General features: G+C 40.8%; 9 protein-coding genes across 11 annotated transcripts in view; 7 read left to right on the forward strand and 2 right to left on the reverse strand.

Annotated features, from left to right (window-relative positions):
* Window positions 1–1,474: 1,474 nt before the first annotated feature.
* Window positions 1,475–43,994, forward strand: LOC308096953 (uncharacterized protein). 3 transcript variants are annotated; one of them, XM_080444480.1, is made up of 7 exons: window positions 1,475–1,536; window positions 1,643–1,732; window positions 2,132–2,230; window positions 2,567–3,403; window positions 3,971–4,113; window positions 4,219–4,328; window positions 42,469–43,994. In XM_080444480.1, the coding sequence occupies exons 2-7, from the start codon at window positions 1,663–1,665 to the stop codon at window positions 42,605–42,607; spliced, it is 1,398 nt and encodes a 465-aa protein (XP_080300606.1). In that variant the 5' UTR covers window positions 1,475–1,536; window positions 1,643–1,662; the 3' UTR covers window positions 42,608–43,994. The 3 variants fall into 3 exon arrangements, with proteins under 3 accessions (XP_080300606.1, XP_080300607.1, XP_080300608.1); XM_080444481.1 differs by lacking the exon at window positions 42,469–43,994 and adding an exon at window positions 4,578–5,830; XM_080444482.1 differs by lacking the exon at window positions 42,469–43,994 and adding an exon at window positions 4,578–5,830 and having other exon boundaries at window positions 4,219–4,296.
* On the forward strand, window positions 18,765–22,856 carry LOC308097023 (prostaglandin reductase 1-like). The gene is made up of 9 exons (XM_080444583.1): window positions 18,765–18,895; window positions 19,090–19,135; window positions 19,638–19,697; window positions 20,181–20,348; window positions 20,624–20,741; window positions 21,109–21,264; window positions 21,473–21,578; window positions 21,785–21,903; window positions 22,307–22,856. Exons 1-9 carry the CDS (start codon window positions 18,790–18,792, stop codon window positions 22,415–22,417), a joined length of 990 nt encoding a protein of 329 aa, XP_080300709.1. The 5' UTR covers window positions 18,765–18,789; the 3' UTR covers window positions 22,418–22,856.
* On the forward strand, window positions 40,082–42,412 carry LOC308106015 (uncharacterized protein; the record flags this gene model as incomplete). Its single annotated transcript, XM_080457013.1, has 4 exons — window positions 40,082–40,130; window positions 40,332–41,393; window positions 41,846–41,988; window positions 42,105–42,412. 4 exons carry the CDS (start codon window positions 40,082–40,084, stop codon window positions 42,216–42,218), a joined length of 1,368 nt encoding a protein of 455 aa, XP_080313139.1. The 3' UTR covers window positions 42,219–42,412.
* Window positions 43,995–48,940: 4,946 nt separating the features above from the next.
* On the forward strand, window positions 48,941–117,601 carry LOC308097085 (prostaglandin reductase 1-like). The gene is made up of 10 exons (XM_080444681.1): window positions 48,941–49,128; window positions 49,309–49,354; window positions 49,913–49,972; window positions 53,248–53,415; window positions 53,691–53,808; window positions 54,167–54,322; window positions 54,531–54,636; window positions 54,843–54,961; window positions 55,368–56,365; window positions 117,432–117,601. Exons 1-9 carry the CDS (start codon window positions 49,023–49,025, stop codon window positions 55,476–55,478), a joined length of 990 nt encoding a protein of 329 aa, XP_080300807.1. The 5' UTR covers window positions 48,941–49,022; the 3' UTR covers window positions 55,479–56,365; window positions 117,432–117,601.
* On the reverse strand, window positions 65,288–77,822 carry LOC308095082 (von Willebrand factor A domain-containing protein 7-like; the record flags this gene model as incomplete). The annotated part of the gene is made up of 17 exons (XM_080442007.1): window positions 65,288–65,680; window positions 67,159–67,318; window positions 67,473–67,606; window positions 67,837–68,108; window positions 68,335–68,427; window positions 69,334–69,486; window positions 72,155–72,284; window positions 72,371–72,541; window positions 72,709–72,825; window positions 72,945–73,057; window positions 73,662–73,831; window positions 74,874–75,060; window positions 75,349–75,468; window positions 75,673–75,766; window positions 75,904–76,048; window positions 76,305–76,441; window positions 77,637–77,822. 17 exons carry the CDS (start codon window positions 77,820–77,822, stop codon window positions 65,288–65,290), a joined length of 2,775 nt encoding a protein of 924 aa, XP_080298133.1.
* On the forward strand, window positions 102,352–107,619 carry LOC308096944 (uncharacterized protein). Its single transcript, XM_080444470.1, has 7 exons — window positions 102,352–102,424; window positions 102,531–102,620; window positions 103,098–103,196; window positions 103,533–104,369; window positions 104,828–104,970; window positions 105,087–105,196; window positions 105,451–107,619. Exons 2-7 carry the CDS (start codon window positions 102,551–102,553, stop codon window positions 105,587–105,589), a joined length of 1,398 nt encoding a protein of 465 aa, XP_080300596.1. The 5' UTR covers window positions 102,352–102,424; window positions 102,531–102,550; the 3' UTR covers window positions 105,590–107,619.
* LOC308095092 (prostaglandin reductase 1-like) lies at window positions 108,014–117,601 on the forward strand (the record flags this gene model as incomplete). The annotated part of the gene is made up of 10 exons (XM_080442023.1): window positions 108,014–108,080; window positions 111,616–111,711; window positions 111,875–111,920; window positions 112,479–112,538; window positions 114,214–114,381; window positions 114,657–114,774; window positions 115,806–115,961; window positions 116,175–116,280; window positions 116,552–116,670; window positions 117,066–117,601. 10 exons carry the CDS (start codon window positions 108,014–108,016, stop codon window positions 117,174–117,176), a joined length of 1,047 nt encoding a protein of 348 aa, XP_080298149.1. The 3' UTR covers window positions 117,177–117,601.
* Window positions 117,602–137,180: 19,579 nt separating this feature from the next.
* On the forward strand, window positions 137,181–140,124 carry LOC308095100 (up-regulator of cell proliferation-like; the record flags this gene model as incomplete). The annotated part of the gene is made up of 3 exons (XM_080442034.1): window positions 137,181–137,238; window positions 137,601–138,736; window positions 138,859–140,124. Exons 2-3 carry the CDS (start codon window positions 137,612–137,614, stop codon window positions 140,122–140,124), a joined length of 2,391 nt encoding a protein of 796 aa, XP_080298160.1. The 5' UTR covers window positions 137,181–137,238; window positions 137,601–137,611.
* Window positions 140,125–141,728: 1,604 nt separating this feature from the next.
* The window catches only part of cabp2a (calcium binding protein 2a), a gene marked incomplete at its 5' end in the record, with an annotated part of 27,735 nt that continues 25,284 nt past the window's right edge, over window positions 141,729–144,179 (reverse strand). The window contains 4 exons of the mRNA XM_080442046.1: window positions 141,729–142,623; window positions 143,022–143,169; window positions 143,489–143,598; window positions 143,759–143,893. Of these exons, the coding sequence (XP_080298172.1) occupies window positions 142,598–142,623; window positions 143,022–143,169; window positions 143,489–143,598; window positions 143,759–143,893 (419 nt within the window). The 3' untranslated portion in view covers window positions 141,729–142,597. The remainder of the gene's footprint in view (window positions 142,624–143,021; window positions 143,170–143,488; window positions 143,599–143,758; window positions 143,894–144,179) is intronic.

Raw genomic sequence — 144,179 nt, forward strand, 5'->3', positions numbered from 1 at the left:
TGGAGAACTGGAGACACACTCGCTGGATTCCCATGATGCAAATTACCTTGATTCAGTACCACTCAGTATCAAGGAGGTTACCCAGTTCATCATGTCTCTACAAAGCGGTAAGGCCCCCGGATCTGATGGATTTAAAAAAAAAGAAATTCCATGTTAAGTACTTTTACTCATGGATAACAAGTCATTGGAATGTGGTTCGCTACCTTCCACCTTAACCCAGTTATACTCTACCATCATGTCACTGGATAAACACTCCACCAACAAAACAAAATCGGCCTGGGAGCAGGAACTGGGTGTTGAACTAGCTCAGAAATGGGATGTAGCAATCGACAAGGTAAGCTCCACCACCTCCTGTGCTCGTCTACAGTGTATGGCCTCATCCAGTTTAAGGTTTTACACTGAGTCCACTTCTCCAAATCCAGATTGTGGGTGCAAAACTATAAATACATTTGTATTTGATAAACCATGCCCGTTTAAATAAGGGTAACATTTTATAAAATATGCATTAACAATCTCAACAGAACATTTCACACAAACCTGATTGAACTCACCTGCCGCAGGCAGTAATGCTGTTGATGCAGGGTCTACTCCTTGCCCTTGTATAGGGTCCCCAGGTTGTTCTTGGCCCAGATCTTTCATTACTGCACCTGGAAATGCAGATGTATGTAAAATGTAAATCTGCAACACTGTTTACTGTAACACTGTGTCATGTTATTAAGTTGTTGGTTGTTATGCTAAATGTGTTAGGAGATTAACATATACTTTCTGTTACATCGTTATGCATACTTAATGGTTTTGAACCGTGAATGATCGGGGTAAACACAAGGAGCGCCCCCCTCTTTGCTCAGCCCTTCGAGTTTAGTTGATTTGGTGTTTGGTGTACTGTTGCAAATAAAAGTGTTCCTATATAAAGTCACTGTTTTTAAAAATTTGTAACGTAAATTACCTTTTCCTTTGATTGAAAAATGTTTCAACATTTATAATGCATTATGATGCACTTATAAGACTTAATAACACTTGTTATAAATGTTTATAATTGTGCACAACAACTTATAGAATAGACACTTTATACTGACTCATTTTTTAACCACAATCTACTTGTGTGAAAACTCTTAACGTTTACAGAATTTGTATCACAGTGACACTGGTTACTTTAAAAAATCACTGTAGTCACCTTGAAATGGCTGAAACCATGGATTTCAAATGGTCAATATATCTTCAGGGTGTTTACACCTAATGTGTTGTGTTGTATAGTTAGACACAATTAGATAGCAATCTGATTACTCAAGACACTATCTAATGCTGTGTCACAAGACTCTTAAATGTTTCAATGTGATGTGTCAGCATTTCTTGTTCCAAGTTGTCAGCAAGTTTCATTCCAGGAATAGCTAATTCTGCTTTTTCAATTTCTTGAAGGGGCGGGGCTTATGCCCATATCATACAAATGCTAGTCATCACTGTTCCCTCGGATAAGCTTAAATGCATGATCAAGAGGAGGATCATTCTTCTCATCTGTTATCAGCTCTCCAGGTCCAGGTAATTGATTTGTTGTCTTTTCAGTTGAGATTTATTTGATCAATTCCAATGTATGTCACACATAATTTAGGTGAAATTAAAATTATCATCTCCACCTAAACTCCAGCCCAAGCTACCTTGACGACCATGGATATGGATGACAGTCAGAACAGCTACAGGCCACTTACTGCAGATGGGAGCAAGTTTAAGCTAACAGGTAAAACAATAAAATGATTCATTCTAAAATGGAATAATATTAATAATAATAAATAAATAAATCACTATTTGGGAGAAGACAGTACTCATTAAATAAATACCGAACTGAAAGCAAACCTTATATGGGAAATAGAAAACATGTTCAAAACTCACCTACATACATTTAAAGGAAGATATATTTCATCAGAATGTGTTTGTTTTATAGAAATGTTATAGTTTATAGAACTTTCATTCACACACACACACACACACACACACACACACACACACACACACACACACACACACACACACACACACACACACACACACACACACACACACACACACACACACACACACATGTTTCAGTCTGGTTATTTAATTTTTCTATATTTGCTCTGCTTCCTATATGGTCCAGTTTATGAGTTGAGAAAGAGACCTTTCAGGACTGCTACACTGTGTCTTGGGCTGCTGTGTGTTCTCCTGCTGGCTGGGGTCATAGGGCAAGGAGTCCATTGTAAGTCGCCTACTGTATATTAACACCCCAATATCCTACGTACAATTTAATAACTTACTTTCAAATCTCCTTACCTCAGCATGTGACTGTTTTTAACTCAATAGCTTTCTGTTTGGGTTTAATTAAATTTAGTTGTTATTATTATTATTATTATTATTATTATTATTATTATTATTATTATTATTATTATTATTATTATATCGGTTTTATGTGCTGTTGAGCTTTTTTGTGATCTCGGCAGCATTGCCAATGAGGACAAACCTCAATGCGTATACATTTTTTAAACATACACATGGAGTATATTTCTTACACAGTATACTGTCTCTTTCTTTGCAGTCAGGAAAGCAGAACAACATCAGCAAAACAACTACAACGCCTTAACTAAACAAAGAGATAACCTGCAGACAAACCTGAGCGCTGTGCTCAAAGAGATAAACGAGCAACAGAACACTCAAGCCCACTTGCAGAGTAGCAACGGTGACTTACAGAGAGAGAAAGACAGAGTATCGGTCGAAATCAATGCCTTAAAAAAAATAAACGATGCCCTGACAAATGAAAGAAACACACTTAAAGGTAGTGAAAAACAATTGCAGGCTGACAAAAGTGTTCTAACTAAAGAGAGAGACCAGCTTAAAGCCAATAAGGATCGTTTACAGACCAATAACGATGCCTTGACTAAAGCCAGAGACCTGTTGCAAACCAATTACAATTCAGTGGCCAAACAACGAAATGAGTTGCAGACCAGTTACAGCTCAGCGATTAAAGAGAGGGACGTGTTACAGAACAAGTACAACAATGTAACCAGAGCCAGAGAGCAGTTACAAATCAGTTATGATGCCTTGCTTGTTGAGCTTGGAAAACTACAGGACATTCACAACACCACTAAAAGCGAGAAAGAAAAGTTGAAGAGTGACTCGGACTACAGGCAGACTTTCATGAGGTTTTGTACAGCCGCAGTAAATGTGTTACAGTCTAGTTACAAAGATTTGATAGGAGAAAGAGACTTGTTAAGAGTTAGTTATGACAATGCAACTACTGACAGAGATCAGTTAAAGAGCACTTATGAAAACTGCACCCTAGAGAGAGATGGGTTACAGGCCAGACAGAACAACCTGACAGCAGAGAGAGACCACTTACAGCAGGAAGTTGAGAGACTCAATGCCACGAATGCAGGTAAGACAAAAATAAAATGCATACAACATAAATATAGACATGAAATGAAAGTAATTCATTCAGAATTCACGTCATTGTCATGTGTGTTTAAAAAATAAGAAAAAGAAAGAAAGAAGCTAAATCAGTATTTTCTGTGGTTAAATAATGTCAGAAAGGTGTACTGTTTGTTTGAGACAATCTGGGGATTGGCAGCTCTTATTCCATTTACACTCAACACACACCCTTAACAATCAGGACAACATTTAGTTTAAATTAATTGTATAATTTAGCTGATTCCCCCACCCATCCTTGCTGTCTGCTGAAAATCAGTAGACTAGTTGTACTTGTCTGACAAGAAATCATTGAATTGGTAAGAACAGTGAAATTGAAACAATTAAAGGCTATGTTTTGCTTAACCACTTTGAACATGATTTGGGCATGTCATTGTTGCATTATTGGGGAACATTTTTGAAAATAGTTAAAAAATGGGTCTACAAGCTCACAATACATCGCATCACGATGCATTGTGAGCTTCGGCTATTTTCAAAACATTTGTAGAAAAATATTTAAACAAAATAATTTCAACAGGTAAGATATGTCCCTCCGGCTTCCGGAAGTTTCAGCAAAGCTGTTATCTCATCCCTACTGGCCGTAAATCCTGGTCGGAGAGCAGGAAAGACTGTCAAAACCGAGGGGCAGACTTGGCAATGATCAACAGCAGAGAGGAAATGGTGTGTACATTATGTGTGTGCATGTGTATATGTATGATTTGTGTGCACATTTGTACATGTGAACGATGATAATGCCTTTAACCTGTTGTTTCTCCTCCCACAAAGGAATTCATCGATAGCTTGCATTCAGCAGATTCTGTTAGCTGGATTGGTTTGACTGATTTGAGGATAGAGGGACATTGGGTATGGGTGGACAGTACACCACTGAACATAACGTAAGATTATTATTAAAAGCTTCTCTATGACGGCAATTAAATTCTTTGTAACCTGTAATAAATTAATGCATGCGTTATGAATCCTTAATTATCTATATGAATGTTTGATGCTTATTGACAGCTCTTATACATCTCTCCAGGACAACAATCTCAAGGGGATTACAAGATTTAACAAAAGGTTAAATAAAAAGTGAAGTTATGGAAAAAGCTATACTATTATCTTTTTTGGCCTCTCCCTTTACACTGCAGGTTTTGGGGCGATGGACAGCCCAACAATCATAAGGGGACCCAGGACTGTGCAGAATATATCTGGAAAGAAAAAGGGAGCGGGTATTGGAATGATGACAAATGTGAGAATAAAAACACCTGGATATGTGAGATGTAGCTCTCCCATAGAAGACCATCAACAAGACTGGGTCAAAGCCTAATGTGGAACTGGTATGGGCAATGTCTTAAATTGTGGGACATTTGTTAGTTAGAGGTATACTGTGGTAGTGTCTACATTAATACTGGGAATGGCTGAATATGAAATGTTCATCTGTAATTTAATGTAGTGGTCCTAGTAATATTTAACAAAGTGTACTGAAGTATCACATCACATGACATAGTTAAGCTGTTGATTACAAAAGGTCATGCTGACACTGTACAGCATTACCTCTCTGGAATTCACATTATAGACACTCCCATTGACTATCCCTCTCTAACACGTTGCCCATCATTTCACACATTACCCATGCAAGCTCCAACCATATAATGGGGTATGGCTGATCAAATGAGAGGTTTATTGAACTCATGCTGAAGCACAGAACAGACCATAATAATCTGGAATGAGTGTGACAGAAAATAAGAAGCAAGTACCAGGAAATACATTTCTTACTGCGTATACATTTAGTTTACTTTGGATAATTCAAATAAAATGTCAAAGTAGCATGTTCTTTCTGGTACACATTTCTTATAATTTACTTTTTTTTGCCATCTGGTTTCCAATTACTAGTACAGTACGTACTAGGCATTTCTTATGGCTACTTTTCTAATAACTATATTTTGTTACCATCTAGTTTACTTGTAGGTTTACATGTACGAAATAAGAAATTATACATTACTTACTATTCTCCTTATTGGGAACTGTCCTAATAAGGGCAGTTATTTTTGTTCAGTTCAGTTTAACTTTATTGTAATGTATATTATAATATAGTGTAATACTACAGTCTGCACTAGCCAATCTCACATGCTGTGATTGGCTAGTCCGTTGCCAGGCAAACCACCCGGTCAATGCTGGGCAATATGACTTGAAATCATATCCTGAATATTTCGATTACTGGACAACTATTGCAGAATAAGAATAGCCTTGGTATGATGCAAATAATAATAATTCATAAACTGTAAAATGCCTTTTTTAGATAATTGTTTTTTACACAGATTTGTATTTTTGATGAATTGCCTTGTACAATGATGATGCCAGACTGCGCAGTTGTGTCCATTAGCTTACATGTACACATTATATAATGATTGATTATAAATAAAACAATTTGGTGTTTTTTATGGTCCTGAGAATTTTGGTGCATAATAGACTCAACTCAACAGACACACAACAATGTAAATATAATGCTGTCGAACAGTCAAAACTGAGTGATTAAATATTGAACCTGCGCAAATGCTGAAATTTTACCATTGAGCTAATAGAGCCTGCTTGCTCAGGGGACAAATTTTATCTTGAAGTTCAGGTCAAAATTCATGTCAAACCAGAAACAGGACCGTGTCAAAGGTCATGACTCACTTAGACACTGGATCTAAATGTCTCAATAGTGCTGCTTCAATTAATACATTTGTAACTCAGAGAGTGTACAGATGTAAATGAATGGAGACAGAGCTGGATCCCTGAACGAGCATACCGGGCCCTGGTCCAAGCACAGGGGCCCTAAAGGTTTTCCCTTTTTTCGTTTCCTACAAAAAATGTACATTATTTCAAAAGATTTACAAAAGTTTAAACAAAAATAAGTCACAGCTTTTCATCAATAAAAAACAATTTCAACCTTTTTCAAAAGTATTTCATAAATACAATAAAAACAAAACACATCAATCAGCAGATCAGTCAGTCTATCAAACTAAAGATACAGTGCAAAAGCTTATGAAACTATCTAATATTTTGACACTACTTGTTTTTTTCCCACTCTATTGGAGGGCACAGATGGCAAAACGATTAAAAAGATAAGTATGACTAAGATTCAAAGGTGGTCCATTTTATCATCAACTTCATAATTAAGGGGCGGACTGGAAACAAAAATCAGCCTGGGAATTTAATTTACAGTGGCCTTCATATTTCTTGTTATAGGGTTATGGCCCGGCTCTGAAAATAAAGGGAAACACATGGAGGGTTCACGAAAAAGTGGCGATTTTTATGAACAAAATGGACCCTTCGCTAAGCCCCACCCACTCCACTCTGTGACTGGTGGTGCGAAGTTAGTCACACCCAGGCCTGGCAGCGCCTGGCAATCTCTGCTTCTCACCCATTGACTTGCATGTTAAATGACGGCTTTTCCCCTTAAAAATAATCGATCATTTCAGCAGCAATAGCTTCAAAATCTCTTCTAAATCTAGTCAACAAGGCCTGCAGTAGGCTATGCACTGGACAAATGTGCATGACATTATTTCAATAAACTAAAAACACGGGAAATGTTAGAGGGAGTAATAGCCATGGATACACGACGGTCGTCTGTCTCGACCGTCATGGATGAATTTCAACCTGGTGTTTGCACTTTCTCCATTTATAGCCCGTTCATCTACAGAAACATTCATATTTCAAATATAAAGTGCTTATCCCATGGCCACGGATGTTACATTTATGTACGGGCTCTCAAAAGTACCCGTATCATCCGTATTGTTCAATAAAAAGTATTTTAATCTGATCGGTGGCCATTTTCTCCATATGCTTTCAACAAAGCGACCCTATCGGTTGGTAGGTGTATTGCACTCTGATACATTATAACTCTGAGAAAATGGCCACCGATCGGATTAAAATGCTTTTTATTGAACAATACAGAATATACGGGTACTTTTGAGAGTCCCGTGCATCATTTTAACATCCGTGGCCATAGGGTAAGCAATTTATATTTTAAATCTGAACGTTTATATATATGTACGGACCGTAAATGGAGAAAGTGCAAACACCAGGTTGAAGTTGATCCATGACTGTAACAGGAGTTTTCATGTACCGCAGGGTAAGACTACAGTAGCAGTTAATAAATAGACGAACAAATGAATGAATATACTTTAACGTGCGGAATCCGAAACAGGCAGCGCTGTGATTCTGAATTTTGTTACGATCACGGTGATTAGTAGCCTATTATTGACACCACCTGGGCGAGTGAGTCGTGTCGTGTAACTTTCCTGATGTTAAGCTGTGTATGTTCAACAACACAGCCATATTCAGCCTTGCAGTTTAAGTGCAGATTTCAGCTTGGGAAAAGCAGCCTCCAACGGGTTTGGGTACGTGATTCATAGTCACCATTGCGTTATCGTGGTATTCCTATTCTTGCTATTATGTTGCAAATGATTGTGTGTGTGTGCGGGCGAAATAACATTGACAGCTATGGCAGGTGACGAAAACTTGCCAGACCTATGCCAGGCTAACAACGGTTGCTAAGCTGGCATTGGACAATCGCTTTTGGGGTGGGGTTTAGCGAAGGGTCCATTGAACTGAAACTAAACAAACAGACACAATCAAACAGCATGGCTCTTTTGTGGCCACTCCTGTGGCCCAGGGAGGAATGAAGATACAGAAGCATGGACAGTACAAAGTCTTGAACAGGGCAGGCATTTTATACTGTGTTGGAGACAGTGGCCAGGTGTCTCCCCTTCCCCTGATTACCTCCCTCCACCCTCCAACCAGCACTGCAACAGAGAACAGTTACACAGCATAGCCCTGGCAAAGGCCCCAGGGACCATCACAAAATGCTACTGTATCATGTCATGCATGCTATCAAACAAATACAAACTAAAGTGCACCAGCATGATTGTATGATCAGACCCCTATGGTCTGTTTTACAAACTGTACACAGACTTAAAAAAAAACTATTTTATATTTTCACTTCTTTCTTTCACTCTAATCGATGACAAAAAGAAGAAGTTCCATTTTTGTCTGCCCATTTCTTTCCTTCAACACTTGTTTATCCTGTATAATGTATGGGTTTTGAGTCAACTCTCCTGACTGGATAAAATTGGTATCCCGATCTGAAAATGTATTTTCTGTTTAGAAGACCCCTGTTACTGAACAAACACTAAATCACAGTGATTGATTCCTATTGGAATATATAGCTATTGGACGCTTATTTTAAAAGAAACATATCACTTCTATCACCTTTAACACTGCAGTTTTAGTTTGAGTTTTTTTTTATGGTGTACGCCTGAAGTTCATGCAGGTTCATTTAAGAAAAAGGCCCATTCACTGTAGCCTACTATAAGGCAGAGGGCGCTATAAGTCCAAACAATTTCAGTAGCAGTGCTAGGATTGACTCTTAAGCACAATTTTTTAAACATTTAAATGTATCAATTAATCAATCAATTAATTAAATAACAACAGTGCTGTGCCTGTTGCTCATTGATTATTCCCGATTTCTTATCAAACGGTGGACATTTCTTTGAGCATTTGTACTTTTTCAACTGGAACGGAAATTATGATTAATAATAGGTCTATATTAAAAACAAATTAAATAAATCAATCAATCAATCTGTAGGAAAGCCCTCGTTGACACAGCAGTCCTCGTTGACATAGAAGTCATGTTGACCCAGCAGTGCTTTGATGCACCTAATTAGTGAATAGTTTCAGCTGGTGTCCCTTACCCAGTCAGTTAATGCAGACCTAATGAGTGATTATCTTCAGCTTGTGTGCTTCACTCAGTCAGTCTTTCTTTGTTTGACATGAGGAGCAGTGCTATTTCTCTGACTGTGTGTGTGTGTTCATGAGAGTAAAAGTAAGTGTCTTATTGTTTGTTTAGAATATGGTGCTTTACTTTATGTTATTGTCATGTGCTGTTTTATATTGCTTATGTCTGAATATATTACCATGACTGTACTTTCTGTGAATTGTTTGTTGATAGCTGCTAGCTGTGCAGTACTACTGTTGATTTGAACCGTGATGTTTTATGTAACAATAATTTGATTGTTGCCTTATGTTATATTATATGCTAAAAGCGATTTGTATTCTGTGTTTTGTAGACCGCACGTATCAGAAGTAAAAGCCACTGAACCAAGCTTCTCTCCTGTGAATCTTTTACCGGAATCACGGTCTATAGTGTACCAGCTCTACTCTAGCAACTGTAGAGGTCCTAGTCCTCTGTTTCATGGTCCTTCGAGCCGGAAAGAGCTCCAACAAACACTATGGATCCTACAAAGCAAGACCTCACCGAGGCAGCAGCTCGTCCCCACAGAGAGCAAAACCTTCCTCATCACCTGAGTGAGTACGAAGTGGGCTACAAACCGCAGACACGAGATGAACCTCCAAAGGCTCTACCCCACGCACCAGATCGTCGGGCTGACGAGACGAGGTCCCCATCTCGGGTCAGTGAGCCAAAGCCTCCATCAGAGAAGAATAAGTCCTCACACCACTCAAAGGCCAAGTCGGCCTCTGTGACCAGTGTGCCCAGTGCAAGCTCCCAATGCGAGTCCTCACGCCATTCAAAGGCCAAGTCCGCCTATGGTGCGGGTTCGCATCGTGAGTCCTCACATCACTCCAAGGCCATGTCCGCCACTAGCGCACGCTCTCATCGATCCTCTGCTAGTGCAGACCCTCGACGTGCTCTGACACCAGTCCAGGAAGCATTTCTCCAAGAGAATATCCAGCGCCTGGAACTTGAGCAACTGCAGCAACAGGTCTTAGAAGACAACAGAGCTGATCAGGAGTGTCAGCGCCTTCAACGCCTGCAGCAGGAAGCTCAAGACGCACGAGAGGCTATATCCAAACGTCTTGACAGACAAAGGCGACTGAAGAAGAAGGAGAACGAACTCCAGGTGGCTCAGCTAGTTACCTCACTCCTTCAGGAGCCGGTGAGGGAGGAACCAGGTAGCTGTGAACCATCCACAAGTAGCTTCAGGCCTCTACCTATGATGAGTGCCTTACCTACAGACTCGTCACCATTGCAGCGTCCAGTCGCACTGCAGGGCAGCCAGCCCATACAGGTTCACTCCACCATAGACACTACAGTGAGGCAGCCATCAGCCCAGTCGATGCCCCTCTCTGCTGCACCCCATGTATCAGCACTACCCGCTTCGACTGCATCGGTCGTGCCTGCTTTCACCCAGCAGCTGCTTCCTCAATTACCCATAGGAACTGCAGTGATGCATCCCCCAGCACAGCCGATACCTCTCTCCCGTTCACCACCTGCATCAGCGTTCCATGCTCCGGTTGCCCCTTCCCACACTCAGCTGCCACCAGCTCAATCCACTGTGGGCCTTACAGCAATGCATCTGACATCACAGCCGATGTCTTTCTCTGCTGCACCCCCTGTAACAACATATTCAAACATGTCAGCTCACAGTAGGCTTCCTCCGAGGTCACACCAGGCCTCGGCGGTAGCGCACAGCGCCCAGACCCAGCAGTATCACACCACCGTACCATCAGTACAGATTCCTACCTATGGTGTGACCACTTCTACTGCAGCTCAATATCACAACCCTATGGGTTCCGCTGCACATTACATGGCTCCTAACCAGCCGAAGGTTGACCCATGGCAATATCAGCATCCAGGTTCAATGATGTCATTCGTCCCACCTTATGGCATTCCCCAATCAATACTGCCAGTCTTTGAGCGTGACCGTGAAAGCGACTTCGCTCTCCTCAAGATGGCCTTGGATAACCTGACAAGCGGTCACGAGCACATGAGCGAACAGTATAAGTATCAACTGCTCCTGGGTCACTTGAAGCTTCCCAGCGCTCTCCACCTGGCCAAAGCTTACATGTACGACTTTCAACCGTACACTGCCGCATTGCAAGCCCTGCAAGACAAATATGGTCAACCCCGGCAGCTCGTCCAATCAGAGCTAGGTGCTATCCTCAATACACCTTCCTTTAAATACGGCGATTCTGAAGCCTTCGACTCCTTCGCACTGTCCATCCAGTCACTGGTGGGCATGCTCGGGACTCTGGAAGGACCTAATGGTTACGAGTTGAGATGTGGATCACACGTCGACCGGCTCCTGACCAAGATGCCCCCATCTTACAGAGATGGATTCATCGAATACTGCCTGAGTCGGGGTATCCTAAGGACAGGGTATGACCAGACCTACACTCTGTCCGATCTGGCAGCCTGGCTTCAGATGAAGTCACACGCGAAACGTCTATCAAGCCGAGCTGCAGCTCTCTATCAATGTGATGCCCCCCATCCAGTCAAGAAGGAGCAACGTGTCACTCATAAGGAGAAGACCACAACCGTACTTCTTAACACAGAAGACGTTACCAGCCCTTCAGGGTCCGCTCGTCCTAGTACTTCAGCGTCTGCTCACTCCAAGTCCACCTTCAAGTCCAAACCGTATTGTCCTTATTGTGACAATAAAGAGCACTTCTTGAATAGCTGTGACGACTTCAAGAAGTTGTCCACCAACCAGGCTGTGAAATGGATCCAAGATGGGAAACGGTGCTGGAAGTGTGGCCGCAACCACGCGGCTGAAGCATGTACCCTGAAGCGCCCCTGCAAAACATGTAAAGAGCAGCACCTCACCATCTTGCACGACTACGTCCAGAAAGCCCAAACTAACATCCACATGGTGACTACACCACCCGTCAGAATCTACCTTGACCGGCCCAACCGCCCACACCAGGTGATGCTGAAGGTCGTCAAGGTAATCCTGAGAAATGGAGACCAAAGCTTCGAGACTTATGCCGTGCTGGATGACGGCTCTGAACGGAGTATCATCCTCCCTCAAGCTGTGCAGAGCCTGAACCTTTCTAGAGAGCCAGAGACTCTCAATCTACAAACAGTCCAGCAGACCGTCGATCAGCTCCAGGGCAGCTCCGTCTCCTTTGACGTTTCTCCACTGTGTACGCCTTCCGAGAGGTACCGGAACCACCAGGCCTTCACTGCCAACAGTCTGAGCCTGGCACAACACTCCTACCCCATAGCTGCACTACAGAAACGTTACAAGCACCTCCGCGGCCTGCCCTTACCGCCGATCGACCATGCTAAGCCTCTGCTTCTGATAGGTTCAGATATGCCACATCTCCTGAGCCCTGTACAGCCAGTACGTGCAGGCCCACTGGGAGGTCCCATCGCCATTTGCACCCGACTGGGTTGGTCACTCCAGGGTCCTACCAGTCTTGTCCAGAACACGTCATCGGCACAGTGCCTCCACATCTCCACTGTATCCCCGGCCGCCGAGCTCTTCAGTAATGTGGAACGCCTTTGGCAAGTAGACACTCTCCCTTATGTGAACCAGAAGGCAGCCACCCGCTCGAAGCAGAACCAGCAAGCCATCGCCCTGCTGCAAGCATCCACTATTAGATTCGAGGTCGATGGAATCCAGCGCTACGCTACCCCCCTGCTTCAGCGAGCAAACGCTACCCAACTTCACGCTACAAAGGAAGCCGTGCTGCCGTGTCTCCGCAGCACTGAGAGACAACTTACCAAGGACCCTAAGCGAGCAGAGGTCTACTGTAATGAAATATGTAACCTGCCCTTAAATTACCTCCTGCTCCCCGGACCGGCACTTGGGTCTAGCCTGCTCGGTGTCCTCATCCGATTCCTGTGGAAGGAGGAGGTTGGCTGGGACGAGGTGATCCGACCTCGAAGTCTGCTGGACCAATGGCGTTCCTGGGAACAAGAGATTCCTCACCTTATACGCCTGGAGTTCCCCCGAGCCTGTGCTCCGCCACATGCCGCCACCGCTACAGTCACCAGGGTCCACATTTCCTTTGTGCTCGCTAGGTCTCGGGTGACCCCCCGCAAACAGCTGTCGATACCACGCCTGGAGTTGAGTGCTGCCGTTACAGGCGCTCAGCTCGCCGACGTACTCCAAACTAAACTCACCGTGCCCATCAAGCGAGTTATCATGTGGTCCGACTCCACTACTGTTCTACATTGGATTAAGTCAGAGTCCTGTAGATACTCCACCACCATTGGTAATTTGACCATCTCTCCAGCTTCCCAGTTACCTGCCGTCAAAGACTTCTCTTCATGGAAAGAGCCCATTCAAGCAACAGCCAGGGCCCTTCACGGGGCGGCTGATCCTCACACCAAAGAGCTCATCCAAGCAACAGCCAGGTCCCTTCACGGGGCGGCTGATTCTCACACCACAGAACAGCTCGAGGCAGCGGGCTACCTCTCCTCGGATGTTGCGGAGCCAGATCCCATCACTCCGAACATTCTCATCATGGGACGCCGGGATTCGTCCCTGCCACAAGCCATCTACGACTCCAGTGACCTCCTTGGGAAGCGTCGCTGGAGACACAGTCAAGTGTTGGCTGACCATTTCTGGTCCACCTTCATCCGCTACTATTTGCCAGGCCTACAAGAGAGGCAGAAGTGGAGGAAGGACGGCAAAGAGCTGTCCGTCGGTCAGGTGGTCCTCATTGTGGACCCGCAACTCCCTCGGGCCCTCTGGCCGGTCGGGAGGGTCACCCAGACGTACCCTGGAGCTGACGGACGCGTCCGCACCGCATCTGTACAGGTGAAGGACAAGATTTACCTGCGCCCTGTGTCTCGCCTGGTGCAACTACCGAGTCTTCCTGACGAGGAGGACCCCTGAAAGACTTTCCTGTTTATGTTCAAATGTTTAAGTAGACATTTGGGGGCGGCTGTGTAGGAAAGCCCTCGTTGACACAGCAGTCCTCGTTGACATAGAAGTCATGTTGACCCAGCAGTGCTTTGATGCACCTAATTAGTGAATAGTTTCAGCTGGTGTCCCTTACCCAGTCAGTTAATGCAGACCTAATGAGTGATTATCTTCAGCTTGTGTGCTTCACTCAGTCAGTCTTTCTTTGTTTGACATGAGGAGCAGTGCTATTTCTCTGACTGTGTGTGTGTGTTCATGAGAGTAAAAGTAAGTGTCTTATTGTTTGTTTAGAATATGGTGCTTTACTTTATGTTATTGTCATGTGCTGTTTTATATTGCTTATGTCTGAATATATTACCATGACTGTACTTTCTGTGAATTGTTTGTTGATAGCTGCTAGCTGTGCAGTACTACTGTTGATTTGAACCGTGATGTTTTATGTAACAATAATTTGATTGTTGCCTTATGTTATATTATATGCTAAAAGCGATTTGTATTCTGTGTTTTGTAGACCGCACGTATCAGAAGTAAAAGCCACTGAACCAAGCTTCTCTCCTGTGAATCTTTTACCGGAATCACGGTCTATAGTGTACCAGCTCTACTCTAGCAACTGTAGAGGTCCTAGTCCTCTGTTTCAAATCAGTGCAGGAAATCTAACAGTATAACTGATGATTTGTTTGTATCCTTCTGGTTTTGATTGATTGATTGAAAATTGTATTCGGCAAAAAGAATGTAAAACATCACAGTTACATTTATAATACTTTTGTCTAAAAGGTCCGTCTAAAAAAATCCTTGCGGACTTGTTTCCGTTGGGGTAATCATGCTCATTCTGCAATCTACAGTATATTCCGCTTGTCCTTGAGAATAAGAGGCGTAGATAGCTATTAAAGTGCCTACTGCAGCTGCAAGTTAAAGGTTTAATGACATTCACTTTTACACCACATTCAAAGTCTTTGTCCTGGTCCTTCAAAAGTGTACAAAAAGTTTTAAGTGAAAATTCCATTCCAGTGATCCATGGCAGGTGTTTTTCTCTCACATTTCTAAAGCCTTTTCAACTGCAATGAAAAAATAAATCTTTGCCTGCGGGTGTCGCTGGTGAGGGATTTTGCCTGTCAATCATCGCCTCTGCTCCGCCCCCCCAAAGGAAAGGATAGGGGAGGGGAGGGGCGAGGAGGAGAGTGGGCGGGATTAATCGACTGTGACCTCACTGTCGAAGGGCCAAGCTCAGATTACTTTTCAGCCTAATTATTCAGAAAACCCCAGACCACAGAAAATCCACTGAATGTTCTAAGTTCAGTTTTTTTGGGTGTAATTGAGGTCATAAAACCCCAAATAAAACATTGAAAATAAAAAAAGTGAAAATGAATGTCATGACACCTTTAAAGTACGATTTCTCTAACGCTCTGCCACAGTGTATTTCACATACAGTGATGTGGGATGTTTAAACTGTATGGTAGGGTTTAACATTTTCCGGGAAATAGCTAATTTTAATTCCCGGGAATTTTCAGACCTTTTCCCGGGCTTCCCGGGAATTCCCGTTAAAGGGTAAAAAAAAAAAAAAGTACCCACTAAAATGCATTTATATGTAGATACTTAAATAGCCAATTTTATATTGAGGTGCCCAAATGTCCCTATTGTGTCCACCTATGAACTTGCACTAATAATGACTTAAGTTGATTTTTTAAATCATATAAATATAATATATAAATATAATATAGTGCCCTGGCGGAGATCTTCTGTTGCGCAGCAGCGGGTGAAGACAATTAACTTAAACGAGGAGCTGCGCTGTGCACCCAACACGCACTCAAACAATGTCAAACTCTAGCTGCTGAAATAAACGTTCCATTTGTATCATTATTGACAAGAGAATTTGCAAAAGGATTATTTATTTATTGTCCATCAGAGCGCCGGTGAGGTCACAGCTTATCTCTACTTTTGTAGGATATTGATTTATTTGATAGCCTAAACTTGTAATTTGTTTGCAGTTATTAATTTATATTAGGCTACTTGCTGGATATTAAGACTCCATTTTGGGATGTTGGCTGTATGTTGTCAAATGTATTAATCTATATTTTGTTGTTGATCAAATGTCGGGTTTTGTAGTGTGATTTTGATGTGCACATGCATGCGCTGCCACTGACAATCAATGAGACAGACAGCTGTTGTGCAGTTCACTTGTTCTACTGGGTAGTTCTAGTAAAATGGTAGTTTGAACGTTCTAAAATGCAAGTGTAGGTAGGGTAGGCTACATTAATGATGATAAAAAAATCGGACCACCGACCACATCGGTCTAATTCTCTCCCTCTCTCTCTCTCTCTCTCTCTCTCTCGCACGCGCTCTCTCTTGCTCTCTCTCTCTCTCTCCAGTCTCTCCTCTCTCTATCAAAAGCATTGCTTGGCTTGCGCGCATTTTAAGCTGGAATATAGGCTCGAAATCAAACCTACCCACTGTTTATGCAGCGTTTCACTTGATGTTGAATCTCAACTAGTCAACTGGTGTCTACCGTTTGACAGCAGAGGAAACGGTGAAATCAGCGTGCGCAGGGCATCACGGCCACTTGTGTTTTATTTTGTTCATTACTGTTACAGTGCGTCCCATATTGGTTCTCACAACGGGACGATGGGACCCTGCCTTGGTCGGCAACGCGGCAAGTAACTTGGCTAATTATAATAGTAATTCCTCCGCGCTGTAGATAGGCCTTTCTACTAATTAGTATTCATTTCTAACGAGAAAAAAAAAAACGGGATCCCGGGAACCCAAGTCAGTTCCCGGGACGGTAAATAACCTCGGGATTCCCGGGATTCCCGCATCCCGGGATTCCCGGTGTTAAACCCTACTGTATGGTCAAAATAAATAATATAATTTCGCCACTCACCAAAACAAGGGTAGAAATCCTATTCTCTGCGGTGGGAAGCATCTCAGAACCTAGCCATGGTTCACATGACGCTTGTATACAAGCGTCATGGTGCCGAGTCCCCCTGGTCTAAAGTTGTGTTCGATTTTTTCACATTGCCATCTCTCACATAAACAAAAACGTTCAGATTTCAAATATAAAGTGCTTACCACCGAGCCACGGATGTTACAAGGCGATGCGGACCGCGATGAGTACCCGTATCTCCCGTATTGTTCAATAAAAAGCATTTTAATCCCATCGCCGGCCATTTTCTCCAAATTGTCTCCGATACTTTCAACCATGCGACACTAATGTTTGGGAGGTGTATTGCACTCTGATACATTACAAAACAAAACAAAACAAAAAAAGAAAATGGCCGGCGATGGGATTAAAATGCTTTTTATTGAACAATACGGGAGATACGGGTACTCATCGCGGTCCGCATCGCCTTGTAACATCCGTGGCTCGGTGGTAAGCACTTTATATTTGAAATCTGAATGTTTATGTTTATGTGAGAGATGGCAATGTGAAAAAATCGAACACAACTTTAGACCAGGGGGACTCGGCACCATGACTGTCATGGTATGACAGTCATGTTTCAGGGCTACTCAGAACCCTACCCTTTTTGAATAAAATCCACATTTTATCAGTCACAAAACATGTTCACATGTTGTATTGTGAATTTGTACTTCCATGTACTGCTATGTACTGTCATGTACTATTCTCATGTCTTACTAAATAAACTACATCAATCACCAGAAAGAAACTTTGATTTACTCAAGTGCGCCACCTACAGATATGGTCAGTAGCATTTTTTCCCCTCTATCTTCTATATCTTATCTATCTTCTATCTCTTATCTCTAGGTGGCGAATGGCGAAACGATATCATTTGTTTTATTGCAGTTAGACATCGGACTTTACAGTCAGAAATAAACAGTTCTTGAGCGTTAGAGAGAAACTCGCTCCGGACCTGAGCCACAAAGGAGGTAGGCTATGTTAGAACTGACAAACTGAGCATACACAAGTAAACTGTGTTTACTGCTTCGGTCGGTGCCATGGATAACGTTTACCTCGGCTCGTCGTTCAGGGTCAGATCCGTAGGACCCCTGACCGTTCAGGTTCCTCATGATCGGGATACGGTATTTAGGGGATACGGTATTATTTACATGCACCGCATAAACTGACCAATCGTCCTAAAAGTCGTTTACTCTATAAAGCACTGGACCAAAAGAGAAATTTGACTTTTGCCCGGGACCCAAACTAGTGAAAATAGCAGACCTACAAACACAATGTGAATATTTCCACTAGCCTACTTCTTAAACTTTTTTTTTTTTTTGTGTTTATTCATGGGAATTATTATACTTTAGGAAAATGTTGGAATTGTTTAAATTGTTTTGAAAAGTCGTGATTTTAAAAAGTTTAAAATCTTTTGAAATAAGATATATATATATATATAGCCTATATATTATATAGGCTATATATTTTAAAATAGGAACAAAAAAAAGGGGATATTTACTCGCGACCACAAATGGGTCCCGACTCCCGACCCACTGTTTGGGAAACAGTGCCTTAAAGACTCGCAAACCCAGAGTTTAAGCATATTACATCAGACTAGTTTGCACACTGATGATGTAACACACTGGACCGCCTGGCCCGTACCATTTCCTCGGTTCTACACCATCTCCTCCTCTTCCGTTTTACATCACACTCCACTGTTTAGTTTATCTCCTGCTGCTCACATTTAATTTCCTCCCCTCATCTCTGTCATTTCTTCCAGTATTACACCAAGGAAGGACCACCACCACCATGGTTGTAGCACAAGTCTGGACTCTCCGCCACCACTTTGTGGGTTTACCTAAACTCAGTGACTTTGAGCTGAAGGAGGAGCAGCTTCCTGACCCCAAACAAGGAGGTCAGTCAGTACACACAGCCTAACTGTATAGGCTATATGGTTTAATGACGAAACACTTAAGTAAGGTATGGTGTATAGCCTATGTGCTTGTGACTAAAGTGTAATCAGAGTTTTATATCAGAGATTTATAGCATGCCATATACTGTACTATACCAGACTGAGTGTAACAGGTATATGTGGTCCTGTGGTTTCAGAAGTCCTTTTGGAGGCTGTGTTCCTGAGTGTGGACCCATATATGAGGTTTGTCTGTCTACTCTAATCATTATCATTATAGTAAACATTTTTTTCAAAGTCTGCCTGTCAAAACCCTGAGTTAATGCATGTTTCTAATTCCCCAGCGGAACAATTAGGCGACTGAGACAAAACATAACTTTTTTTTTTTTAAACTTACCTTCTTTTCTGTCTGATGGGTAGTCTGTTGTTCCCCTTGATTGCATTGTGTCTGTGTAGAGTTCATATAGAGTTCACTATGGGAGAGAAAGTGCTCTGTGTTTGTTTGATGAGGTAGGCCATATCTTATCAGTGGTGTTTTGTCCCCTGTTATGGCATGTATGGAAATTACAGCCTCTTTTTGTAATAATACCGTAGTTATGTGGTCCAATTCATTCATTTGGGATTGGATTGCTTGGAATGTGACTCAAGCACTGCACACCCTGAGTGAGACAGACCATGCCACACACACACACCTTACTGGATGAAAATGTTGATTATGGATTAACTGGGTTTGCTCCTTCCCGTATAGGCCTTACAGCAGAATGAAAATGAGGGAAGGGGATGTAATGATTGGAGCTCAAGTTGCCAAGTAAGTCACCAACCCACAATACATAACAACAATATCAATACAACCTTGGTTACTCATTGTGCATGTATGAAAAATAACACACACGCACGCACACACACACACACACACACACACACACACACACACACACACACACACACACACACACACACACACACACACACACACACACACACACACACAGTTTATAAATGTTTGAAAACAAAACAGAGAGGTTAAACCAAGGACCACCAAACTTGCAGTTCATTTATGAAATCAGCTGTAGTGTTACTCGGGTAGGCTAGTTTGAATAAATAAAATAAATCCAATCAGTCAGCTGTCAGCCAGTCATTCGGTCAGTCGGTCGCTCAGGTGGTCACCGGTCAGTCAGTCAGTCAGTCAGTCAGTCATTCATTCCGTCAGATTTATTCCATCCACTATTCTGTAAATGTGTTTCGCTGCAGTTCATTCCTTCTGACCAACCCTGTCCTCTCTATTTCTCAGAGTGATCCAGAGTTGCAACCCCAGTTTCAAAGTGGGGAGCAATGTAGTGGCAATGTGTGGATGGAGAAGCCACCATGTGTGCAACGGGAGTGGGCTAACCCCTCTGCTGCCCGACTGGCCCCAAGACCTCCCTGTGTCCCTGGCCCTGGGGACCATAGGCATGCCTGGGTAAGTGAAATGGATGTAAGGTCAAATGGTTGGATGGGTGGATGTAGCACTGAACAAAGGGATCAAACAGCTGTCTTTGGATTTTATACTTAGTTGCACACCGGTGTTGTGTACCGGATATAGTCGATCTACAAGCTCACAATGCAATGTGTTTGTTGCGTGTGACACCATGCGCAACAGAGTATAGCCTATCAAGTCCTTAACTCTTGACCCTACATTCCCAACATTATCTCAAATGACTCACTTTTTTTCTTTCTCCCTCCCTCTCTGTTCAGTCTAACAGCTCTTTTTGGACTGGAGGAAGTGTGTGAGATTAAGGAAGGAGAGACTCTGCTGGTTAACGCTGCAGCTGGAGCAGTGGGGTCCGTGGTGGGACAGATTGGCAAGATTAAGGCATGGCACTTTCAAACCACCACCAAATGTGTCAATTATATTCTAAAATAGCTTGCAAGCTGAATTAAATGTTTCTGAGGAGATTGCTCTGAGGCTGCTTTATAGCATTCATTATTACCTTCACACTTTAATCGATTTTTGTTTCATTTTGCATGCAGCAGTGTGTATAAAATGTTATATCTATGTATGGGCTGACATTAAAATATTATATAATTTCAAAAGATTATGAAGTACTTTGGATAAAAGCTTCCACCAAATTGCAAATGTTGATGATAGTGTTGGTGTGGATTGTGATCATGCAGAGACCAAGCCACACAGTACATTATGCCTCTAAATAATTCATGTGTTTCTTGGACATTTTTAACAGGGTTGTACAGTAGTTGGCTGTGCGGGGACTGATGCCAAGGTGGCCTATCTGAAGGACTTGGGATTTGACTACGCTTTTAATTATAAGACAGTCTCTTCATTGGTGGAAACTCTGAGAAAGGCTGCTCCCAATGGATATGACTGCTACTTCGACAATGTGAGTCTAATTCTTGGAGAGAAAGAGAGATTGACAGTGGATCAAATTTCACTGATCACAGATCACAGTTTTCACGCAATTATAGATGGCGTGTAGCCTATCTACATAGTGCAGTAATATGGAAAAAGGCCATCCAGCTACAGCCATCACTCTCTTTTTTTCCCCCTCCATCTCTGTCCCTCTACCACTCCCTCCTCTCTCTCTCTAGGTAGGTGGTGAGTTCTCTAGTGTGGTGATGCCTCTTATGAAAGAGTTTGGCCGTATTGCTGTGTGTGGTTCCATCTCCACATACAATGAAACCTCTCCTCAGAAAGGTATCGCAGTGATAGATACTTTATGAATACACGCCTTTTATTCATGCTTTTTGGCATGAATCCATGTCGCACTTCTGTAACTTCACTCTTTGGCAAGTTTCACAATATTTGTCTTTTTAGCAGTTACACAATATAATTAATAATAAAAGTGACAGATTTTTTTTTCTGGGGGGTTACCATTTAATGCTCTCATTATTATGTGTTAGGTCCATATATCCAATCTGATATGGTCTTCAAGCAACTCCGGATGGAAGGATTCCTTGTCACGCGTTGGGAGCACAAATTCCATGAGTCTCTTCAGAGAATAATGGCCTGGATAAAGGAGGTAAGGTTGGACTTCTCAGGTTGCAAAGTATTGACCCATATACTCTAGATCTAGTCAGTAATTCTCAAAAATCACTATTAGGACCTTTTGAAATAATGGGTAAACATGGTATTTCTAAACTATGTTATGTGTTATAAATCACATTCCCATTTCCAAAATCTAGCCCCTGCTGCTTAAAAAGAAATTATATAGTTAAATTAGACAAATGAAAGAGTTAAATACATTCTCAGGTGAAACCTCATATACAGACAGGTCTTGCATTGGTTGTTAAGAAAGACTATACCATACCAGTCAATCAAAAGGTTTGATGATGAATATGAAAAGTTACACATCATACTGGTCATGTTTAACAGTATTCGTTTTCCTGCGTGTCTGTGCATCGGTTTTGTGTTTTTCCTCTCAGGGTAAACTGAACTGGACTGAACATGTTACAGAAGGCTTCTCCAACATGCCTGCTGCCTTCATGGGAATGCTGAGGGGTGACAACACTGGCAAGGCTGTTATAAAGGTCTAAGAAAAAGAGAGTAACATTCTAAGTGTGGTTTATAGAAACAATTCCTTCCATTTCTAGTTTTGAGCTAAATCATTTGGAAACACTTTGGGTATGTTACAGAAAAGGTGGATTTGGTGTGATGTAACGTTTATTAGATCCCGACCAATGCCAGAGTTTTTGGGTCCAATACCAATCCCTATTATGGAGAGCCCTAGAGTCCTAGACCACTGATGTTCTAGTCTCGTGGCCAGACGATCGGATATCTCCTCCTATTTCCGCCGTACCAATTGTCTGGAAACATATAAATTCATTGCATGGGCCTGGCCAGCCGGTGAAGGCGACCGTTTTTTAAATCTCTGAATTGTTACCACCCATCTCTAGCCCACACAGAATTAGAACATCACCAGACTTATCAGTAGGCGGAGATGTCTGAAAGTCTGGCTATGTGAGACGACCAATGTTTTGACCGATATTTTGTAAAACAAACAAAAAAAGAATAGCAAAAAAACAATTTGATAAACTTTATTAAAGTTTCTATTTGTGATAATTTTAACTTATATATTGTCAGTGTCCAGCCGGGACCAGCTAACTCCTTTTTCAGTTTTTTTTCTTTTTTTTCATAAATTTCATAAATTTTTCATAAATTTCATAAATCAACGCTATTGTGTAATTTTTTTTAAAATAATAACATATGAAAAGTATTAAAAAGCGCCTCTGACAAACTCCTAACTCCATTGGACCCTCAAACTGTCCGTCAAAAACAAACAACTCCCCCCTCCTCTCAGGCTCTCGAGAAGCTCTGCTCTGTATGAGGCAGACAGGGAGAAGATTTTTCAATGCTTTTGGGAGAACATAAACTGGGAAGAGAAGAGAATGTATGTGCAAGGTTTGATAGATGTCACCCCAGTAAAGAGGAGAAGGGTGTCTTCACAAAGGTCATCTGCTCGTGTTTTCTTTTTAAATGTTAATGGACAGAGAATGAGTGTGTGCAGGAGTTTGTTTCAAACATCTCCAAGAGCTCAAGGAGATCATGCCAAAAGACTTTCACAGCTTTTATGACAATCTAAAGCACTAAGAAACACCCACCACACACAACACACAACAGTGTGATAATAAAATGTTGATAGGTATATGATAGGTAAATTCAACTGTGGTTGTTATTGTTAGTGCAGTAGGCTACAGATTTGATAGGCTAAAGATTCTATTTTTCATGAATGTATTTTGTATTTATATGCCATTTATTTATTGTTGGTGTGCCATGATCGCTTTTGTTAAATACATGATTGAGTATTGAGGCAGAATTGTTTGTTGCACTCAACTGTAGAAGAACAACAGTGGTAACAGTTAGATCCATGGTTGTTTACAATGCATGTTAAAATAAAAGTTGTTTAAGTACAGAATTCAGCTTGATCTATAGTATATGAGGATGGCGCTCACCATAAATAGCTGATCTCCAAGCTCACAATGCGTTGTGATGTGTTGTGAGCTTTGAGATCCATTGCCAGCTGTTCTTATCAATGATGGACAAAACCTCCTAACTCCACTTGCACTGGATTTGGGTAAAGTGGTGATAATATAATGACACATGCAAGTATCTGATAATATATAAAGTCACAATACCAAGTTTGATGAGGCAGTATTGCTTTGTTTTAAAAATATAAGGTTTTCTTCATTTTCTGAAAAATTGATATTTTGTTTTTCATTTCCTGAACAATTACCATTTTGGATTTAGCTGGTTCCGGCCGAACAGCAGAGATATAATATATTATATAAAAACATACACATCACTTTTTGATAGATAGAAATATTCATAATTATAAATAGCATATTGTTTATATTATTTTAATGGTAATAATGCAATAATGCAGAATCTAGGATCATGAATTATAATTATCTTGCTCTGTGTTTAATATAGGCTACGTGAGTTCAAGTGTGGACTTATGTTATAAGCTACGGTAGTGCTGTGCAATGCAGATAGTGATCAACATCACTGTCACATAAATACTCACTGGCTGTAGCTTTTCACAATCATATTGTATCTCTTTTTACTGTATCAAGTTATATTGAATAACACTATTTCTGAAGGTGAGTAGCCTAATTACACATTTCTAACTTTTGTTGCTAAAATGGCAGTTGCTTATACTCTAGCTGATTAGTTTGTGAGGAACTGTAGCTTAAAAGTCGTACTATTATGGAAGGCTTATGGTTTTAGCTAAATGTGTGACCATTTTAATAAATCAGCATTCAGTGTTTTAGTGTTTGATTATTTCAGACATCTTCAGTGAGTCACAATGTTCAACAAGGTATAATCATTCAGCACTGTGGTAAGTGTAATATGTACACTTCCATAGAAATTACACATAAGCCCACCTTATGTAAAAAAGAAAAGAAGAAATGGTTGCTGCTGACACGATGCAGCATGGTGAGGAAGTTAAAAACAAACCAAACAGTATGAGGATTTGTGATTGAATCCAACTCAATGAACGGAGCTCCATGTTATTCACTTACAATACAATACAATACAATACAATACAACACAATACAATACAATACAATACCCAGTGGGGGACAGTATCAAAGAAATTTTGTTTTTTGACACTTTGACGTTTACGCCACTACATTTCTAGGACAGATAATATTGCACCTTAAACCCCACTACATTTCTAGGAAGGAAAAAAGTACAGTAAGACTGTATCTTCAGGTCGGGTCTGTAATAAATTGTAAGTGCATTAATAATGCATTATAATGTGTTTATAAGGCATTATAACACTTCTTATAAATGATTATAATCATGTAAAACAACTTATAACAATGTTTATGAAGTGTTACATGTGCTGGTCATAATGCATTATAAGCTCAGCGGAACAGCACATTATACAGTAACTACCAGATAACACTTTACATAAAGGACATGCAATATAATCACAATTATAATGCATTATGATGCACTTATAAGACTTCATAACACTTGTTATAAATGTTTAAAATATGCACAACAACTTATAACAAAGACACTTCATAACTGACTAAGTTATGGTAGTTATAATGTGCTGTTCCACTGAGCTTATAATGCATTATGACCAGCATTAATAATCATCATATAGTTGTTATAAGTTGTCATACATGATTATAAACTTTATATCGAGTGTTATAACACCTTATAAGCGTATTCAATGATTACAAATGCGCTTATAATGCATTATAGATCCAACTTTAATACACAGTTTTACCTAAAGGACATTACAGTATAAATGAACCACTGAGGCCCCTTTAAATTGAAAATAACGTCTCTACAAGCTCACATCAACTGCTATTTTCACTATTATTAGTATTTTCTTATACTTTTATTTTGTAAAGCATTTTATTTCTGACTCAGCATTCTAATGACTTTTTTTGCTGTAAAAATATTTGTATCAGTGCAGGCGGGGCCCCCCCTGCTGGTTCCCCCCCCCCCCACCGCATCACTTGCTGCCCCTCAGTTACGCCACTGCCCCTCGTTACCTCAGCATGTGACTGTTTTTTAACTCACTAGCTTTCTGTTTGGGTTTAATTTAGTTATTATTTCTTATATCGGTTTTATGTGCTGTTGAGCTTCTTTTGTGATCTCGGCAGCATTGCCAATAAGGACAAACCTCAATGCTTACACATTTTTAGACGGGTGACGTAGTCGTCCGTCTCTCTAAACAGCTTTGAGGCATTTGGCCTTAGCCCCGCCCCCCTATAAAACATTTGGGGAGTGCACGCCCACAATTCAGAGAGAACTGCATTTCAAGGCCAGACACAGTCTGGTCAGGTCGCTAATCTGCCATGAGCGCGAGGCTGCGCTGGCCTGCACTGTTGCCCTATCTCTGCAGTCTGCAGCCAGCGAAATTAATACATTTTACATGCACTGCTAGGTCTTAGTTGGATTAAACCCATACAAGTGGCTCAATATTAGCCACATATTCTTGCTAGTCAAAACCTCTCCCTCCGCTGTATAGCTCCGACAGCGGAGGGAGAGGTTCCGTAGGGGCTATGTCGTGCGCAGTAAATAGAAGATCTACAAGCTCACAACACGTCATGAATAGGACGAGTTGTGAGCTTGTAGATCTGCTATTTACGGCATGCAACACCAAGTATGTTGTGCTCCGTTCCCCCTCTCATTAATCTATGACTTAAAGTAGCACGGATTTACCACTGTGAAGCAGAGATGGGGACTCGGGACTTTTTTTGGACAAATAAATGAATGAAATGCCCAAAAAACTTCCACTCCCCTGTCCCCTCCCTCCCGCAAAGAAACCTCCGCTCCAGTGCGCGCTGCGCGGAGCTGGCTCCCAACCGGCTTCAGTCAAGCTGCTTCGTGCTGCTCATTAACGTAAACATGGAGAGACGAGCACAACAGCTGCGTGTGTTAGGCCGCCGCGGCCTTTCATCATAAAGTTTAAATATAAAAACTTCGAAATTAAACAAATATGTTTAGCTCAGAATCAGCTATATAACCTCAGTTATCTTGGCATGTGCTTACATTTTTTATAAGATGGTCGGATCATCTGTAACAGCATGTTTAGGAAACATCGAGTTTTCATTTTGCGCCGCTGTCTCGTTAAACCCAGCTGGGTGAATATTCAACACTTCACCACGGTAAAGGCTACGCTCATGTAATGTTCACTGCATTAAAAGCTGTGGTTCTCAAACCTTTTCAGTCCCGTGAACCCCCAAAAGAATCATATTTGAACTGGGGATCCACATTTAGTTTGACTCGGTTCCACAGATAAATATTGTGAAAATAGCAGATCTACAAGCTCACGAGGCATTGTGAGCTCCGTTGTGGTCCCGACCCACAGGTTGAGAACCAGTTCCACTGACTACGGTCAAGTAAGTTACATGTCTATGTTGTCGACCACGTAATGTAATATTACAGACCTCACAGGCTTATTTGGTTTCCAAAATGCGTACTGTCATACTCCGTCGCCGGCGTCGCGCCACACTGTTTATGTGCCCAAAAGATCAGATCTGTAAGCTGTCGACACGCCATGACGCAGCGCGTTGATAGCTTGTATGTCTGTTATTTTGGGTAGGTAGGCGACGGCACATTACGCGCGGTAGCAATGTATCTGGGTTTGAAGAGGCTATGATTGATGTAAACTTACTGTAAGTTACAGTAGCCTACTAGATTATAGCTGGCAGTTGTCACACTAGTGTAGCTCTGTTCGGGATTATTGCACAAAGGTGGATGATGAAAAAGTTGCACTTTGCGAACGGGGACAATAGCCTACTTGGACATAACTGCGTCACTTCAGAGGAAAGTAAATGGAGCTACTTCAGAGATGTTTACACACCCCTGGAATCCATTAGAATGGTGGAAATGGAACGTAAACGATAACAGCCAACGTGAGTACATATCTTTCCTGAAACTGGCCGATGTATAGCCATATGCATTGCTACTGTATGTGACTGTGTACCACCGCCCGGCCGGGTCGGTCGGGGGAGGTCCGTGTTGTAGGAGCGTTGTCGTTACGCTCAAGAGACATCACAGCAGTGTGCACTAGATGTAGGCTATACCCAAACACGTTGACATGCCAATCTTCCTTAATAAAACATATGTAGACTAACTAGCAGGCTGGTCGGCTGTGTGTGAGCCTGTGCCTTCCGCAGTTGAGCTGTGCTATAAGACGCAAAGGAGCCTAAATGAATGTATCCTACTACTATTTTGATAAACATTCATTCTGTGCATTTCTCACTTCGGGTTGGGTTTGTGGACCATCATAACTGTATTTCAGCCTTAGGCTACATTGTATAAATGAATAAATAAATAAAGAAATTAAGAAAAAAAAAACGGAAAAAAAACGTAGTAAAACTTCTCTCCCACACTCTTCTCCACTGCCCATGTCCCGCCTCCCCACGTTGTGACTGTCATGTAAACATGTAGGAGCTCGGCTAATCAGAGGCAGTAACGTAGGACGCGCAGCTTGTCAGTCACAACCCCCCCAGTTTGCCCTGGAATGTCACCAGTAAAGCTTACCCGCTTGCTTCACATGTTAACTAGGTGTCCGGAGTATTTGTGCAATATATTAGTCCATATTTTTCAATTAAGAAGTGTTTAAATCCCGTCTGTGGTCGATTCTGTCGGAAGTTCCCAATGGGCAGTACTGACGGGGCGCATTCGGTGATAGCCGGAATTACACTCAATGTAAACAAGAATTAAACGAGGGGGCGAAATGGCGTTCGTCCACAGATGGGATTAAAACACTTCTTTATTGAAAAATATGGACTAATACATTGCACAAATACTCCGGACACCTAGTTAACATTTGGGGCAAGCGGGTAAGCACCTTATATTTTGCATTTGTACATGTTTGGAGAAATAAATATCAAATTAAAAAAACTGCAAATTACTCGATTAAAAAAAAAAAAGTTTGAATCTTGTGCCATCGAACGAAGCTTCGAATATTCAAGTTATTTGGGTCAGCCCCCCTAATATACACACACACACACACAGACAGACACACGCACGCACGCACGCACGCACGCACGCACGCACGCACGCACGCACGCACGCACGCACGCACGCCACACACACACACACACACACACACACACACACACACACACACACACACACACACACACACACACACACACACACACACACACACACACACACACCGTATATCTAGGTGTGCCCTGGGATCTTTTGGCTATGCCAGGTGTGCCTTGGCACCAAAAAGGTTGAGAAACACAAGAATCAATATATCAACCAATAACTGTTATTGATTGATATATTGATTCTTGTACCACACCTCCTCAAGTCCATCTGTGCTTATTACCAAGATGTTTTACTGTACCAATTCTTAATAGTTAAATATTGCAATAGAATGAATCCCAATCAATTGTAATGTAAACATTACAAATGTAATAACAAATTCTAAACAACTTCTTATCAGGTAACAACTACATATTCTTGTAACTCATGTCTTGCATTACCAATGCTGGCCAAATCAATCAACTACATGGCAGAAAACACAAGCGTCACACATCCCACTACCCACTACATGCCTGACCTCGCAAAAAAATAAATAAATCCCACAGACGTACAGGGACTGACCTGCTTCACACTGTCACCCGTCTACACATGACATCTTATGTCATACTTCCTTGTTCACATTTGCATGTACACAGAAATAAGCCTATACTCACATTCCTCCCAATTGACATGGATACACTTAATTGGAGAGACAACACCCCCTTGCACTGTCTCACATCAAGGGATGGCACAGTAGCCTACACACCTGTTTACTGTACATATTTTTCTTTTTGTTTTCTAACTGTTTAAATTGTAACGGCCGAGAAGTGCAACGACATGAGTTGGGATCGAACCTTAAATCGACGGCTCACTAATCCAGCCAACAACCCCCTGCGCCAAGAAAACTAGCTCCCTCAATGGAGGAAGTTGTGGCAATATAGGCTATGGGGACGCAACAATATGATGTTTTGCATAGTAGTGTATATTTGTTTGTCATTAAATGTTTCGATGAATTGAGTACAAAGGACCCCAATGGACCCCAATGGAAACAAGCCATAAGCTTTCTTGGGTTTAAAATAATTTTAGCAGACCTTGAATTGAACTGTATTTAATCAATCAAACCTGTCAATGTAACAAACATTTTCACACACCTTGCAACAAACACAAGGATAAAAGCAATAAAACAAACAGGTTTACCATTTAACAAGTCAGTACACAAACATCCCCCCCTCTCACAAGCCTTCTTATACCTGTGTCACTCATGATGTCATTTTACTCTCTGCCTCCCTGTAGGGGCTACATCCAGTTTATATTTTAAAACGTGATGAGCCAGAAAGGGGTTGACACATAACTGTAATGCATGTGCCAAGTAACAGGGGAAAAGCCAGAGACATCAAACGTGGCCGAGTATGTTCTGGTGGCTAGAAATACCGGGTGGGTCCGACAGCTCCGAGCTCGCCGGATTTGTTGTTCTGGTCGCGCGGAGGCCGCCGGATTTGTGGGTCCGACGGTTCTGAGGTCACTGGATTTGACCGGGTCTGACTATGTTGTTGCACCGAGCATTCTTGTATTCCCTGCAACTAGTGTTTTGGTATTTGGTTATTAGTTTAAGTGTGTGACGCAGTTACTTGCAGTAGATGGACCAAATGTCGGCTATGATGGGCAACAACAAAAAAGACAACGGCGGACGCTGGACTAATTGATGTGTTGAATGTACTTGTCACATACATGGCAAAATAAATTAAAACATTGATGAGGATGAATGGGATGTCCTCTTGGGCCATGTAAAGAAGATTTCGGTGTGTATCGTGCTAGACTGTAGCTGTTTAAAATCTTGCACTGACTGCAAATCTCTCCTAATAAAAGATAATAACCCCTAGTTTTCAACTTTGTGCCTAAAATGTTAAATGTCAGTAGGGACCTACACCAATTGTCTGGTCCTGTCCTGAAATACAGGCATATTGTATGGATATCTTCAAAGATATATGAAAAACATATTGGGCGTGGTTTTGCTTTTATATGAACCCTTTTTCTTCCTGGGTCACCCGAATCAGGATGCAACTATTGTTGCTAGCACTGGTAGACTATATACATCCTTGCATATGCTGCTAGGAAGAATATCTTCATGTCGTGAATAAATGACAAACCTCTTACTAAAGATATGCATAAGATACATCCTTTACCTGTATACTTCCCTCTTCAAATGGTCAGTTTATGAAGATATGCTCCATACCTACGTTTTCTAATTCCAAGTGTTTTCCTTGAATGATTATGGATTTTTGTGCCTGTATTGCAGTTGCTTTGCCCCCTGTCATCTGAGCTGTAATAATAATACTATAAATATATACTCTTCTCTATCAATTATCCTTGTATTATTCACATATGTTTATATATGTATTGTACATGTATGCATATTTATCTCTGTCTATCTTTAAATTTTTCTTTGCTGATTGTGCAGGCCATTATTTTGTAAGTTTTTTAAAAAATATTTGAGAAATAAGAAACATTCAACAACAGACGATGTACACATATCTTCTCACCACTGTATTCTTCATGAACAGCACTGTTTCAGTTTGGTGGTGGTGGCTGCGTAGAGCAGCAGAAGGAGGAGGGCCAGCGCTACTCAACCCGCGGCCCGCGGGCCGCATGCGGCCCGATCGCAGCGTCTTGGCGGCCCCCTCATGGTCCAAAAAACAAAAAAAAAAAAGCTTTTTTTTTTTTTTTTTTTTTTTTTCAAGCACAGGATAAAAATATACATTTCCGTTCAAATATATGGGTTGCTAAAACATTTTTCAAAAACAAACAGACAGACATACATACACAACACAAAATAAACTGGTACAGTGAAAAGAATATGATGTCAAAATGTACATTTTCTTGTGCGTTACAAAATCGAAAAATCCAAAATAGGACCGTCATTTTTATGGCGGCCCCTTGGACTTTTGGTATTTTGCTGAGTGGCCCCTGAGCCATCTTAAGTTGAGTAGCCCTAGCTACTGATTACAGAGTGACACAGGAGTCGTCATCTAAGAGGAGTCCATCTAAATAGAATTCTATAATAATATTAATAATAATAAAACAAATACAAAATAGCAGATCTCAAAGCTCACGATGCATTGTGACGTGTCATGAGCTTATAGAATATCTACATGGACATGTCATAATATTACTGTACGTTAACATTCAGTGAAAAATAACATATCTATAAGCTCACAACATGGTGCAACGCAAAGCATTGTGATTTTGAAGATCGTCTATTTTTGGAGAATAGACCCTGTACCTAGGGTTCTCCGGACAACAAAGTATATAGGGTTGAATTGGTTATGTGTAAAAAAAAAGTAATGTCTAGGCTCCACCATTGGAGTTACATTTTCTAATGACACTGTAATAAGGACAGAATTGACCCGTAACAGTAGCATACCTAGTTAGCCTACTTGACCCCCCTGCATACTCATTAAATATGAATACAAAATTATACTTATAGAAATAATATTGTTGCTAAGGACCACCACAGACGAATAAAAATCCATGAAGACACATATATATCACTGCAGTTTTGTTTTTTTGAATATGTGAGAGTACCTCAGTCTATATTTAACATAACAGTTTTCTTTGAATTGGGGCAGCTGCATGGATGTGGTCTGTGGTTTCTGGGGGTAGAACACACCTCAGAGATGAAGCTAATCTAATCTAGATCAGCATTAGACAAGCTCAATGTGTAGCGGTGGAAGAAGTACCTTTTACTTAAAGGAACCTTTCACCTTTTTCGTCCTCACTAATGCTCAATATGGGATTTTATTTGATTTTTTGATTTTATTTTATTAGACGTTATACAGGAGAAAAACACATGTTACATCATGTTCATCATAGAAACGTCAAGGATACAGACACAGAAAAGTCTTGCGACTTGTTTTCATTGTGGTCCTTGGTCTGAGACAAACAACACTGCAACAAAATGATGATAACCATTTCTGTCTACACGCTCTGCGTCTCAGAGGTGGACTGTGGATGGTTAAAAAATGTGCTGGTTGTTTAAAAGACGGTGGTTATTTAGATAGATATGTGTCTCTGTAGGCTACATGACAAGAAGGCATTCAGCAGCACAAAACACATGTAAACTTCCTGAAATGAGAATGCATGAACAAATGAATAAGTGTCTATGTGCACAGTATGCATGAATTTGCGTTTGCCTGCATGTGTTATGGATTTCTGCACCTTGCCTGTATTGCAGTTGCTTTGACCCCCGTCATCTGAGCTGTAATAATAATGCTATAAATATATATACTTTTCTGTGACAGTGGCCAGGTATGTCACATTTGACTTGCCCAGTTATACTCAAAATTGGCACGATGAGTTTGAATGCCTTGTTAATTTACACTGAGCTTACAAGAATAAAATATCAAATACACTGTTTAAAGTGTGGGGTGCATAATTGTTGTAAAACCCAAATAAATAATAATGTTTGTCGACTACGCCACCTTTGTTTGAGAGGAAGGTCCCCTATATCTAAATCACTTTTCTATTACAGGCTACAACACAGGTTTGAGATAAACCAGTTTAAGAACATTTGAGAACAACTAAAACCCAGAAGAGAGCTGACACAGAAACGGTTTGTAAAACAAGGTAAGTATCACATTTATTAAGTTGTCCCTTTACATGGGCCTCTGTGCCATAAAATACAAAACCAAAAATATAACAATCCTAAAAACTAACCCTAGCCTCCTAAGGCTAGGGATAACAAATAACAAAAATACAACAAATACACTCAATACTGAAATACAAAGGGGCCAAGTGCAAAACAGCAAGGCGCAAATAATTCAGCAAAATGTGCCACAATAGCTTCAAAAGCAAAGTGCAGGTGAATCGCGCGATTATGTCATAACAAATTAGACCAGGTTAAAGTGAAAATACTGGGGGATTAGGTAGAAGGAAGCCACTCCGGGAATCTCCGGTTTTCGTCTACTTCGTGTCACCGTCTGAAATTACAGAAGCAATGGGCCAGTTCATCTGTTTCCAGATAATATACTGCAAGTGGATCTAGATTCGGTGGGTATAACAGCTAGTGTTGCATGAGCCAGTACTTACTCCGATGGCAGGTTTTACCCTGCCTACTTTTGGAGTTGCGCGTGCAACACTCTCGCCACCTCTCCGTCGTTGGCTTGCTCCAGGCCTCCAGGCTTGTCTCGTCCCCTCCTTCACCTCTGCACACTCTGGGCTTTCATGGGTTTTCACTGCATGGAGCTGTCACGCCACCACTCTCTGTCTCTGTCCCTTCCTGGCTGGCATGTACGCACTCTCCCGTTCTCCTTCCCTTCACACCGGTTCCTTCACCTGGTCAATACACACAACCTGCTCATTTGCTGTTCTCCTTTTGTATGAGCCCGGGCTATCCTTCATGCCAGGGACACCGCACCCTGCTTTCCTCCTATTGGCTACCTGTGACGTAACCCCCATACGATTGTCCCGAGAGGACCACGCCTGAGTGTCAAAGCTGTCCTCTGTCAGCACTCAGGCCATGGTGAGTGAGTGACACAGAAAACTAGAAAAAGTGCTCCTCGGAGCACAGGTCTCCGCCAGGTCAGGTACGTTATTCTGGCCTCCTGGTGGCGCTATAATAGGCCAATGTGAAAAGGGTGCCAACCGTGCCATTTATTCTTGCATTGACACTGCATTCATGATTTGAGGCATTTTGTTCCAAAAATGTGTTTAGCTACATTAGACCTGCTGGTGGCGCTATAACAGGCCAATGTGAGAAGGGTGGGGCAGAAGTTCTGAATTGGCATCCAGGGAGTGTGTGTGCACAGTTTGGGAGCGACCGGGCCAACGGTGCCGGAGATTAGCTGGTGACAGACGGACACACGGACACACGGACGGACGGACAGGGGGTAAAACATACTCTCTCGCCATGCCTTCAGCCTGGCGGAGACAATGAAGAAACAAGATCATGGAAATTTTCGCATAAATGCAGACGTCAGTACATCAGGTTACAACATAATATATTTAGGGACTAAAAATACATTTCCACAAAAAAATAAAAAAATAAACAACCCCGCTTTTGACCCTGTCACACTTCTCTATCATTTATCCTTGTATTATTCACATATGTTTATAAACATATGTTTATATGCATGAATGCATATGTATCTCTGTCTATCTTAAATGTTTCTATGCTGATTGTGCAGGCCATTGTTTTGTAATTATGTGTGTTAAAAAAAGTAAAAACTCATACATATTTGAGAAAAAATAATGAGTTGTCGTGGTGTCAGCACCCTCCTCCACCTGAGGAGGCTCAGGCTGAGCATGTTCAGGTTCAGGCGGCAACACAATGACCCTGTTTAGCCACCAGCCCTGCCAACACGATAGCTTTTAGCTCAGCCTCAAGAAGAGGACCAGTTGCCTGGATCTGAAAATGTTCAGCAATTATGTTCAAGCCTGCCGTCCTGTATTTGTTAAGTAAGCCTATCTATGATTGGATCGCTCACAAAATGCTTTAAACAGTGGTGTGTTCTAGGTTTTTTCGGAGGGTATACGATACGATGCGCATGGTTGTGGGTATACTCTCTCGTGTTTTCAATGGATTAAATGGTTATTAATTGGTGTGTTCTACCGTATAACGGTAGAACACACCACTGGCTTTAAATCAAAAAGTGCCATTTTACCATCCGAACACCAAAAAATAACACTGGTTGCTGATCCCGGACGAGCCCCTAAATATGTTACGACCTTATATGGTCTAGAGGCTAGAATGGTCTATACTTTATACACTCATAATAAAGTTACCTTGAGCACTAAGCATATAGGTATGGCACACAGTCTACTAAACACTAGTTGATTTGACGGGGGAGGTTGGAGGTCCATACACTGGTCATGCCGTTCAGGGCCCTCCATGTAAGTGCCTTCCTCACTTTAGGATCTTGCTTGGATGAGTTGACCCATGAGCCCAGGTACTTGAAGTCCTTGACTTCCTTCAGCACAGTGCCTCTTGTTGTTGTCAGAGGTGGAAGTTCCGATGAGATGTTATAGATGATAACCTCAGTTTTCAACCTTGGCACACTCTGACTCAACTCTGTTCAGGAGCTCCTGTGCTTGTTCCACGTTGTCGGAGAGCAGGCTGATTTCGTCCGCATAGTCCAGGTCTGTCAGGACTCCTGTGGGGTGTTGTATCGACTTCCTTGGCGTTAGAGTGAAGCCAAGATCCTGCTCTTGTCCACTGATGGCCTTCCTGAGCACATAATCCAGGACTATGATGAAGAGGAAGGGGGCTAGGGTGTCCCCTAGCCATACTTAAATAAAGTTTCTGCTGTGTTTTCAGCAGTTTGCTGAAACAATGTATATGGTTATTAAATATGAATACAAAATAATACTTATAGAAATAATATTGTTGCTAAGGACCTACCACAGATTAATACAAATCCTTGAGGCCAAAGTAATTCAACTGATTCACTTATAAAGATAGTAACTACACACATACATATAAATCACTGCAGTTTTGTTTTTTGAACTTAAACCATGTGAGAGTACCTCAGTCTATATTAAAAAAAAAAAACTGTTTTCTTTTTAACTTTGAATTGGGGCAGCTGCATGGAAGTGGTCTGTGGTTCCTGGGAGTAGAACACACCTCAGAGATGAAGCTAATCTAATTTAGATCTGCATTAGACCAAGGTGTAGTGGTGGAAGAAGTGCCCTTTACTTAAAGGAACACCTCTCTCTCTCTCCACTTGGCACCTGATTGCAGTACCTAACTCGGTTGCAGCCTAGTCGTGAGCAAAAAGTGAGTGAGAGGTGGGGCTGCTATGTAGTCAAATTTGTGCGTGCGTGCGTGCGTGCATGCGTGCATACGTGTGTGTATTTCTGTCTTAAACTTCCTGATTGCTACAGATTTGCACCCAACCAGCAACAGGCTGGCATATGATCACATTTCGCAAAAAAAAGTTATGTAGTATGTAATATAGTGTGATACTGATAATTGTCAATAATTACTTTTCAAGACTCTCATCCCTGTAAGATGTCTAGACATATTTATGCCGTGCCAGACCCGACACTGACGGTGATATATAACAAAAGAAGAGTCCAGAGGGGTGACACTGAGGACAGTGAAGTGCAAATCTACGAGAGCGTGGACAATGTCAGGAGCTATGAAAACGTCCCTGGACCACAGGAGGACATAACAGAGAACATAGCAAAAAGACAGGGTGAGTTTGACAAAGTTTTGAATCGTTGTCATGGTGATTTCTTGGTTTCAAAGTGGGAAAATTGTTATTGATTTACCGGTCAGTCTGAACTTTCCTGTGCACCTTCATACTCCCAGACCCCTTCTGATTATGGTGATGCCATGGCTAAGGAAGGAAAACCTCTATAGTGTTCGACGGCATATCATAGTGAACAGATCAACCAGGTATGTTCGTATACATACCTAGGAGTAGTAATTGACCACCTTCTGTCATGGAAAGACCAGATTGAATCAGTGGGTAAGAAGACAAAGCAAAGAGTCTATTTCCTTCGCCGTCTGAGATCTTTTGGTGCTAGCAGACAGATTCTTCTTTTGTTTTTCACTTCTGTTATTATGAGTGTTCTTCAGTACTGTAGTACCACCTGGTATGGATGTCTGTCCGTAGCCTTAAAGTCACAACTGCTGCAGCAACTGAACATTTGTTCAAAGATTGTTGGACAACCACTTCAGAGGCTCTATACAACTACGTATAATGACAGTATGATAAGGTTGGCAAGGAATATCACTTCAAACACTAGCCATGCTTTGTATGGAGAATATAGGTTGCTGCCTTCAGGAAGGAGATACAGTGTTCCTACATACAATAAGGTCAAACTGAAGAGGTCCTTTGTCCATCAGACGACACTGAGGCTTAATCAGGAGTTATAGGCCAGGGGTAGGCTGAGAGGTGGACACTGCTCTTGTCTTTGTATGTCTTTATGTATGTATTTTGTTTTGTTTTTCTTGTGTCATGTCAAATGTGTGTACTGTTTATTGTTGCATACATGGCTGCTGGGTCGCAAGACACATTTCAGTGTGAACTGACAATAAAGTATTATCGTATCGTATCGTATCGTATAAGGGCCATCTAGGTGAGAAAAAAATAAGAAAAAAGTCTTAATGTCTAAGTTTAATGACTTTATAAACTCACAGATTTGCGAGTTTATAAAGTCCTACATTTCTGAGTAAAATCTCAGAATATTGTCGCCCCTCCCGCCTCCCCGGGTTCGACTCCCGTCCCCGACGACCTTTGCTGCGTGTCACCCCCCCATCTCTCTCCCCATTTCCTGTCAGCCTACTGTCCCTATCCCTCTATAAATAAAGGCATAAAAAGCCCAAAAAATATCTTTAAAAAAAAAAAGTGAGTGAGTGAGTGAATATACAATATATGCATGTTTAAATATTCACTGTAGGATTAACTGAAATATATATATTTTCTTTCATTTTCTCATATCTCATTTTAGCCCCAATATTGAGAGTGCAAGGCAGAAAGAATGGCAATGTTGGTCAGTTCAATGCATTAACCACTCACCATCAAATGTAGCCATCATCATTGTAATGAAGAATGTGCTTAGGCACTGCTTTGGGTTGTGAATTGTCACTTAAATCGTCAATGTCAGATATTTAAAAAATAATTGTCTGCCTTTGAGTTTCCGGGCTCCAAAGAGCATGGGACCAAAGCTCTGTACTCCAGTAGAATACAGTCGGTTACGGGCGGATTCATGAGGTATGCCCCCTGTGTACTTACTGCACAGTGGCTTCCTATATTCTGTGGGTCTGCATAGTATCTCTGCGTCGATAGTCGCGGCAGTTTGGGGAGTCTATACTCTCATGCAGTCTACAGGCTTGGTATGAGGCTTCTTGCATCTGGCGGTCGTCCCATCGTCTCTTCTTACCCCAGTGCAGCTCTCGTATGAGGAACGATAAAGAGACTCTGCCGTGAAGTTAGACGTTGGTGCAGGAATTTCGGTGGACATTGTAAGGTCCGGTCTAGTTGAGTAGTTGAAGCTGCTGGTCCTGAATGAGGTACCAGCTGCATTGATTCCTCCGTGGTGTTCAGATGTCAGTGACATCGTTTAATGGGGAGGGGTCACTTGCCGCCCCCTGCATTGATAATGCAGTGGCTCTAAGGAGGTAATCTTTTTTGCCCATTTTTCTAACTCTTTATAACCAGGGTCCCCACGGTCATGAAATTCCTGGAAATATTTTGAAATTAGAAAAATCTTTTTCCAGTCCTGGAAAAGATTTGGAATTTGTCTAGGGTCCTGGAATTTATCAAGGGTCCTGGAAAAATATTTGGCTATGCATTGTTTTTGGCAATTTCTTTCCAAAACATCTATAACATTACACAAAATATGTATTTTCTTTCCGAACGGGCTGCGTGATTGCAGCCTAATGTATACCGGACGTGACAAAAATAACAAATCTACAAGCTCACAACGTGCTGCAGCGTGATGCGTAGTTAGTCAATTCTTTTGTTCTTAGTTTAGTTCTTTATTTTTGCTACACTGCCTGTCTTTGGGCATTGCACAGGCCTGGAAATTGGGTTAAATATTCTGGAAAAGTCTTGGAAAAGTTTTGGAAATTCATCTAAAAACACCTGTCCTTGGTTCTGGTGACTCACCCTGCCCCCCTAATACGCGAGGGGGCCGTGTTTTTTTAATTACTTTTTTCATTTATTTTGTGTTTAGTGTTTTCGACGAATCTAACATGGTTAAAATGGAGTTTGACGTTACAATGGGTTTGTATAGGAAGGGGGCGTGTCTGATAAAATGAATATCAAATATATAAATACTGAATCGAGCAACTTAAAAACTGTCTGGGGGGCTCACAAAGGCCTGAGTAGATGATAAAATGACCAAAAGTTTTTTTGAAAGTGAAATATCCCTTTAATTTATAGTGCAATTTCAAAGTGGAAATAAAAGCATACATTGTTGGCCTTATATATGAATAATTATTATAAAATGAAATTAAAACAGTGATCTCTGCAGATTTGTAAGCCTATCTTATCAATGAAATGAATAAATAATATTGTAGCGCAGCTCATAACACAACCACGATCATGCATCTCCTCCAATCCCTCATCACAATACCAATGAGACTTCAGTATATTGCTTAAGCTGTATTTTCCATTGCAGGGCAGAGATTTAAAACAGTGAGAAGGCCTCTCAGAGTTGTTCCTCTTTGTCTGGGGATGCTGTGTCTTGTACAGTTGGTGGTGATCATAGGCCTGGTTGTGCACTGTAAGTATTCCATATCACAAACAACCATAAAAAGCTTGCTGTGGGATTTTGTTCCCTGACATTTTCGAGCTATGGCAATTCCAAAAACCACCACAGCATTAACCCAAACCTTGATGTAATATCTCTTTTGAACCTATTTCTCATTTTTAGAAGCTTTTTAAGTGTATTATTGCTTGCATTTACTGTCTCTTTTTTTTTAAGTCAGGAAAGCAGAACAACATCAGCAAAACAACTACAACGCCTTAACTAAACAAAGAGATAACCTGCAGACAAACCTGAACACTGTGCTCAAAGAGAGAAACGAGCAACAGAACACTCAAGCCCAGTTGCAGAGTAGCAACGGTGACTTACAGAGAGAGAAAGACAGAGTATCGGTCGAAATCAATGCCTTAAAAAAAAGAAACGATGCCCTGACAAATGAAAGAAACACACTTAAAGGTAGTGAAAAACAATTGCAGGCTGACAAAAGTGTTTTAACTAAAGAGAGAGACCAGCTTAAAGCCAATGAGGATCGTTTACAGACCAATAACGATGCCTTGACTAAAGCCAGAGATCTGTTGCAAACCAATTACAATTACTGTAGCAACGGTGACTTACAGAGAGAGAAAGACAGAGTATCGGCCGAAATCAATGCCCTGAAACAAAGAAACGATGCCCTGACAAATGAAAGAAACACACTTAAAGGTAGTGAAAAACAATTGCAGGCTGACAAAAGTGTTCTAACTAAAGAGAGAGACCAGCTTAAAGCCAATGAGGATCGTTTACAGACCAATAACGATGCCTTGACTAAAGCCAGAGACCTGTTGCAAACCAATTACAATTCAGTGGCCAAACAAAGAAATGAGTTGCAGACCAGTTACAGCTCAGCGATTAAAGAGAGGGACGTGTTACAGAACAAGTACAACAATGTAACCAGAGCCAGAGAGCAGTTACAAATCAGTTATGATGCCTTGCTTGTTGAGCTTGGAAAACTACAGGACATTCACAACAAGTTGAAGGGTGACTCGGACTACAGGCAGACTTACATGAGGTTTTGTACAGCCGCAGTAAATGTGTTACAGTCTAGTTACAAAGATTTGATAGGAGAAAGAGACTCGCTAAGAGTTAGTTATGACAATGTAACTACTGACAGAGATCAGTTAAAGAGCACTTATGAAAACTGCACCCTAGAGAGAGATGAGTTACAGGCCAGACAGAACAACCTGACAGCAGAGAGAGACCACTTACAGCAGGAAGTTGAGAGACTCAATGCCACGAATGCAGGTAAGACAAAAATAAAATGCATACAACATAAATATAGACATGAAATGAAAGTAATTCATTCAGAATTCACGTCATTGTCATGTGTGTTCTGAAAAAAATAAGAAAAAGAAAGAAAGAAGCTAAATCAGTATTTTCTGTGGTTAAATAATGTCAGAAAGGTGTACTGTTTGTTTGAGACCATCTGGGGATTGGCAGCTCTTATTCCATTTTCATTTACTGCATTACTGCACACAACCTTAACAATAAGGACAACACTTAGTTTAAATTAATTGTATAATTTTGTGATTCCCCGCCCATCCTTGCTATCTGGTGAAAATCAGTAGACTAGTTGTACTTGTCTGAGAAACCATTGAATCGGTAAGAACAGTGAAATTGAAACAGAAAGGATATGTTTTGCTTAACCACTTTGAACCTGACTTCCCAAAAATATTTAAACAAAATCATTTTAACAGGTAAGATATGTCCTTCCGGCTTCCGGAAGTTTCAGCAAAGCTGTTATCTCATCTCTACTGGCCGTAAATCCTGGTCGGAGAGCAGGAAAGACTGTCAAAACCGAGGGGCAGACTTGGCAATCATCAACAGCACAGAGGAAATGGTGTGTACAGTATGTGTGTTCATGTGTCTGAGCATGAGCCACCTTGAATTTTTGCGCACATTTGTACATGTGAATAATGATAATGCCTTTAACCTGTTGTTTCTCCTCCCACAAAGGAATTCATTGATAGCTTGCATTCAGCAGATTCTGAAAGCTGGATTGGTTTGACTGATATGGGGATAGAGGGACATTGGGTATGGGTGGACCGTACACCACTGACCATAACGTAAGAGCATTATTAAAAGCTTCTCTGTGACGGCAATTCAATTCTTTGTAACCTCTTATAAATTAATGTATGCGTTATGAATCCTTAATTATCTATATGATTGTTTGATGCTTAGTACAACTATTGACAGCTCTTATACATATCTCCAGGACAACAATGTCAAGGGGAAGGGGATTACAAGATTTAACAAAAGGTTAAATAAAAAGTGAAGTCTGTTATTATTTTCTGTTTTGGCCTCTCCCTTTACACTGCAGGTTTTGGGGCGAAGGACAGCCCAACAGTTATACGGGGACTTCCCAGGACTGTGCAGAGTTCTGGAAGAAAGAAACAGGGAGCGGACATTGGAATGATGACAAATGTGAGAATAAAAACAGCTGGATCTGTGAGATGTAGCTCTCCTATTAAGACCATCAACAAGACTGGGTCAAAGTGCGTCAAAACTAGTATTGGGTCTTACATTGTGGGCAATTTGTTAGTTAGAGGTATACTGTGGTAGTGTCTACATTAATACTGGGAATGGCTGAATACGAAATCTGTAATTTTATTTAGTGGTCCTAGTAATATTTAACAAAGTGTACTGAAGTATCACATCACATGACATAGTTAAGCTGTTGATTACAAAAGGTTATACTGACACTGTGTACAGCATTACCTCTCTGGAATTCACATTATAGACACTCCCACTGACTATCCCTCTCTAACACATTGCCCATCATTTCACACATTGTCCATGCAAGCTCTAACCATAATGGGGTTTGGCTGATCAAATGAGAGGTTTATTGAACTCATGCTGAAGCACAGAACAGACCATAATAATCTGGAATGAGTTTGACAGAAAATAAGAAGCAAGTACCAGGATTTTTTTTTACTGAGTATACATACTGTAGGCTAGTCTATCTTTAGACTTTGGACAATTCTAATAAAATGTCAAAGTAGCTTTCAGGTACACATTTCTTTCCTAATGACAATTTTTTGCCTTCTGGTTTCTAATTACTAGTACAGTACTTACAAGGCTTTTCTTATGGCAAATTTTCTAATAACTATATTTTGTTACCATCTAGTTTACTTGTAGGTTTACATGTACGTAATAGGAAATTATACATTACTTACTATTCTCTTTATTGGGAACTGCCCTAATAAGGGCAGTTATTTTTGTTCAGTTCAGTTCAACTTTATTGTAATGTGTATTATAATACAGTCTGTCTGAACTAGCCAATCTCACATGTTGTGATTGGCTAGTCCATTGCCAGGCCAACCACCCGGCCAATGCTGGGCAATATGACTTGAAATCATATCACGAATATTTCAAACATTTGCCTCGAGGTCTATTAATGAACTACTCAGCTACCTACATGCTCATAATGTAAAGGCTAGATCCTGCTGTTTCAATATAAAAAGGGGAACCTAGACCCTTGTCTGATATTAATGATTAATGATTAACGACAGATCTACATCATTGTTAATGGGACATTAGTTTGCAGTGAAAGCTTATTTTGTGCTATAATCTCATTCATCTCTTTTTTGTGTGTTGTTTTCATTTTCAATGACATAGGCTACAAAGAACATTTCAATTTACAACTGGAATTTGTTGCAGAATAAGAATAGCCTTGGTATTGATGCAAAAATAATTAATAAACTGTAAAATGCCTTTTTAGATAATTGTTTATTTTTTTACATAGATTTGTATTTTTGATTAATTGCCTTGTACAATGATGATGCCAGACTGCATAGTGTGCAATGTGTTATGTCCATTAGATTATATGTACATATTATATAATGATTGTTCATAAATAAAACTATTTGGTGTTGTTCATGGTCCTGAGAATTTTGGTGCATAATAGAGTCAACACTCAACAATGTAAATATAATGCTGTCGAACAGTTGCATTTTTCTAAACTGAGTGATTATATATAGACCCTTATCTATATAATGTCCTAGTGTTAAAGCTGCAATATGCAACTTTCCTCTTCAACCCCAGATTTGAACCCAGGTCTCCTGTGCAAGTGCTGAAATTTTACCATTGAGCTAATAGAGCCTACCTTGCTTGCTCAGGGGACAAATTGAATCTTGACGTTCAGGTCAACATTCATGACAAACCAGAAACAGGACCGTGTCAAAGGTCATGACTCACTTAGACACAGGATCTAAATGTCTCAATAGTGCTGCTTCAATTAATCCATTTGTAACTCAGAGAGTGTACAAATGTAAATGAATGGAGGCAGATCTGGATCCCTGAACGAGCATGCCGGGCCCAGGTCCAAGCCCAGGGGCCCAGGTTTTTCCCTTTTTTCGAGTCCTACATTCAAAATATATATTATTTCAAAAGATTTACAAAAGTTTAAACAAAAATAAGTCACAACTTTTCATCACTTAAAAACAATTCAAGCATTTTTCAAAAGTATTTCATAAATACAATTAAAAGAAAAAGTAGATCTGCTATTTTAACTAGTTTGGGTCCCGGGCAAATGTCTAATTTCTCTTTTGGGTCTTGAGCTAAAAAGTTTGGGAACCACTGTTCTAGAAAAATTTGGCCAACTGAAAGGCAGCGGCAGACTGGAAAGAAAAATCAGCCTGGGATTTTTTATTACAGTGGTCCTCAATGTGTTATTGTTGTAAATAAAAGAATAAAGTAGTGAAACCACATCAATCAGCAGATCAGTCAGTCTATCAAACTAAAGACACAGTGCAAAAGCTTATGAAACTATCTTATATTTTGACCCCACTTGTTTTTACCCCACTCTATTGGAGGGCACAGATGGCAAAACGATTCAAAAGAGATAAGTATGACTTCAGATTAAATTTTTTTATCAACTTCATAATTCAGGGGCGGACTGGAAACAAAAATCAGCCTGGGAATTTAATTTACAGTGACCTTCATATTTCTTGTTTATATATACTGTTATGGCCCAGCTCTAATGCCACAACAAATAAAGAGGAAACACACAGAGGGTTCACGAAAAAGTGGTGATTTTATGAAATCTTTAGTAGAGCAAGGAATATAGTTTCCAGCATACAGGGAGGGAAACATGCTGCCCCAATTAGCTGAGACTATTAAACAAACGCAATCAAACAGAGTGGCCGCTCCTGTGGCCCAGGGAGGAATGAAAATACTGAAACATGGACAGGGCAGGTATTTTATACTGTGTTGGAGACAGTGTCCAGGTGTCTCCCCTTCCCCTGATTACCTCTGATTACGTCCGATTCCACCCTCCAACCAACAGAGAACAGTTGCACAGCATAGCCCCCAGCAGGGACCATCACAAAGTGCACCAGCATGATTGTATGGGACCAGACCACAGACTTATGAAACTATTTTATATTTTCACTTCTTGTTTTCTTTCACTCTAACCTATGACAAACAGATAAAAAATAGAGAAGTTCCATTTGTGTCTGCCCATTTCTTTCTTTCAACACTTCCAATTTCACTTGTTTATCCTTTATAATGTATGGGCTTTGACTGAGTCATCTCTCCTGACTGGATAAAATTGGTATCCCGATCTGAAAATGTATTTTCTGTTTAGGCTGTATAGTAGCCTACACATAGAAGACCCCTGTTACTGAACAAACACTATATAACAGTGATTGATTTTTTTGGGGGAATATAGAGCTATTTGACGCTTGTTTTAAAAGATACATATTTAACATAATCACTTATACCACCTTTAACATTTTTTTATATTTTTATGGTGTAGGCCTGAAGTTCAGGTTCATTTAAGGAAAAAGCCCATTCACTGTAGGCCTACTGCAGAGGGCGCTATAAGTCCAAACAATTTCAGCAGCAGTGCTAGGATTGACTCTAGCAAACTTTGTTGTGCAGGGCTGGCTAGCATGCATTGGTGCAAGAAGCACCATTTTTTAAACGTTTAAATGTATCAATTAACTAATTAATTAATTAATTAATTAATTGATTAAATAACAACAGTGCTGTTGCTCATTGATATATTCCTGATTTCTTATCAAACGGTGGACATTTCTTTGAGCATTTGTACTTTTCCAACTAATGAACGGAAAGTATGATTAATAACTAGGTCTATATGTATATTTCTGTATTTTATCTCTACATGCATATTTCTGTATTTTATACCAAAGAAATAGGATATCCAAATAATCTCCCCCATGTAGCCTACTGCAAGCAGCAAATGGAAGGCTTTTATTACAGCAGGAAACTAAACGGTATAACTGATGATTTTGGTTTTATATATATCTTTGGTAATCATGCTCATTCTGCAATCTACAGTAGCCTATATTCCGCTTGTCCTTGAGAATAAGAGGCGTAGGTACTGCTGCTATGGTATGGTAAAATTACTATTTTAACTGTAAATTGTACACTTTGTGAGGTTTATTTTACTGCTTGTCTGCCATATTGAGAAAATGCATATCGTCACTGTGGTAAGTCCGGTATTCAAAATGTACTTGAGTAAAAGTACAAAAGTATTAGTAAAAAAGTACTCATTATGCACAATGTCCTGTTTCACAAGTTATGGTCTAAAATGTATATAAATATTTTGAAAATAGCAGATCTACAAGCTCACAATGCGTCACAGCAACCCATTGTGAGCTTGTAGATCTGCTATTTTCAAATGGCTGACATGTATATAGGGCTGAAGTGGGTACTAAGGTTCTCAAATAATAGTACAGTAAATAAAAGTGCAAGGGTTTGTCTCTGAGATGTAGTGGAGTAAAAGTAGGCCTACTGAAAATTGGAAATACTCCAGTAAGTAAGACAGTAAGTGCAGTACTTGAGTAAATGTACTTAGTTACTTTACACCACTGACTGTAGTTACAGACAAGAGAAACCAAGAGAACTGTGATAGCCTACACATCATCCTGCCTTGTGATTACAGAACATGACGTGTACAATTGTGATTGCTTTACCATTTGTAACTTTCTTTTACTATTTTAATAAAGAAAACAAACTTAAGTTCACATCTGTGCTCCTTTATTGAATGTGTTTATATATAAATATGTGGGAGGGGAGGAGGGGGGGGTTACAATAAATGGGGGGGGGGTCATATACGAGGGGGGGTTCGCAATATATGAGGGGGGGGGGGGGTCATTTACGACAGCGCTACACTACTCGGACGCTCGCGGACCCACCCGGTCCGCCAGCGCTACGCCTGGTGTGCGCTCGGCGTTGCGCACGGTAAACGCTGATCAAGGACGTCACGTGGAGACGTCGGGTCGCGACGAGCGGACGCTCCGGTCGGCGGGGCGTGGAGACGTTGTCACGCTAGAAATCTGACATGATTTGCTACCTGGGTAGCTATTAAAGTGCTAATACTAAGGACCCCAACGGAAACAAGACTGCAAGGACTTTTTTGGTCGGACCTTTTAGACAAAAGTATTACAAATGTAACTGTGTTGTTTTACATTCTTTTGCCTAATAAAAATTTCAATCAATCAATCAATACTGCAGCTGCAAGACAAGTTAAAGTAGGAGTTCTCATGCTCTGCCACAGTGTCACATTGACTGTAATAATGTGCGATGTTTAAACTGTAGTAAAACATAAATAATATAATTTCGCCGAAATTTATGATGTTGAAATCCTATTCTCCGCGGTGGGAAGCATCCCAGAACCCCACCTTTTATGAATAAAATCCACATTTTATTAGCCAGAAAAGAAAACATGTTCACCAGACGGAGAAACTTTGATTTACTCAAGTGCGCCACCTAGTGGTGAATGGCGAAATTATATCATTTATGTTTTATTGCAGTTAGACATCGCACTTTACAGTCAGAAAGTTCCTGAGCGTTAGAGAGAAACTCGCTCCCGAGTCCGGACCAGAGCTATCGGTGACGGAGGTACCGTATATGCCAGAACAGAAGCCTTCACTATGGTCAGAACTCAGAAGAACTGACAAACTTAGCTGTAGTAGGCTATATCCCTCGTAGACGTATTTATGATTCTGACGTTTAGATTGAAAATGTCAGAATCATAAATACGTCTACGAGGGTTGTATACTACAGCTATGACAAACTGAGCATGCACAAAGTAAACTGTGTTTAAATGCTTCGGTCGGTTAGGTACCATGGATGTTTATTGTTTACCTCGTCGTTCAGATCATGATCGGGATACATTTAGGGGATACGTTATTATTTACATGCAGCAACTGACCAATCATTCTAAAAGTCGTTTACTATGGCATACCTTAAAGCAGTGAGTGATTCCCAAACCATTTAGCTCGAGACCCAAAAGAGAAATTAGACTTTTGCCTGGGACCCAAAGTAGTGAAAATAGCAGATCTACAAGCTCACAAGGCTTTGCTTCGCACCACATTGTGACCTTGTAGATCTGCTATTTTCACTTCTTACAAATCTTTTGTATTTATTTGGTAATTGTTTGAATTCCTGATTTCATTTATGAAATACTTTAGAAAAATGTTGGAATTCTTAGAATTTTTTGATAAGTCGTGACTGTTCAAACTTGAAATAATATATATATGTTTTTATATATATTTTATATATAAATATAGGAAACAAAAAAAAGGGCATATTTACTCGCAACCCATAAAAATTGGTCCGTGACCCACAAATGGGTCCCGACTCCCGACCCGACCCACTGTTTGGGAAACAGTGCCTTAAAGACTCGCAAACCCAGAGTTACATCAGACTAGTCTGCACACTGATGATGTAACACACTGGACCGCCTAGCCCGTTCCATTTCCTCGGTTCTACACCATCTCCTCCTCTTCCGTTTTACATCACACTCAACTGCAGTGCTTTAGTTTATCTCCTGCTGCTCACATTTAATTTCCTCTCCTCATCTCTGTCATTTCTTCCCGTATTAAAGGAAGGACCACCACCACCATGGTTGTAGCACAAGTCTGGACTCTCCGACACCACTTTGTGGGTTTACCTAAACTCAGTGACTTTGAGCTGAAGGAGGAGCAGCTTCCTGACCCCGAACAAGGAGGTCAGTACTCAGTACTATCTGTTATGTTTTAATGACGAAACACTAAAGTCAAGTATGGTATATAGCCTACAGTATGTGCTTGTGAAGTTGTGACTAAAGACAAAAGTGTAACCAGAGTTTTATAACAGAGATGTATAGCATACGACTGAGTGTAACAGGTATGTGGTCCTGTGGTTTCAGAAGTCCTTTTGGAGGCTGTGTTCCTGAGTGTGGACCCATATATGAGGTTTGTCTGTCTACTCTAATCATTATCATTATAGTAAAAAAAAAAATCAAAGTCTGCTTGTCAAAACCCTGAGTTAATGCATGTTTTTAATTCCCCAGCTGAACAATTAGGCGACTTAAACAAAACATAACAGTTTTATTTTAACTTGCCTTCTTTTCTGTCTGATGGGTAGTCTGTTGTTCCCCTTGATTGCATTGTGTCTGTGTCTGAGTTCATATAGAGTTCACTATGGGAGAGAAAGTGCGCTGTGTTTGTTTGATGAGGTAGGCCACATCTTATCAGTGGTGTTTTGTCCCCTGTTATGGCATGTATGGAAAAGATTACAGCCTCTTTTTGTAATGATACCGTAGTTATGTGGTCCAATTCATTGGGGATTGGATTGCTTGGAATGTGACTCAAGCACTGCACACCCTAGTGAGTGAGACAGACCATGCCACACACACACCTTAAGTCCTAGGCTGCTAAATTCGGTAACATTCAAAGTTATCACACACATTTCATTATTACCAGCGGATGAAAATGTTGATGGATTAACTGGGTTTGCGCCTTCCCGTATAGGCCTTACAGCAGAACGCAAATGAGGGAAGGGGATGTAATGATTGGAGGTCAAGTTGCCAAGTAAGTCACTCACCCACAATACATAACAACAATATTAATACAACCTTGGTGACCCACTGTGCATATATGGTATACTGCATGTATGAACAAAAAAGAGGGAAAAAAACACACACGCACACGCACTCCCCCCCCCCCACACACAAACACACACACACACACACACACACACACACACACACACACACACACACACACACACACACACACACACACACACACACACACACACACACACCACTAACTTAAACTAACAATAACCTTTACCCCAAACTTAACATTTACCTTAACCTTAACCACCACCTCTACATGCCTAACCTTAACGTCAACCATCAACAATACATAAAAGTAGGGTAAGTGATATTTTTTGGTTAAAATAAATGTTAAATTGCTTTATATTCTTATAGTACTGATTGGTATAGAGTGTCTGTTCAGCAACAGGAGTCTCCACATCCCTCCAGCTCTTGATTAAACAGAAAATGCATTTTGAAGTCGGGATACCAATTTTATCCAATCAGGGTAGAGAACTCACACATGATACAGATTAACCCATTTAGACCTGAGGCCGATACTAAAAACGCCTTCTAAAACCTATCCTAAGTTTTCTGAAAACGTTCAAATTCGTACTAAAAAAATAAATAATATATATTGCTATATGTATAGCAACAACTAACGAGACACACGTGGCTCCCGGATTGAAAGGTATAACAACGTATCTACCTTACAATCGGATTGTGTCGCTGTTTGTTCATGTGTTGTCAAAAACTGCGCACTGCGCATGCGTATGCACCGCTGTTGCCAGATCGTGCGCGAGCAACAAGCAACCAGCTTCATGAAAAAACACAAAGCTGCGCACTGCGCATGCGTGGACGCACTTTCTCTAACCAATTTACACCCACTTCACGCTTACAAAACCTGGACATGGCAACGTCGCTCATCGTTCTGTGATTGACAGCAAAAGTTGGCCAATCAGGTGGCGAGTTCGCAGCCTGAAAAAGACGAACGGCAGCCATTGTTGGTGTGCGAGTCAGGGTGCGAGTGCCTTGACTTCTTATTTTCGCTTATTAAACGCTCTCAAACTTCTTCTTTGACGCACGGAATTCACTTATAACATATCGTTTGGATAGAATTTAGTTGTTTCACTTCATATGTGTGGTCAATTAATCATGACAGAGCCTATTTAAAAATAAAAATTCAGAGAACCGGCAGGGGCGAACAGTCACACGCATGTATCCCAATAAGTCAACCTATTTTGGGGATGGCGATCTCAAAAGTCCCCTTGCGTCATGGCTGTCCTCCCCGCCCCACCCCCAAGCAGGGACGTGCAGAAGGATTTGGAGAGGCAGGGGCTGGAATTTGAAAAGGGCACCTATTGGATTTTTTTTAAACAAACAATTACCATACTTTTAGGCCCGAAAACCTGACAAATCCGAAGAGGTATCATTGCGTGGTTAATGTCCTCAAAGTCACGCACCCAGCAAGCTTTGAACTGAGCAGATTGGTCCTTCTGTTCCAGAGATAATGGCCAAAACATCTTGAAAACGGACACTTTCGCCGGTTTTCGATCGCCGATTTTCGATCGAATTTTGGCCATTGTCGCCCGTTTTTCTTTAATAACACGGGCTAGGAAGGTCGTACGGCGACGAACTAGATACCTGAGTAAAGTTCGCTTTGAGCTGCATCCGACACATCCACTGGCATTTCCATCGGCCTTACCGTTAGGCTGCTAGGGGTATTTGAAATACATTTATTGTTTATTATTTTTATTTTTTCAGTCTGGAGAGGGCACTTTTTTAGCGACAGGTAAAAGGGCAGGGGCTCAAGCCCCCTTTCATGTCTATGTGTGCACGTGCATGCCCCCAAGCAACAAGCAACCACCTTCATGAAAAAAAAATAACAGCCGATGGGGTCCGCGATGTTTCACGGGGGTCCGCGATGTTTCGCGGGGGTCCCAAGACTCCCAGGGGGTCCGCGGACCCCCTAGAAGTAAAATTGTTAAAAAATAAATAAAAACTTTTTGGGGGGAAATTTCTTCATGAAAAAAAAAAACAGCTGATGGGGTCCGCGATGTTTCACGGGGGTCCGCGATGTCTCGCGGGGGTCCCAAGACTCCCAGGGGGTCCGCGGACCCCCTGGGAGTAAAATTATAAAAAAAAAAAAAAAAACTTTTTTGGGGGACATTTCTTCATGAAAAACTAAAAACAGCCGATGGGGTCCGCGATGTGTCACGGGGGTCTGCGATGTTTCGTGGGGGTCCCCAAGACTCCCAGGGGGTCCGCGGACCCCCTGGGAGTAAAATTATTTAGGGGGGGTACTAGAATACTAGGGGGTACTAGAATTCTGCCCGCGTAGCGGGCAGAACTTCTAGTAGGTTACAACAGGTCTGAATGGGTTAAACAAGTGGAATTGGAAGTGATGACACAAAGACATGAGCAGACAAAATTGGAACTGGAACACTACACAATTGAACCTGATAAATGGGTACTTTGTCCTGATTGGCTGAAGATTGGCCACCCACCTGAACATTTATTTTCTGTTTATTAAAGATCTGGAGAGATGCAGAGACCCTTGCTATTGAACAAACGCTCTATAGCAACAATAATTACTATCACAATATAGTGCTTTAACCTTTTAATGAAAAAGTTTTTGTTTTAACCAAAATATATCACTTACCCTACCTTTAACATTCATAATAATATTAAATATAGTAGTGTCTCCAGAAGTCCACAAAATTAGACAAGAGGTTATCATGTCACTGGCAGCCTCTGAAAATGTATTATGCAATGTGAAGCAATGTGATCTGAATTGCGTTTATAACGATATTGAAGAAGGAAGCACTTGTCAACATGTCAGTTGGGAAATCATAACTGACATTTGAACAGGAAACAACTGCCACACACACCCACACCCACACACACACACACACACACACACACACACACACACACACACACACACACACACACACACACACACACTGCTGTAGTGTTACTGGGGTATTCTAGTTTGAATAAATAAATCAACTAATTAATAGAAAGAAATCCAGTCAGTCAGCCAGTCATTCGTCAGTCGGTCGGTCCGTCACTCAGGCGGTCACCAATCAGTCGGTCAGTCAGTCAGGTCAGTCAGTCAGTCAGTCAGTCAGTCAGTCAGCCAGCCAGCCAGCCAGCCAGCCAGTCAGTCAGTCAGTCAGTCAGATTTATTCCATCCACTATTCTGTAAATGTGTTTCGCTGCAGTTCATTCCTTCTGACCAACCCTGTCCTCTCTGTTTCTCAGAGTGATCCAGAGTTGCGACCCCAGTTTCAAAGTGGGGAGCTATGTTGTGGCAATGTGTGGATGGAGAAGCCACCATGTGTGCAACGGGAGTGGGCTAACCCCTCTGCTGCCCGACTGGCCCCAAGACCTCCCTGTGTCCCTGGCCTTGGGGACCATAGGCATGCCTGGGTAAGTGAAATGGATGTAAGGTCAAATGGTTGGATGGGTGGATGTAGCACTGAACAAAGGGATCAAACAGCTGTCTTTGGATTTTATACTTAGTTGCACACCGGTGTTGTGTACCGGATATAGTCGATCTACAAGCTCACAATGCAATGTGTTTGTTGCGTGTGACACCATGCGCAACAGAGTATAGCCTATCAAGTCCTTAACTCTTGACCCTACATTCCCAACATTATCTCAAATGACTCACTTTTTTTCTTTCTCCCTCCCTCTCTGTTCAGTCTAACAGCTCTTTTTGGACTGGAGGAAGTGTGTGAGATTAAGGAAGGAGAGACTCTGCTGGTTAACGCTGCAGCTGGAGCAGTGGGGTCCGTGGTGGGACAGATTGGCAAGATTAAGGCATGGCACTTTCAAACCACCACCAAATGTGTCAATTATATTCTAAAATAGCTTGCAAGCTGAATTAAATGTTTCTGAGGAGATTGCTCTGAGGCTGCTTTATAGCATTCATTATTACCTTCACACTTTAATCGATTTTTGTTTCATTTTGCATGCAGCAGTGTGTATAAAATGTTATATCTATGTATGGGCTGACATTAAAATATTATATAATTTACTTAGTACTTTGGATAAAAGCTTCCACCAAATTGCAAATGTTGATGATAGTGTTGGTGTGGATTGTGATCATGCAGAGACCAAGCCACACAGTACATTATGCCTCTAAATAATTCATGTGTTTCTTGGACATTTTTAACAGGGTTGTACAGTAGTTGGCTGTGCGGGGACTGATGCCAAGGTGGCCTATCTGAAGGACTTGGGATTTGACTACGCTTTTAATTATAAGACAGTCTCTTCATTGGTGGAAACTCTGAGAAAAGCTGCTCCCAATGGATATGACTGCTACTTCGACAATGTGAGTCTAATTCTTGGAGAGAAAGAGAGATTGACAGTGGATAAAATTTCACTGATCACAGATAACAGTTTTCACGCAATTATAGATGGCGTGTAGCCTATCTACATAGTGCAGTAATATGGAAAAAGGCCATCCAGCTACAGCCATCACTCTCTTTTTTTCCCCCTCCATCTCTGTCCCTCTACCACTCCCTCCTCTCTCTCTCTAGGTAGGTGGTGAGTTCTCTAGTGTGGTGATGCCTCTTATGAAAGAGTTTGGCCGTATTGCTGTGTGTGGTTCCATCTCCACATACAATGAAACCTCTCCTCAGAAAGGTATCGCAGTGATAGATACTTTATGAATACACACCTTTTATTCATGCTTTTTGGCATGAATCCATGTCGCACTTCTGTAACTTCACTCTTTGGCAAGTTTCACAACATTTGTCTTTTTAGCAGTTACAAAATATAATTAATAATGAAAGTGACAGATGTTTTTTTCTGGGGGGTTACCATTTAATGCTCTCATTATTATGTGTTAGGTCCATATATCCAATCTGATATGGTCTTCAAGCAACTCCGGATGGAAGGATTCCTTGTCACGCGTTGGGAGCACAAATTCCATGAGTCTCTTCAGAGAATAATGGCCTGGATAAAGGAGGTAAGGTTGGACTTCTCAGGTTGCAAAGTATTGACCCATATACTTTAGATCTAGTCAGTAATAATTCTCAAAAATCACTATTAGGACCTTTTGAAATAATGGGTAAACATGGTATTTCTAAACTATGTTATGTGTTATAAATCACATTCCCATTTCCAAAATCTAGCCCCTGCTGCTTGCAAAGAAATTATATAGTTAAATTAGACAAATGAAAGAGTTAAATACATTCTCAGGTGAAACCTCAGATACAGACAGGTCTTGCATTGGTTGTTAAGAAAGACTGTACCATACCAGTCAATCAAAAGGTTTGATGATGAATATGAAAAGTTACACATCATACTGGTCATGTTTAACAGTATTCGTTTTCCTGCGTGTCTGTGCATCGGTTTTGTGTTTTTCCTCTCAGGGTAAACTGAACTGGACTGAACATGTTACAGAAGGCTTCTCCAACATGCCTGCTGCCTTCATGGGAATGCTGAGGGGTGACAACACTGGCAAGGCTGTTATAAAGGTCTAAGAAAAAGAGAGTAACATACTAAGTGTGGTTTATAGAAACAATTCCTTCCATTTCTAGTTTTGAGCTAAATCATTTGGAAACACTTTGGGTATGTTACAGAAAAGGTGGATTTGGTGTGATGTAACGTTTATTAGATCCCGACCAATGCCAGAGTTTTTGGGTCCAATACCAAACCCTATTATGGAGAGCCCTAGAGTCCTAGACCACTGATGTTCTAGTCTCGTGGCCAGACGATCGGATATCTCCTCCTATTTCCGCCGTACCAATTGTCTGGAAACATATAAATTCATTGCATGGGCTTGGCCAGCCGGTGAAGGCGACCGGTGACAATGTAGGGTTTTTTAAATCTCTGAATTGTTACCACCCATCTCTAGGCCACACAGAATTAGAACATCACCAGACTTATCAGTAGGCGGAGATGTCTGAAAGTCTGGCTATCTGAGACTACCAATGTTTTGACCAATATTTTGTAAAACAAAAAAAAAAGAATAGCAAAATATTGAAATCAATTTGATAAACTTTATAAAAGTTTCTATTTGTGATAATTTTTACTTTATATTTAATATATTGTATAAAAACATACACATCACTTTTTGATAGATAGAAATATTCATAATTATAAATAGCATATTGTTTATATTATTTTAATGATAATAATGCAATAATGCAGAATCTAGGATCATGAATTATAATTATCTTGCTCTGTGTTTAATATAGGCTATGTGAGTTCAAGTGTGGGCTTATGTTATAAGCTACGGTAGTGCTGTGCAATGCAGATAGTGATCAACATCACTGTCTCATAAATACTCACTGGCTGTAGCTTTTCACAATCATATTGTATCTCTTTTTACTGTATCAAGTTATATTGAATAACACTATTTCTGAAGGTGAGTAGCCTAATTACACAATTCTAACTTTTGTTGCTAAAATGGCAGTTGCTTATACTGTAGCTGATTAGTTTGTGAGGAACTGTAGCTTAAAAGTCGTACTATTGTGGAAGGCTTATGGTTTTAGCTAAATGTGTGACCATTTGAATAAATCAGCATTCAGTGTTTTAGTGTTTGATTATTTCAGACATCTTCAATGAGTCACAATGTTCAACAAGGTATAATCATTCAGCACTGTGGTAAGTGTAGTATCGCACTTCCATAGAAATGACACATACTGTAGACAATTGGCACTGGGTGTAAAAAATAGGGTTACAAAATCGTGGGATAAAAAAAAGAAAGAAAAAAAAAGAATGAGCCCTCAGTCCATCTGGCACTGGGGCAGCACCACTAGTATAGGCCAGCTTAATGGCATCCACGATCCATCTAAAAAGCGTCGCCCTAGCAACCGCCTTCCTCTGACGACCCTGGCCATAGGAGACAAAAAGCTGCGTCTACGACCGGCCGGCCGCCGTCTTCTGACAGTAGAGCCTCAAGGATGGAAAACCACCAGTTCGACCGGGGCATGGGCCACCACCAGGTACGAACGCCAGGTTTCGTTTAAGCAAAACCCTCCTGCCGTCGCCGGAGAACCTCATGCATTCCCAGCTCACCGAGAGTGTAGAAACTGATAATCATAGCATAGAATCTCCCCTTACAGAGATTCTATGCTGTCAGACTTCGTAGGTCGATCTTCTCCATTTATGGGGATCTCCATATATAGGCCAGTGCTGGCAAGTATGCCCTGAACTTTCGCAACAGAGAGCGTGTGCATAGTTTAGCTGTCGACAGGGCCACCAGGAGGACCGTCTTGAGACTGATGACCTTCAGATCGGCAGACTCAAAAGGCTCAAACGGAGGGCTGCAGAGTGCGTCCAGCACTACTGCCAAGTTCCAAGCCGGGAACAGAGGTCTGGTAATCGGCTTAGCCCGCTTTGCGCCGCCCATGAAACTACGCACCAGAGGATGCTTGCCAACCGTCTTGCCACCAAAACCCTTGTGACAAGCGGAAATGGCAACCAGGTACACTTTAACTGTTGAAAAAGTCAAACCCTTTAGCTTGTCCTGCAGGAAAATGAGGATGCTGCACACCTGGATAGCCACCACCGACGGCGACTGCTCGAAGCACCAAGACTCAAAGTCGTTTCAAGTCGTACGCCGCTCTCGTGGAGCTGGCCCTGGCACCCTGGATGGTAGCCACCATATCAGAGGGCAGGCCACACAAACTCAGAGTCGCCCTCTCACGGGCCAAGCCCACAGGTCTAGGTCCTGAGGGTGGGGTTGGAAAATCTGGTCCCCTGCCTGCCGCAGCAGGTTCATGATCGGGGGAGGGGCCAGGGCTCGTCGTCGACAGTCTGTGGAGTCTGACCCTCTCCAACGTTGGGAGGATCAGCTCCAGTGGAGGGAACGCGTAAAGCATGACAGCATGACAGCCCCGAATATGAGCCTCGAAATGTCTGCCATCAGCTCCAAGTAGTTGATGTGGGCCGTCTGTAGACTGGGACCCCCCTGGCCAAGCGGCCCTCGTGGACGGCTCCCCACCCCATGAGGCTGGCGTCCGTGGTAATGACCTTCCGTGAGACCACAGCGCCCATTCTGACCCCTTTGTACAGAAAGGCTGCGTCTGACCACGGTCTGAGTGTGTCCACGTACCGTAACCTTCCAAGAGCCCCGGGTGGGTGGGACTCCGAGAGACCGCATCCACCTCTGGAAAGGTCTCATGTGGAGCCTCCCCAGGCGAACCAGGTGGATGGCCGAAGCCATGAGACCCGCAGCCTGCATGCATGACCTGTATGTGACTTGTCGTCCCACGCGGAACGACCTCACACAGGCCAGGAAGCTGTCTATCCTGTCCTGGGACAGACGAGCTGTGAGCGTGGTCAAGTCCAGCGAGATCCCTATGAAGGTGGTCCGCTGAGACAGGACCAAAACGCTCTTTTGGAAATTGTTGGTGAAACCCAGCGACGTCAGGTGGGAAACGGCCACTTCCATGTGCCGCGCCACCTCCTGACTCGAGTTTGCGCTGAGAAGCCAGTCGTCTATGTAAGTCGACAGACGGATTCCCTGCTGCCTCAGTGCAGCTATGGCCGCCTGGGTGCACTTCACGAACACCCTGGGGCTCAGCGACATGCCGAAAGGAAGGACTGTGTACTCGTACACCCGCCCCTCGAAGCCAAAGCGCAGAAATGTCTTGTGCGGTGGATAAATTGGAATGTGAAAATAAGCATCCTTGAGGTCGATGCTGGTCCACCAATCCCCTTGTCGCACCGTCCGCAGCAGCGACGCGGTCGTCAACATCTGGAATCTGAAAGTCGTCAGGTATTTGTTGAGGCCCTTCAGAACCAGAATGGGTCGTACACCCCCCCACTTCTTTTTCACCAGAAAATATTTTGAATAGAACCCCAGCCGTTTCTGGTTCGGAGATAATTCTCTAATGGCGCCCTTGCTCAGTAGAGAGTGAACTTCCTCTCTCAAAGTCATGGCTGCTTTGCCCGTCACATGTGAGAACAACATTTTGTCTGACATGGGTGGCTTTGCAGAAAACTGCAGTCTGTATCCCTTTTGTTCAGTACGTAGTGCCCAGGGATTTAGATTGCAAGCTCTCCATTGAGCTAAACACCGAGCAAGCGGGTTGGGAGGGGGCGCTGACGTCACCAACCCTGCAGACAACGTGCCCGTTTCCATGGGGACTGGTGATGTCGTCACGTGATCCGGCAGGCCCGTGCGGCGCCCGCTGGAGACAGTGAAAGTATCAAGGGTTTGGTCGGGGAAATCGGAAAAGTCTTGTGACTGGTCACGTGAGTATTCCTCCATGTCAACATCCGGTCCTCCCTCGGCTCCGCAATCCTGGCCAGGCCTGCAGGCGAGGTTAGAGTTGTTGACAAGATACCGTCCCTCGTTGGAGGCGCTCTGCCGCCCTCCAGAGGAAAACGGCGTTGAGGCTTGGGGGGGGGAGGCGGGAGCGTGGCCTGTCTGCGGCTGCCCCCTTCCTCCTGGAGTCTCTCCCCGGAGGCTACCGGGGCTGAGGAGGTGCGGGGGCGGTCAGCCCTGGTCTGGCGGGAGGAGGAGCGCCCTCTGACCGTAGACCTGTCGGTGCGGGGCCTGGAGCTGGGGGCGTCAGTGTCCGCATCTCCATACTCTTGGAGAGCGAGCAGGCCTGACAACCCAGAAAGGAGGGGGGAGCCAGGCGAGGCCGTCTTCCCAGGCTGGACCCCTGCAGTGGCTCCAGGGGCGGTGTCATGGACAGGGATCCTCATGACGACCTCCCTGGAGTCCTGGAAAGATGTTAATTCTTCCTCACCCATGCCGTCGACGTCCTTGTCGGAGTAGTCACTGCCCTCCGGGGAGTCGTCCCATCTGCCGCTCGGGAGCGGCGGTTGTGCAGGCAGGGGAGGTGACAGCCTGGCCATCGGGGAGGAGGAGGGAAGAAGGCCGCTAAGCTGATGTGCCTGGCGAGCACCGCCAGAAACAGCAGCGTTGGGCGGTGGTAAGCCGTGGTGTCGCTGAGGGTGGCTAGGCCGAAGGTAGCTCTGGTCCATAGCCTAGACAGTGGAGTTCCCCTTAAAGGGATATTTCACTTTCAAAAAAACTTTTGGTCATTTTATCATCTACTCAGGCCTTTGTGAACCCCCCAGACAGTTTTTAAGTTGCTTGATTCATTATTTAGATATTTGATATTCATTTTATCAGACACGCCCCCTTCCTATACAAACCCATTGTAACTTCAAACTTAATTTTAACCATGTTAGATTCATCAAAAACCCCCGTCCTTGGTTCTGGTGACTCATCCTGCCCTCCTAATGCGTGAGGGGGCCGTGTTTTTTCAATTACTTTTTTCATTTTTAAAAATAATTTTTTTTGGGAAAATGAAAAAAATAAAATACAATTAAAAAATTAATACAATTAATGAAAAAAGTAAAAGTAATCGGAAAAACACGGCCCCCTCACCCATTAGGAGGGCAGGGTGAGTCACCAGAACCTAGGACGGGTGTTTTTGATGAATCTAACATGGTTAAAATGGAGTTTGAAGTTACAATGGGTTTGTATAGGAAGGGGGCGTGTCTGATAAAATGAATATCAAATATCTAAATAATGAATCAAGCAACTTAAAAACGGTCTGGGGGGCTCACAAAAGCCTGAGTAGATGATAAAATGACCAAAAGTTTTTTTGAAAGTGAAATATCCCTTAAGTAGTAAAATAGTGTTTCTCATTGAATACTTTCTGGCATTGACATATTTATAGATAGGTTCATATCCACATTCATATTTGGATCACAGAGTATATCCATGTCATACTGTAGGCTACCTTAAAGGAGTAGTTCACCCAAAAAATTACTTATTTTCTATCAATTACTCACCCCATGAAGACTTAAATTGACATCTGGAGAGACAGAGGACGGCCGGAGAGACGGCGACTCGGGGTGGAGTGGGTTGGCAGCCCAAACCATTTCTTCTGAGAGGAAGAACCCAAAAGCTACAGACTGCAGTAAAACCTGCAAGGAGGGTTTAAAAAAATCCATCAAGGTAGAATGAGACGTTTTTTGCCTAGCAGCAATGATGACGACGCAACGCACAGAAGAATGCCCACTTCTGGTCAGACGAAGGAGGAGCCAGGCCCGGAGTCAACCCACAGTGCCTAGACTCTAGGCACTGTCATACTGTAGGCGTAGTCTATTTAAATAAATACATCTACTGATGCACAAACTTGGACACACAAGTAAGACGCGCGAACGCTGGAGGCGAACGCAGATTCGCCTCGATCTCCAGGCTTTTATTGCTTAGTTTTGCTAAAAAATAAAAGCCTGGCCCAGCGGGTCGGTGTACTCGGAGGTGGAAAGACTGCTCGAAAATTGTGTGTGTGTGTGTGTGTGTGTGTGTGTGTGTGTGTGTGTGTGTGTGTGTGTGTGGCAGGCTGTGTCTGCTGCACTCTGGCGCTGCACTCTGGCGCCCTCTACTAGGTAGTGCATGAACACAGACACACACACCGACACACACACACACACACTCACAAGCCGAGCAGAGTTTCATAGTAGGCTCCACTTGGGCGGAGGCGCGGCTTCGCCGCGCCTCCTTCCGCGTTCGCAATCATCAGTGTTGTTTCCTGGAATCACTGGGTGTTTCGGGTCTCGCAACAGACACCCTCTTCTAGGCCCTAGAGCCTCTTAGTGTCGCCAAAACTTGCTGTTAACATCTCACCTGCCACCCTAAACCCTAACCCCCTCATTAGCACCGTCTCTTACTCCCCTCATGAGACAGTAGGGGCTGTAGCATGCCACTTGGACACAGACCGGGGTCTGATCAGCCTCTGTCGGGTCGCCTGGAAGAGGGTGTCTGTTGCGAGACCCGAAACACCCAGTGATTCCAGGAAACAACACTGATGATGTGTCCAAGTTTGTGCATCAGTAGATGTATTTATTTAAATTCATATTCTTTTGTTTTGTCGCATTCCTGAGCCATTCATTTGATGACCGGGTCATCGGTCAATAGGGGACTCAGTGGGACTCATCTTATTATTGGCTTAGGAATGCTACAAAAACAAGAAAATCTTCATGAATTCAAGGCCTCATGGGTTGTGTAATTGATATAAAATAAGTATGTTTTTGGATGAACTACTCCTTTAAGAGGACTGTGATCTGTTTTCCTTTTACAGGATTTCCATGAAAGTTCCTTTATTACCAGAACCCCAAAAAAGCCTATATAAAATGTTTGGTTGGCCTTATAGGATGTAGAAATTGTGTGTATGAAATAAACTTTTTAATATGGTGAGTGGGAAGATTATATAGGCCTACATTTGAATTGTTGAACCATTGTTTACTCGGTTGCATTGTATAGCTTGTATTGTAATACCGGTATGTTCAGAATTTTTATATTGAGGCACAATTAAGGTGCAGCAAAATAAGCACCTTAAATTGGGAAATTGAATTGTTGTTCTTTTGCCAGCTACATTTTACCCATTTAAACTATTCGATATCTGTACTAAATGTGTAATGACAAATTTAATCAAACACTTGTCAGATTAGTTTCTGTTGAAATGTGTTTTATTTTTTTATATTGACCTTGTTGTCAACAGTGAAATATTTCATTGCTAGAACAAGTTTTATTTCCAACATAGTACATTCAATAGCAGTCATACATTCAACATGATGGAACTGAAGAGAAACATGTTTGTTATCATAATTTTGATCTTGTTTAGTTTAGTTTATTAGCACATTGTTATAACAAATATAGAAACAATACATATTGAAAGACAATTTGCTGTGCAAGGAAAGGAAGAAGCCGGATGGCTTATTTGGAATCCTTTCCTTCATGGGAGAGTTCATTAAAACAACAGGATTAAAAGTTCAATAAGAACAATACAAAATAATACAAGTTTCCAAGGGGAGCAGTGGTGCAAATAAAGAAATAAAAACACAAAAACTGCTCAAAAGAAGAAAAAGACAAACAAAAAGAATAAACAATTTTGTAAAGATGACTAAATCAATGGACTACATACAGTAAGGAAGAAATGAGATATTGTTTTAAATGTTTCTTAAATATTGAGAAGGATAGTGAAGACTTGAGTGATGCATCTAGAGAGCTCCACAACTGAGGGCCTCTAAATGTGATGAAATATTTAGGTTTCGAAGTACGACCAAAAGGTAAATTAAAATCATCTCTTTGCCTTGTGGGGTAAGAGTGAAAATCAGAAGTAACATGAAAAAAATTATGAAAAGAATAAGGAAGGTCTTGTTTACATTTTTGGGCGGTGCAACCGCCCCTATATGTGAGGTTTGGACATCGACATTCGCTGTACCGTGATTGGCCACCATTGTACCCCCCCAATCCTGCACCCCAATCCTGCAACATTGTACCCCCCCAACCCTGCACCGTGATTGGCCACCATTGTACACCCCTAACCCCTACACATTCAATGTAAATCTATACCCAAGAGGAAAATAGCAAGAGGCGCATTCTCCGGTTTACTTCCCGTTTCTCCTAGTTTCTGCGTGACGTAGGTGGACACCTTTTTAGGAGACAGGAAGCAAGTTGGAGTCTATTGATTCCAATGGAAGAGTGAACGTGAACACAGCTTCTGAACCATTCTTTAGCTCCATGGTCACTGAACTAAATATTGGACCCGATCGTCACAAGACACAAAATATGTACGATTTTCATACAAAAATGGCTTTTTTTTTTGTGACACAAATTAGGAGAAAATCTACTTTGTTATCAACCTTTCTCTATGCAACACACTCTCGCGAGATCTGGGAAGATATCTGAAGAGTCCATCTGCAGTCTGACGGACGAGACATAGAGGGCTCTGTCTGTCCCTTATATTATATTGTATTATTATATTAGATTTGAACTCTATTTGAACTCTATGCTCTGTCCCCATAAAAACTAATAAACTGAGATTCTATATGTGAATGTGGTAGGCCTACGTGAAATCATTATGGACATTTCAATAATATCATTTTCCATTATTAACTGTCTTGGTTGATGGGTATGATTTGGGAATCATGACATTTTGCTAAACATTCATGCTAAACACATTATAGTCTATAGTGGTAAAATATATACCTTATAAATAAAAGGACCTGTTACAATGTTGAGCAGAATAGGAGCATATCTAGCAGAAGATAAGACTTTTTTGGGGTTTCTTTAAAATCATCTTTGCCAATAACAGTGCACTTTCAAACATGTAAAGCATTTATTTTCTTTAATAAAGAAAATACACAAATACACATCCACATGACGTTGTCAGCCAGGGAGAGGGGAGGGGGAGGGTGGTGGGATGGTCGGGGGAGAAGACAACCACGCCTACTGAGGAGACCATTTGTAGGATTTGTGTACTACTTCGCCTCTAGTGGCTCCAATGGAGAATGTGTATCTTTCTATATTAACAATCTTTGTCTATACCTTTCTGTAAGTGAGCTTCCATCACTGTGATGACCACTAGCTGTAATATGATTGGCTGACTTTATTGGCTGACTCTATTCAGGACTGTGATTGGCTAGTGAAACACATGACACATGTGAATAGGACTATGCATTTTTGTTTTTTTTAAGTGAATCACACATTGTGGGTGGAAAGGGTATAAAAAAAAAACCACATTATTTTTTTAAGTGAGCTTCCATCACCGTGATGACCACTGTTAAATAACAACAGTGACATAGTGCTCCAATTCCACATGCTGTGATTGGCTAGTGAGACACATGATGAAATTAATCTAAAACCACTTTGATGTGACACTAGTATATTTAACTTAGATGCTGTCCATTTTGTGAGAACAGTAAAAAAAGAACCCAAAGATCACTATGGCTGAAATGAGAAAAGGGAAAACCGATATTGAGAAGAAAATAGAAAGTCTTCCTAGAACTGGCCATGATTACATGATTGGTTGACTCCATTCACACCCTTAGCCCAGTATTGTGATTAGCTAGCAAGACACATGATGAAATTAATAATTATAAATAGCACCACACACTTCAGAAATATTACTTTTCTTTAAGTCAACTTCCATCACTGTGATGACCACTGTGACCACACCGCCCACTTCACACTGGGTGTGATTTTTTAAATTTGAACATAAATAAGCAGGTTTGAAAAACATGAACCTTATCCATAGGCAATAAAGAATATTTAATAAAGAGAGGTGCAGATGGCTCGTGTCTATTTGTGTGAGAGATCATTCTCAAAAACCTCTTTTAAATGATAAGTAGTTAGATGTGTAGGATATGTAGCAGCCCAAACAATATTACAGTAATTAATTTGTGGGAAAATTAAACTAAAATAAAGAGTTAAATGAGAAGAAGGATGAACCTGTTTTACCATCTAACAGCTCCAATTAATTTTAAAAAGTATATTAAGAGGGTGCTGTGTATCCTGAAATGCAATCATAGTCTACCACATAGTACCACATAGAGCAGAAACCACCAGACACAGCCACAGTGGTAGGGACAGAGTCAATGCAGGAGGGCCACTGGAGTGAACAATTGAATGGTAATGGTAACACCTGCCCACATTGCCAACTTTATCAACAGCAATAAATTCTACTATCTGAGAGCAACAGGAAGCGTTGTACGTTGCCTGAATCAAGGGAGCATCCAAGATGGTGTGATGGAGGGTTCCATTACCCTGGCGCAGCGTAATGCTCTCTATTCCTGTACCATTATTACCATCAGTGAGGTTTGCTGAGAGCTCCCAGTTGAAGGGTTCACATTGAGATGCATCCTCTGGGCAGTTTTTGGCCAGTACACTGACAATGTTGCACAATGGCGAAGTAAAATCTGTGATCTGGAGAAAGCATAAAAAAGAAAAGGAGGGAAACAGTTGTGATTCAGCCTAGGTGTAGATAATTTAATATAGTGATTGTACATAAAGTCTAGATAATTTATACTTTTTCATTCTGGTGTCGCTTGCTTAGGTACTGTAAAGCCTGCAAATCCAAAATTTCAAATTTGGTAGCAGTGTCTTAAGCATTTTTGGGCGGTGAAACCGCCCCTATATGTGAGGTTTGGACATTCGACACCCATTGCACCCCCCCAACCCTGCGCTGTGATTGGCCACCAGTGTACCCCCCTAACCCTGCACCGTGATTGGCCAATCATAGTCTATTCAGGACTGTGATTGGCTAGTGAAACATGACACATCTGCATAGCCCTATAAATAGGACTATGCACTTAAAAAAAACACATTTATGGTTTAAAAAAAAACACATTTATGTTTTTTTTTAAGTTAGGGGTGTACAATGGTTGGTCCACAATATTACTTTTCTTTAAGTGAACTTCCATCACTGTGATGACCACTGTGACCACACCGCCCACTTCACACTGGGTGTGATTTTTTTAATGGTAAACACTGTTTAATAATAACTTAATATGTATGTATTTATTTGATTACACCAGCACCGGTTTACTCGGGAAAGATGCAAGTCGGAAACAATGCAAGTTGTGAATGCATGCTCCACCCGGTTTTGTAATACCTGTGTACCCGTCTGTGTCCCTTTTATGCTCATATATGGATATCTCTATATCTGTCTGTCGGTATCCCTTTTATGGCCATATATGGAGATCACTGATGTCATCAGGATATGCCCCTATATGGACATATTGGTCGGATCGGTGGTTCTGGACAACTGGATCTCCATATAGATTGGCATGCAAGTCGGGAACAATGCAAATTGGGAATGCATGAGATCTCCAATTAAAAGGGACACAGACGGACAGACTACCCATCTGTCAACAGGTACTCTGACATACATGGGCATACCCATATAAGCTCATATTGGCTGGATAGGCGGTTCTGGACAATTGGAAGTCCATATATGCCTATATATGGGCATATCGGTTGGATCGGCGGTTCTGGACAACTGGATGTCAATATGCCTAAATATGGGCATATTGGTTGGAACGGCGGTTCTAGACAACTGCCTATCTGAATGACTTGACGCCGGGGACCTCGCTGCCTTGAGTCCTCGCCAATGCACCTGCTGAGTTTGAAGTCGGTCGGTCCCATCTATGCACATGACCATATATGGGCATAGCGGTCGGATCTGTGGTTCTGCACAACCGTATCTCCGTATGTGCCTGTATATGGGCGTATTAGTCGGATCGGCAGTTCTGGACAAACGCCTATCCGACCGAATCGACGCCGGGATTCTCAACTGCCTCGAGTCGTCGGCGATAAATACATAAACTACGGACGGACGTACAGAGATTTTTTAGCTACATTTATTGTAAGATTACAGTTATAGTCATGAACGGGTTGGTTACCTTGCTAACAACAGAAAGTCTTAGAACAGCATAGTTGGAATCGGCACCGCTGGATGACTTGGCGTCAATGGTTAGAGTTACATCTGTGCCTGATGGTGTGTTTCCAGGTGGCGTAAAGGTCAACGTTGCATTGGCATACTGGCCGGATGTCAAAGTTAGGCTGTCACATAATTGGAGAGGAGGGTTGAACAGGATAATGGAGGCTGTTATTATGACAATATTAAATATGCGTGTTGTACAGTCAAATCAGTTTGTCAGTTTCAAAAGTTGAGCCATATCAGTATTGATGAGAATGTTTGGGGCTTTTTCCTCACCTTGGTGGGAATGTCATGGCAAAGCCTTTGTCATTCTTGGCATTGATGGTGTATGTGGCATCAGAGCCCTTGGTCATCAAACTGAATGGTAGGGAAAAGGGTTTCCCTGGCTCCAAACTGCTGTCTACTGCTGCCTGAGGAACAACAAAAAGGAGTTGAGCAGGGGAAAAAAGCAAGTGAAATGGTGTAATATATTTCCTAGAATGATTTTCTCAAATTCATTGGTGGCATGTCACAATTCACACTCTCTGTGTGAATTGTTGGACTTATCCTAATTATTTTTGTCACTAACTGTGTGTATATAACTGACCAGTTATGATTTCCAAGCTTGATTGACATAGACAGAGGAAGTGAAGACACTGACCTTGATGGTAACCTTTGAGACGGACATCTGGGTGGTGGTCTGCCTCTGGAAGTTTGTTCCGGACACTGAGTCTATTCCATTCAGCATAACCACAAACTCACCGTCTGGGACACTATCAACTGTAACCAGGATATCTCCATTACCCATGTCAGTTGTTGTGCCACTGCTCATGGCCTCTGCACCAGAGACCATTCCCAAACCAACGTTATCAATAGACACAGAATCTGCACCCTTTTTACCCATCACCGATAGCAACAGGGTGGCGGGCTGGCCTGGATTTGAAGGACAAAGAGGGAAGAAGACAAGACAGAGTGAGTAGAAAATACATTGATGTGGCCAAGTGATTATGTAATTGTCTATGATCTAATCATTTACAAATATTGATGATGCATGGTTTGATGACTACATAATTACTTTAGTTCCTTCTAATTTACAGTAAATGGCTTTGATATAATTTGTAAAAGTGATTATATGACTTTTTTTGTGTGACAGCTGTACCTGCATTTGGACGGCCAGTGATTACTGCAAAACCTGGGTGAGGTCCCTCGAAGGCCTCGACAAAGTTATAGATAAAGGTGATGATGCTCTGACCTGGAATGACACACAGAAATGTTAACTAGACGCGTCGCAATTCAGGGCAATTGCAAAGTGTGGTTGCGCCGACGCAAGTCGCGGGTCGCTGCCGCCGGGACTCGAGGAATACGCTGGGAGGAATACCGTCGGAGGCTGCACCAATTACATTGTCACGTCACTCCTGAGATCACTTGCGTTTCATGTTGAGAGGATTGATCCCCCCAAAATAAGGTTTTTGCATCGAACTCCGCTTGTTTTAAGTTTATCGCATGGGTCCAGAGATCATGTGTACCAATTTCTGTGAAAATTGGACAAAATATGTGCGAGGAGGAACTAAAAGTGTGTTTGAAGAAAATTCTAAATGGCGGATAATCTATCCTGACGCAAATGGGCGTGGCCTATATGGGGAGTTGCGTCATGACCCAAGGAATACTCTACGACCTAAGGTTCAAGTGTTATAGGCCAATAACAAAGTGGGCTGTTATAGCGCCACCATGAGGCCGACTGGTGTAATCATTTTTTAAATAATTTCGCACTAAATTATGAACCTCCCCTCCAAATCTTGTAACTCTAGCCCTTACGGTTTCTGAGAAAAAAATACTTAATGGGAGTTTTTTCATTTTCCCATTAAAGTGGATGGGGAAATTTAATGCACTAATAAATCAGTATCAATTAAACTATGTAACCAATCTTAGCAAAATACAAGCGCACGATTCCCGATGAAGCCGGTCATTTTGACATATGGCACTAAATTGGGAAAAATAAACTGTGGGAGGAGATCCGGTTTGAAATAAAGTTGATCTAAATAAAGTGGGAAGATTACTATAGTCAATAATCAGGCAATTAATAATGCTTTAATAAAAGTATTGAGCTGAACAAACCAATAGAGAGGTTGTGTGAAAAAGCAGACACAGTATATCTGACCTGTCACTTTGAGTGTGTATGGATGGCTGCTGACAATGTCGATCTGCCAGGTTCCTGGCAGCTTGTCAGCATTGAGACGTATTCTCCACAGGTTCCCCACAGCTTGAATGGTCCCCAATTTACCACTGGCCTCACTCTGTTTCTGGCTAACACCTGTGTGATACATAGAAGAGAAGGCTAGATAAAACAGTATTGTTCCTTCATTATGATTGGCTGAGCTTAACCATGTTCGAAGCCATTGTAATATGTTCTACAGACACGTACCTATCACTGCATGTTATCACTATTACTGTGCCAAATTGTTTCAAAATGTCTTTTTGTGAATTTAAATTGACAAAAACAGTGTCTGATAACCCTTTAGGCGAGAAATATGCCTGTTGCTCACTATTGATACATTTTACATTAACAATCCTCACTGTTTGGGACAGGCCAGGCGCCAGGATGAAATGACTGAGGGGGCAGTTGAAAATTGTGGGGGGGCACACCAGTCGCGCAGCATGCACGCAAATTTTGTGGTTAATTGCGCGGATTGTGGCCGTTTTTGGGCGTTTTTTGTTACTTTATTTCGGGTTTAGGGTTAGGTTAGGCTTATGTTATTTAATTCTTATTTTTGCCTGATTTTACCGATTTTTTATAAAAAAAATTACAAAAAAAATATTATTATTTTTTTCCCCAAAATAAACTGAGGGGGCAATGCCCCCTCAGGCCCCCCCGTGGCGCCGGGCCTGGTTTGGGACCTTCCATGCATTTGCATAGCAACTTCCTTCTTTGCTGAGGCTAAATTATTTCTCTCTGACATAATTGATGAAAACATGCCCTGTTTGTCACATATTTTATTATTAAATCATGACTCATCTTTAAGCTTAACACTGCAAAAGAAGAGAGTTGCTGGTTGGTTTAACGGCAGCAAAGAAAATATTAGTAATGAAATGGAAACCACCTCATAATCTTAATATCTATCGTTGGAAGTTGTCATCCTATGAGGCATTAAGATTAGAAGCCTCTAGTGCTCGAGTGCAGAGAGCTAAGACAGAATCGAGCCAAACTCTACTCTCTGTTAGCCTGGTAAACCACACCCCTTGGAAGGGGTGTGGTTTACCAGGCTAACTCTATGTGGCCCAGAAGGTTAAATCTGTACTCCACTAGATTGAACACCTGTACATTAGCATCAGAAAATGTGAATTTAAGCATTATAATTGTATGTGAGTTTTTCAATAAGCACGAGAAGGTTCAGAGGGTATCTAATGCATGAGAGCTAACAAGTCTTCTTATCACCTGACAGGGGGGAGTTTACCCGGTTGGACGTAGCGTGTGGAAGGAACACGTTATTCCAACCAGGTCCTTTCCCCTCCATCAGGCGCCCCGGCTGACCAGTGGGAGGCAGTATAGAGACAAGGATTACTCCATGTTTTAGTGAGGGTACCTACCCTAGGGTACACGGGGAGAACATGCAAACTCCACACAGAAAGGCCCTTTCGCTGACCCCACCTAGGGTATGGGCACTGATGACACGGACGAGAGGACACGCTCCCCAGTGCCCACAGCGTCCCTGGCGGGAATTGAACCCATGACCTTTTAGCTGTGAGTCGACATCGCTACCGACTGCGCCACCGTGCCCCCCCAGATCCTGTTTTTGACAGTTATCGTCACTTGATGTATTTCCTTTTCCTGTTCATCTAATTCTACCTGTGTGTGAACTGGCCCCATAGAACAGTATATATTCCACTACCTTCGTAGCAGAGGGCATCGTATCACTACCAGGCATGCAAACAGCCCGAGGTGAAAAAGGTGACAACATTTCTTTTGGGTCAGGTGTCACACAATTGCCCTATTTGGGTTCAAAAAGGTGACTGTAGCTGAAAAGTGACACTTTTGCATGTCTGCACTACGCGTTATGCCCCTGGATATGCGGGTCTTGGTGTGTTGGGTTTTAGTGTTGACAGCATTTTGCCCTTCGTTGGCTTTCATCTGACCGTAAGAGGGTGGGGAGCTGATGGTTAAACAGATTACTCCATCCCCGTTATTGGCTCCTTTTGTGTGATTAGTCAGTATGTTTTAGTCCTGTGATTGACTGACTGACTGACTGACTGACTGATTGATTCATTGATTGATTGATTGTATTATTTGAATTGGGATAGCCACTGGCTTGGGTGGGTGGCAAGAGCCAGGCTGGTGTAATTCTTTCTGATTAATTAATTAGTTTGTATTGTCAGTTTATTGTCATGTACTTTTGTGTTTATAGTTATTTTGTTTTATGAAGTAAGTGACAAGCAACCCTGGTCATGCACTCACACAGGCAGTTTACTACCTTTTGGTATTATGAGACATGATACACTCTTAATATATTGCACTGTGCCTCAGTACCGTTTCTCTGTTTAGAACTGGTGCTGAGGCCCCAAACCGGGAACAAGTGACCCCCACTCCAGTGGTGGTAGTACCCCCCTTGTCCTTTTGTGTGCTGTGTTTAGGTTATATGATTTTTTACGATTTGATTTGTGTGCAGTGGCATATTGGGGTACCACTGCCCTGGTTAGTATTTTTGGTACTGGACCCACGTTTCTGCCTCTACTATTGAAAACAATGAACCGTGTTAGGAGTTACATTTGTGTACTCGGGTGCTTTATGTACTCAGGTGCTTTATTCAAGATATTAAATTAGAACGATTTCCTAGGGCGTAATTCCCTGGCATAGTTGGCTACCTGCATTCGTATCTATCTTGCCTGTCTAAACATTAAATGTTTAGACAGGCAAGATAGATACGAATTTTGTTTTCCAATAACAACATTTTTGTTATTGGAAAAACGGAATCCGTGTGTGTTACCTTCTGGGTTGGTCAGTGTAAAGCTAATAGCTGTTCCTGTAATGTACAGAGTGACATTTGTAAGAGACCCGTCCAACACAAAGGGGAAGGTCTCCTTCCCAGCGCTCCTATCTCGCTGAAGAACCGTCACCTGAGAAGAAACAGAAGAGAAATCAATTCCTTCCACTAACCTAAAACTGAATTACTATATGGCCCTTTGGAGCTGCATGTGTTTACCAGGGCAGAGGTGGAAGTGTCAAGAATGATGTCGGTGGCCTGAGGCAACTGGCTCTTAGAAACTTCAATGAACTGGCCCCCGGAAGCCAGAGCTAGGTCCCTGTAGTCATTTAAAGAACCGGTAAGTGCACGACGTCGCCTCTTGCTGGACCCCGTTAAGAAGAAATTCACCTGGTAACGAGGTGGAAAGGGAAAGAATTTAACTGGGCAGATGGGAAAAAGTATAGCAAGGATGTCAGCTTGTGACTGAGAAAGAGAGAGATATGCTCACTAAAGTATATAGTTCTTTCTTTAAAAATATGTGTTTGTTTCCTCAGGATCTGTAATGTAATATTTACCGTTGATTTGGTGCTCCTGATGAGGGCTGAAATGGTATCCTTCAGAGCAAAGTCTTTGGCTGTGGCATCAGTGATCACATAGATTTGAGAGGAGGCAGGGGCACCTGTTAAAGCCAACTACAGAAACAGAGAGGTGGGGGATTGACTGAAGTGTTTACCTACAATATCATTGGTTGATATCCATATAACTCAATACGGAAATCCTGACTGCAGGGTGTTATGATTTACTTCTGTACCTGGAGTCCTGACAGGCACATCTCAGGGGCATCACCACCTCCATTCGCAGTGAGCTTAGATACTTCGTCTTTCATTACATCACTGTCTGGAGTCCTTGTTAAGGGTCCATAACCTACACAAACATGCACACATTTTTTACATTGCAGGACCACAAATGTATAAATACATTACTGAATAGAATTAGTAGTCTATGATATTATCATAGACTACTAATTCTATTCAGTAAGTTGTTTCATTTAAACCACCATTTAATAAATGAGACACCTACTTTTAAATTAAAACAAGCTGAAAATCAACAGGTTTATTGAGCTGACAATCAGCATGTTCAGGTTTCAGTAACAAGCATTGCCCAGGTTATTGCGTGAGTGAAATAGGCTCTCCTCACTCTCACTCTCCCTCCTGCCCCCTCTCACTCTCCTTGCCCCCCCCCCCCCCCCCTCACACCCACCACAGACACCGCCACAACTTTATCCTTTATATCGTAGATAAACTATACTATCAAAAGCTTTGTGAACATTTTAGTTAACATTCTTGATCTCTACTAGCAAGAAAAGTAGTTAGATAACATTTCAGAATTTAAGTGATTGTGTGTAAACAATTTTGTACAGAAAAGAACTTGAAATAATAAGTGAATACTGTACTGTATAGATTTAAAGGTCATACTTTTTGACATAAATGGCAGGTCGATGTTGCAAAGGCATTACAATAGATCTTACTTGGGTCATTGAAGGGGACCAGAATATATTCAGATGGTTCGTCCTGCGTTCCCTTTTTGCTGTCAATGATTTGATTAACAAGTCTCCTGACTTCTGCAATGTCAGCAGACATACTGCCTGTGGTGTCGATGACAAAGCACACAACAGATGCACGAGCGATGCCCATCATTCTGTGAGAGACAAAAAGACACATACTGGGGGACATACTGTATTTTCTCTCCTGCAGCAACTGGTGCTGGTATAGTATTGAACTAAAGCTACCCAGGGTAATATAATAATATAATATCTCATGATAGAATAGTTTGTGTAAAAGCCGACTGAATTTCATTTAGGAAGTCTCATTTGTTATTTTACATTGTAATAGTTGCACACACATTTGCATTTCTTTGTGTAATACAGGGTTCCTACTCTACTACTACTACTGTACTATGGAGAGTATGGAACAGTATGTAATTTCCAGATCTGGATAAGTATGGAAAAAAGAAAAGAGAGTATGGGAAACAAAACATGTATGCTTCCAGACTATAGCCCCTATTCGGTTTCTAAAATACAAAATTTTGAATTTTGATCTTACAAGCAGTTTTTCCTGCCGTTGCAGAATTGCATATACATAGCATTACAAATAATACAAAACTTGCTTGAACATTCATGCAATCATGTAGCCTAATTATGTTATGAGAAAAGTAAACAGGCTAAACCTGGGCTTGGATCAAAACTGTCATACATTTATTTGATCAATTCTGACAATTGAGTATCTATGACAGCCTTGGACACTTCCCCAAATAGTGTTTTGGAGTTCCATGTTTTAGGCCTGTACTTATATATATGTACAGATTCAAAATAAAAGTCCTTAACCAGTAAGCACTTAAGTCTTTAAACAGTGTTTACAAGTATGATTTACCTGATTTAACAAACAATAAAACAAAGTCAATAGACTTTAGTTCTCATTTCTAGTGGTGAATTGTACATGGGTATCCGTTCTGTTACTGTAGGAGTTGAAGGCATACAGTAGATTTACACAACAGTGACGACACAACCACAATAACATTGCTCTGTTTTAGCGTTGCCTGGGTTTAGTGTTAACCACTTTCAATGTTTCAAAACTAGGAGAATTCTGGAAATTTGAGTCTGGAAAAGTGTGGAATTTTGAAAAGGAAAATGTGTAGGAACCCTGGTAATAATGTTTTACTTTCTCGTCCTTTCTCATTGTACCTCAAGAACTCATTGTCCCCAGCAGCTCCCCGGATGTCTTCCAGCAGCTGGAGGCTGGCCCTGGTGGCTAAATTGACAGCAGCTGTGTGGAATGCCTCATTGTGTGGATGACTCTCATCCTTGTTAATGCCACCGCGAGGGACCACTGTGCTGGTCAGGTCAGCAGCACCCCCGTGACTGCATTTACCTTGCATAGGACAAAAGGTAGATTAGCCATGACAAAACTGAAATGTACTACTTTCAAAATAAAATACAAATAAATACTGTATTGAGAACTTTGTTTGAGAGTTGTGTTTCTTAACATAAATACTGTAATATAATACACATAACATGAATTTCAATAGTTTTTCTTCCCATTCTACAAGTACAGTATGGTGTACTTGTACCAGTATGTAGGCTCTGTTTCAAAATGTCCGCAAATACATTTATGACTCCTCAAATACATTTCCACAGCAATTTCAATATGTAAATATACCTTTAGGCTTGGCTTCAGAGGAGATTCCCAAGTAGCCTGAAGTGAGTTTCTTCTCTTGTAGAATAAAAGGATTGCGGCATGTTCCACTGGGACAGTCTCTGCAGGTTGGAGTGTCCTTCTCTACATAATGCAAACACAAATTAATGAAGAAAATCAACGCACAACAAACACCTTGATAATGTTACAGTGTGAATAACTTAGCTCTAAAATTCTTAAAGCCACAAGGATACAAATATGCTTTGTAAACAATCCCCCACTCCCTGCATGCTTGTAGATATTTTGGAATACTTAAAGGAGGGGTGGGGGGCAGAGAGAGAGACGCACCTGCCAGGCTTTCCAGAGCGAGGTCTGGGCGGATGAGGTTGAGGTATGGATCTGTGAATCCCAGCTCCACCCAGTTGCTATGGCTGTAGAAATCCTGAATGTTCAGTAATGCATGCACGCACACGCACACACACACACACACACACACACACACAAAGTTTCAGTTTTGTTTTCAAAAACAAAGTATTTGCGAGTAATTTTACATATTCTTCCTCTCCCTATTTCTCTCACCTGCAGGGTATGCAGCACTCTTCCCAGTGTTTCCCTTGCAGCTTGGAAGTTCTGATTGCGGATGTTGGCCTTGATGCTAGCCACACCCTCTGTGATCAGGCCCCGCCCCTCAAGAAAAGCCTCATTGTTGAAGTGGTGGGGAGGACTGAAGTTATGGAAATGAATTTGCTGTCGGTTAACTTGCAATCAATTAATGAATTAATTCATTTGCAATAGATTTGAACAAGCCTTGTCAAGCTTTACAGAATGTTACAAGAACTCACTGTGCTAACACATTTGAAATTGTGTCTTAATTGTACCTTGTGATGTCAGAGATTATACAGGCATAATTCTATCCAACTCTAATATTCTATAGCATTCAATTTAAGGTATACTGCCCATTACTACTTATGTTCTCCCACCTGTTGATGAAATCACGGTCCACCAGTCCATTTTGATTGAATATCTCATTGAGAGCAGAGCCGAACTTGGCAGCTGACACCTGTCCTGTTGCTTTGGGACCTAGACAGGCCTGGACCAGCTCTCCAGGAGAGTTACCCTGAGGTCAGAGGTGAAAAGACAGAGGTTACATTTCCAGTAAAATCTATGAAAAGAGTACAAATTATCAGACTAATTTGTGTTAAACTTTGAGACACAATGAAAAATATAAGACAACCTGTAGACCGATAGAATCCGAAAATGTCTTTGGAATCTTGCATAGTGTTCAGTGATTGTGCTTTAGGTATTAACACCCTTGTCTATGGAACCCACTACTGCTGGTGGCCTACAATCAAATCCTGCCACTGTCTGATTCTGAACTTGGTCTCTGTTGCCGTTTCTCCCTTGTATCCCTCCAGGGTGGGGGATCATATGCCTATATACAGTGCAGGGGGGCTATTGCTATTTACATAAAGAATATTACTCTCAAAGTTATTTACAGCCCATTCATATACATAACATTAAATACCAGTGTTCTAATCTAGGGATAGAGCATTTCTCTCTAAAAGTAAAAGCTACAGCAAACCCCAGTTTATCCAAATATGACTCAGTCCAATTATGTTGGACTGAGTGTGGACTGAGTGTTCTCTAACATTTCAGCTAACACCCCTGATGTCATTGTTGTTAATGAAAACCATAGGGAGGTGTTCATTCTCGAGGTCGGCTGTACTTTTGATTACAGCTTAGAGGAAGCCTTCCTAACCAAAGTGCTAAAATATCATCAGCTAGAGCAGACCATCTCTCAGCTAGGCTACAGATGGTTTTTACTTTTGGTTTTTATCTTTGGTAGTCTAGGGCACGTGCACAAGTTGGTTGTAAGGGGCCTGCAAATGGCCGGCCTCTCCAAAAGGAGGGCTAAACAATTAGCAAGGTACTGCTCAATATCAGCTATTATAGGAAGCCGCTCAATTTGGAGGAGGCGTTGCTTCCTTTACCCATGATTGTTGTCCGCTGTGTTCGACAAGTATGCCATCTTTTGTTTTGTATGTAACGTTGCTCTGCTTTACATGCGCTTTGTAACTAACTGTTTTCCCTTCATCTGACTGCACTGGCAGTGTTTATGTCCTTTGTACATCCTGTACTTCTTATTATGTGGACATAAATAAATATTTCAAATGTGTGTGTGTGTGTGTGTGTGTGTGTGTGTGTGTGTGTGTGTGTGTGTGTGTGTGTGTGTGTGTGTGTGTGTGTGTGTGTGTGTGTGTGTGTGTGTGTGTGTGTGTGTGTGTGTGTGTTAGTGAATGCTTCCTACCCACCGTAGGATTGAACTCATGACCAGATAATTCAGCCACTGCCCGACAAGTCTCTTTCACTTTTTGCAAAAGAGCCGTCCTTGTAATGCTGACATGAGATGCGACGACGCCTCCGATGGGGGCAAAGGCTATGGCCCCCCCTGATAGGGCCACGGTAAGCAGGACGACACCCAGCACTGGTGCCATCATCAGTCTTAAAGAAAGGTTGTAAGCAATTATTAAAAACAGCTGTTGTTTAGACATGATATTATAATTAATAACAGATGCAATTAAAATGATAAATTATGGAAAGATCTCATTTACACTTCACATGATACTCTTGCTTAAATGCCCTTCTGATATACTGTTTTAAAAGCTTTGAATGGCAAATTATAAGGCTTTGAAGAGTTGAGGCAAATTTAAAGACATATCCTAATCCATCTGGATGAAAAGACCAATATAATGGTCAAAGTGCAAGTAGAAATTAGTTAAAAAAATTACTACTACGGTACGCAGTTTGTGAACTACCTTGAGTTTTTTTATGGTCATGTACATTTTAAACAATTATATATACATTTGAGTTCAAAAGGAATGTTTTAGGTCCTAAATATAATACCACTGTAAACATGCAGTAATTAAATCATCACAGATTGAATATAAAGTTAATCATCAGAAAAAATGTATCACTCGAGTACAAACTTTCTCCAAAACAATTACAGAACTCTTTGCTCTAAGAATCATGTGATTAATGCTCAGAGTTCAGAATACAAAGAGTGAGGTGAAGTTACATAACTGTGTTCAAGCACTAAGCACACCACTAAATTAATACCACATTTAAATGCACTCGGCCCTATTTACACTATAATGTTGTTGCCACTCTCACATACTTTTTATGAAATAATAATTTAATTAACTTCAAACTGAAGTTTGATGCTGTAGGAGCAAGTAAGGGTTAAAACAGCGCAGATGCTTCCCCGGCTGTAATGGTAGAAACAGTAGAGACAGAGAAACATCTGGATATTCTGTTAGGGAGGACCACAGATGTGTGAGGCAGACAGAGAGAGAGGAGAGTATTGCACAATTGAGGAGAAGGAAGAGAGTCAGCCCCAGCGAACAGATAAATCTGGGGTAAGAGTCACCATTAGGAGACATGGAGTACAAAGGCGAACCTCATGTCAGAGTAACTTGGCCAGAAATATCAAATAAATATGTTTGTGTGCGTTCCACTGAGAGTTAGGAAAATAACAAATGTTGTGTAATAATGACGGACAGGAAGGTGCTCCAAGTCAGGAGGGAGAGGTCTATTGTTTTAGGTGTTCAGGACCGGCGCTGACGGTGCGTGCTCGCGCATGCATGTGGAGCTCCCAGCCCCCATAGTAGCTCCAGAGCTAAGGGGTCGCCGCCCCTGTGAGCACCCCTACAGCTCATCCCTGGACCCATATCCATCTCCCATGCTTTTCTAAAGTATTAGAAAGACTTGTTTACAACCGCGTGATTACATATTTTAACGACATCAATATGCTTTATGCCCACCAGTATGGCTTCAGAGAAATACATTCCACTTCTATGGCGCTCACCCAATTAATTGATAATATCTTCTTAGCTCGTGACAATAAATAAATTACACTTGTTGTGTTTGTTGATTTTTACAAGGCATTTGACACGGTCAATCACAACATTTTATTACAGCTTAATATGACTTAAATCGGATAGCTTTGCCTTGGTTTCAGAGCTACTTATCAGCAAGAAATCAATTTGTAACGTAACAATAACATCTCCTCTAACTACATGTTGATTTCCTGTGGAGTCCCAAGAATCAATACTTGGCCCCCTATTGTTCCTCATTTATATAAAAGAGTAATATTTAATTTCTCCAAATGCTTTTTTTATTTTATTCGCAGACTACTCCAATATTTTTTTATCTGGTAAAGATGAACAGAAATTAATATTGGAAATGAACCAAGAGTTAAGAAATATAGACACCTGGTTCAAGGCAAACTAATTATCCTTGAATGTAAATAAAAGTGCATACATGATGTTTATGCCTCATAAATCACCCAGTAATAAGTACTCTTCCCAATTTACAAATAGATAATATACTAGAAAGAGTTACGGTTACCGGCGCTCGGGTGGCGCAGTGGTAAAGTCACTGCCCACCACCACGGAGGTTGTGGGTTCGAATTCACCGTGGTGCATCCGGCTTTGTCAAGCGCCTGCACGAACACAATAGGCCTGAGTTCGGGGGAGGGAAGCCGGGTGGGGAGAGTGATATTGGTCATTGCACTCCTACGGGCTGGGGTGGCACCTGTCAGCGGGGAGTGTTGGGCGGGAGGAGTAGGACGAAGGCTCTACGTTCTCCTGGTCGGGGCTCCTCACTGGCAGGTGAGTCAGTAGGATACAACAGCAGTGACAACACAGAAATGTGTGTGGGGACTGGGGAGGAATCAATTGGCAGAACGACTAAATTGGGGAGAAAAAGGGGTTCAAAATAATTGGCTACTCTAAATAAAATGTAAAAAAAGAGTTACTGTTACCAAATTTCTTGGAGTACTCATAGATGAAACACTCACCTGGAAAAATCATATAGCACTTATTTCTAATAAAATAGGAAAGAATATTTGAGTCTTCAGAAGAATACCTCACCTTGTGGCAAGAAAAATCCTAATTAATATTATATTACAATGATTTATCCATACATTTCATACTGCAACATCGTTTGGGAAAGCAATTTCAAAACCAATCTCAATTGTATTTTTCTGCTACAAAAACGTTTTATCAAAATGATTACTTTCTCTAACAAATTCCCCAGTTCCACTCCTCTGTGTCAGTCTCTTGGAATTCTCCATACAATTCAGAAGACCCCACTTTTGGAATAGCCTGCGCCTCATATTAGAGACTGTGCTAGTTTGTCTTTCAAGAGACAAACACTGCAGCTAATGAGGCGCAGTTTACAGAGCTAGTTCAGGCCAGGCAACTCAAGGGATTGGGCTAGCCGATCAGGTGACTAAGTCACATGCACTCTTCTCCTGGTCGGTGGGTTATAAGTTATGCTCTGCCTACCTGCTCAGTCTGGTTGCGCTCTTCTGCTGCTCTGACGTGCGACGCTGCTGCTGCTGCCGAGATCCTGCCGGATCTGCTGCCCTTGCTTGCCTACGTATGCTGCTGACACACTGTCTTGCTGAGCCGACGTGTGTCGTTACTGCTGCTGCTATTGCTGAGATCTGCTGCTGCTGCTCGCTGCTTACCTGCTGCTGCCCATGAAAGTCATCCCACCCGCCTCCCCGGCATCCACCTGTAGGCTCTGTTTCTAGATCCCCATGGGGGTCTTTATTCATTCACTGTAAATGCTATTTGGCATGTAACATTTATTAAAATGTTATTCTTACAGGGAGTGAATGGATTCAGAGGCCTGACGCCAAACTATGCTTCCTTATGCTTTCTATATCCATGCTCAAGCTTGCTCAATAAATATATATTCTAATCCAATCCAAGAGTTGTCTGACTGAACTGCATTATTATCAAACTTAAGTAGCACATCTTTGATTTAGATTTGTTTTCCTTTCCATATAAAAATATATTTGTTTAATTTTTTAAATGTGCAATAAACTAACTAAAGGTATAAAAGATATAACTGCTCCTAAACTGTCCTTTTCTGAGGCAGAGTAAACCACGCTCCAACTGATGTTCACGAGGGCTTTTTATTTTCACCCATTGCAGACAACGTGAAAAACTGTGAATGAAATGACATAAAACAAATAATATTTTTAACCACAATGAATTATAACGTCCTTGTTGGCAGCAACATTGCTGTCATCTTTTTAAATGTCCATGAAATATCCACATAACAAATTAAATGTCCATTTTTTGTTGCATAAACACACACAACACACAACAATCATCATTGTACAGACCAACAAATAAACATACCGTGTGCGCCTTCTACCCAGATATATTCAGGAGTGTTAGTACTTTTTATCGTTTTATATTTTCTTCTTGACACAGACAGAGCTCCTCACAGCTCTGAAACTTTGTTTGTTCTGATTACCAGCACCTTAGCTCACACAGGTGAACCCAATGCTGCCGTGATTGGTGTCACGTGATATCTGCTCCAGCAGGCCACAATGCAGAGAACAGTGGAAGGCACTATATCACCATACGCCATACAATACAGTATATTACCCAAATAAACAATATTCACTTTTCATATTTTCAGAAAAATTATAAAATCAAATACCACAAAATTCAACCACTCTCTGGAACAGCTACAAAAGGTATAAGGTATAAAACTATTACACTAAGTTTTGCCTTTGAAAAATCTAAGTAAAATCATACACGTTATCAGATTTTAAAAAAGACTTCTGCTCGATGAATGTTTGTTGTTTAAAAAGCAATTACTACTATAATACAAGAAAACATTTTTTACGTGATATCCTAAAACTGCATGCACCACTAAACACAACCATAACCATATAAAAATATGAAATATTAACCAAGCTTATGCCAGTAATGACAATGTACATACCTCTGTTACTTGACTGGTATGAGATATGTCCTGTGTCTGAAAATATATACATAGTAGCAGATTATATTAGCCTGGCTCCACCCCCTGAATCGCTAGCCTCGCATTCAGGGTCTGGTGACGCTGTCGAAGGAGGGGTTTTCTCGTTTGCAAATCTGTACGGCGAATCGGGATCGGGATAATCCAGTATGAACCAATCGCCAAAGAGTCCAACTTTGGTCACGCCCCCATCTCAGAAAACGGCTACATTGAGAGGGCTTTCAGACTGAATAATGGAGTGAAACGAAATGAAAATTCAGGCTGAGTGTCAGGCTAAGATTATTTAGTTTTATCAGCATGGGTGTGGTGGGACAATTAATTATTAATTAATTAATTATTAAGATTGTCAGGACCAAGGAACAAGTCTCCCAAGGTAGAGTTTATTATGGCTATTATGCCTTTATTGTACGGTGTGTGTGTGTGTGTGTGTGTGTGTGTGTGTGTGTGTGTGTGTGTGTGTGTGTGTGTGTGTGTGTGTGTGTAGTATGTGTGTGTGTGTGCGCGCGCGTGTGTGTGCGTGCGCGTGTGTGTGCGCGCGCGCACGTGTGTGTGCATGTGTGTGTGCAGTCAACCTACAGTGTGGTATGAATTAAAATGGGCGAGTCTTAATATTGACAGTTACCTCGTCGCAGCCAAAAAGTGATTCGTTAAGCTGTTTTCGTTTTGAGGATTCCCTAATTACAACATCAACATCTGCACAAAGTTCAAAGTGTCAGCCACAATACTCACTTCGTGTGCGACTTTGTAGAACCAAGTCCAGCGAGTGGTTACTACAATGCACATACAATGACTGGGGGTTTAATTCTTTCAGGCGAGCCTGAACTCCAGAAAAGCAGCCAGATGTTACTGGCTCCATCAAAACAATATCCAATAACCCGTTCAATAGGAATGTTCAGCCTGAAAAAAACATCTTTTATGCACATGAATAGAGTTTGTCCAGTGCTGTCATGGGCATTATAAAATCACAAAAATAAGCAGTGAGACTCGAGGTCGCTGTCAACAAATTGTAGATTAATTGAGAACTGCTCTGTGGTGCTTGTATCTGTTGTGCCATCAGCTGTGAGGCCATAAAAGTTTTTTTCTTTGTGATGTACGGGTGACAATATCGCTTTGGATGGCATGGGCAAACTGTTGGATTATCTCATTTTGAATGGTATTGGACATCCAATTATCTCGTCGCAAAATCCACTCACGTTCGTTTGGTTTATCATAGGTGCGCTCCACCATCATCTCGTATAATATTCCATCATGCATAGTGTCACCCCTGAAGGCGACTCCCTTGCTGCCCAGGAATCGGATTGTTCGGAAAAGTAGTTCCAGGACGTTTCGTGCGATTTGCTGTTGTTTAGCAGTGGCATCAGACAAGAGGGCACTGATAGGCACTTGCTTCAGTGCAACATGCTTCTCCACGGCGTGATTGTGCAATAGGGCATTCACCGAATAGTCGAATATTCGAATATTCGAATATCAAACCGACTATTCGACTATCAAACCACTATTCGATTATTCTATAAAATTAATAATTTATAAAAAAAAAATTGTTTTGTGGCTTTTCTACAGCAGACACGCAGCTGTGAGCTCTGGTGTGACGTCAACTCGCATTCCTTGAGTCGAGTCATCAATGCCATTGAAAAAACAAACAAAAGAAAAACACTTAAAAAAAATATATAATTTTATATTATTTAATTTTTTATAATCAAATCGATTAATCGAATATTCGAATACTTATAGGTCGAATAATTCGAATGCTAAAAATCACTATTCGTGAATGCCCTATTGTGCAACCATGATTTCTCATGTTCTTCAAACTTTTCTTTAGCTTTACGCCAGTTTGCAAAACCCCCCTTAACAAATGTATATGCTTCCCTCAAACTGTCTTCCCTTATGAGCTGTTTTTCCACTGCTTTCACGCAAGCAAAACATAGGACCTGATCACTCTCGCCACGTAATGTATCCAGTTCCATGTTATAAACCAAGCCGGTTTGAAAGAACGCTTGAAGGATTCTGTCCCAAAACTTCGTCCTGGAAATGTGAAGTAGCGCGGCTGGAACGGCTCCTCAAAGACTGTTAAGCTGATGGTCTTTTGCCCCACCACAGTGATGGTTGGTGCTGGAGCCACCACCATGTTGGCGGCCTCATCATCGCTAGTCTCGGCGGGAGAAGGGCTGAGGTTGCGGGGGGCGGCGTCCCTGACACCGGGCCCCGAGGGTACATCTTGATCATCATCTTCCATGATGTTTACCACGATCTCTGCGGCAGTACTGCTGGTACTAGTTGAAGGCAACTGGCTGCTGTTTTCCTGGCTCAGCTGAGCTTCTCTTATGCTTCTTTTAGGCTTTGGTCGGCCCCAAAAATCTGAAATGCACTTTTGCGACATTTTGTGCGCGCACGTTAATGCCCAATGTAAACAGGAAGGAAATGCATAATGCACCTGTCCAGGGTACAACGCGGTATGTCCCGCGATGTACATTATTTGTAAATTAGATATTGCACTAACCCCCCCCCCCCCCCCCCCAAATAACGACCAACAACAACAGGCACATTATGCAAAAAATAATAATAATTCTCTGTTCTATGATTTCGATTCAATGGAATGCAGCTTTAGTTCCTCCCGGGGAAGGGCTGTCCGCACATTTCGGGAGAAGGGCTGAGGTTGCGGGGGGCGGTGTCCCTGACACCGGGCCCCGAGGGCACATCTTGATCATCATCTTCCACGATGTTTACCACGATCTCTGTGGCAGTACTGCTGGTACTAGTTGAAGGCAGCTGGCTGCTGTTTTCCTGGCTCAGCTGAGCTTCTCTTATGCTTCTTTTAGGCTTTGGTCGGCCCAAAAAATCTGAAATGCGCTTTTGCGACATTTTGTGCGCGCACGTTAATGCCCAATGTAAACAGGAAGGAAATGCATAATGCACCTGTCCAGGGTACAACGCGGTATGTCCCGCGATGTGCATTATTTGTAAATTAGATATTGCACTAACCCCCCCCCCCCAAATAACGACCAACAACAACAGGCACATTATGCAAAATAATTAAATAATTCTCTGTTCTATGATTTCGATTCAATGGAATGCAGCTTTAGTTCCTCCCGGGGAAGGGCTGTCCGCACATTTCGGGAGAAGGGCTGAGGTTGCGGGGGGCGGTGTCCCTGACACCGGGCCCCGAGGGCACATCTTGATCATCATCTTCCACGATGTTTACCACGATCTCTGTGGCAGTACTGCTGGTACTAGTTGAAGGCAGCTGGCTGCTGTTTTCCTGGCTCAGCTGAGCTTCTCTTATGCTTCTTTTAGGCTCTGGTCGGCCCAAAAAAATCTGAAATGCGCTTTTGCGACATTTTGTGCGCGCACGTTAATGCCCAATGTAAACAGGAAGGAAATGCATAATGCACCTGTCCAGGGTACAACGCGGTATGTCCCGCGATGTGCATTATTTGTAAATTAGATATTGCACTAACCTGCTAAATGACTGTAATGTAATGTAATGTAATGTAGCCCCGCCCCCCCCCTATAAAAAAGAGATAGAGTGAACGCCCACAATTCAACGTCACAGGCCCATTTCAACTAGAGGCAGGGAGACAGGCAGTATAATGGAAATAATATGAAAACTACACTATTGCCTGTATGATTATGGTTATAAACTTCTATGAGCCTTCTAAAGAAAGGACATTTGCACACTCTGCTGTTTCTAGGTCTATTTACAGAGTTTGTAGTAGTAGACAGACCGTGTTCTCACCTGTTGGTATCCTGTCAGAGTAACTATTTCTAAATAGAGCCATGTATGACTCTGTCCACTAACCACACCTCCAGCTATTTGTGTTCTCTTCTTGTGTATAAAGGAAACACACAACTGAGCAATCAGGAGGCTGCACGTAGGCAGTCTCCGAGAGCTCTCGTATAGTATAATAAATATATGCTGGTTCATCCACTCTACTCTCTGTGGAATTATTTCCTTTATATTGATGTGAAGTTTATATTTTTCCATAACAGATGGCGCTGCGAGCAGGGTGTATCTACTGTCCGTCAGCACTCTCTTTTCCAGGATGTCAGTAATAGCGCTACAAGGCAAATCCATCACTCACAAACGCAGCGATGGGCCTGTGGATCAGAGGTGCTGACCGGCAGAGACTACACTCCAAACGAACTACGGGTAAGAGTGGTATGACCCAATATATATGCCAAGGATATTGTATTGATACAATCAATTGTGTTAAAGTTGGTCGTGAAAAGCGAGCCATTCGTAGTCAAACGATAAATACCTGTACTCCGGTGCAAAGTCCTTAAAAGGAAACTGTAGGTCGTGTAAGACGAGCCATTCGTAGTCAAACGATAAATACCTGTACTCCGGTGCAAAGTGGTGAAAGCCAAATTAGGTCGTGACAGACGAGCCGTCCGTGAAAGTCGGAAAATACCTGTACTCCGGTGCAAAGTGGTGAAAGCCAAACTAGGTCGTGTAAGACGAGCCATTCGTACTCAATCGATAAATACCTGTACTGCGAACGGTACAAAGTCCTTAGCCGGAAACGGTGTGGAAAAAGGGAAAAAATATATATATAGTTAAGTGATGGTTTTTATCTAGGAACGATTACAGTAGGTGTTTACCTCTATTCTGCTGTTTTGTCTCTGGTTGTGGAAACAAACAACTCAAATGGGAAGATAAAGGGAGGATGGTAAACAGCAAGAAATTAGTTCATAGGTTCTGTTAACTTTGCGTAAGACTCGAGCAGCTGGTGTGTATGTGTATACAGGATGAAAGTGTGCGTAGGCCTACATGTATGAATGTAAGAATAAGTCAAATAGTAATATCCACTATGTAATATGAGTAGGAACAGTCTGTATGTTGGAGTAAACACAGACATAGATAGAAAAGTGACAATATTGTGAGTATATTAGCAGTTGTCATCTAACAGTCTTAGAACTGGAAGATCTACAAGCAGACCCCCTGCAATGTTGTCAATCAGCTGTTTTTAAACATAGACGGATAGATAGGATTTAATGGTTAATGGGAGCTTTGTTGTCATATTCAAGGAGACAAAGTGACGTGATTATAGTGGAGGTTAATATGACTATATTACCCCTTATAAGTATAATAAAATAGAAGTCAAATATTTAACCAGTATTCCTGCTAATCAAGGAAAGGGAAGAAAAAGGAGAAAATTGTACTCAAATAGAGTATGTCAACGTACTTAGTTACCTTCCTTATTTTGGAAGAGATAGGTCATTTTGTAACTGCCGTCTTATTTTTTCCTTGGTATCTTACACTACAGAAAAGGTTAGTGGTTAGTTCTAGGGATACTCCCAGTATAGATAGTAAAGTTTCAGGGTGAGAGAGACAGTATGCAGGAAGTAATGAGTGTTTCAGCTTCTCCCCCTCACAGCAACCAAGGGTCCAGAATTGATGCCCATTGGGTGGTAATGATAGGAAACACCACTTAAGTGAGGAGCCTAGGTGAGTGTCAAATTTGTTTAAACATTGCACAGAAATTTCCCAGAAACAGTGGGGACTAGATCATTATTGTAAGAGTAGATTATGATTATTTTTTGTAAATTGTAGTAATAGGTGAAGTTGTGGCATTAGTGTCAGAGTACTGTATCATAAATCTGGGGATAGTTGGGTGCTGGTCTATTTGAAGAGCTATACCCATCTAATAGAGTGATAGATCTATCCAATCTGGATAAATTATTCAATTTGGTTGAAGGTTGTGCTGCTTTGGTCATATGGACAAGCCAAATACTTTATGACAAGAATGCCATGAGGGTACTAGAGTAAAGTTGATTCACTGCTGCATAGGAGCATTTGTATATAACATTATATGAACATGGACTTTAGTAATAGGAGTGACACACATAATTGTTGCAATAATAGTAACTTCATGACAGTTGCGACTGGAGAGACATAAAGTGTACTGTAGTTTACATAGCCTGCTTACTGCGTGTCCATCAAATGCTCTACCTATCACATCGTGCTATTACTAAGGAGAGGACAATGCAGTCACACTTGCAGTCTAATCGTCAAATAGACTGTGTCCGCATCTCAGACAGAATGTGTTGGAATGGGGCCAACACGATGACACTGAAATGGAATCTTTTCCAGGGACATTTTGGGGACTGACAGGAGCAGATTTCAGTGACCTAGGAGGCAATGGACAGGTGGCTTTCTTTATGTGGCTTGCAACATGGAGGACTCTGAACAAGCATTCCTGAGGCACATGCATTAGGGTGGGACATGCATCGACTCAACAGCCATGATGAACTAATGAAATGACTTTTCTTTTCTTTTCATGGGACTGTTAGCTGTTGTCCTCTATGTGAGGTGCGGGTGTGATGGTGTTGCATTGGTGGTCTCACAGTGAGTAGGTGAGTAGCAGGCTTATTAGTTTAGGCCTATGAACATAATGTAAAAATTTAAAAATCCCGGACAAGTTTAGGCCTATAGAGATAATGTATTGACGATCCCTGAAAATGAATGTCAATGAATGTCTATAGCTACATAGTCTTAAGATTTCGGAGGCGAGATGCTTTTATTTGACAGAAACAAGTGGCTTGTCGATATGATCAGATGGTATGCTATTAAATCAACTATCAAATTATCATAAACATACTAAATGAAAAATCTATAGAGCAATTATAGTGTGTAAGTGTATGTTGCTCACACTGAATTTGGAGTATTTACAATATACATTTCTGATGGCTAATACTACTTTAGGGAAAGGAAATTTATGAGACATACAAAACGCATCTCTAGCACGAAAATGCAAACTTGCATGCAGAGAGGAGATGCCACAGAGTGTATTTGTGAGTTGCTTTGTGGTCTGACCAATAATAGCCAGATCACAGCTGTTGTGGCCCCCACAGGGGCCACACTCAACAACAATAAGAGTATTTGGGAGACTATATTAAGACAGCAGTTTCTTCGTGTGACGACTACAATGTCAGTAATTGAAGAGGTTAGGAATAGGGTTTGTTATTAAGGATAGATAGAATAGGGAGAGACAAGTCAGAGTGCAGGAGTATATAAGTTGAATCATACTGTCATCCAGTACAGGGTTATTTCATGAGTCCTGTAGCAGTGGTGTAAGAAGTACTCACATTTGACTTGGGTAAAACTATCAATACACCAAGGTAGAGATACTTTGTTACAAGTATAAGGCCTGTATTCGCAATGTTACTTAAATAAAAATATAAAAGTATTAGCATCAAAATATACTTAAAGTACCAAAAGTAAAAGTACTGCAAAGTTTGAAAATAGCATATCTACATGCTCACAACGTGTTGCAATGTGAACTGGATTGACTATTTTCAAATAGCCTATGTATAAAATAGGGCTAAAGTGGTTAATGTATATTTAAATTTATATCTGCAAAGTTCTAGTAACCAAAAGTTTTCAAATAAGTGTAGTGGACAAAGGAAAAGTGTTGAGAATTGGCAATAAAAAATTTACTTCAGGACATTACTTGAGTAAATGTACTTGGTTACTTCACACCACTGTCCTATAGTAGGATACTGTGGCACAAGGTAATTAGCTCCACTGTAAGAAGTATCAGTCACTTCAGTTTTTGTCTATACAAAACTCATCTCATCCTTGTTGGTGTAATGTAATTATACACTGGGAGAGAGTGAAGATAAAGAAGTATAGACTGATAAAAAGTATAATATTGCTGAAAAAGACTACATATTGAACTAGTAGTACATGTATATAATATATGTCATACGTGAAGAACCTTTAGTGATAAAATAATGTAATAACCTACTATAGGATACATCGAGTGTACATTCCTACATTGGTTCAGTGCTTCTCAAAGAGGGGAGTAGGCTATTAGGAAAGGGGGGTAGTACAAAAGTAGGCTTTGTTTTTGTCACCTGTTTTCAGTCCTTTTCAGTTATTATTGGCCAGTGGGTCCCCTGCTGGGTCAGTGAGCAGCTGATCCCTGCTGAGTCATCAGTGAACAGTTTAGAATGGAGATAATGAATAGCCAAATATTGTGGAAAATATTATATACAGTCATGATGAAGGAGAAGGAGGACAATTTATTAGGAGATATTTGAGCAGAGTAACAGCATCACCAATCAGTATGTGTCCTTAGTGTGAGGCAGTGTATTGAACAATACACCCCCTGGACATGACACGAGTGTGTCACAGGGACGGACCCCAATCCAAACCTTAATGCTGAGTGCAAGGCAGGGGGCATTGGGTCCCATTTTTAGAGTTTTTGGTGTGACTAGGCCGGGTGTGAGCTGACCTCCCGGTCTCGGGGCGGACACTCTGAGGCCACAAGGCCACGAGTTGGTATTCAAGGATGCGGAGCAAGTCTGATGAGAATGGATGATACCCGGGTATGTGAACTTGTATGAGTGGACCAGGGGTGTCTCTCAAGTAGTTTTTTAAGGAAGGCAAATGGTTTGAGAATCACTGGTATGTTTGGAAGAATGTTGAATGCATTACAACCACAGTTTTGGTAAAACTAAAAGGTACAAGTTTATAATGGATGGTTTCTGAGTAATGAGAACTTTGAGGTGAAAGAAAATCATGCTAACCAAATTGCTGTTTTTCTAATAGGAAGCCTGATATCTGGTTACAAATGTTGTACGTCATTCTAATGCTAATTGGATTTTTCCTACTTGTCAAGGGGAGGACCAATCTTGGACCGATGCTCTTTTTCAGGTGCAGAGTAATGGATGGCGGGTATCTTTGCAATACTGTGTTGTGGTGAAATGTTAATAAGCATTTATTTCCCTTCCATCGTATGGGTCTTGTTAATATGGAGAAATGAACTAACTCTACTAAAAACCTAACATGTCTAAAACAATGAATGTTAGTGCGATGCATTGTGAGGTCTGTGGACAAAATGCAATTACAGGAGATGTTGAAGTTCAACATTACGTCTGCAGTGGTAAGACAACACTCCCACTAATGAACAACTGGAGGTATGGAAATGTAACAGATTTCATCCATTATTGAAAATATGTATTGTGACATATTAGACTATAGATTGATTATCTTGTAATGGTGATTCCTATAGTGTTGACATCACCATACAGTGAAACATTCATTTTGACAATACCATGTAATAAGACTGGTATAAGTTTCCCCTTGCCATTACAAGGACTAGAGGGACAAGGATTAAGTACAATTACAGATTCATAGTTTGGTCAAATAACCTGTAGAATAAGCATAGAAAAGGTTGTGAACCAGTAATTGGGCAACTGTGTTTAAGATACATTTAATGACTAAGTTAAAGGAAGTACTTAGAAGCGTTATCAGGCACACATATAGGATAAAACAAATATTTTAGGTTAGAGTTAGGATTTGACATAACCAAAGCTGTTGTGAAGTTTGTCTATTTTGCAGTTTGAAATCCAATAGAGTAATCTGGAGATATAAGGAGATGTGTTGGGAAATGACATTTCCCACATAAGGAGTTTGGTTTGTATCTTGAGCAATTGTATAATTGTATAGTTTTTTACTCGCACATCATACACTGTCTACTTGCTGTCCTATATACACATTCTAGAAATTGTTGTCCAGGTCCTAAACATTTAAAAAGACATCTATATAACAAACGTATTAATTTACAGTGGAACCAATCTATGTGAAGCACAATTACCTGCACAAGATGTTTTTTACAGTTATGGAAAACCAAAGGAGATACAGTGACCAGTGACCAGTGACTGTGAAAGTAGCCAATTTTGCAGCAAAGGTGCCAGGATGTCCCTAGTGCCCACTATCTTGTATCCCCAGTGACAGCTGTGATGGGTGCACTGGTAGGAGGAGCACTGTGAGCCTAGCCTGGTCGAATATGCGATGGCAGATTTGTCTGGTTCCAGGCTACCGGAGGCCAAGCAAGTGCAGTTGTCGGTGCCCAAACAAAGACAAAAAGACACATGCCATACAACTTAGAACTGTAGCCACGAGGAAATGTAGCCAAGAGGAGAGAAGAGAGACTCATTGACATTTGAGCTCATGTGAAGAAACAAAAACAAAAACACACCTGATTGCTGGCTTACAAGTGGTCGCTCGGAAAAACAATACAGAGGATCGTAGGTGGAATTTCCCCAAAGAATGCAGACAGAAAAGGGTTTTCGCCCCTACCAGCGATCAGAAGTGTCTTGTATGTTTCCATATTTCTTTGTAAGGAGTGGTTGTGTTAGTGGACATTAAATGCCATGAATGTATTTCTCCTTTTTAGGATGTACATAGAACTATTAGGCTTCTGGAAAATACTGGTTGGAATTCAGAGGCCCACAGGTGAGGTCTAGAGAGTAAATAATTGTAGTAATATCTCATTACAGTCTAGTATTTCATATCTCTTGGTCTATGATTCTATTTGAATCAAAGGGAGGATTATAATGGAAATAATATGAAAACTACACTATTGCCTGTATGATTATGGTTATAAACTTCTATGAGCCTTCTAAAGAAAGGACATTTGCACACTCTGCTGTTTCTAGGTCTATTTACAGAGTTTGTAGTAGTAGACAGACCGTGTTCTCACCTGTTGGTATCCTGTCAGAGTAACTATTTCTAAATAGAGCCATGTATGACTCTGTCCACTAACCACACCTCCAGCTATTTGTGTTCTCTTCTTGTGTATAAAGGAAACACACAACTGAGCAATCAGGAGGCTGCACGTAGGCAGTCTCCGAGAGCTCTCGTATAGTATAATAAATATATGCTGGTTCATCCACTCTACTCTCTGTGGAATTATTTCCTTTATATTGATGTGAAGTTTATATTTTTCCATAACAGCAGTCGCATGCTTCTCTGCCCCAGCAGAGAGACAGAGCGAGACACGCAATTTGTTCCGTATTTTCATAAACACCCGCCCCCCCCCTGTTCATCAACACTGAATTTAACAGGCCTAATGACCAACATACAACACACAACACAAGGAGCAGGCCAGAAAGTTTGTCGTAGGACCCAGGTTGGACCTCCAGCGCCATTATGTTCAGTCTTCTGGCCGCACTGTCGTGGAAAACGGTAAACGGAAGACTCGCTCCAAAACACGTCACCCCCATTTATTTAGACACGCGGTTCTTGTATTCTTGTATTTGTTTTACTGAGGAATGAGGATAAGGTTAGAAATATAGTTTTACTGAGGTTAAGTTTAGGAGTAAGGTTAGGTTTAGTTTAGGCATAATTTACTGGGGTTACGTTTAGAAATACCAGGTGAATACCGCCGGATTTGCCCCGGGGCGACTGTGTTTTGGGGCGAGCGTTCTGGTATATGGTAACCAAGCCTGCTGTCTGATATTCATCTCCGTAGCAGCCAGAGATGTCCACGAGTCTCTGAGCTCGAGTCCGAGTCAAGTCTCAAGTCTTTGAGGCTCGAGTCGAGTCAAGTCTCAAGTCTTTGAGGGTTGAGTCGAGTCGAGTCCGAGTCAAGTCTCGGGTCTTTGAGGCTCGAGTCGAGTCGAGTCTCAAGTCTTTGAGGCTCGAGTCGAGTCGAGTCTCAAGTCTTTGAGGGTTGAGTCGAGTCGAGTCCGAGTCAAGTCTTTGAGGGTCGAGTCCGAGTCAAGTCTCGAGTCTTTTTAAAGTCTTTTAAAAAAAAAAAAAATGGGGGGGGGGGGCATAGATGTAAAAGTATAGACAGGTCATAATAAATCACATTAGATTCACAGATTAGAGATTTTATGTATTTTCCCCACAATTTATTTTCATTCAAATGAAATGTGATTGAACTTGCACTAATAATGACTTTAGTTGATTTTTCACTCTTTAAAATATAGTATTTCTTAATTATTAATAATTACAGCTTGTAGATTGGCTATTTTCATGATTTTTAATTGTTTTTAAATAATAATAAAAAAGGAACATACAAGATTTCCACCCGACAGCGATAATATATAGCCAATATGGTTCTGTATCAGTATATGAGTCAGTTTTTGCAGATTTCATTCTAATTGGCTACTATGCCTGCATATGAATTTCATGGGCCTGGGTAGGTCACCCTGGCTTGGCGGAGATATGCCCTGTTGTTGCGCACACTCTACTCCGCACAGCAGTCCAACAGCAGAGCAGGTGAAAGCAATTCACTTAAACGAGGGCTGTGTTGCGCACCAAAAAACTGTCTAAATGTGGATCCCCAGTTCAAATATGATTCTTTTGGGGCCTGAAAAGGTTTGAGAACCACAGCTTTTATGCAGTGAACATTACATGAGCGTAGCGTTTACCGTGGTGAAGTGTTGAATATTCACCCAGCTGGGTTTAAGGAAATGAAAATCCGATGTTTCCTAAACGTGCTGTCACAGATGATCCGACCATCTTATAAAAAATGTAAGCATATGCCAAGATAACTGAGATTATATAGCTGATTCTGAGCTAAACATATTTGTTTAATTTCGAAGTTTTTATATTTAAACTTTATGATGAAAGGCCGCGGCGGCCACACACAGCAGCTGTTGCGCTCGCCTCTCCATGTTTACGTTAATGAGCAGCATGAAACAGCTTGACTGAAGGCGGCTCCGCGCAGCGCGCACTGGAGCGGAGGTTTCTTTGCGGGGGGGGGGACAGGGGAGTGGAAGTTTTTTGGGCATTTCATTCATTTATTTGTCCAAAAAATAAACATAAAATAAAGATTGTCCACGAGTCTTTGAGGCTCGAGTCGAGTCAAGTCTCAAGTCTTTGAGGCTCGAGTCGAGTCAAGTCTCAAGTCTTTGAGGGGCGAGTCAGAGTCGAGTCGAGAGTCTCGTTTTTGGCCACTCGAGTGCGACTCGAGTCCGAGTCCCTAACTCGAGTCCCCATCTCTGGTAGCAGCGCAGTGAGTGAACCTACGTGCGGACTTCTGACTAACTATGAAGCACCCACTACTACAGATAGCCCCACGGGTTAAAAAATGCAAGCGTTAGAGAAGCACCACTTAGCTTTTAATTATAAAAACCCTGTCCGAGTGTCCGCTGTGTCACTGTCAGGGGTGTCATGGTGATTTTTTTACTGGCAGGACGGTATCTTAATGACATCACATGCACACGCGTGCCCCCCCCTGCGTTGCGGTACACATACGTGCGCGATTTTTTAAAAGTAATTAATTAATTACACAACCATAAAGCAACATTAACAACACACTCTAGCATCCTTCAGTGGTGGAAAACTTACTCAAATGTTTTACTTAAGTAAAAAGTATCAATACTGCAATGTAGAAATAGCCTACTCTACTCCAGGATCCATTCTCTTTTGGACTCCTTCTTAGGACATGATCTGTCAATAGCTACAGACTACGGTACTTAACAGGTTACACTTGGACCATTGTTATGCAGGAGACGGCAGCTTTAGCTTTGTAAAAGGTGCGAATGGGGCAGCCAATGTATTACTGTCTGCGGTATGAGGACGGCGGTATGAGGACGGCAGGACGCTCACCGCCAAACCTGTTATGCATAGTAGCCGTTTGGCTAGCCTACTTGGCTGGTCTAGGGGGCGCACGTGCACGCGCGTGCACCGTACTGTGGCCGTGTGTGCGCCATGCGTGTGAAGATATTACTGGCCAAACGCCAGTGACAGTTGGGGCAAACGCAGTCCCCACAACATCATTTACTATTCTGTGCCTATCGGTACATAACTCGGACGGCGCTTAGTCGACTAGCAGACCATCGGCCGGTCGTCGCGGGCACTCGCGCCTGGAGGCGCTCGGGCGCGACTCCTCGGCCTCGAGGTCTGCTGAGTCGGCGCGCCTCCGTCATGGTCCAAAACTATATTTATTAGCCAAAAAAAAGTTGTCTGCGGTTGTCGGAAAAAGAGTGCCCCCAGCGGGATTCGATTTCGACCCTCAGGGTCAGCAGACTAACACCTAGTGAGGCATGCCACGAGACCAGATGCAATACTAGGGTTTTGGTCTGTATTAGAGTGTAAATGCGGAGTCCTTTCTCGTTTTTGTATTCAGCCAATCGCAGGGCGGCAGGGCGGGGTTTGGTCGAATGTCGCTGTACAACAATATTACGCGTCACAGTAGCAGGCTGAGTGATAACGATCCACAGCTGTTTGTTCTTGCAGCGTAAAGAAAGCCTTTGCACTTTATTAACCTTAATCTTCAGCGTTTTTCAGGTCAAGGACCCCTTAGCTGAGAGAGAGATCAAGCAGGGACCCCCAGTACATAGGCTATTGTATAAAACTGTGTTGCAGATTAATTAACTTTATTTCGTTTAGTTTTTTTTTTTTTTTTTTTGTAACCTCAAGAGGACATATGGAACCAAATGGACACCGACGTGAAATAGGGCGCTAAATTCGCCTATAATAAACGCCAGAAAAGATCAGCATTCATTTTATGTTCTAGCCTACTCCTAGTATTGGTGTCAATATAAAAAATATATGGTTTATTGGTTGGGGGGGGGGGGGGCGAGCATTTTCCTCCAGTCACTCGGGGGGGGGGGGCAGATTTCTTTGATTTTGAAGGTACTATGTGGTAAGCACAGGTCTCCGCCAGGTCAGGTAGGTTATTGTGGCCTCCTGGTGGCGCTATAATAGGCCAATGTGAAAAGGGTGGCATTTCTTCTTAGGCCTTTCACGGCAAACGGACACTTCATTCATGATTTGAGGCATTTTGTTCCAAAAATGTGTATTGCTAAGTTGTATGGATTTAAACTTGTAACAGAGTATTTCTATATTGCAATATTGGTACTTAACTTAAGTAACGACTTTGAGTACTTTTTCCACCACTGCCAAAATATATCGCCTATACATAGTAAACTATAATAGCTGTTCAAATGGATTTTCAGGTAATAATGGTGCTTCAAGGTGATGCCTTCCTGCTAATGAAGTGGTATATGCTAATCACAGCATATGGAAGTTTCGAAGTAAGTTCACATTCTATTTACCAATAGATATGTCACACTTAATCAGTAGCTATTCACATTCCACGTACATCACCAGCGCAATAGAGATGGGATGTGTGGCTCTTTTAGGGGAGCCGGATCTTGGCGATCCGTTCCTTTCACAGAGCCGTTAAAAAGACTGGCTCATTTATGGCTCATTTGTATATTTATATAATTTAAAAAACATACATAAATGTATATAAATATTTTTATATTTATATCTCATAACATTATTTATATTTATATTATATAAATATGATATAATATTATATATGTTATATCATATTACATACAATAACACAACATATAACATTATAATAATGTATTATTATATTTAAAAATATATAATAATATAATAGATTATACCATTAATACAATATTTATTATATTATAATATATCATATACATTATAATACATATTATTATAATATATAAAATTATATATATTATATTATGCATAATAAAAAATTATGATAATTAATTTAATATATCTCTGCTGTCCAGCAGCAACCAGCTACATCCAAAACGCTAATTTTTCAGAAAATGAAACAACAAAATATACGTTTTTCAGGAAATGAAGAAAACCTTATATTTAAAAAAAAAGCCTCATCAAAGTTGGTATAGTGACTTTATATATTGTCAGATACTTGCATGTGTCATTATATTATCACCACTTTACCCAAATCCAGCTCAAGTGGAGTTAAGAGTTTTGTCCGAACACAAATCCAGCGCAAGTGGAGTTAGGAGTCCGAACAGCTGACAATAGCTCCAATCGCTGCAGAGGGAGAGGTTTCAAATGGGGCTAAATTCCTAAAAGCTAACAATGGATCTCCAAGCTCACAATGCATCACAACATGTGAATTAATGCCCTGGTGCTTCATGAAACTTATTATATAGGCCTACAATAATAAACAGGACTTTAAATATTACAATAATATTTGCAAAGAGGGGTTCACAGAGTTGGAGTTTGCGTAGAACTAGCGAGATAAATGCTCTGAACTCATTTCTTGTCACATTGCTCTCCTCATTAAATACTTCATAGATTTCAGAAATATAATTACTTGTTTTCATAACATTAGCGTCAGTGCTAAGTTTGATAAAGATAAAAAGGTACACTGCATAGTTTTAACAGACTACGGGGAGAAAAACCCTGCCGTTTAGTTTGTTTATGTGCTGCTCCTCCTCTGTCTGTGTTCGCTCACTGCGCAGTGCGCTCTGCGCTGGGCTGTGCAACAGCAGCAGGAGAGGAGATGGGGGGAGTTGTGTGGTTTTGACGGACAGTTTGAGGATCCAATGGAGTTGGGAGGTTTTGTCAGAGGCGCTTTTTAATATTTTTCATTGGTTCAATTTTTTTTTACACAGACGTAAAGGGTGTTCAATAGCGCTGAAAATGGAGTTAGCTGGTTCCTGCTGGACAGCGCCGATATAATAAATGTATATATAATATATAACATGCATAATATATAACATATAATATATAACATATCCCTCCCTTAAAAGAGCCATAAATCCCATCTCTACTCAAGGTTTTGTGACAATGACATTGGTTGAGGTACAACGTAATAACACTGTTGACTTTACGTTTGCCAGTAACAGGGTGATCAAAAGATTTACATTTGTATGTGAACCTACATTGGACATATTTGCCACACACATATATATATATATATATATATATATATATATATATATATATATATATATATATATATATATATATATATATATAAATTATAAACATTTCTACAATCTCATCTGAACTCTTCTTTCTTTTCACTTGCTAGCATCATCTGCTTCCACACATTTCACTCGTTTCCATTTCCTATCCACTCATCTGCACTACCATCATTTGCTCACATTTACGTACATTCCCAAACTATGTTATAACTACCAATGCCAACCACATCAATCACCTGCATAGCAGAAATCACACGCATCACACAGACCAACAATCCACCACATGCCATAATATGGCCTGCCCCCACAAACCTGCATCCCACTAACATCCAGCCACTCCAACTCTCTGTTCACCATGACATCTATGTCATTCATTCTTGTAGCATCGCAACGCATTGTGAGCTTGTAGATCGTCTATTTTTAAAGGGCTGAAATGTTTATAGGGCAGAAGTTGTTAATGTATATTTTATATTATATAAAATATACATATTATATATATTATATATATTTGTAATCAAAATCTACAAAGTAACTAGTAACTAAAATGTTCAAATAATTGTAGTGGAGTAAAAGTACAATATTTGTCTCTGAGATGTAGTGGAGTAGAAGTAAAAGTACTGAAATGTGGAAATACTCCAGTAAAGTAAATTGTACTAAAGTACAGTACTTGAGTAAATGTACTTAGTTAATTTGCACCACTGAACATCAACATACACAAACCACTATGAAGACAGGCAAAATAGTCAATTCCTCACCATGCGAATATAGGCCCACTGTATTTATTATTTATAGAGTATCAACATAGAGTATCAAAATAAACTTTTAGGTATAGGCTGCGATCATAATAGTTAAATTAGACAAATGAAAGAGTTAAATACATTCTCAGGTGAAACCTCATATACAGACAGTTCTTGCATTAGGTGTTAAGAAAGACATACTGTACCATGCCAGTCAATCAAAAGATTTGATGATGAATATGAAAAGTTACACATCATACTGGTCATGTTTAACAGTAATCTTTTCCCTGCGTGTCTGTGCATCGGTTTTGTGTTTTTCCTCTCAGGGTAAACTGAACTGGACTGAACATGCTACAGAAGGCTTCTCCAACATGCCTGCTGCCTTCATGGGAATCCTGAGGGGTGACAACACTGGCAAGGCTGTTATAAAGGTCTAAGAAGAAAAAGAAAGTAACATACTAAGAAGTGTGGTATAGTTTTGGGCTGAATCATTTTGAAACGCTTGGGGTATGTTACAGGTTGTGACAGGTGTGTGAAGTGGTGGGGGTGGCTATGCAGGGGTGGAAACCATTGGTGAAGCCATTGATTAATAAGTGGACGAACTGCCGGTCGGGGTGGTGACGGAGGGCATGGGTGAGGGCTGGGACTTTAACGGGGGTGCTGAGGTGGCGGCCTAGTCACGCGGTGTGGTTGTGTGGGGCAGGTGGGGCGGGAGTGGGCTCCTCCGCAGAAGGAGCACACGTGCAGGAATCTACAAGAGGCCAGGGGGCAGCCGTCTTAGTTGAAGTTGTTGCAGACCTGGCGCCCCGACTGGTAAAGAAGGGGCCGGCCGTGTCTGTCTGTGGCATTGGAAGGTGAGATGGCGTGGCTGGTGTCTGACTTGGGAATGAGGGGGGGGGGGGGGCTGCGGAGTGAGGGGCGGGGGTGTGGGGGTGTGGGACGAGGGCGGGGGGGTGGCGGTGGTGGGCGGCCGGTGAAGGTGGAAGTGGGTTTGGGGCGGGGCCTTGGGGCGGCCGTGGCGACGGCCACGGTGCAGGCAGCGGCGGGGTGGGAGGGGGCGGCGCACAGCTCGCATGACTGGGAGGCTCGGGACGTGAACACTCTACAGTAGATCTCTTGGTCCTGGGCCCCCCAGTAGGTGGCTAGGTTGAGCTGCTGAGGGTGGGCGGGGCACCAAGAAATATGTACAATAGACAGTTTTAGGAGGAGGGGAGGGGGAGGGGGGGTAGGTTAGGACTTTGACAGGGGCCAGTTTGGAACTGAAGACTCCTGAAGGTGATTCTTTAGGGCAGTTTTGAAAGTGAGTAGGGTTTTACACTCCTTTACTACTTTCGGTAGGGCATTCCACATTTTTGTTGTATAGCATGAGAAAGAGTTCATTCCCTTGTTTGTGCCAAATCTGGGTTGAACATGATCAGTGGAGCTGCCTCTGGTGTTATGATCGTGGACGTTTTGGAAGTATTTTGACAAATACAGGGGGATCCCAATGTTGTGTCGAATCTTGTAGACCAGGCCCAAGGCAAGTTGCCGTACTCTGTCCTCAACCCTGAGCCATCCAACCCTAGCAAAGTGAGCAGGGGTCAGATGGGTTGTAAACCCTTTCCAGTGAAAATGTATTTACTGTATGTTTTATTAGTAATTATGACTAATTACAAAGTCATTTTTACATTTAAAAATGAGGGGGAAAAGGGGAATTACAATCGGTCATTTTACAGTATTATAATAACAGTATCTCCTGGTGTTTGTGAGTTCATACTGTATACTACAGATGGTAGCAAAAATACAGTAATTGCATTACACTTGATGATAAAGTGCCATGAGATTATTTTCCCTTTCTAGAAAGGCGAAAAAGTGGAGACAGTGTGATGTGTAATGCTAGAAGAACACAGCACCCCACAACACACATACAAGCTGATTTTATTGTATACCTATGACAAATGAATGATGAAAACATAACAATGCAGGATTTACAAATACATTTGATTAAGTAAGTCAAGTAAAGTCATGTTGAATAACCTTGGCAGATTCTAAATCATCTTCAACTGCACAAGCGTTGAAGATGAGGAAGTGGGACAACAAAAAGAGGAATGAGAATCACGTGAAATAAAAATACAGAGGCAGTTTATATCAAAACAATAAGCAGGGTTGATTCAATATCATCTTTACGAATGAATTCAAATGAATTTGGAATAGGCACCATGAGACAGTACATTAAAATGTTTTCTTTGTAAATGTGAATTTCATGAATTTGTACTTCCATGTACTGTTGTTCTCATGTCTTACTAAATAAAGTACATCAATCAATCAATCAATGAGGTTTGTCAAAAGCTTGTCTAGAACAGTTGCCTTTAATGGAAAGATGAATAGCAACAGGATATAAATCAAAAGTAAATGTAGAATTGGGACACATCTTCATACATGTTCAAATGATCTATGCTTACCCACTAAATATTAAGACTCCATTCTTCAATTGACCTATTGCCAACATTATTTTCAGTCCATTACATGTCATTAAACATATTATCAGAGTATATTGTGAGAGGAAAAAAATAAAGACATTTTTTAACCACAATCTACTTTTGTGAAATATCTTAAAGTTAACAGAATTAATATCACAGTGACACTGGTTACTTTAAAAAAATCACTGTAGACGCCTTGAAATAGCTGAAACCATGGATTTGATTTGAGAAATCTTATTTCAAATGGTCTGTAATGTATCCTCAGTGTGTGTTTACACTGAATGTGTTGTATATAGACAGATAGCAATCTGATTACTCAAGACACTATCTAATGCTAAGTGTCAAAAGACGCTTAAATGTTTCTATGTGATGTGTCAGCATTTCTTGTTCCAAGTTGTCAGCAAGTTTCATTCCAGGAATAGCTAATTCCGCTTTTTCAATTTCTTGAAGGGGGGGGGGGGGGGGGGGGGCTTATGCCCATATCATAAAAATGCTAGTCATCACTGTTCCCTCGGATAACCTTAAATGCATGACCAAGAGGAGGATCATTCTTCTCATCTGTTATCAGCTCTCCAGGTCCAGGTAATTGATTTGTTGTCTTTTCAGTTGAGATTTATTTGATCAATTCCAATGTATGTCACACATAATCTAGGTGAAAGTAAAATTATCATCTCCACCTAAACTCCAGCCCAAGCTACCTTGACGACCATGGATGTGGATGACAGTCAGAACAGCTACAGGCCACTTACTGCAGATGGAAGCAGGTTTAAGCTAACGGGTAAAAAAAAATGATTCATTCTAAAATGGAATAATATTAATAATCATAAAATAAAAAAACACTATTTGGTAGTAGACAGTACTCATAAAATAAATACCAAACTGAAAGCAAACCTCAATATGGGAAATAAAAAACATGTTCAAAACGTAAAGATAATCACCTACATACATTTAAAGGAAGATATTTTTCATTCACAGACACACACACACACACACACGCACGCACGCACACACACACACACACACACACACACACACACACACACACACACACACACACACACACACACACACACACACACACACACACACACACACACACACACACACACACACACACACACACGCACGCACACACACACACACACACACACACACACACACACACACACACACACACACACACACACACACACACACACGTTTCAGTCTAGTTATTTTATTTTTCTATTTTTGCTCTGCTTCCTATATGGTCCAGTTTATGAGTTGAGAAAGAGACCTTTCAGGACTGCTACACTGAGTCTTGGGCTGCTGTGTGTTCTCCTGCTGGCTGGGGTCATAGGGCAAGGAGTCCATTGTAAGTCGCCTACTGTATATTAACACCACAATATCCTACGTACAATTTAATAACTTGCTTTCAAATCTCCTTACCTCAGCATGTGACTGTTTTTAACTCACTAGCTTTCTGTTTGGGTTTAATTACATTTAGTTATTATTATTATTATTATTATTATTATTATTATTATTATTATTGTTATTATTATTATTATTATTATATCGGTTTTATGTGCTGTTGAGCTTTTTTGTGATCTCGGCAGCATTGCCAATGAGGACAAACCTCAATGCGTATACATTTTTTAAACATACACATGGAGTATATTTCTTACACAGTATACTGTCTCTTTTTTTGCAGTCAGGAAAGCAGAACAACATCAGCAAAACAACTACAACGCCTTAACTAAACAAAGAGATAACCTGCAGACAAACCTGAGCGCTGTGCTCAAAGAGAGAAACGAGCAACAGAACACTCAAGCCCACTTGCAGAGTAGCAACGGTGACTTACAGAGAGAGAAAGACAGAGTATCGGCCGAAATCAATGACCTGAAACAAAGAAACGATGCCCTGACAAATGAAAGAAACACACTTAAAGGTAGTGAAAAACAATTGCAGGCTGACAAAAGTGTTCTAACTAAAGAGAGAGACCAGCTTAAAGCCAATGAGGATCGTTTACAGACCAATAACGATGCCTTGACTAAAGCCAGAGACCTGTTGCAAACCAATTACAATTCAGTGGCCAAACAAAGAAATGCGTTGCAGACCAGTTACAGCTCAGCGATTAAAGAGAGGGACGTGTTACAGAACAAGTACAACAATGTAACCAGAGCCAGAGAGCAGTTACAAATCAGTTATGATGCCTTGCTTGTTGAGCTTGGAAAACTACAGGACATTCACAACACCACTAAAAGCGAGAAAGAAAAGTTGAAGAGTGACTCGGACTACAGGCAGACTTTCATGAGGTTTTGTACAGCCGCAGTAAATGTGTTACAGTCTAGTTACAAAGATTTGATAGGAGAAAGAGACTCGCTAAGAGTTAGTTATGACAATGTAACTACTGACAGAGATCAGTTAAAGAGCACTTATGAAAACTGCACCCTAGAGAGAGATGGGTTACAGGCCAGACAGAACAACCTGACAGCAGAGAGAGACCACTTACAGCAGGAAGTTGAGAGACTCAATGCCACGAATGCAGGTAAGACAAAAATAAAATGCATTAACATAAACATAGACATGAAATGAAAGTAGTTCATTCATAATTCAATTCAGTCATGTGTGTTCTGAAAAAAAGAATAAAAAGATAGAAAGAAGCTAAATCAGTATTTTCTGTGGTTAAATAATGTCAGAAAGGTGTAGGCCTACTATTTGTTTGAGACCATCTGGGGATTGGCAGCTCTTATTCCATTTTCACTTACTGCATTACTGCAACAATAAGGACAACATTTAGTTTAAATTAATTGTATAATTTTGTGATTCCCTGCCCATCCTTGCTATCTGGTGAAAATCAGTAGACTAGTTGTACTTGTCTGAGAAACCATTTCTCAGACAAGCACGAATCGGTAAGAACAGTGAAATTGAAACAGAAAGGATATGTTTTGCTTAACCACTTTGAACCTGACATCCCAAAAACATTTAAAAAAATCATTTTAACAGGTAAGATATGTACTTCCGGCTTCCGGAAGTTTCAGCAAAGCTGTTATCTCATCTCTACTGGCCGTAAATCCTGGTCGGAGAGCAGGAAAGACTGTCAAAACCGAGGGGCAGACTTGGCAATCATCAACAGCACAGAGGAAATGGTGTGTACAGTATGTGTGTTCATGTGTCTGAGCATGAGCCACCTTGCATTTTTGCGCACATTTGTACATGTGAATGATGATAATGCCTTTAACCTGTTGTTTCTCCTCCCACAAAGGAATTCATTGATAGCTTGCATTCAGCAGATTCTGAAAGCTGGATTGGTTTGACTGATATGGGGATAGAGGGACATTGGGTATGGGTGGACCTTACACCACTGACCATAACGTAAGAGCATTATTAAAAGCTTCTCTGTGACGGCAATTCAATTCTTTGTAACCTCTTATAAATTAATGTATGCGTTATGAATCCTTAATTATCTATATGATTGTTTGATGCTTAGTACAACTATTGACAGCTCTTATACATATCTCCAGGACAACAATGTCAAGGGGAAGGGGATTACAAGATTTAACAAACGGTTAAATAAAAAGTGAAGTCTGTTATTATTTTCTGTTTTGGCCTCTCCCTTTACACTGCAGGTTTTGGGGCGAAGGACAGCCCAACAGTTATAAGGGGACCTCCCAGGACTGTGCAGAGTTCTGGAAGAAAGAAACAGGGAGCGGACATTGGAATGATGACAAATGTGAGAATAAAAACAGCTGGATCTGTGAGATGTAGCTCTCCTATTAAGACCATCAACAAGACTGGGTCAAAGTGCAATGTAGAACTAGTATGGGGTCTTACATTGTGGGCAATTTGTTAGTTAGAGGTATACTGTGGTAGTGTCTACATTAACACTGGGAATGGCTGAATACGAAATCTGTAATTTTATGTAGTGGTCCTAGTAATATTTAACAACAAAGTGTACTGAAGTATCACATCACATGACATAGTTAAGCTGTTGATTACAAAAGGTTATACTGACACTGTACAGCATTACTTCCCTGGAATTCACATTATAGACACTCCCACTGACTATCCCTCTCTAACACGTTGCCCATCATTTCACACATTGTCCATGCAAGTTCTAACCATATAATGGGGTTTGGCTGATCAAATGAGAGGTTTATTGAACTCATGCTGAAGCACAGAACAGACCATAATACTCTGGAATGAGTGTGACAGAAAATAAGAAGCAAGTACCAGGAAATATTTTTTTTACTGAGTATACATAGGCTAGTCTATCTTTAGACTTTGGACAATTCTAATAAAATATCAAAGTAGCATGTTCTTTCAGGTACACATTTCTTTCCTAATGACAATTTTTTGCCTTCTGGTTTCTAATTACTAGTACAGTACTTACAAGGCTTTTCCTATGGCAAATGTTCTAATAACTATATTTTGTTACCATCTAGTTTACTTGTAGGTTTACATGTACGTAATAGGAAATTATACATTACTTACTATTCTCTTTATTGGGAACTGCCCTAATAAGGGCAGTTATTTTTGTTCAGTTAAGTTCAACTTTATTGTAATGTGTATTATAATCAGGGATGAGCTGTAGGGGGTGCTATGCGGCGACCCCTTAGTTCTGGCGCTGGCTGGGGGGCTGGGAGCTCCACATGCACGCGCGAGCACGCACCGTCAGCTGCGGTCTTAACACCTTAAAGTTTAAACAATAGCCTCTCAAGGTTCGCGCCGTCAGCGGCGAGCCGTTCTCAATAGCGTCTACCTGGCTGCTTTGCATAACATTAGGCTACTCGAAAAAAGCCATGGACTTGAATTGAATGTGTACATTCCTCTCACAATGAGAGACAACAGTCTCTGCACTGCAGAGTGTGAAGGTTCTCTGAGACAAGACAAAGACAAGTTGTCTGATTATTTTAAGTACTTATGTGTGGGTGAGTCTATGTAAAGGGCTTTTATATAAAACTAAAAGGAAAATAAAATAATTAATTGAAACAAAAATAAAAACAACAAATTAACAATGCAACTAAATAATAATATATAATTACATTAAAAATCACATGTTGAATACAGTATTTCAACTAGCACTGAGCTGATTGGCTATGTGCACATGCGTGCACGTGCGCGTGCACGTGACGTCAGAAAATATAGCCCCCCTAGTTCAAAAATCCACAGCTCATCACTGATTATAATACAGTCTGAACTAGCCAATCTCACATGTTGTGATTGGCTAGTCCATTGCCAGGCCAACCACCCGGCCAATGCTGGGCAATATGACTTGAAATCATATCACGAATATTTCAAACATTTGCCTCGAGGTCTATTAATGAACTACTCAGCTACCTACATGCTCATATGTAAAGGCTAGATCCTGCTGTTTCAATATAAAAAGGGAAGCCTAGACCCTTGTCTGATATTGATGATGTAACGACAGATCTACATCATTGTTAATGGGACATTAGTTTGCAGTGAAAGCTTATTTTGTGCTATAATCTCATTCATCTCTTTTTTTGTGTTGTTTTCATTTTCAATGACATAGGCTACAAAGAACATTTCAATTTACAACTGGAATTTATTGCAGAATAAGAATAGCCTTGGTATTGATGCAAAACTAATTAATAAACTGTAAAATGCCTTTTAGATAATTGTTTTTTTGTTTTTTTACGCAGATTTGCATTTTTGATTAATTGCCTTGTACAATGATGATGCCAGACTGCATAGTGTGCAATGTGTTGTGTCCATTAGATTATATGTACGCATTATATAATGATTGTTCATAAATAAAACAATTTGGTGTTGTTCATGGTCCTGAGAATTTTGGTGCATAATAGAGTCAACACACAACAATGTAAATATAATGCTGTCGAACAGTTGCATTTTTAAAAACTGAGTGATTATATATAGACCCTAATCTATATAATGTCCTAGTGTTAAAGCTGCACTATGTAACTTTCCTCTTCAACCCCGGATTTGAACCCAGGTCTCCTGTGCAAGTGCTGAAATTTTACCATTGAGCTAATAGAGCCTACCTTGCTTGCTCAGGGGTCAAATTGAATCTTGACGTTCAGGTCAACATTCATGTCAAACCAGAAACAAGACCGTGTCAAAGGTCATGACTCACGACACAGGATCTAAATGCCTCAATAGTGCTGCTTCAATTAATCCATTTGTAACTCAGAGAGTGTACAAAGGTAAATGAATGGAGGCAGAGCTGGATCCCTGAACGAGAATGCCGGGCCCAGGTCCAAGCCCAGGGGCCCAGGTTTTCCCCTTTTTTTCGAGTCCTACATTAAAAAATAAATATTATTTCAAAAGATTTTCAAAAGTTTAAACAAAAATAAGTCACAACTTTGAAAACAATTCCAGCATTTTTCAAAAGTATTTCATAAATACAATTTAAAACAAAAGTAGATCTGCTATTTTCACTAGTTTGGGTCCCGGGCAAAATGTGGAATTTCTCTTTTGGGTCTCGGGTCTTGAGCTAAAAAGTTTGGGAACCACTGTTCTAGAAAATTGGGCCAACTGAAAGGCATTCAGCGGCAGACTGGGAAGAAAAATCAGCCTGGGACTTTTTATTAGTGGTCCTCAATGTGTTATTGTTGTAAATAAAATATTTAAGTAGTGAAACCACATCAATCAGCAGATCAGTCAGTCTATCAAACTAAAGACACAGTGCAAAAGCTTATGAAACTATCTTATATTTTGACCCTACTTGTTTTTTCCCACTCTATTAAAAAGAGATAAGTATGACTTTAGATTACATTTTTTTATCAACTTCATAATTCAGGGGCGGACTGGAAACAAAAATCAGCCTGGGAATTTAATTTACAGTGACCTTCATATTTCTTGTTTATATATACTGTTATGGCCCAGCTCTAATGCCACAACAAATAAAGAGGAAACACACAGAGGGTTCACGCAAAAGTGGTGATTTTATGAACAAATTATGAAAATCTTTAGTAGAGCAAGGAATATAGTTTCCAACATACAGGGAGGGAAACATGCTGCCCAAATTAGCTGAGATTAAACAAACGCAATCAAACAGAGTGGCCGCTCCTGTGGCCCAGGGAGGAATGAAAATACTGAAACATGGACAGGGCAGGTATTTTATACTGTGTTGGAGACAGTGTCCAGGTGTCTCCCCTTCCCCTGATTACCTCTGATTACGTCCGATTCCACCCTCAAACCAGCACTGTCTGCAACAGAGAACAGTTGCACAGCATAGCCCCCAGCAGGGACCATCACAAAGTGCACCAGCATGATTGTATGGGACCAGACCACAGACTTATGAAACTATTTTATATTTTCACTTCTTGTTTTCTTTCACTCTAACCTATGACAAACAGATAAAAAATAGAGAAGTTCCATTTGTGTCTGCCCATTTCTTTCTTTCAACACTTCCAATTTCACTCACTTGTTTATCCTTTATAATGTATGGGCTTTGACTGAGTCATCTCTCCTGACTGGATAAAATTGGTATCCCAATCTGAAAATGTATTTTCTGTTTAGGCTGTATAGTAGACTACACATAGAAGACCCCTGTTACTGAACAAACACTATATAACAGTGATTGATTTTTTTTTTGGGAATATAGAGTTATTTGACGCTTGTTTTAAAAGATACAATATTTAACATAATCACTTATACCACCTTTAACAGTTTTTTTTTTTTTAGTTTTTTTATGGTGTAGGCCTGAAGTTCAGGTTCATTTAAGGAAAAAGCCCATTCACTGTAGGCCTACTGCAGAGGGCGCTATAAGTCCAAACAATTTCAGCAGCAGTGCTAGGATTGACTCTAGCAAACTTTGTTGTGCAGGGCTGGCTAGCATGCATTGGTGCAAGAAGCACACTTTTTTAAACGTTTAAATCAATTAACTAATTAATTAATTAATTAATTGATTAAATAACAACAGTGCTGTTGCTCATTGATATATTCCTGATTTCTTATCAAACGGTGGACATTTCTTTGAGCATTTGTACTTTTCCAACTAATGAACGGAAAGTATGATTAATAACTAGGTCTATATGTATATTTCTGTATTTTATCTCTACATGCATATTTCTGTATTTTATACCAAGAAATAGGATATCCAAATAATCTCCCCCATGTAGCCTACTGCAAGCAGCAAATGGAAGGCTTTTATTACAGCAGGAAACTAAACGGTATAACTGATGATTTTGGTTTTATATATATCTTTGGTAATCATGCTCATTCTGCAATCTACAGTAGCCTATATTCCGCTTGTCCTTGAGAATAAGAGGCGTAGGTAGCTATTAAAGTGCTACTACTAAGGACCCCAACGGAAACAAGACTGCAAGGACTTTTTTGGTCGGACCTTTTAGACAAAAGTATTATAAATGTAACTGTGTTGTTTTACATTCTTTTGCCTAATAAAAATTTCAATCAATCAATCAATACTGCAGCTGCAAGTTAAAGTAGGAGTTCTCATGCTCTGCCACAGTGTCACATTGACTGTAATAATGTGCGATGTTTAAACTGTAGTAAAACATAAATAATATAATTTCGCCGAAATTTATGATGTTGAAATCCTATTCTCCGCGGTGGGAAGCATCCCAGAACCCCACCTTTTATGAATAAAATCCACATTTTATTAGCCAGAAAAGAAAACATGTTCACCAGACGGAGAAACTTTGATTTACTCAAGTGCGCCACCTAGTGGTGAATGGCGAAATTATATCATTTATGTTTTATTGCAGTTAGACATCGCACTTTACAGTCAGAAAGTTCCTGAGCGTTAGAGAGAAACTCGCTCCCGAGTCCGGACCAGAGCTATCGGTGACGGAGGTACCGTATATGCCAGAACAGAAGCCTTCACTATGGTCAGAACTCAGAAGAACTGACAAACTTAGCTGTAGTATATCCCTCGTAGACGTATTTATGATTCTGACGTTTAGATTGAAAATGTCAGAATCATAAATACGTCTACTACGAGGGTTGTATACTACAGCTATGACAAACTGAGCATGCACAAAGTAAACTGTGTTTAAATGCTTCGGTCGGTTAGGTACCATGGATGTTGTCTCGTCGTTCAGATTCCTCATGATCGGGATACATTTAGGGGATACGTTATTATTTACATGCAGCAACTGACCAATCATTCTAAAAGTCGTTTACTATGGCATACCTTAAAGCAGTGAGTGATTCCCAAACCATTTAGCTCGAGACCCAAAAGAGAAATTAGACTTTTGCCTGGGACCCAAAGTAGTGAAAATAGCAGATCTACAAGCTCACAAGGCTTTGCTTCGCACCACATTGTGACCTTGTAGATCTGCTATTTTCACTTCTTACAAATCTTTTGTATTTATTTGGTAATTGTTTGAATTCCTGATTTCATTTATGAAATACTTTAGAAAAATGTTGGAATTCTTAGAATTTTTTGATAAGTCGTGACTGTTCAAACTTGAAATAATATATATATGTTTTTATATATATTTTATATATAAATATAGGAAACAAAAAAAAGGGGATATTTACTCGCAACCCATAAAAATTGGTCCGCGACCCACAAATGGGTCCCGACTCCCGACCCGACCCACTGTTTGGGAAACAGTGCCTTAAAGACTCGCAAACCCAGAGTTTAAGCATATTACATCAGACTAGTCTGCACACTGATGATGTAACACACTGGACCGCCTAGCCCGTTCCATTTCCTCGGTTCTACACCATCTCCTCCTCTTCCGTTTTACATCACACTCAACTGCAGTGCTTTAGTTTATCTCCTGCTGCTCACATTTAATTTCCTCTCCTCATCTCTGTCATTTCTTCCCGTATTAAAGGAAGGACCACCACCACCATGGTTGTAGCACAAGTCTGGACTCTCCGACACCACTTTGTGGGTTTACCTAAACTCAGTGACTTTGAGCTGAAGGTCAGTACTATCTGTTATGTTTTAATGACGAAAACACTAAAGTCAAGTATGGTATATAGCCTACAGTATGTGCTTGTGAAGTTGTGACTAAAGTGTAACCAGAGTTTTATAACAGAGATGTATAGCATACGACTGAGTGTAACAGGTATGTGGTCCTGTGGTTTCAGAAGTCCATTTGGAGGCTGTGTTCCTGAGTGTGGACCCATATATGAGGTTTGTCTGTCTACTCTAATCATTATCATTATAGTAAACATTTTTTTCAAAGTCTGCTTGTCAAAACCCTGAGTTAATGCATGTTTTTAATTCCCCAGCTGAACAATTAGGCGACTTAAACAAAACATAACAATTTTATTTTAACTTGCCTTCTTTTCTGTCTGATGGGTAGTCTGTTGTTCCCCTTGATTGCATTGTGTCTGTGTCTGAGTTCATATAGAGTTCACTATGGGAGAGAAAGTGCGCTGTGTTTGTTTGATGAGGTAGGCCACATCTTATCAGTGGTGTTTTGTCCCCTGTTATGGCATGTATGGAAAAGATTACAGCCTCTTTTTGTAATAATACCGTAGTTATGTGGTCCAATTCATTGGGGATTGGATTGCTTGGAATGTGACTCAAGCACTGCACACCCTAGTGAGTGAGACAGACCATGCCACACACACACCTTAAGTCCGAGGCTGCTAAATTCGTCAACATTCAAAGTTATCACACACATTTCATTATTACCAGCGGATGAAAATGTTGATGGATTAACTGGGTTTGCGCCTTCCCGTATAGGCCTTACAGCAGAACGCAAATGAGGGAAGGGGATGTAATGATTGGAGGTCAAGTTGCCAAGTAAGTCACTCACCCACAATACATAACAACAATATTAATACAACCTTGGTGACCCACTGTGCATATATGGTATACTGCATGTATGAACAAAAAAGAGGGGAAAAAACACACACGCACACACACTCCCCCCCCCCTTTTTTCATTTATTTTTAATATTTTTTTGGGAAAAAAATGTAATACAATAAAAAAATAAAATAAAATAAATGAAAAAAATAACGCATTAGGAGGGCAGGGTGAGTCACCAGAACCAAGGACGGTTGTTTTTGATGAATCTAACATGGTTAAAATGGAGTTTGAAGTTACAATGGGTTTGTATAGGAAGGGGGCGTGTCTGATAAAATGAATATCAAATATCTAAATACTGAATAAAGCAACTTATAAACTGTCTGGGGGCTCACAAAGGCCTGAGTTGACGATAAAATTACCAAAAGTTTTTTTGAAAGTGAAATATCCCTTTAACGTCAACCATCAACAATACATAAAAGTAGGGTAAGTGATATTTTTTTGTTCAAATAAATGTTAAATTGCTTTATATTCTTATAGTACTGATTGGTATAGAGTGTTTGTTCAGCAACAGGAGTCTCCACATCCCTCCAGCTCTTGATTAAACAGAAAATGCATTTTGAAGTCGGGATACCAATTTTATCGAATCAGGATAGAGAACTCACACATGATACAGATTAACCCATTTAGACCTGAGGCCGATTCTAAAAACGCCTTCTAAAACCTAACTTTTCTGAAAACGTTCAAATTCGTAATAAAAAAATAAATATATATATTGCTATATGTATAGCAACAACTAACGAGACACACGTGACTCCCGGATTGAAAGGTATAACAACATATAGGTTACAACAGGTCTAAATGGGTTAAACAATTGGAATTGGAAGTGATTACACAAAGACGTGAGCAGACAAAATTGGAACTGGAACACTACACAACCTGATAAATGGGGTACTTTGTCCTGATTGGCTGAAGATTGGCCACCCACCTGACATTTTATTTTCTGTTTATTAAAGATCTGGAGAGATGCAGAGACCCTTGCTATTGAACAAACACTCTATAGCAACAATAATTACTATCACTTACCCTACCTAATTATTATGAATTAACATTCATAATAATATTAAATATAGTAGTGTCTCCAGAAGTCCACAAAATTAGACAAGAGGTTATCATGTCACTGGCAGCCTCTGAAAATGTATTATGCAATGTGAAGCAATGTGATCTGAATTGCGTTTATAACGATATTGAAGAAGGAAGCACTTGTCAACATGTCAGTTGGGAAATCATAACTGACATTTGAACAGGAAACAACTGCCACACACACACACACACACACACACACACACACACACACACACACACACACACACACACACACACACACACACACACACACACACACACACACACACACACACACACACACACTGCTGTAGTGTTACTGGGGTATTCTAGTTTGAATAAATAAATCAACTAATTAATAAAAGAAATCCAGTCAGTCAGCCAGTCATTCGTCGGTCGGTCGGTCCGTCACTCAGGCGGTCACCAATCAGTCGGTCAGTCAGTCAGTCAGTCAGTCAGTCAGTCAGTCAGTCAGTCAGTCAGATTTATTCCATCCACTATTCTGTAAATGTTTTTCGCTGCAGTTCATTCCTTCTCTGTTTCTCAGAGTGATCCAGAGTTGCAACCCCAGTTTCAAAGTGGGGAGCTATGTTGTGGCAACGTGTGGATGGAGAAGCCACCATGTGTGCAACGGGAGTGGCCTAACCCCTCTGCTGCCCGACTGGCCCCAAGACCTCCCTGTGTCCCTGGCCTTGGGGACCATAGGTATGCCTGGGTAAGTGAAATGGATGTAAGGTCAAATGGTTGGATGGGTGGATGTAGCACTGAACAAAGGGATCAAACAGCTGTCTTTGGATTTTATACTTAGTTGCACACCGGTGTTGTGTACCGGAAATAGTCGATCTACAAGCTCACAATGCAATGTGTTTGTTGCGTGTGACACCATGCGCAACAGAGTATAGCCTATCAAGTCCTTAACTCTTGACCCTACATTCCCAACATTATCTCAAATGACTCACTTTCTTTCTTTCTCCCTCCCTCTCTGTTCAGTCTAACAGCTCTTTTTGGACTGGAGGAATTGTGTGAGATTAAGGAAGGAGAGACTCTGCTGGTCAACGCTGCAGCTGGAGCAGTGGGGTCCGTGGTGGGACAGATTGGCAAGATTAAGGCATGGCACTTTCAAACCACTACCAAATGTGTCAATTATATTCTAAAATAGCTTGCAAGCTGAATTAAATGTTTCTGAGGAGTGGGTGAGATTGCTCTGAGGCTGCTTTATAACATTCATTATTACCTTCATATTTGAATTTATTGCTTAATTTTGCATGCAGCAGTGTGTATAAAATGTTATACAGTATCTACTAGACCATACCCGGTGAAGTGCGCAGGCGAAAGTAGTTGCAAACGTGGGGTTATTGCGTGTCCTGTGGTGTGTCCCCCGCTGGTCCCGTCGCAACACAGACACACACACAAACTCTCTGTGTGCTTGTGGCAGACAGTGGGTCTGTCGAAAACGATACAGGGGTTATGAGTTGGTGTGACATTAGCTCTGTGTGGAATGAGTGGTCTACCATAAGTCAGTCTTTATACGCCGTGACATCGTGTGTAATGGTGGCGAAGCGTCCCCCACCTCCCCCACACACACACACACACACAGATCCGTAAGAATGTTTTCTTAGTGTACACGCGCGTAAATGAAAGTAAAATTTAAGTTTAAGCACGTTGCCTGTGTGTGTGTGTGCGCTTGAGGCAGGCGAGGCAGGTGGCAACACTGTAACAGAGTGGGTGTGTGGATTCGACGCATGCACAGTTTGATCTCCCGTTGTTTGACACAAAAACGCTAATAAACAGTTGAGATTTGGTGAAATCGAAAAACGGGCTTCACAGTTGCGTTCAGATGGTAATGGTCAATGGCTGTGTGCAAATTCAGATCAATTGCTCCAGCCAATGAGGAGAACCGGGCACACATTTTTGCTCTCACCACGGTCGACAGAGGTTTGTCAAATTATAGGAGGATGTATGGGCTGACATTAAAACATAATTTAATTTCAAAAGATTATGAAGTACTTTGGATACAAACTTCTACCAAATAGCAAATGTTGATGATAGTGTTGATGTGTATTGTGATCATACAGAGACCAAGCCACAGTACATTATGCCTCTAAATAATTCATGTGTTTCTGGGATTTTTTTTAACAGGGTTGCACAGTAGTTGGCTGTGCGGGGACTGATGCCAAGGTGGCCTATCTGAAGGACTTGGGATTTGACTACGCTTTTAATTATAAGACAGTCTCTTCATTGGTGGAAACTCTGAGAAAGGCTGCTCCCAATGGATATGACTGCTACTTTGACAATGTGAGCCTAATTCTTGGGGTGAAAGAGAGATTGATAGTGAATCAAATTTCACAGATCACAAATCACAGTTTTCATGCAATTATAGTAGGATGGCGTGTATCTATACATGGTGCAGTAATATGGAACATCAAGGTCTTCCAGCTACAGCTATCACTCTCTTTTTTCTTTTTCTCTCCATCTCTGTCCCTCTACCACTCCCTCCTCTCTCTCTAGGTAGGTGGTGAGTTCTCTAGTGTGGTGATGCCTCTTATGAGAGAGTTTGGCCGTATTGCTGTGTGTGGTTCCATCTCCACATACAACGAAACTTCTCCTCAGAAAGGTATTGCAGTGATAGATTCTTACACATACATACAATACACACCTTTTATTCATGCTTTTTGGCATGAATCCATGTCGCACTTCTATAACTTCACTCTTTGGCAAGTTTCATAATATTTGTCTTTTTAGTAGTTACAAAGTACTATTTATATTAATATAATACATTTTAATCATTATCCTCTTTGACAATGAGATTACATCTATGGAACATAGTGTGACAGAAAAAATAATACTGGGGGTTATCATTTAATGCTCTCATTATCATGTGTTAGGTCCATATATTCAATCTGATATGGTCTTCAAGCAACTCCGGATGGAAGGATTCCTTGTCACGCGTTGGGAGCACAAATTCCATGAGTCTCTTCAGAGAATAATGGCCTGGATAAAGGAGGTAATTATAAGGTTGGACTTGTCAGGTTGCAAAGTATTGTCCCATATACCTTTTAGACTGAGTAAGTAATTCTCAAAAATTACAAATTTTAGGACCTTTTGAAATAATAACATGGTCTTTTTAAACTATGTTATGTTTTATAAATCACATTCCAATTTCCAAAATATAGCCCTTGCTACTTGCAAAGAAATTATATAGTTAAATTAGACAAATGAAAGAGTTAAATACATTCTCAGGTGAAACCTCATATACAGACTTCTTGCATTGGTTGTTAAGAAAGACATACTGTGCCATGCCAGTCAATTAAAAGGTTTCATGATGAATATGAAAAGTTACTGGTGATGTTTAACGTTTTCCTGCGTGTCTGTGCGTCTGTTTTGTGTTTTTCCTCTCAGGGTAAATTGAACTGGACTGAACATGTTACAGAAGGCTTCTCCAACATGCCTGCTGCCTTCGTGGGAATGCTGAGGGGTGACAACACTGGCAAGGCTGTTATAAAGGTCTAAGAAAAAGAGAGTAACATACTAAGAAGTGTGGTTTATAGAAACAACTCCTTCCAGCATAAAACCAAGCAGCGCAGGTTGACATGAACAGTTGCTCTGAGTCTTTGATTAGACAGCGGTCCGTTATAGAGCTCATCGGTCATTGTCAAGAAATAATGACCGATGACTGACCAATCAGAATCAAGCATTCAACCAAGCCGTGTAATCTGTATCTCTTTTTACTGTATCAAGTCATATTGAATAACACTATTTCTGTAGGTGATTAGTAGCCTAATTACACATTCATAACATGTGTTGCTAAAATGGCAGTTGCTTAGCTGATTAGTTTGTGAGGAATTTTGCTGTAGCTTCAAAGTCTTACTATTGTGGAAGGCTTATGGTTTTAGCTAAATATGTAACCATTTTAATAAATCAGCATATTCAGTGTTTTAGTGTTTCAGACATCTTCAATGAGTCACAATGTTCAACAAGGTATAATCATTCAGGAGTGTGGTAAGTGTGGTATCACACTTCCATAGAAATTAAGTCCAGGGGTAACTGTTCTGTTTTTCATGCTTACTGCAGACTGATCTAGAGAAAGTGCTCCTCGGGGCACAGGTCTCCCAGGTAAGGTAGGTTATTGTGGGCCAGCAATGTTTGAAATTCAGTCATGACTATAGACATAATGTGTACCGATTAGTGTGATATTTGGACAAAATGTGTAGGAGTAATAAAACAAAAATGTTTTGCAAAAATTGGCCTCCTGGTGGCGCTATAATAGGGCAATGTGAAAAGGGTGGCATTTCTTCCTCTGCCTTTCACGGCAATCGGGCGCTGAGTTCATGATTTGAGGCATTTTGTTCAAAACGAGCCACTCCTGTACTTTAGATGCCAATCTAGCCAATCATAATATGAAAAATCGGACAGATCCGTCTTGATCACTGACTATAGAGATACTGTGTACCGATTTGTGTGATGTTTGCAGGCGCGGAGATCCCGGGGGGACGGGGGGTTTTGTCTCCCCCTAGCTTCAGACTGGACCCCCCCCCCAAGTCATTTAGAATAATACAAATAAATGTTAAAATAATAAAAAAATACTTATTTAATCGAACCTGAACCCACTTTTGAAATAGGAAAATCTAAACATTTTGTGCTTGCTTTGCGCGCGCGGTGACCCCCCCCAGCCTCAAGCCAGATTTCCGCCCCTGGATGTTTGGACAAAGTCTGTAGGAGTTATGGCCAAAAATTAGTTTTGCTAAAATCAGCCTGCTGGTGGCACTATAACAGGCCGATGTGAAAAATGTGGGCATCCAGAGAGTGTCCGTGCCCAGTTTCACGCCTGATCGGTCAAACGGTGTGGTAGATTAGCTGTTAACAGACAGACGGACGAATACGCACACACAGACGGACAGGGGGCAAAACTGCATGTTTGTTGTGGAAGACGTGCTGATGTGCTTTTATCACCAAATAAATTCATTCATTAATTTTTCAGAAATATGAACTTCTTCAAGGGGCTGACTCACTTCGCGAAGCATGGTACTCTAAATTCAAAACGAATGTATTCATATTTTCACTCAAATTTGTGTGTTGATGGAGATGGGGCCCAAACAAACGACTGAGAGCAATTTCTCCATCTCATGGGCCCAGAGACAAGGGTCAGAATGAATCATAGTCCACTCTGTGGGAAACCTGTTTGGATACAATTCCCATAAGATCACTACTCCGGGTGGAACTTGAAGTGAACCAAGTATTTGTGCACTTGCATGCACATACCTGCACATGAACACGCATGTATGCATGCACCCATGCACACATGTTGAATTTTGCAATGTACAACAATCTCTTCCTTCTAATTGCCCTCTCCTTTACTGCATGCCATAATGTACAAAATCGAATATACTGTAAGTTGCCAGTTGAACAAATAAGATAAAACCTCTCAGAACATGAAATTGTAAAAAGGAGAGTCAGCAACAGCTCTTATTCATATGATGAGTTTGATGCATTTCATCAAAACATAATAATGTTTTAATCTTTGCAAGCTTAGGCACTGGGGAGAAGCTTTTAAAGTTCTATATCACCACCTGAGATCTGAGTCATGGTTACACAATATTCACTTTATTGCAGAGGCAGAGTTCAGCTGGAATTGTGCCCATGAGATTGGAGGCAATGTGTAACCCAAGTTGTCCGCATGCATATTTGTACCTAGTCAGGCGGTATATTGAGAGGATGGAAACGTTTCATACGGTGACCACTCCTTGTTGCATCCGTTCTCAGCACTGGATCTCAGCATGAGACTCATTCAGGTACTTAACAGAACCTTGATTTTAATTATGTTTCTATTTCATTTATTTATTTTTGTGTTGTGTCAATGAGTTTAAAGAGTTAATGCATTTGCACTACTTTGAGGCTAATTTAGACTTTTGTCTAGTAGCTCATACTGCATTTGACTGAAAGACATATTTTCAAAAACTCTAGCCAGTAGAGCTATGTGAGTGTATGTAATGCAATACTGCAAACCAAGAAGAACTGATGGCGAAGAGTATTGCATTCTTCCTTCAACTGCTTCTTACTCATGAATTAACTGACATATTACTAATAATAGAATGATACAGAACATACAAATCTCAATGTATCTTGTTCTTTTATTTCATGATAAAGGTTTGATGGTTATGACTCAATACTTATGGGGTAATTGCTACCTCAGTGTGCTTGATGCTGTCTCTATGTAACGTCTCTGCAGGTTGTCTCTGAGCTCACGGTCCAAAGGTGGAGCTTGTTCTGAAATTATATCTGTGTGTACAAAGACCTTACACAGACATCCAATGCAGTAGATTTTTCAGAAGATGGCAGTTTTTGCAGACAATTAGAGCTAATCTGATGAATGTCAAACAAGTCTTTCCTGAGGATAAATAATGTGTGTGCATGCTTGCTATTTAAACCTTCATCTTTAGACTGGAAATGATCAGCATTGTCTCCACAACACCATCTCACAGCTTGTAGATTGGCTACCATATTTTGGTGAAGAGATATGGCATAGAGGGACCCCTGGTCAACAAAGTATACAGGGATTAAGTTGTTATGTGTTATGTCACATGTCTGTTTGCACATATTCCAGTGAGGTTGTGAAGAGACTGATGCCAATATTCAGGGGTGATTATGTCAGAAAAGGATACAAGGGATGTTCCTAGTCTTTCCAAAGGCAAAAAGTAAGTAAGGAGACCTTCGTATATTATTATATTACTATAATATACTATTATTAAAATTGCATTGATTGTTTTTATGATCAAAATCTTTTTCAAAATGTCTCCAGATTACGTTTTTTTATTTATTTATGTATTTATTTATTTATTAGTTTATTTTAATGAAATTTGTAATACCTTGAAATACCTCAGCTATATTTTAATTGAAATAAGAAAATAAATGGGAAAATATACAGTTGACAATCAAGATGAAAACAATCAAGATGAGAATCAGTGCCAAAGTGGGCAAAATCAGAAAATTACTTATCATTATTATTCGTCAAATATTCGTCAGATACTATGAAGCCGCACAACAGACATTTTTGTATTTGCACAATTAAATAAAACAGTGTTACATAAAAACTGAACAAAGATGAAAGGTTTTTCATTCTTAGCTCCTCGGGCAGGAAGATCAAAGGTTATGAGCCTAGGCAGCAAATAATGATGTATTGTTTCATATTCATACTAGTTTGTCATCATGTTTAACTACTGCAACTCTCTCTTGTTCGTCCTCAATCACAAGTCCCTTTCATATCATATCATTTCATAATGTATTTGACATTTCATATCATTGACAATTTCAGAGGTCATGACCTGAGACAGAGACCCATGTCTATGAAGAGTGATGGTTCTATTGCAGACCCTCCATATTTCTGCAATGAACCTCAACCCACCCACACAAAGTAAGACCACTGATTTATCTTTTTTCATGTTTTAATCTTTTAATCTAATATATATATATACTGACGGAAATTATCTACTATTGCATGTATCAGTGTGCATGAATGATGCCATCTGTATGACTGTTAGAGAAAAATTATGGCATTTGCATAATAGTGATGTAACTATGATTTGATTGTATTATACATTATTACAAATTGTAACAGTACAGTTTACAGTGGGAAGACAGCAACTGTGAGATGTCAGCCAGGCATGAAGCGATGTGCACTTCAGCCTGTGTGGCAGAAGGAGTGAAGGAGAAAAACAGTTGGGTGTCATAACAGTGATAGGATATCTTCTGAACAGAGATGACAGAGCCAAGGTGGAAAAGAGCTTCCTTGGTTAGAGGCAGAGGACTGCATCTTAGCACAATAAAAAGAGGACTTAGAAGTGGATAATAAGAAGGAAAAGGCAAAAGTGAATGATAGTAATATGACTATTAGGCTACTACCAACCACTGCAAATTCTACAACCACTGCTATATAATTAAAACTACAATTGCTACTACTACAACTTCTTCTATTACTACAACTAGGAATCAGTGCATAACAGATACATGTTTAGATGTTTTCAAAGATTCAAGTTTTTCTTTCTTTCTTTCAGTATTAGCTCCTCAGGCAGGAGAGTCAAAGGTTATGAGTCTGGATAATATGTAGTGTTCAATATTCATACTTTTTGTCATCATCTTTAGCTACCCAACTCTCTCTCTCATTCTGTGTTAATCAGAAGTCACTTTGTATCCCTAAACATTTTTACAGAGGTCACAACCTGAGGCAGAGACCTGGGTTTCCAGCACCCGTGTCTATGAAGAGTGATGGTTCTATTGCAGACCCTCTATATTTCAGCACTGAACCTCAACCCGTCCGCACAAAGTAAGGCCACTGAAATATTGTTTTGTGTTGTCTGTTGCAGCAACACAAAACGGTTCATAAAACTGTCTTCTGTGGTGTTTCACCTTTTTAGTGTGAGAGTTGGTACTGGGAACTAGCTGCAAGTCCATTAAAGTCAGGTTGGTAGCTGCTCGTTGCAAGGTGGTAATCTCTAACTTGATAAGTTCTTTGACTTGAACGCCTTCATGTGAGAAAACACAGATTCACGTGTGTGACTAACAAACAACCTTCACGGCGATATCCAGTATCATCCTTCATATTCAGTATAGTTCACATTCCTATGCTAAAACGTGCTGCACTGCTCAGCATTACCACTTTTTGACTGTAGAATGTGATCACATGTCTTCCTTTCAAGTCCATATTCCAGGCTTCCAGGGAGAAGTAAAGTAGTGACATTGTTCTATTCTTACCCCCTTTCCTGAATAATGCAAATTATAGGAGCTTGTTCGACAAATAATTACACTCAAATCTTTACACCTGTAAACCTGTGATGTGACAATAATATTCAGTTCATTCCTAAAGGTCTAGGCAAGAAAGGTTTTTATGTGTTGTTATTGTATGCATTTAATGCTATTTAAACTTTACTTACACACAATGATCACTTATTGACTTATAATCACACTATAATGTAACATTGTATGTTTATAATGCATTATAAAATTATTATAATGTGCTGTATTACAACTATGACAGTTAGAATACACTTATAGCCAAAAGATCATGTGTCATGATTATTGATAAAGGATTTCGAGCATTTATGAGTGCTTATAACTATAATTATACAGTGTTATAAGCAGATTATAATGCATTTTGTATTTTAGACATTGGCTTCACACAAAGTGTTACTAAAATCTCATATAAATTAAAAACATATGTAAATTAGATTTGATTTTTTAAACAACATTACATTTTCTTGACTTTCAGGTTAAAGACACCAGTCCATACTTATTGTGTGACAGAGAAGCCTGATGATAGGTACAGTAACATTATATCCTTTAACATTTTGAGCCCCAAAAACATACATGATGTTTCCGCCATATTGTCTCCGCCAGGCCGAAAGGCATGGCGAGAGAGTATGTTTTCGCCCCTGTCCGTCCGTCCGTCCGTCCGTCCGTCCGTCCGTCCGTGTGTCCGTGTGTCCGTCCGTGTGTCCTGTCTGTGTGTTAGCAGCTAATCTCTGGCACCGTTGGCCCGGTCGCTCCGAAACTGTGCACACACACTCCCTGGATGCCAATTCAGAACCTCTGCCCCAATTTTTTCACATGGGCCTGTTATAGCGCCACCAGGAGGCCGATTTGTGCAAACCCTTTTTTTTAACATTACTCCTACAGATTTTATCCAAACGTCATGCAAATCGGTACACAGTATCTCTATAGTCATGTGATCAACACAAATCTGTCCGATTTCCCATATTCCATCCTCATTGCCTATGGTTGGCTTCCAAAGTTTGCAGGATTGGTCCGTTTTGAACAAAAAGCCTCAAACTATAATAATAATAATAATAATAATAATAAACTTTATTTGTATAGCACCTTTCATGACATGAAATGCAGCTCAAAGTGCTTTACAGAGCAAGGATACAATTACAGTTAGAACCAATTTAACAATAAAGCAAACAAAAATAAAATAAAATAAAATAAAAGCAGTAAAATGCAGTAAAATGCAGTGGCCCTCGCCACTACACAACTACAACACAAATGGATATAACTTAAATGTAGTGGCCACTGCCCTCTACAACACAGCTAAAGAAATATCCACACTTCACACAATTGCCAATATTACATGTGTACCTTGTGTACCTTAGTAATATATCTTCACACAATTGTCAATATTACACCTTAGTAATATATTTTCACTTAGTAATATTACACCTTAGTAATATATTTTCACCATGTTTACCACGTGTGGACTAGCCCAGGGGATCTGCTAACTTATCACATCCAAACCACACACCGTACACCCCTGAGAATGATATCGGGGTTATACAAGATATATAGAATAAACATAGACAAAAGGATCTGCCCTGGAGGGTCCACAACGTGTCGACGTGCTAAAATTAAAATAAAATAAAATAAAAGCAGTAAAATGCAGTAAAATGCAGTGGCCCTCGCCACAACACAACTACAACACACACAATTGCCAATATTACATGTGTACCTTGTGTACCTTAGTAATATATCTTCACACAATTGTCAATATTACACCTTAGTAATATATTTTCACTTAGTAATATTACACCTTAGTAATATATTTTCACCATGTTTACCACGTGTGGACTAGCCCAGGGGATCTGCTAACTTATCACATCCAAACCACACACCGTACACCCCTGAGAATGATATCGGGGTTATACAAGATATATAGAATAAACATAGACAAAAGGATCTGCCCTGGAGGGTCCACCACGTGTCGACGTGCCCCAGAGGATAATTCACTAAATCCTCCGGATGGAGTTATCAGACTCTTGTCTTTTAACTACCGTGACTTTCTCTTCCACTCACACAAAACAAAAGCAAAGGCATAAAACAACATTAAAATAGGGAATACAGTGAGGAATTAAAAATCAACCAAAGAATCAGCTAAAAGCAAGAGTGAAGTAATAGGTCTTGAGCTGTGCTTTAAAGCTATCGACAGAGGCTGCCTGTCTTAAGTGTAGTGGGAGTTTATTCCACACTGTCGGTCCGTAAAAGCAGAATGCTGCTTCACCGTATTTTTTATATGTCATTGTAGGCACCTCGAGCAGGTCAGCACTTGAAGACCTGAGGGCCCGGTTTGGAACATATCTCTCTAGGCAGTCGGAGAGGTAGGAAGGTGCCAGACCATTTAGAGCTTTATAAACTATTAAAAGAATTTTAAAATCAATCCTAAAAACAACCGGGAGCCAGTGTAGTGAAGCTAGAACTGGAGTGATATGTTCTCTCATCCTGGTTTTAGTTAAAATTCTGGCTGCCGCATTTTGAACAAGTTGTAATCTGTCAGTTGTTTTCTTTGGCAGGCCAGAGTAGAGTGCGTTGCAGTAATCAAGCCGAGAGAAAACAAAAGCGTGGATCAGCGTTTTTGCATCGTCTAACGACAGATAATCTCTAATTCGTGCAATATTTCTAAGATGAAAGAAAGCAATCTTGGTGACATGATTAATGTGTGTATTGAAATTCAATTCAGAATCGATAATCACCCCCAGGTTCTTTACTGTGGTGTTACTTTCTACAGCCAGGTTACCAAGTCTACTTGTTATTGATTCTCTCTGCTCACTGGAGCCAATTATGAGAACTTCTGTTTTATCCTCATTTAGCTTAAGAAAGTTCTCACTCATCCAGCATTTTATACTGGACAGACAGGTCAACAATGGGTCTAGAGCGCAGGGGTCGTCTGGAGCTACTGAAAGATACAGCTGGGTATCATCAGCATAGAAATGGAAGTTCACTCCGTGATCGGCGATGAGTTCTCCCAGCGGTAGTATATACAGGGAAAACAATAAGGGACCCAGAATTGAGCCCTGTGGAATACCAGAACAGATGTTGTGTTTGTCTGAGTCAAAGTTAGCTAGACTGACAAAATAGCTTCTGCCTGTTAGGTAAGAGTGAAACCAAGACAGGGCTGTGCCTGACAAACCAATCCAGTACTCCAAACGTTGTAGTAGAATTGTGTGATCAATCGTATCAAAAGCAGCGGTTAAGTCAAGGAGTAGGAGAACAGATACATTTTTGTCGTCAGCGGACACCCTAAGATCATTAATTACTTTTACAAGTGCTGTTTCTGTACTATGACCTTTCCTGAAGCCAGATTGGAATTTGTTATGAACCTTATTGTTCTGTAGGAACACATCCAGTTGATGAAAGATAGTTTTTTCTAAGACCTTGCCCAAAAATGGCAGATTTGAGATTGGTCTATAATTACCCAGCACCAATGGATCAAGGTTGTGTTTCTTGAGTAGCGGCCTGACTACAGCCGTTTTCAGTGAGTCTGGAAAGACGCCTGAAAGTAGAGAGCTGTTTACAATTCTTAGGATATCTCCAATAACACTGTCTAAAACCTCTTTGAGAAACGGGGTGGGTATTACATCCAGTGAGCAAGATGATGATGTCATCTGTGATATAGTTTTACGGAGTTCCTCTTCATTAATTGCGCAGAATGATATTAGGCTTCCTCTGGAGGGATCTACATTTTTGCACCATGCACCATTTGCCGCATTTGCAGTGCTAGCAGCAGCATTCATAATACCAGCTCGAATGCTAAAAATTTTGTTTTCAAAAAAGGATGCGAACTCATCACACTTAGCTTTAGAAGCAGGGAGCGACTCCTTGTAAGCCTGGGGGGGGTTTAAGAGATGTTCAATGGTAGAGAATAAGACTCTGGCATTTTGCTTGTTGTCATTGATAATGCGTGAGAAATATGCCTGCCTTGCCAAGCGCAGTGCTTTGTTATAGGCCACTGTTGACTTCTTAAAGATCTCTAGGTGGACAGTGAGTTTGTTTTTTCTCCAAATTCGCTCAGCTTTACGACATTCTTTCTTGAGTGAGCGCATGTGCTCGTCAATCCAAGGTGTTACTCTAGAGTTAAGTTTCTTTTTAGTTTTCATAGGAGCCACTATGTCGAGAGCTGACTCTAATTTGAGATTAAGATGTTGAACCATATCATTCACTGAGGGAGCATCAAGTAGGGGGGGCACCTGCACACACGCCAGATGACGAGGAAACTCGTTTGCTGCAGATGAGATAAAAAAACGTTTTTTTATAGTATATTCTGTATTGTTTTTCCCTAGATCAGAGACAGTCATATTAAAACACAATAAATAGTGGTCTGTTAGTTCGGGCTTATCAATAATACTGTCAACAGTGATATTCAAACCTTTAGTGATCACCAAGTCCAGGGTATGGCCATGTTTATGTGTTGGCCCAACAACATGTTGAATAAAGTCAAAGTTGTGCAGTAACTGTAGGAAACCCATAGCCACAACATCCGAAACAATGTCAACATGTAGATTAGCATCTCCAGTAATCAGAGTTCTGTCATAATTAGTGGAACAGATAGATAAAAGTTCTGATATTTCTGTTAGAAATAAGGCTTTGCTGCACTTTGGAGGTCGATACATATTAATCATAAGCACAGAGGATTGACTCTCCAATATGGTGGCCTGGTATTCAAATGATTTAAAACTGCCGAGGTTTGGCAGAGGTTTGAATTTTAAAGTGTCAGAAAAGATATTCGCCAGACCACCTCCTCTTTTTCCCTCACGTCCTGAGTGAATGAAACTGTACTTTGGTGGGCATGCTGCAGCTAGGGGCACCGCTCCATCAGATCCAAGCCAAGTCTCTGTTAAAAAAATAATATCTAGTTTCTCTTTACAGATGATATCATTTACAGAGGAAGACTTGTCATTAAGTGACCTGATGTTAAATAGGGCCAGGTTTAGCTTCAGGCATTCAACTATCTGGCTGTTGCCTCTACAGGGAATGCGTGTTAAATTTGCTATATTTGCAGAGTGTTTAAAGTCACTCCTTGTCCCGGAGGCTCTATTTGAGATAACAGTGGAAATATTGTAAACCTTGTTTTCTACAAGGCTAACTGAAATAGCCTTGGGCCCAGACATGATTTTGGCTCTGCATAATGGACCCTGCCTATCTCAGCAGTCAAATGTATTCTCTAGACGTAGGGAAGCCGACAGGACGTTCTTGTTCTTGCACTGTTCTTGACGTTCTTCGTTCCTGATCTTGCGCCTCTGTATCGCTAGTGCCAACAGCGTCAACCGTCGAGGGGGGATGGGTGGGGGGCAGGGCACGGTTGATGGTTGTGGGGCCTGGCGTTTGATTTGGGGGGTGATTCTAGTCCCCTCTTTAATCAAGTCGTTCATGCTACTGGTGAACTCCAGAAGAGGTATTGGGGACAGGGAAAAAGATGATGATGAGGAGGAGGAAGGTGATAGAGTTGGTTGATCTTCCTCATTGAGAGACTCCTCTGTGTCTCCTCCCTCTTCTAGCGTGACCGTGGCTGCAGAGTCGACAATCTCCTCCAGGCTGTCATCAGTCTTTGTTTTTGTTTCCGAGTTATCAGATAGTTCATTTGTTATGGATGTTCCACCATCCTTGGTAGGGGGAGGTGTGGCGCCCCCCTCCCCCTCAGCAGCAGTGGGGGGTGGTGTGGTAGCGTCTACACAAAGCCATTCATGTTTTTCAGCAGCGGTAGCAGATAACAGAGCACTATCAGTTGTTATGGAATCTTGTGCTCTGGCCTTGACAGAGCTTGGTGAAGACATAGGAACATTGTAGAAAATGTTTAACATAAACAATTTTGCTCCCAGCTTGTTCAATTTAAGCCCATCCGAGGAAAATAGGTGTCTTCTATCCCAAAAAAAATTGAAATTGTCAATAAAATGTACCGATTTGTTGGTGCACGTAGTTGAAAGCCATTTGCTCAGTGCAGACAGTCTACTGAAACGTTCATCGCCGCCTCTTGTAGGTGGTACTGGGCCGCTGATGCACACCTTCACATCAAGTGAGCTGATTTTGCTGAATAAGGCAGTGAAATTCTGTTTTAGGATTTCTGACTGTTTGTCCTCTGTATCACATGTGCCAACGTGCAAAATCAGGGTTTTCACCGTTGGGTGTTCAGCGACAAGATTCAGAATTCTGTCATTCATGTCAGAGACTTTGTCATTGGGGAAGCATAACACTTTTGTCTTTCTTCTTATCATGCTTTTAACATCTTTAATAGCGGCATCCCCTATGATCAGAAATTCAGGCTCATCATATAACCTTTTTCCTTCTGAGTTACTCTTGGTTCTTACCCTGTTGGGTGAATAGGATTTGTTTGGTCTGTCATCAGACGGGCATCTGGGGTCCTGAAGCAATGGGCTGAATCTATTTCCCAGCCGCACCGGACACTCAGCACTCGATGTTTTGGGAGATTTGTTTGTAGATCTCCCCTTGGCAGTTTTCCACTGTTGACGCGATGTTTTGGGAGATTTGTTTGTAGATCTCCCGTTGGCAGTTTTCCGCTGTTGAAGGGGGGTGGAAGACGCGGTACCCTGTGTCCGGGGGCATCGTTGATGGTAACGCGCGGGTGGTAGCGCAGGCCAGCCGGTCAGATCTGTAATCACAGGGCTCCGAGTTCTGCCAGTTATTCGCCCCTTCAAAGCCTTTGGCTTTGCCCCGAGAGTGTTCCATGAGAGAGCCTTGTCATGGTCTTGTCCGTTGCTCTGAGACTGTGGAATTCCATAATGTTGATTCACTTCCACATTCACTCTTAAAGAGTTTAAGTCCGTTTCCAGCACTGCAATCCTTTGAAGCAATTTTTGGTATTCCTCTGTTGAAACAGTCGGGTACATCCTGATGCTAATTAGCTTTGGCTATATGCCACGTACCCAGTCACTGGAGGTCGACAAATAGATCGAAAAATAATATATTGAAATATGGCAAAAGCTTCTATCTATAGAAGAAATAGAGTCCCATGGGTTTATAAATATCCAGGATCCATTTGTGGTTTCTCAGGGGAAAAAAATAAAAAATAAAACATGGATATCAGCTGAGGAATGTAAGCATAGGGCAGAGCGAGCAGAGCGAGCAGCAAAAGCGTCCTCACTGTACGGACGCAAGCTGCACGCAGCTTGCGATTTACGTGAATTTTCACACGCACATTCCCACTAGGCAGAGGAAGAAATGCCACCCTTTTCACATTGGCCTGTTATAGCGCCACCAGCAGGTCTAATTTAGCAAAACACATTTTTGGAACAAAATGCCTCAAATCATGAATGCAGTGTCTGATTGCCGTGAAAGACCTAAGAATAAATGGCACCCTTTTCACATTGGCCTATTATAGCGCCACCAGGATGCCACAATAACGTACCTGACCTGGCGGAGACCTGTGCTCCGAGGAGCACTTTTTCTAGTTACACATATAACAACTGGCCCTGATTTTCTGCACCCTCCTGAATACTGTTCTGATTTTGGTGACCCCATTGACCCCCCCCCCCCCAACCAAGACAGGGTCCATAAATGGCATGGCTCCAATATGTCTCTCTGACATCATACTGATGATGAAGTTAGTCTTGCCCAAATATGGAAAAATGGTGAGAGGTCGACAGGACGTTCTTCATCTATCTTTCCGTGCTTTGCATTATTGGATTTGTAGAGAGGAACTGTACTGTAGGCAACACAATTGGACATTTCTTGTGTATGTGCCTGAATTGACAATACAGCATGGCTCTGTAAGTGATACATAACAGTTGCTCACATACACACAGCTTTTAATGTATTTATGGCATATCAATGACTTCATATTGACGGTGACGTTAGTCATCTCCAAATCTGGGTTCAGCCTGATATGAATTCCATTGAAAGTTAAATATTTTGTAAAAAGTGATTGTATTATACATTATTAAAAATATATATTTTAAGCCTGGCTGAATATAAAGAAACTCTCAAACACAATGAGTTAAATTAAACTTCCAAACATGCTGATTTCAGAATAAAGTCTCAGTTTCAAAGTTAAAAGCATCAAGAAAAGTTATATTAGTCTTTCTCCAGCTGGTTTGATGCCAAGGCAACATGTTAGCATGTCTAAACTGGTTACCGGTTAGATATTAGACTTAATAACTTAATAATATGATTCCAGTGGATTTATTTTAATGATACGACGTCCCAGCTCCATTACAGACCTCTTAATATCCTGTTAGCTGGTGTGAATCCTGACATCTTAAGACTTCTGACTGGTCACTAAAACTACAGCTACTAATCGTAACAGTACAGTTTACAGTGGGAAGACAGCAACTGTGAGATGTCAGCCAGGCATGAAGCGATGTGCACTTCAGCCTGTGTGGCAGAAGGAGTGAAGGAGAAAAACAGTTGGGTGTCATAACAGTGATAGGATATCTTCTGAACAGAGATGACAGAGCCAAGGTGGAAAAGAGCTTCCTTGGGTTAGAGGCAGAGGACTGCATCTTAGCACAATAAAAAGAGGACTTAGAAGTGGATAATAAGAAGGAAAAGGCAAAAGTGAATGATAGTAATATGACTATTAGGCTACTACCAACCACTGCAAATTCTACAACCACTGCTATATAATTAAAACTACAATTGCTACTACTACAACTTCTTCTATTACTACAACTAGGAATCAGTGCATAACAGATACATGTTTAGATGTTTTCAAAGATTCAAGTTTTTCTTTCTTTCTTTCAGTATTAGCTCCTCAGGCAGGAGAGTCAAAGGTTATGAGTCTGGATAATATGTAGTGTTCAATATTCATACTTTTTGTCATCATCTTTAGCTACCCAACTCTCTCTCTCATTCTGTGTTAATCAGAAGTCACTTTGTATCCCTAAACATTTTTACAGAGGTCACAACCTGAGGCAGAGACCTGGGTTTCCAGCACCCGTGTCTATGAAGAGTGATGGTTCTATTGCAGACCCTCTATATTTCAGCACTGAACCTCAACCCGTCCGCACAAAGTAAGGCCACTGAAATATTGTTTTGTGTTGTCTGTTGCAGCAACACAAAACGGTTCATAAAACTGTCTGCTGTGGTGTTTCACCTTTTTAGTGTGAGAGTTGGTACTGGGAACTAGCTGCAAGTCCATTAAAGTCAGGTTGGTAGCTGCTCGTTGCAAGGTGGTAATCTCTAACTTGATAAGTTCTTTGACTTGAACGCCTTCATGTGAGAAAACACAGATTCACGTGTGTGACTAACAAACAACCTTCACGGCGATATCCAGTATCATCCTTCATATTCAGTATAGTTCACATTCCTATGCTAAAACGTGCTGCACTGCTCAGCATTGCCACTTTTTGACTGTAGAATGTGATCACATGTCTTCCTTTCAAGTCCATATTCCAGGCTTCCAGGGAGAAGTAAAGTAGTGACATTGTTCTATTCTTACCCCCTTTCCTGAATAATGCAAATTATAGGAGCTTGTTCGACAAATAATTACACTCAAATCTTTACACCTGTAAACCTGTGATGTGACAATAATATTCAGTTCATTCCTAAAGGTCTAGGCAAGAAAGGTTTTTATGTGTTGTTATTGTATACATTTAATGCTATTTAAACTTTACTTACACACAATGATCACTTATTGACTTATAATCACACTATAATGTAACATTGTATGTTTATAATGCATTATAACATTATTATAATGTGCTGTATTACAACTATGACAGTTAGAATACACTTATAGCCAAAAGATCATGTGTCATGATTATTGATAAAGGATTTCGAGGATTTATGAGTGCTTATAACTATAATTATACAGTGTTATAAGCAGATTATAATGCATTTTGTATTTTAGACATTGGCTTCACACAAAGTGTTACTAGAATCTCATATAAATTAAAAACATATGTAAATTAGATAAAAAAAATTAAACAACATTTAATTTTCTTGACTTTCAGGTTAAAGACACCAGTCCATACTTATTGTGTGACAGAGAAGCCTGATGATAGGTACAGTAACATTATATCCTTTAACATTTTGAGCCCCAAAAACATACATGATGATATTATTACACATATAACAACTGGCTGGATTTTCTGCACCCTCCTGAATACTGTTACTGTTTTGGTGACCCCATTGACCCCCCCCAACCAAGACAGGGTCCAAAAATGGCATGGCTCCAATATGTCTCTCTGACATCATACTGATGATGAAGTTAGTCTTGCCCAAATATGGAGAGATGGTGAGAGGTCGACGGGACGTTCTTCATCTATCTTTCCGTGCTTTGCATTATTGGATTTGTAGAGAGGCACTGTACTGTAGGCAACACAATTGGACATTTCTTGTGTATGTGCCTGAATTGACAATACGGCATGGCTCTGTAAGTGATACATACAGTAACAGTTGCTCACATACACACAGCTTTTGATTATGGCATATCAATGACGTCATCTCCAAATTTGGGTTCAGTCTGATATGAATTCCATTGAATTCCATTATAAAAAGAAAGTTAAATATTTTGTAAAAAGTGGACGGACGTCCGTCCACCAGAAGTTAATCTCGCGAATCTCTTGCAAAATTTCGTATTAGGCCAATTTCGCACGCACGCACGCACGCACGCACGCACGCACACATAGACCATGTTTATAGACAGCTAGCATCGTTCAGAGCCATGCCCTAAAAAGATATGTAAAAATAAAAGTACTAGCTGAATTGTTAAAGGATTTGCTATTGCACATTCATGCTCCCCCCAGACAATGGCCTACTCATTATAGTGGACCCAATGGCTGCTTGTTTAGTGCCACCATTGGGCCAAAATTTCTAATTGCGCTCACAATATCTCAAAAGTTAATAGGTAGATAGCCATGAAATGTAATGCACTCAGCAAGGATGAGCCCTACTGATTTTGGTGACCCCATGGCTTTCCCTCTATGGTCATGGGTGTAAGCAGCAGCACAGGTTGTGTAGGAGCTACTAGTAGGGCTATTAGACTCTTTGTCTTGTTTTTTAATTTATTCATTTTTTTCAAACTCCTACAGAACATTTGCTTTTGGAGTGCCAAAGGCCTGGGGTAGAAAAATGCATGGAGAACCACACAAGTAAGAGTAGTACCTACTGTATATCATGTTGCATTCTGAAAATGCTTTTAAAAGATGTTATGTTATGAGGGGGGATTATAATTTAATATAGTATCACAAACATGCATGCCCGATCTGCACTCTACACATTAATATGTGTAGAATGTGTGTGAACGTACTGTAGTGGGCCCCCAAATAATTTACAAAACACTGACCACGATTTTAATAATAATAATAAATAAATAAAAAGTCATGTTTTCTTTAAAACCATTGAGAGGTTGAGAACTACAGTTATACTGTATATTTAAAGTACAGTATATGAACGTTCACCTGTGTGAATGCTAGGCATTCCATGTAAATCGCATAATTCACATTATGCACATATTACCCGGATGACAAAGCTGTTCAAGATATATTGCATACTGCACCTCTATTATTCAAGCCAGGATCTTTGCGTATCAGGATGTCGTGTCCTTTGTGATTTCTTTCTGAACAAATGCTGCAAATTTGGGTGCAATTTCTGGGTAGATTGAATGAAAAATTGTTTCACCACTCTTATACACTTGGAAATGGGATGTGACAATAAAGTGAAGTTGAGGTAGCTTAATGAAACCGTACAAATGTACAGTATGTTATTTAAAATAAAATAAAACCAGCATCATTAATAAGGCAAACATGTTGAGTTTTATACTTTTAAAACTCTTTCCAGATTATTATAAAGTGTGTTTTTAATCTGAAGATTGAAGTTTGTCATTCTTATACAGGGGGAAATCATCAGAGGTTACACACTCTGGTTATGAGTCAAATAGGTCTTCAAAAGATATCCCTCTTCATTTCAGAGAAAAAAGGTACAACATTATCTTTTCGCTAATACAGTAGCTGATTTACAAAACATGCTTTTACATGTAATGAGGTACAAGTAATTTAATGAATTGTAATTGTTTCAGAGAGAAGATACCAGACGATAGATACTCTGGTTATGAGACACAAATATCATCGAAGGATATTCCTCTTCATTCCAAGTAAGAATGAGAACCTCAAGTCTTCTGTGACTTGAGAATAGTTTACCAAAAAATGAAAATTATTCTCATTTTATCATTTTATCATTACTTTAAAACATCTGTTCTTATTCAACTTGGACTTATATTCATGACTTCAGTCTGGTAAAGCTGATTCCATCTTTTTCAAATGTTTCATAACTTTCAGGCTGAAGAAAAAGGGGTCTCCAACTGTGAGGGGATGTTCTGATGAGTCCAGAGAAGTGCCATTTAGTTTAATCAAGAAGCAGTATGTAAACTCTACACACAATATTATTATTATTATTAAATATGAATACAGTATACTATTTATAATAAAACCGATTTTTCATCATGAACACTAACAAGAACGCAACAAAAAGTGTGCAATTGGTATTTCTTTGTGCAGTGTTTTCCAAGTATCCTTGCAATATTATATATTGAGATATAGTTTAATATGAGAATAAACAAAGGTGGCATCTGGCTCAGAGTCCACAAGCTCTTATTACAGGAGTGATTTACCTCTACGTTTCACATACAGAGAGTACAATTAAAAACGTAATGGTTGTGAGACAAGTAGCCATGTGTAATTTAATTTGCATTACTCTTTCAGCCATCACCTACTACGCCTACACAATTCTTAAAAAAAAAAGAAAGAAAGTAGAAAAGTAGTAACCAATGCCATAGGACACATTTTTGAGTTAGACACACAGTAAATATTCTCAAACACCATGAAACATAGCTACTGTAGCTATACCTTATGTTTCTTTTACCACTGGTATAATTTCTTGTTATGCCTGATAGCAGATGATAAAATATATTATATTGGTCAATACCTAAATATGACAATGGTGCTGCTTTACTTTCAGGTACCATTTGGGACGTGCAGAATCCACACACTCTAACACATCTGATTATTCATCAGACAAGACCACTGAATCAGGGGACTACCCCCCTTTTGGAGACGACACACTTCCAAAAATGACGTGAGGCACAATTTCTACTTCATTACTGCGCTATATGACACATTGTGCTGCAAAATGACATTTGATACAAGAAAAAAGGGATCATTCTACAGGAATACTATATAAGATAATAATGAGCACAAGGTATTTATATTGTTTATTCACACAGCAGAGTGCAATTCAATGTGCTTTTCAACAGAATTTAAGAAAAACAGGAAAAGCAATAAAGTGGTAGAAAATAAGAAAGATACAATTTTAAAGAGAATAAATCCAGTAAGATAATGAAAAAAGACTAAAAGCATTTTACATTAAATTAGTTCCTAATCAAAAACAAGCAAAAACAAGTCTTAAAAGGTGGGTCCACTGTTTCATTATGCTGTGTAGTCAGACCTCCGTGACCTCAAATACTTTATAAACCTTACTCTTTAGGGAGGTGATCTGTGATGTCTGCTGCCAGTCGAAAGCAATGAAAACCTGTCTGACCTGCAACATGTCCTTCTGTGAAAATGATGTGAGGCAGCACTACAAGGTTGAAGCCATGCAGAGGCACAAACTGTTGGATGTGACATCAGAGGTTGAGGGGAAACACTGTCAGCACTACCACCAGCCTCTAGAGTTGTTCTGCATGACAGATCAGATGCAAATTTGCAGCATTTGTTCAGAAAGAAATCACAAAGGACACGACATCCTGATACGCAAAGATCCTGGCTTGAATAACAGAGGTGCAGTATGCAATATATCTTGAACAGCATTTGTCATCCGGGTACTATGTGATAATGTGCATAATGTGAATTATACGATTTACATGGAATGCCTAGCATTCACACAGGTGAATGTTTATAGTATGTACTTTGAATATACAGTATAACTGTAGTTCTCAACCTCTCAATGGTTTAAAAGAAAACATACATGACTTTTTATTTATTTATTATTTTATATTTTAAAAATCGTAGTCAGTGTTTTGTAAATTATTTGGGGGCCCACTTGCAATATCCTCACAGCCCACCAGTGGGCCCCGGCCCACAGGTTGAGTACCAAATGCAGTATGATATTGTTTTACTGGCACCACATCATTTTCTGCTCTCTTATTTTGGTCAGTGGTGCCTCCCCCAGGCGAGATCAGGTTCCTGGCGGTGAAGCCTGACTCTGTGACTCTGAACTGGGGCAGTCCTGAGGGACTGGAGGGACCCAAGTCGTTCCGAGTGAAGTGGAGCTCTTCTGAGAGCGATGAAGTCTGCACGACAGTCACAGACTGTTTCAACATTGAAATAACGAATCTTAAAGTTGGCAGAATGTATTACTTCAGTGTGGCCACAAAGGAAGATGACGACACTTTAAGTGCATGGGTCAACGCAACTGTATTCACAGGTAATCTATAACTTCCTGAGACGTTTCAAATGTCTTTGATTGAAATATGTTCACATTGACTGAACGACTCAACACTACATATTCTGATGACCAAAATGATGTCCTTTTTAAGCGGTGCCAGCGCCTAGACACCTGACTGTAGAGCATTCAGATGCCAATTCCATGTCCCTCAAGTGGACCAAAGGAGACAAAATGGAGCAAATTCGACATCAGTTCCTCATGACCGTCAAGAGCCCAGGAAGAGAGCCACTAGCAATACACACTGAAGACTGTTTCAAGATCTTCTCCGACTTAGAACCTGACACAGAGTACAATATCTCTGTCTCAACTGTTCTGACCAATCAGAGGAAGAGTGAGACGATCACCACAACCATCCGTACAAGTAAGGCATCATACCATGGTTTTTGAATTGGCCACGTAAGATGTTTCAAAACAAGTCAAGTAATAACTACAACTGTGAATGTTACTCAACATCTCTGACAGAATGTTCAGGTGCACTCTGTCATGCAGTATATACATTGTAATATTGAAAGTGTCACAACTGGTGGAATTCGGAATTTCAAATGTGTCACAAAGATGTCCTTCTCATTCTGTAAGCATATGCTATCCTATGAAAATGGTTCTTTAGTGATTCAGTGGATTTTTGCTCATGTGAACTGAAAATGTGGGTCCTGTCAAGAACTGTAATAAGTGTGTAAAGTGCATACTTTTAACATACTGTGGCACATGTTTGTTGATTCACAGAACCCTGCCTCATGGAGGTCTTATCCAAGATTGGACTTGAAGACCAATATGAAAACAAGCTCACATTGAGTACCATCATCGAGATTGATCGAAATGACATATCAGGCAAGAAAACTGACATCATGGAATCACTGCCAGGTGGCTTTTTGAAAAAACTTATGATGGCCAATGTGAATGCTAGATGTGTCAGTTTAGCATCTAGTGATGCTGACAATAGTAGTGATGCTGGCAGTGATAGCTACAATGCCATTAATCCCCTAGACCTGACAACAGCAGTGTTTCTGTGTTCAGATGCTTTACTCCAGCAGGCATTAGTCCTGAAAATGTCACTCTGTCAATTTGCCATTCCTCTCTTACTGCCCAACCATGAAACAAGAGAAATCACAATGATGCTGTGGTCCATGCGTGACATAGTGAGAAAGTTTAGTCCTTCTTACCATGCATTCACTAAGTCCTTCATTGAGGACAGACTTGTGCTCTCTCAAATGCCTTTGGTGTCCTTTGTCAGGCAAGGGAAAAGCAACTTGTCCAAGTCTTTGATATTGAACAAACTCCTCAGTAACTCTCAACAGTACCATGACACCTTTTGCCATCGTAAAATGACGTGTTGCGACATTCCTAGAAGGATTTCGGGTGGCCTAGTTGAAATCACCTGGTACCTACCATGTGGGAACAGGAACATAGACAGGTTCACTGATCCTGTGGCTGTAGCAAACCTCAGGGGAGGCATCAGGGTCTTTGACAAACAGTTCTCCTTTCTCTGTCAGACATCAGCAGCTGTTTATATTTTCTGCGATGATACACAGAACATCAAGATGTTGGAAGGAAGAGATATGAAGGCAGAGGTCTTCTTGGTTACCACCAGTTTGCAGGGGAAGTTCTTCACGCTGAAAAAGATGGTAACAAAACCAAGCTTAAAGACAACTACGGTGAGTGAAAAGAAGAGGTCTGAAGATGACTTGGTAAAAGCCCTCCAGACATCAGTAGAGAAGGTGCTAGAATGTTGTCCTATCAAAATTTCAGTGGAAGACATGGCAAAATCAGCTCGTAGTTCTGGGATCCTTGTTGATGAGGACAGTGAGGAGTGTCAGAGTGCCAGAAAGAACGCAGGCAAAATCACCAGGACCATAACGACGGTGGCGAAATTCAAAAGCAAACAGCTGCTATCCCAGGGACCTGTCTGGAAAGGACTTTCCTGGTTGGAGAAAGAGAGTTGCAGACTGCGAAAAGCTGACAAGCTAAACATTGATCACTATAGGAGTTATTTGAAAACACAGGAGAAAGAGCTCAGACGGAAACAAGAGAGATTCAAGAAGACCCCTCCGATGGCGGACTTCCTTCACGGGGTGGTGACTTCAGAGGCGCAACGATCCCATTTCCTCAGATGGTTGGAAATGGATTTAGAAAACCTGTCCCGGCAGAACCAGGTTTAAGGGATCAGTACGCAGATATCCGCCAGAAATCTCCCCAAGCAAAAGAAAGGATAGCAGAGATGGATAAGAACATCTCCGATTGTTGTTTAGGTCTGGAGCACTTTTTTCGTGAGTGTGGGCAGCTGTATAACTATACATCCTATCTGCCAGAATACAGCCACCAAAGAAAAGTCATGGAACATCTCCCTGCACACTGTGCTCAGATGCTGGTGGATGGTTTCCCCATTGAGCTAATTGATGGTGATGCATCAAACATCCCAATGAAATGGATCACTGATGTACTTAATGAGCTTCACAGTATCATGCATTCCAAGAGCAATATCAAGGTTGTTACAATCTTGGGAGCTGAAAACACGGGTAAATCAACCCTCCTCAACACCATGTTTGGTCTCAGGTTTGGTGTCAGCAGTGGAAGATGCACCCGAGGTGCTTATATCCAACTGATCAACATCAGTGAAGATGTCAGGAATGAGTTAGGGTGTGACTGCCTCATGGTGATTGACACTGAGGGCCTGAAACCACATCAGATGAATCAAGAGGACGACAGTCATGAACGGGACAAGGAAGTAGGAACACTTGCTGTGGGCCTCAGCGATGTCACAATCATCAATATTTCAGAGGACAGCTCCGCAGAGATTAAAGACGTCTTGGAGATTGTGGTTCACGCTTTCATTAGAATGCACAACAAGGGCAAGAAACCAGTGTGCCATTTTGTGCACACAAACATGTCAGACATGCCTACTTGTGAGAGGAAAGAGAGAGAGGCACAGTTGTCAACACAGTTGGAACAAATGATTTTAACAGCATCTAGGGCAGAAAGGAAGCACAAGATCACAAATATCTCAGATGTGATTGAATATGATCCGGATGCAAACAATTGGTACCTGCCAACACTTTGGCATGGTACTCCACCAATGGCCCCATTGAGTGTTAGCTACAGTGAAACGGTACACGCCTTCAAAAAGAAATTGATGCGAGACCTTAAACGACACCAGGAAATGTATGATTTGACAGATTTCATCAAAAGCACACAAACCTTATGGAAGACTATAATGTCTGAAGAAAGGCCATTCGGTCACCAAAATCAGTAGAGTTTATTCTGTAATCTGCCCATTCGATATTAAGATGTCTATGTTGCAAGTGGACATTTTTGGCATAAGGATGGCACTAGAGGAAAGGCCATGAGCCCCCAAGGTGTATTCTCCGGAGAGCATGAAGGTGCATCATTTCCATGGCAATCCAGTCTGGGACCAAAGTGACTAAACACAGGTTGCATGGTTTAGCTCCTTGCCAGATAACCTCAGTGTTGAGAATCAGCAAATCAAGTTGGAAATGATAATGGACAGAAAAGGAGTGTCATAGAGCACAAATTGATAATCTTATGAATGCCGGTTTCCTTATGTTACTGAGAAACAAAGACTAGATGTTCATGAAGAAAACTAAACAAATATTACACAAGAGAAGGAGGATGCAGGATATTATAGGGATGGGTTTTGACTGTTATCAGATCAAGTGTTTTCACTTAACCTATTTTGTTTCTACCAGTCAGTGGTGAGACTGTGTGTCCTATATGCTGTATTTGTATTTGCCGATTTCCTCATTCATTCCTGAAGAAGACTGTTCATGATCAAAATGTTGAATCGAAGCATTATTTCCATTGGCGGACTCTGTTTTTTCTCTTGGGTTTCTCTTGGGGGACACATTGAAAAGCAGGAAATAAATGTAATGATTAAAATACAAATACAAAATAATTAAAAATAAGTACAAAATTACTTGTCAATTTATTATTCGATTATTCCAGTCTGCCTCTTCTTCTGTTTCTTGATTTATTTTGCTGATGCATATTATGACGTAAAACCCAGAATAATTGAATTAGAGTGTGTATGCAGAATATAATGTGTTGTGGACCAGTATTACAAAGGACAACAATTGTATCTGAAATAAGATGTATTTATTTGTTTTCTTTAAACTATGAGAACATACAAATAAAACAATTAAATATGATTTAAAAAAAAGACTTATATTCACACAAATCAATCCATGTCCACCCTAACAGGGAGAATTGAGGTACAGTATGAACAAAACTGATTCTGGCTGTAATTTTAACAGAAAACATTTCATTCTGAAAGTAAAAGACACCACAAAGCAGATTGTTTTATTGCCATTAAGTTTGTATAAAAAAAACTCTATTTGTATTATAGCTTAAAGTGAAATTATCCCACTAGTCCATGACACCCTAGGCTGATTTTGGAGTTTGTTTTCCACTTCAGGTGAAAAACTACAGCAGATTAAAAACATGGCAGACCAGTAAGCAACACATCTGCACCAAACAAATTAATAATTAGTGTTAGATTTAGGTGTGTCCAGAGCCAAGGGCATGCCAATGTGCAAGCATGAAAGACAGTATAGATACACCTAAAATCGAACGCACCCATTATTAACTTGATTAGCTGTGTTACTTACATCTATACTAGTTTTTCACCTGAAGTGGAAAACAAACTACAAAATCATCCTAGGGTGTCATGCAGGCTGACTATAGAAAATCCTCCAAATATCACATCTTAAATTGATATGTTACCATAAGATTATTCATTTTAATCATGGAGTTGCATTACAATATGAGGTTGGGTTCCAAATTCTAAATCATTTTGTATTTTGTGAACTGCATCTATATGAGCAAGACAACATGAACTAGAACTGAATATGAAATAACAAATCCAAAATAATAATTTGACTGATTTCATGATATGCTTCTTCTAAATTCAGTGTCTGTCATAACAGACATGGAAGCTGACATCATATCTTGGAGGGGGGCTTTAAAGGCCATGGTACAGGGTCACAATTGGGTCATGGAATACGCTGTACAGTATGTCCATGTTCACAGTGCCTCTTTTTAATGTGTTAAGCCATACCAAATGTTTTATCATTTTGATTTATGCAAGCAGAGTAAAATAAACCGTTTCTACAGTATGTGCAGCTTCAGCTTGGGACAGGATTTGGACTACATGGCCTCAATTAATCCACTAAGCCACAGAGAATGCTCTGAAAATACCATCCACTGATGTTCATAATGTTACGTTAGTCTGAAATTTTATTTTGGCAGAGATATTCAAGTCATTGACATGATACTAGATATGATACTACATGATACAAATTTTAAAATGTATAGTTTTCTCTCTTTCCTTTCTTTTTGACAGATTTCAGATTGACAGATAAAATACAACAATAGAAGTTATTTTGTATTATTGTATTTTATTCTTTAATTAAAATATTTAATGTATTCTAATAACGTTTAGTAATTGACCATTAATTCCTCAATTATGAAAATGACCCACACAATGGAATTAACTGTTACTCTCCAGGACTAACTCTTTTAATAATCTCATTATACAATACATACAGCAATTACATTCCTACAACAGCAGCATACAGCACATTGAAGGGTTCTTTTTTTTATCACAGAGAGATGAAATCAAGAAAAAGAAAATAACCAACATAAACATCATTACATCTTAGTGCATTGGAGGTTTGGTTGAATGCAATCAGGTTGAGTGGAGTGGACTATCAACGAGACATCATTCGTACAAACTCTGTGGAGAAAAGAATAATATTGTTTGGAGAAGTTGTACTGGCTTCCTCTTATTTCTCTCTTCTCCGCTTCCTCCCTCCTTCCCCCTTTCACAGTCCTCAAAGACAATGTGTCGATCTATGGTAAATTTCAACGATATTTACCTTTAGCAAGTCAAGTCCAAGAAATGGTTATTGTGGGGAAACAAGGACAGATATCAAATTCATGTTTGAAAATGTCCATCTGCCTCAGCTTTGTCCACAATTATCCCTACTACCTGCCTCCTTGCTACTTTATTTATGCCTCTGCTTTATCGTCTTTGCCCGTTGCTTTGTTTCACTTCCACCTTTCCTCTTTCCCTCCAGTTCCTTCCTTCGTTAGCCCACCCACCCCATTGTATTATATTGTCCCCCGTCTCACCTTCGAAGTCCACCTGTCCGTCTCCGTTCAGGTCTACATCCCGGAGGATCTCATCGATCTCGTGGTGGTTGAGCTGCTCCCCCATCAGCTTCTTCATCGCCTCCCTCAGCTCCCCGATGCTAATCAGTCCATCACCGTCAAAGTCAAACTGGAGAGAGAGGGAGGGAGGGATAGCAGAGGGCAGAGCGAGGAAGAACAGATCAGAAAATAAATGGATGATGAAGTAAATGAGAGCTATAGATTTAGGCTACAATTATGAGCTGACTTGTGACAAAAGGTTATCTGATTAGTTACAATTCTGACACAGGTAAGAGCTCAGAGCGACATTATTATTTCCAAGTATGACATCCTTGCAAGGAATTTGTTTTTGCACATTGTGCACCCTGCAGTTATGCTGTTGATGTTCCCAACAAACATGAGGGCTGCATGTGTGGACAGTCTTTGATGTTGATATCAGTGCTGCTGACCTCCTTGAAGGCATCCCTCAGCTCCTTGACTCCGATCATGTCTGCCGTCTCAGCCAGCATCTTTGGACCCATCAACTCCACAAAATCCTCAAAGTCCACTCTGCCACCACCTTGTGGGCAAGAAAAGGTATGACCCAGTGAGTGTGGGCATTTGAGTCTACTACAGTGCATGTAGGCCTAAAGTACTGTACCATTTTTAGCGTGCATGCGTGCGTGCGTGCGTGTGTGTGGTGGGGGGCAGTCAGATATACATGCAGGGCTCACACTCACAGATATTTTGGCTGAGCTCTATCAGTTCCATCTCTGTAGGCATGTATCCCATGGTCCTCATGCACTCGCCCAGGTCTTTACAGCTGATAAAACCGTCCTTGTCTTTATCAAACTCCTTGAATGCCTCACGGAGCTCTGTCATGGGTTTGTGAGGTGAGGGAAAGACAGATTATTATAGCAAGACACCTACCATAAAAACCCATTTTAAACTTGTGGCTAGTTACAAGAGTGGTCACCTTTTTTCTCTTTTGAATGTGTTTTGAGGTATAACATAACTTTTCTTTGCTTCTTTGAAATCTATGTACTTCATTTTATCATCTTATTAAACCATCAAAGTGAACGGTTCCTGTAAAAACAGATACGATAAGAAGCTACAGAGCTTGTTGAAAATGTATTAGAGAAAAGGGGAGAAAGTGGGAGA

The sequence above is a fragment of the Gymnoscopelus braueri genome (assembly GCF_963280865.1).
Source record: "Gymnoscopelus braueri genome assembly, chromosome: 2".
In the NCBI taxonomy this organism is placed as follows: Eukaryota; Metazoa; Chordata; class Actinopteri; order Myctophiformes; family Myctophidae; genus Gymnoscopelus; species Gymnoscopelus braueri.

Coding starts and splice junctions, on each gene's coding strand:
- LOC308097023 (XM_080444583.1), top strand. CDS start 18,790: ATGGTTGTAGCACAAGTCTGGACTCTCCGCCACCACTTTGTGGGTTTA. Junction 18,896..19,089: donor TCCTGACCCCAAACAAGGAG/GTCAGTCAGTAC, acceptor CTGTGGTTTCAG/AAGTCCTTTTGGAGGCTGTG. Junction 20,742..21,108: donor GACAGATTGGCAAGATTAAG/GCATGGCACTTT, acceptor CATTTTTAACAG/GGTTGTACAGTAGTTGGCTG.
- LOC308097085 (XM_080444681.1), top strand. CDS start 49,023: ATGGTTGTAGCACAAGTCTGGACTCTCCGACACCACTTTGTGGGTTTA. Junction 53,809..54,166: donor GACAGATTGGCAAGATTAAG/GCATGGCACTTT, acceptor CATTTTTAACAG/GGTTGTACAGTAGTTGGCTG. Junction 54,637..54,842: donor TGAAACCTCTCCTCAGAAAG/GTATCGCAGTGA, acceptor ATTATGTGTTAG/GTCCATATATCCAATCTGAT.
- LOC308096944 (XM_080444470.1), top strand. CDS start 102,551: ATGGATGTGGATGACAGTCAGAACAGCTACAGGCCACTTACTGCAGAT. Junction 103,197..103,532: donor CATAGGGCAAGGAGTCCATT/GTAAGTCGCCTA, acceptor CTTTTTTTGCAG/TCAGGAAAGCAGAACAACAT. Junction 104,370..104,827: donor ACTCAATGCCACGAATGCAG/GTAAGACAAAAA, acceptor TCATTTTAACAG/GTAAGATATGTACTTCCGGC.
- LOC308096953 (XM_080444480.1), top strand. CDS start 1,663: ATGGATATGGATGACAGTCAGAACAGCTACAGGCCACTTACTGCAGAT. Junction 2,231..2,566: donor CATAGGGCAAGGAGTCCATT/GTAAGTCGCCTA, acceptor CTTTCTTTGCAG/TCAGGAAAGCAGAACAACAT. Junction 4,329..42,468: donor AGTACACCACTGAACATAAC/GTAAGATTATTA, acceptor TTTACACTGCAG/GTTTTGGGGCGAAGGACAGC.